General features: G+C 42.4%; 1 protein-coding gene across 1 annotated transcript; it reads right to left on the bottom strand.

Moving 5' to 3' along the window:
• Positions 1–18,121: 18,121 nt before the first annotated feature.
• LOC133759260 (flavin-containing monooxygenase 5-like) lies at positions 18,122–120,772 on the bottom strand. Its single transcript, XM_062190194.1, is given in 16 exon segments — positions 18,122–18,230; positions 18,527–18,662; positions 18,754–18,980; positions 29,589–29,674; positions 52,227–52,336; positions 54,976–55,039; positions 63,795–63,987; positions 63,989–64,039; positions 64,041–64,133; positions 106,731–106,803; positions 110,572–110,921; positions 113,538–113,737; positions 115,360–115,502; positions 117,938–118,100; positions 118,566–118,754; positions 120,638–120,772. Coding segments are annotated over 16 exon segments (2,322 nt in total).
• Positions 120,773–127,605: the final 6,833 nt, after the last annotated feature.

Raw genomic sequence — 127,605 nt, 5'->3', positions numbered from 1 at the left:
GCCACATGTTTTGGGTTTTAGCTAGCCTTAAAATTTTTGGCTGAAAGCTAGACATGATCTGTAAGGTAGACCTTCACCTTCAGTGTGAAGGTTTTTGTTTTTGTATATGTACTGAGAGTTAGGCTGTGTTTACTGTTTGCAGTAACTGTGGTATCAGAGGCTAGAATTTGCTCTAGTGTTTCTGTGTTTCACCTGCTGTCTTTGGATTTCCCTAGAGACTCTTTCTTAAATATGGTCTTGGATTTATTCTCTTTCCTCCCCTCCCTTCCTTCCTTTCTTCTTCCTTCCTTCCTAGAAGATTTATTTATTTATTTGAAAGGGAGAGAGAGAGAGAGAGAGAGAGAGAGAGGGAGAGAGGTCTTCCATCCACTGGTTCACTCCCCAATTGGCTGAAACAGTCCAGGCTGTCCAAATCTGGAGCCAGGAGCTTCTTCCAGGTCTCCCACATGGGTGCAGGGGCCAAGCACTTGGGCCATCTTCTACTGCATTGCCAGGCACATTAGCAGAGAGCTGGATCAGAAGTGGAGCAGCTGGGACTCGAACCGGTGTCCATATGGGATGCTGGCATTGCAGGTGGTAGCGTTGCTCTCTATGCCACAGTGCTAGCCTGTATAGTTCTTTCAACTATAAGCTGTTCTTACTAGACAGAGGGCTGATCAATGTGGTGTAAAGATTTGGAGGAAGACGCATTCTCTAACTCTATGATTAGTTCTCAGTCCTTCAGTGAGCCTGGGTCCCTGGGCTGTGACAGTCACAAGTGCTGCTCACTTTCCCATTCCTTCCCTCTTAGTGAGGCGTGAAGAGGGGCTGGAGTTGGGTGCCTCCCTTCTCCCAGGTTGGCTGGGTGCTGATAGACCTGAGTTGTTTTGACTGTGATAAAATCGTTTCCTTAGAGGGCAGGGTTTTGTTAAGAATAGGATTCTGTGGGTTTGCTTCAGAATGGTTCCTTGTCCCCTCCTGTCTGCAGAAGTGTAAGGAGAATTTCTTCTGAGAAACAGGTGGGTGCTCTCTGAGACTACCTCCTCCTTCAGGGTTTAACTCAAAGGCTGGTCCACACTGAGCCTCATGCAAGTGTTTCTGCCATGCTGGTGCCAGCCAGGGGCTCCGCCTGTCTGTATTCTAATCATCTCTGCAGGTTCAGAGGGCAGCTGCTTGCCCTATGACCTCAGTTTTCTTATGGATCTCAAAGGAGGTGTCAATATTCAGTTCCAATTCTAAGATTTTTTAAAAAGATTTATTTAATTTACATATTTATTTAAAGAGTTACACAGAGAGAGGAAGAGGTAGGTAGGTAGGTAGGTAGGTAGATAGATTGATAGATAGATGATAGATAGATCAATCTTCCATCTGCGTGTTCACTCCTCAAATGGTCGTAATGGGGGCTGGCACTGTGGTGTAGCAGGTAAAGCCACTGCCTGCAGTGCTGGCATCCCATATGGGCACCGGTTTGAGATCCAGCTGCTCCACTTCTGATCCAGCTCTTTGCTATGGCCTGGGAAAGCAGTGGAAGATGGCCCAAAGTCCTTGGGCCCTGCACCCATGTGGGAGACTTGGAAGAAGCTCCTGGCTCCTGGCTTCAGATCAGCCCAGCTCTAACTGTTGTGGATGGGAGACCTCTTTCTCTCTCTTCCTCTGCCTCTCTGTAACTCTGCCTTCCAAATAAAATAAATAGATATTTAAAAAAAATGGTTGTAATGGCCGGGGCTGGGTCAGGTCAAAGCCAGGAGTCAGGAGCTTTTTCTGGGTCTCCCAAATGAGTATAGGGGCCCAAAGACTTAGGCCATCTTCTGCTGCTTTCCCAGGCACATTAGGAAGGAACTGGATTAGAAATGGAGCAGCTGGGTCTTGAACCAGCACCCATATGGGATGCTGGCATCACAGGTGGTGGCTTTTCCCACTATGCCACGATGCTGGCCCCCCAATTTTAAGATTTTTACATATTAGACCAGAAACTGCTTTACTTGTTAGAAAAAAAATTATTCATAGAAAGAATGAAAGTTCTATCACACACATGTAACTGTTGAGTGCTTTTCCTGGAAATACATATTGTGAAAAAAATCTATGCATGGATTTCAACTTTTTGCAGAAAAATAAACTCATTCTAACTTGTTACACACTTCTAAGTGAGATCTATTTTGAGACATTGATAAGGGTGAGGCATTGGTTTGAAAAGTGCCCCTATCAGAACAACATGTGTTGTACTAAAATTGAAGCAAGAACAGGCATCAAACTTAAGGTGAAATAGTTGATGACAACTTATGGGGACAATGCCCCAAATAAACCATCAGTTTACAAACGGGTAACTCTTTTTCAGAAGGGATGTGATGATATTGAAGATGAAGGCCACAGAGGCAGATCATCTAAATCAGTTTCCAAGGAAAATTTAAACTTGTTCTTGCCCTAATTGAAGAGTCCCAATGACTAAGAGCAGAAACAATAGCCAATACCACAGACAACTCAGCTACTTCAGCCTACAAAATTCTGACTGAAAAATCAAAGTGCAACATCATTTCTGCTTGATGGGTGCCAAAACCCTTTTGCCGTGATCAGCTGCACAAGTCCAGAGCATTTGATGAAAAATTTAAATAAATGGGATCAAGATCCTAAAACATTTATTCAAATAATTGGAATAGGAGATGAAATATGGCTTTAGCAGTGCTATCCTGAAGACAAAGCACAATCAAAACCATGGCTACCAAGAGGTAGAAGTGATTCAATCAAGGCCAAAGCAGACTGGTCAAAAGCAAATGTCATAGATTTTTGGGGGTGCTCAAGGCATTTTTATTTTTAAACAATTTTTACTATTTTACTAATTTTATTTTTATTTGAAGTAGAAAGAGTAAGAGAGCTGGGCCAGGCTGAAGCAGGAGCTTGGAACTCTATTCAGGTCTTCCACACGGTAGCAGGGACCCAACCCCTTGAGCCATCGTCTGCTGCCTCCCGGGATGCACATTAGCAGGAAGCTGGATTGGAAGTGGAATAGCTGAGCCCTCACCTGAGTGCCTGCACTCCCCTATGGCATGTGGATGTCCAAGTGGCGACTAAAATTACAAGGGTAATTTTTGAGGGTTTTTATGGAAAATCAGTAGGCACTCAACTTACAGCCCTGATTTAGCTCCTTCAAGCTTAATTTATTTCCTAATCTTTAAAAATGTTCAAAGGGCACCCACATCAGTTAATAATGTAAAAACAGGACATAGGATATAGATAAATTCCCAGGATCCTCAGTTCTTTACGTATGAACTAAATGGCTGCCATCATCATTTCCAAGACTGTCTTGAATTTGACAATGCTTATGTTACAAAATCAAGCTTCTATTTTATGTTTTTATCTTTTAGCTCCATTTTTCCATGAACTTTTTGTTTCTTTGGAAACACTGAGGGATAATATAAAAATATAGCTCAATGAAGAAGTTTAAATAATGAATCAATGAAGCCTAGTATTTACTCCTTAGGTGTCCACAGCTTGATCCAAGAAGAGAATTTAGATTTCAGAGGAGTAGATGACAGCTTATTTGTTTATTTGCTCTCAGCCTAGCTTTTGCTGGGAACTAGAAGGGATGCAATTTTCTAGTGGGATTCTGAAATGCTAGTGTTTATATTGCCTACTGGACAATTTTAAGTGCTTTGGAATCCACGTTATCAGGGTGAGGAATTGATGTACAACTATATAATTACAAAAATTAAATGAGGGGTGGGTGTTGCAGTGCAGTGGTTAACTTGTCATTTGGGTTGCCTGCATCCCATATTGAAGTGCTGGTTCCAGTCTTGGCTCCTCCACTTCCAATCTAGTCTATCAGGCTAATGCTTCTGGGATGGCAGTGGATGATGGCCCAAGTACCTAAGTTCCTACCACCCACATGGGAGACCTGGATGAAGTTCTGGGCTCCTGGCTTCAGCCTAGTCCATCATTGGCTGTTGTGGGCTTTTTGGGAATGAATCACTGGACAGAAGAATTCTTTCTGCCTCTATCACTTTGCCTTTCAAATAAATAGACAAATATTTGAACATAAGGACAACTGTGGACAGAGTCAGATTTTTCTTTATTAAGTAATTTTAGATCAGTTTTAGCACATGCTTGGTGGAATCCTTAAACTTCCAAACTTCAAACATTGTAAGCTAATTTTGGCCTGGAAAGTTTTAAAGATGTTATCAGCATTGTCAAATTCAAGACAGTTTTAAAGATGTTATCAGCAGGCCGGCGCCACGCCTCAATAGGCTAATCCTCCGCCTAGCGGCGCCGGCACACCGGGTTCTAGTCCCGGTTGGGGCACCGGATTCTGTCCCGGTTGCCCCTCTTCCAGGCCAGCTCTCTGCTGTGGCCAGGGAGTGCAGTGGAGGATGGCCCAAGTGCTTGGGTCCTGCACCCCATGGGAGACCAGGAGAGGCACCTGGCTCCTGCCATCAGATCAGCGCGGTGCGCCAGCCGCAGCGCGCCAGCCTCGGCGGCCATTGGAGGAAGAACCAACGGCAAAAGGAAGACCTTTCTCTCTGTCTCTCTCTCTCACTGTCCACTCTGCCTGTCCAAAAAAAAAAAAAAAAAAAAAAGATGTTATCAGCGCTGTGGTGCAGTGGGCTAAGCTTCTGCCTGCGGCAACGGCATCCCATATGGGCATCGGTTCAAGTCCCGGCTACTCTGCTTCTGATCCAGCTCTCTGCTACGGCCTGGAAAAGCAGTAGAAGATGGCCCAACTGCTTGGGCTCCTGCACCCACATGGGAGATCCAGAAGAAGCTTCTGGCCCCTGGCTTCAGATCGGCTCAGTGCTAGCTGTTGCAGCCATTTGGGGAATGAACCAGTGGATTGAAGACCTCTCTCTCTGCCTTTGCCTCTCTGTAACTCTGCCTTTCAAATAAATAAATAATTTTTTTGGGCCCCTGAATGTGATTTCTCATCTACTGAATTACTCTGATCAGCATAGATTATGCTTGCTTTCCCCAATACTATTCTACAACAGAGCTTGTCAAGGTTGTCAGAGTCATATTGCCAAACTGAACCATCAGTTCTCAGTCTGTATCTTACTTAACCATGGTAGCCTGCACACTCGCGTTCCCCCAAGACTCATTCCCCTTAGAATCCATACCTGTATGGTAACCTCCTGCATCAGCTGAGGGCTTTGGCCATGGGACTTGCCTTTAACCAAGGGGACATTAACAAGTCTGGAGCAAGCAGAGGCTTCATCAGCATTGGTCCATTGACTCTTACTTTCTTGACCCCTAATTGCTAAGAAGTCTGAGCTCTCCTGCTGGAGAGGCCATGTGGAGAAGAAATACTGCACAGCACCCAGTGCTAACATCCTGTGAACAAGGCCGTCAGCAACCGCCGGCTCCCAGCCCAGGCTGCATATGTGCCTCCAAGCAAGACCAGCAGAGGTACCACCCGGCTGAATTATTCTAATTGTTGACGCACAGAATCATGCACAATGAAATGGATGCTGCAAGTACCTAGGTTTGGGTTGCTGCTTACTGCAGTCATAGACCAGTAATATACTTGATACAGCAGCAGCATTTCCCAAAGTTGGTCATGTCACATTGTGTGTGTGTAATTATGGTAAACTATATGCAACAAAAGAAACACTCAACAAAGTGAAGAGCCAACTGACAGAATGGAGAAATTATTTGCCAACTATGCAACTGATAAAGGATTAATAACCAGAATATATATAAAGAGGTCAATAAACTTAACAACAACAGAACAACCCAGTTAAGAAATGGGCATAAGACTGAAATAGGCATTTTTCAAAAGAGGAAATCCAAATGGCCAACAGACACATGAAAAAATGCTCAGGATCACTAGCTGTCAGGGAAATGTTGAATAAACCCCCATTAGAATGGCTTTCATACAGAAATCAACAAGCAACAAATGCTGGTGAGGATGTGAGGAAAAGGGCAGGTGCCTTAATATACTGTTGGTGGGACTGTAAACTGGTACAGCCACTGTGGAAGACAGTATGGAGATACCTCAGGAATCTGAATATAGACCTACCATATGCCCCAGCCATTCCACTCCTGGGCATTTACTCAAGGGGAATGATTCCCACATATGAAAGAGTTATCTGTATCCTCATGTTTATTGCAGCTCAATTCACAATAGCTAAGATATGGAATCAACCCAAAGGTCCATCAACAGAAGACTGGATAAAGAAATTATGGGATATGTACACCATGGATACTACAGAGAGGTTAAAAATGAAATTCTATCATTCGCAACAAAATGGATAAAACTGGAAAACATCATACTTAGTGAAATAAGGCAGTCCCAAAAAGACAAATACCGTATGTTCTCCTTGATGCATGATAACTAATAGAGTGCCTAAAAGGTGAAATTGACACTTTGAGATGCAATGACTTGGAACAGCCCTTATCTCTACTGTTGAGGAATTTTTTTTCATATTATTTGCTGAACTATACTTAGTATAGAGTTAAGTCTACATGTATAAATTTAATTGAAAATAGATCTTAGTAAAAAATAAGAATGGGAATAGGAGAGGGAGGAGGAAGAGGGGTGGGAATGTGGGTGGGAGGGTGGGTACAGTGGGAAGAATCACTATGTTCCTAAAATTGTATTTATGAAATGCATGAATTTTGTATTCCTTAAATAAAAAGCTTCTGGGGAAAATATGCATCATAAAATTTACCATTTTAACTACCTTAAGTGTACAATTCAATGGCATTAACATATTGTACAGACACCACCACTGTTCATTTCTACATTTTTTTCATTATCTCAAATCTAAACAAAACTCTGTTAAACAATAACTCCCATTCCAGCATCACTCTGCCCACAGCCATCATTCAACTCTCTGTCTCTATGAATTTGCCCATTTTCGGTATCTCATGTAAGTGCAGTCCCACAATATTTGTCTGTGTGTTTCTGGCTTATTTCACTGAGCGCAATGAGTTCGAATTTTATCCATGTTGAAGTGTGGGCCAGAACTGCCTTTTCAGGACTGAATACTATTGTGTGTATAACCTGCGTTTTGTTTTTCCATCATCAGTGGGTGGACGTCTGGGTTGTTTCTATGTTTCGGCTATTGTGAGTACCGCTGCTACGAAGATTGGAATACAAGGATCTGTTTGAGTATCTGTCATGGCTCTGTATTTGAAACTTTATTTGGCTTTCAGGATCTCATGTTCATTTTTTTTCTTTTATTGCATCTTGTCAGCTTTTTTCCTCTTCTCCTACGCCTCTGAGCATCTGAATGCCTCTGACTTCCCTTCTGAGAGTTCTCTCTGCACTCATTTCCTTATTTCACCTGTTCCTCTGGCTTAGCATACCCACATCTGAAATGAGTCCCACTACTGTGCTCCAGTGTGGGCTGCTCTGAACTTCCGACTCATACGTTCACCTGCTTGCCAGAAATTTCTACGTGGATATCTAAGAGGTATCACAAACTAAATCTATCCAAACGTGAAATCCTGCTACTACTCCCAAATTATCCTCCTATAATCTTCCCATGCCATGCATAGTTCCATCCTAATTGCTCTGACCAAGTTATTCTTGTCTTTCTCTTTTAATCCATTAGCGAACCCTGTAGCTTTGTCTTCACAATATCGAGGGTGTATTTGGCTTCCCATCACCATCTTGGAGTAAACCACCACTATCTCTGCCGTAGACCCCTGCCCATAACCTCATGGCTGGTTTCCTCCCTCATATCTTTCTTCCCTACAGCCTGTTCTCAACCCAATGCCAGAGTGTTGTAAAAAGGCAAGACTCCTCCTCTAGTGAAAATTCTCCAAGTGGTATAAAATCCACACCTATTACTGTGTCTGTTGTTTTTTTAAGATTTATTTATTTATTTGAAAGGCAGTGTTACACACACCCACCCACCCACACACACACACACACGGGGCGGGGGTAGGGAGGGAGGGAGGGAGAGAGAGAAAATCTTCCATCCACTGGTTCACTCCTCAGTCTGCAATGGCTGAGGCTGGACCAGGCCCAAGCCAGGAGCTTCTTCCAGGTCTCCCACGTGGGTGCAGAGGTCCAATCGCTTGGTCCATTCTCTGCTGCTTTCCCAGGCACCTTAGCAGGGAGCTGGATCAGAAGTAGAGCAGCTGAGACACGAACCAAACCGGCACACATATGGAATGGCGGCACCCTAGGCAGCAGCTTAATCTGCTACGTCACAATGCTGGCCCCATTACTGTGTGTTTTACGGTGTTAAAGACTCTCTTCCCCCAGGCCATCTACCCCTTTAGAGTCTTGGCACTGACTACTCCTTTACCTTGGAAAATTCTTGTCGTTATCTCACTAGGTCTCCATTTGAATGTCACCATCCAGAGCAGGCTGTGACCACTCATTGTAACACAGCAGCTCCCCCACACCCCAGATCCCCTACCTCCTGTATTCTGCTTGGGTGTCGTCTTCAGACTTCTCTCCATCTGACATCCTCTATTTTTTTTCTTGTTTGCTGTTGTCTGCCTCTCTACTGAACGCAGGCTCCATGGGTACAGGGACTTAGTCTGTCACGTTGATGGCTGTGACTGTGGTGGCCAGAGTGGACCCTGACAGGTAGGATGCCCTCAATACATCAGTGCTGATGGAGGGAGAAATCTTGAGTAGCTCTGCCTCCGGGTGTAGGCACGGGAAAGTAAATCGGCAAAGTGCACCTGCCAGGAACAGGACAGGCTGACCCACAGCAGTGGGTGTTTGATGCATACGTGTTAGGTGGTGGAGAATCATTGTCCTGAAGATAACTCCATTCACTTAAGGACATAATAATTAACTATTCTTTCTGGTAATCACAGCAAGATTGTTTATGGCAGCCACTTCCGGTCTGTGATATACAATCAGGAGTTTGATCTTCCCCATCACTGAGGCAGCGGTGGGGAATGAGCAGATGGATGCCCAAGAATGACTCTAAATTTTTTTAAAATACTGCTCTTCAAATACAGAATGGACACATAATAGATTTATTCAACTTGGTAACGAAGGAATCAGATGGTAAAGCTGGTCTCACGAATATTTCAAAAATGTTTAGACACTAGGACAGAATGTTGAGTGCCGGGTTAGATTATAAACCCTGTTAATATTTTACAGGGTAATAACACCATAACTTTGTGGTTATCTTTTCAATAGTATAAAATTTATTTGCATTCTTACCTGATGAAATACTGCAAGTTGTTATCTAACTTCATAGTGTCTAGGCACCAATCAATAATAAATAGTTGGGGCCATCGTATAACTAGTGAAGCTGCCACCTGCAGTGCAGGCATCCGATATGGGCGCCGATTCAAGTCCAGGATGCTCCACCTCTGATCCAGCTCTCTGCTATGGCCTGGGAAAGCAGTAGAAGATGGCCCAAGTCCTTGGGCCCCTGCACCTGCGTGGGAGACCTGGAAGAAGCTCCTGGCTTTGTATTGGCACAGCTCCAGCTGTTACAGCCATCTGGGGAGTGAACCAGGGGATGGGAGACTTTCTCCCTCTCCCTCTCTCTCTCTCTCTCTCTGCCTCTGCCCCTCTGTAACTTTGCCTTTCAAATAAATAAATAAAACTTTAAAAAAATAATTGTCAATCAAGCACGGATTTGTCTGCTAGAGAATTAAGTAATCCTTGGGATGGGCCTGTGACACAGAGCGCCAGTGTGATATTGAAAGGGCATGCAGTGCTCCTTTTGCCTGATTTCCAAGTTTTGTATAATTTTTTTTTAAGATTTATTTTATTTATTTGAAAGAGTTACAGAGAGAATTAGAGACACACACAGAGAGAAAGAGGTCTTCCATCCACTGGTACACTCCTTAAATGGCTGCAACGGCCGGAGCTGAGCTGATCTGAAGCCAGGAGTCAGGCTCTTCTTCCAGGTCTCCCACGTGGGTGCAGGGGCCCAAGGACTTGGGCCATCCTCTGCTGCTTTCCCAGGCACATTAGCAGGGAGTTGGATTGGAAGACGAGCAACTGTACTTGAACCGGTGCCCACATGGGATGTTGGCATTGCTGGCCAGGGCTTTAATCTTCTGTGCCACAGTGCCAGCCCCTGTATAATTTTTATAAAGGTTTGTTTATTTATTTTAAAAGTTAGAAAGAGAGAGAGAGGAGATCTTCCATGTGCTGGTTTACACCTGCTGGTTCACTCCCTGAGTCAGGCTCATCTCCCCTATGAGCGCAGGGGTCCAAGCACTTGGGCCATCCTCCACTGCTTTTCCCAGTCAGGACCTGAACTGGTGCCCATCTGGGATGCTGGTATTGGAGGCGGTGGGTTTTCCCACTACACCACAATGCCAACCCCTTGGATAATCTTTCTTACCAGCAATAAAAACCCAGCTGATCTTACAATGATTTCTACTTATCAACTTTGAATTTTTTAAAAAAGAAATTTCTAATTATAAAATACAGGTGGACCTTATTTTCAACCCGCAAATGTGAACACACTATTTGACAAGTGAGAGGGTGAGGGAGGATCAGCAGCTAGGAGGCTTATGTGAAAGCAAGACACCTGGGGCCGGTGCTGTAGCATAGCAGGTAAGGCTGCTGCCTGCAGTGCCGGCATCCCATATGGGTGCCGGTTTAAGTCCCAGCTGGTCCTCTTGCAATCCAGCTCTCTGCTATGGCCTGGGATAGCAGTAGAGGATGGCCCAACTCCTTGGGCCCCTGCATGCATGTGGGGGACCCGGAAGAAGCTCCTGGCTCCTGGCTTCGGATCGGTGCAGCTCCGGCCATTGCGGTCAGTTGGAGAGTGAACCACAAGATGGAGGACCTTTTTCTCTCTCCCTGACTCTGCCTCTCTGTAACTCCGAATTTCAAATAAAATAAATAAATAGGAGAAGGAGAAGCCTCCCAAGAAGCAGCTTGCTGGAATTTTTACTGCAAGGGTTAGGGGAGAGTCCAGGATGCAGGAAAGGGGGAGAGAGGGGGCCCCTCTTGCAGCTCTCCTGGTGTGTGGTTGCCTGGCCCCTCTGAGCACCATGTGGCCAGCTTTGCTTTCCTGGAGTATCTCCTGAAATACAAGCCTGAAGCTCGAGCCTGCAAAGTGGTGCAGGTTCTCTGCCCCTGTTCCCATAACTTTCTCTGGCCTAAAACCTACCCTCTTGGTGACAGCCCCACTGTGGGTTGTGGCTCTGTGGCTGCCCAGGGAACCCCACAGAGTGAGGGTGTAGGTGCCTGCGGCTCTAGCCAGGAAGATTTGGAGCTGTGTTCTGCACTCCGTGAGCAAGCGCAAAACCAGCAGAGGATGAGGGAGACGAGGAAGAACTCCATCGTCTCACAGAACTGATCTGCACATCAGAGAGCACTACTGTTCCTATTCTTCTCACAGGAAAGTGAGTCTTAGAAAATGAAGGGGGGCCGGTGCCGTGGCATAGTGGGTAAAGCTGCCGCCTGAATCGCTGGTGCTCCCTACGGGCACTGGTTCGAGTCCCAGCTGCTCCACTTCTGATCCAGGTCTCTGCTAAGGCCTGGGAAAACAGTAGAAGATGGCCCAAGTGCTTGGGCCCCTGCACCCATGTGGGAGACCCTGAGGAAGCTCCTAGCTCCTGGCTTTGGATCGGCCCAACTCTGGCTGTCCCGGCCATTTGGGGAGTGAACTAGCAGATGGAAGACCTCTCTCTCTGTCTCTCTTCTTTTCTCTCTGTAACTCTGCCTTTCAAATAAATAAATAAATCTTTAAAAAATGAAGAATGATCCATGCAAAACCAGGGCTGAGCCCATTCACTTCCAGAGACAGTTACGGATTTTTATTTTCTTTATTTTTGAAAACGGCACAGCCCTGGCTTGATCTGGGGTGACCCAGCAAACAGATGGCTCGTTAGCCACCTTGTCTCTGGGCTGTGTGTTACCATCTTTGATGCATTTGTACATCCGAGGCTCTGGAAGGGTTGCCTGGTGCAGGAACCTGGTGCACGTTAACTCCCTTATCACCCCTGCCTGCTGCCCCCTCCCCAAATGGTCATCAGTGGCCCGAGCATGCACTCGTAAGCATGGATTTCATTGTTTTTTGCACAAAAATAAGCTTACCTTTCAAGTCTGTTTTCCATGAACTTTTTGAAGGACTTTCATACAGGCTCCAATGTTTCAGAGGACTTTCTCTCCCATCATCTTAGTTCATCCTTGCAACAATCCTATGATATCAGGGGGGCAGTATTATTTTTGCTGTCTTACCGATGACAAAACCGAGGCTTAGGTCGATTAAGGACCCTTCCCATGATCTCATGGACTAGTAAGAGGCGGACGTGGAACCAGAGGCAGGCGCCCCGGCCGCCCATGCCTCCTCGGCCTGGCTGGCAGACACGGTGGCTTTTCCTCTGTGACCTCTCCTTGCTCCCCATGCCCAACCCGAGTGACTACGGCGTTTTTCTCTCTGGAGCGTCCTGTGTTTTTTCCACTTCCTCCCTTTTCCTCCCTCTCCTTAATTTTCAGGGTTTGAGAACCAGGCTTTGGATGAGAGAAAACAGGATAGCAGCTTCATCCAAAGCCCAAGCCCTACCTAGTGAGGGAGGGCTGACGGCTGAGCGCTCCCTCTGCTGTCCGATCTGAGTAGTGCAGGAGCTCTGTATAAAGGCTGGGTGTGGGAGGTGGGGCTGGGCCCCTAAATGACTCCCCAAAAATGGATATTGGAGTAAAATAATAAGCTAGGAAGCAAGCTCTTTTGGAATTCACTTGTTCTTATGTATAGCACCATTAGAAAAAATACTATGAGAATTTTTAAAATCTAGGTGAGATGATTAATAAGACTCTTATTTGTAAAATACATAGCGTTGATATTTCTTTTCTTTTCTTTTTTTTACTTTTTTTTTGACAGGCAGAGTGGACAGTGAGAGAGAGAGACAGAGAAAGGTCTTCCTTTTTGCCGTTGGTTCACCCTCCAATGGCCGCTGTGGCCGGCGCATCTCGCTGATCCGAAGCCAGGAGCCAGGTGCTTCTCCTGGTCTCCTATGGGGTGCAGGGCCCAAGCACTTGAGCCATCCTCCACTGCCTTCCCGGGCCATAGCAGAGAGCTGGTCTGGAAGAGGGGCAACCGGGACAGAATCCGGCGCCCCGACTGGGACTAGAACCCGGTGTGCCGGTGCCGCAAGGTGGAGGATTAGCCTATTGAGCCAAGGTGCCGGCCATATCGTTGATATTTCAAAAAAAGCCTGGGCTTTGGAATGAAACGCATCAAGTGAGCTTTTTAGGGGGCTGGCCTCACTTCTGCCTTCCAGATAAGTCAGGAGCCGGGACGCTGGGAAGCCCCACCACTCAGTGTAGTAATAAGCAGGGGAGATACAGAGGGGACCAGACACAGCCGGCACGCTGACCACAGATCATGTCTCTGCACTGTGAATTTCTCTACAGAATAAGCCAGGAGGTAGGATTTGGTATGTTTTCATGATAAAGAAATACTAAATGTTTGATGAAATAAATCTATCTTTGCTGAACACTACACAATGTATACATGTACCAAAACATCAAAATATCACATAGTACTCCATAAAATATGGACAAGTTTTATGTCTGTTAAAGTTTCCAAAAAAAGTTAACAAGTGCTTACTGAGGGAAATATTAATGGAAAATTATGTTCAATGCATAACATTTTTATTTTATTAACTATTTTATATACTTGTGAATTTTGCTACATTTATCTTTTTAGATCATATTGATTGTGGACATTAATGAACTTGTCCTTAAAAATAATTGCCTTGGGGTTGGTGTTGTGGTGTAGTAGGGTAAGCCTCTGCCTGTGGCACCAGTGTCCCATATGGGTGCCAGCTCATGTCCATGTCCGGGCTGCTCCTCTTCCAATCCAGCTCCCTGCTAATGGCCTGAGAACAACATGTAAGATGGCTCAAGTGCTTGGGCCCCTGAACCCATGAGGGAGACCCGGAAAAGGCTTCTGGCTCCTGGCTTCAGACTGGCCCAGTTCTGGCCATTGCAGCCATTTGGGAGTGAACCAGCAGAAGGAAGACCTTTCTCTCTGTCTCTTTCTCTCTCTCTCTCTCTGTGTAACTCTGCCTCTCAAATAAAGAAATAAATCTTAAAAAAAAATTTGCCTACTGAATTCCAAGACAGCCAAGAGGAAAGCTATTCCTCTCTCAGAAGAGGAAAATCTTCATGCCTGTGCAAGAACCCAAAACAAGCCAGAGGCAAAGCAGTCCCTTTAATCACTGCACACCTGCTTCCCACAGGTAGTTTGGGGCAGAGCTGCAGTGATTAGGGGAACTTCCTGGAGCAGGTGGCATTGACGCACACTTGGGAGCTGAGCTGAAACGAATAGAAAGAAGGGGAAGAGTTGGTTACCTTTCAAATGCATGTGATTTAGAGAAAAGATCAGAGATTAGACGATGCTAGGGGGAAAGTAATACAGGTGAGATCGAAAGGATGTTTCCAGAGAAGCCAGGAGAAAAAGGCCATTTGGTATACGGATTACTTTTATAATTTGTGAAAACTTCAGAACATTGACAATATAAAGAAAATCTAGAGACAATCAGTAACCAGCAAAACCAGCCCAGAATAATGTCACAAATCTGTGGTCCATTCAATAGCAGAGAGGAGCTCCACAGCACTCATCATAAAATAAAGACAAAGGGGAACTATTAATTACCCCGATTTGACGGGTACACATTGTTTCCATGTGTTGAAAGGCCACACTGTACCCCATAAATACATACAATTATCGTTAATAAAATTATGAAAATGCAAAAGGCATTATTGCGTTCATTAGTGTTGCAGGATTAATCAGAAACAGACGTGCAAGCTGGGGAGCTTCCCCCAGAGCCCAGTCTCTCTGAGCATGCAGCAGAAGACACAGGCTGGTGAGCAACGGCTGCCCCTGCAGGGTGAGGCCCATAGCTGCTCAGAGGCTTCGCCGCGGTCCTCTCGCTCTGGGAGGAGAAATAGCAGAGAAGGCCACACTGCTCAGCAGAAACTTGCTTTGTGGGAATGCTGAGCCTGCTGATGGGGCCATGATGTGCAAGATCTTTTGGGGTAAATTCTTAGAGGGGTGCTAACTGCTAGCCTCACACTCTGGGGCGCAAGCATCCCATACGGGCGACCTGGAGCTCCTAGATGCTGTCACAGCAGCCGGTCTCTCCCCGCTTCCCAGGTCTCTTTCAGTAGGACTGCCTTCTTCTCTCCAATAGACATAGATAACCTCAACAGACAGGCTTAAGATATAAGCTTACAAGCATAAACAATAGCAACACAATAAAATAACTAGGAAGGGATAAGGTTGTGGTATACCACTTTTGTATTCAGTATAATTTATTTAAAGTTTAGCTTAATTTAAAAAAATTGTTTTTATTTGACAGGTAGAGTTATAGACAGTGAGAGAGACAGAGAGAAAGGTCTTCCTTCCATTGGTTCACTCCCCAGGAGCCAGGTGCTTCTTCCTGGTCTCCAATGCGGGTGTAGGGGCTCAAGCACTTGGGCCATCCTCCACTGCCCTCCTGGGCCACAGCAGAGAGCTGGACTGGAAGAAGAGCAACCAGGACTAGAACCCGGTGCCCATATGGGGTGCTGGTGCCGCAGGCGGAGGATTAGCCAAGTGAGCCACAGCACCGGCCATAGTTTAGCTTAATTTTTTTTTTTAACTTTTATTTAATGAATATAAATTTCCAAAGTACAGCTTTTGGATTACAATGGCTTCCCCCCCATAACTTCCCTCCCACCCGCAACCCTCCCCTTTCCTGCTCCCTCTCCCCTTCCATTCACATCAAGATTCATTTTCAATTCTCTTTATATACAGAAGATCAGTTTAGTATATATTAAGTAAAGATTTCAACAGTTTGCCCCCACATAGCAACACAAAGTAAAAAAATACTGTTGGAATACTAGTTATAGCATTAAATAACAGTGTACAGCACATTAAAGACATAGATCCTACAAGATATTTTTAAAAAATTAATTAATTTTCTAGGCAATTTCCAATTTAACATCAGGGTTTTTTTTTTTTTTCATTTTCAATTATCTTTATATACAGAACATTGATTCTGTATATACTAAGTAAAGATTTCATCAGTTTGCACCCACACAGAAACACAAAGTGTAAAAATACTGTTTTAGTACTAGTTATAGCATCACTTCACATTAGACAACACATTAAGGACAGATCCCACATGAGATGTAAGTACACAGTGACTCCTGTTGCTGACTTAACAATTTGACACTCCTGTTCATGGCGTCAGTAATCTCCCTAGGCTCTAGTCATGAGTTGCCAAGGCTATGGAAGTCTTTAGGGTTCACCGACTTTGATCTTATTCCGACAGGGTCATAGTCAAAGTGGAAGTTCTCTCCTTCCTTCAGAAAAAGGTACCTCCTTCTTTGATGGCCCTGTTCTTTCCACTGGGATCTCACTCGCAGAGATCTTTCATTTAGGTCTTCTTTTCATTTAGGTCTTTTTTTTTTTTTTTTCAAGGGTGTCTTGGCTTTCCATGCCTACAATACTCTCATGGGCTCTTCAGCCAGATCCGAATGCCTTAAGGGCTGATTCTGAGGCCAGAGTAGTTTAGCTTAATTTTTAATAACAGCTGTGTTTAGCAATTGCTTACAACTTTTTAAAAAGAATTATTTTATTTATTTGAAAGAGTTACACACACACACACACAGAGTTAGAGAGAGAGAGAGAGAGAGAGATCTTCCATCTGCTGGTTCACTCCCCAAATGACCGCAATGGATAGAGCTGAGCCAATCTGAAGGCAGGAGCCAGGAGCTTCTTCTGGTCTCCCTTGTGGGTGCAGGGGTTCCAGCACTTGGGCCATCTTCTACTGCTTTCCCAGGTCATACCAGAGAGCTGGATTCATATGGGATACTGGCACTGCAGACTGGAACTTTAACCTGCTATGCCACAGCACTGTCCCCTGTGCCTAGATATTTAATAACTGGCTCTTCTGAGCTGGTCCACGACTGGGAGATGAGTCAGAGAACTGAGTGCTATGGAAGAGGGAGCTTCAAAAACATTCATGGAAAATAGAATTCAAAGATAAGTTTATCTTGGTGCAAGAAATGTTGAAGTCTCCATGCACAGTTGTTTCATTATGTGGCTTTTCCTTGAACTTTTGAAGACCTCCTGCATGAAAAAATAGCTGTGGAGCTATCCAGTTTGTCTAGATTTGCTACACAAGGAAATAATATGACTTTTACTTGGTAGTTCAGAATTGAAGAGAGAAGACTAAATTATACAGTGTAATTCCATTAAACCCAATAGGTTAGGGGCAATCTAGAGACAAATCTTAAGATCTGTCAGGGTCTTCAGAGATCCTTTGTTTTCTCACAGATTTCTTTTTTTTAAGATTTATATTTATTTGAAAGAGTTACAGAGAGAGAGAGAGAGGGAAAGAGAGAGAGAGAGAGAGAGATCGTCCATTCACTGGTTCACTCCCCAAATGGCCACAATGGCTGGAGCTGGGCTGGTCTAAAGCCAGAAGCCACTTCTGGGTCTCCCACGGGGGAGCAGGGGCCCAAGAATTTGGGTCATCTTCTGCTGCTTTCCCAAGTGCATTGACAGGGAGCTGGATCAGAAGTGGAGCAGCCGGGACACAAACAGGCATGCACATGGGATGCCAGCACTGCAGGTGATGGCTTTACCTGCTATGCCACCGTACTGGCTCTGAGGAGTTTTGAATGCGTTCTTTAAAAAACAACTTTATTGAAATACAATTTATATGCCATAAACTGCTCATTTTGAGAATACAACTAAATGGATTTTCATAGTTCTTTTCACTAATCTCCCTTGAAAACTTTGCTCATCTTCTTTTGGACTTCATGGAGAAACTGGCAGGGTACTGTGTTGACTTCCTATCTTAAGAGTTACACCTGGGGCCAGCATTGTGGCTCTGCAGATTAACCAGCATCTCATGTAAGCACTGGTTTGAGTCCCAGGCGCTCCACTTCCAAAACAGCTCCTTGCTAATGCACCTGGGAAAGCAGTGGAAGTGGCCCAAGTGATGGAGTTCTAGGTTCCTGGCTTTGGCCTGGCCCAGTCCTACCCATAGCAGCCCATTGGGGAGTGAATCAGTGAATGGAAGATTCTCTCTCTCTCTCCCTCTCTCTCTCTCTCTTTCTCTGTGACTATTTCAGACAAATAAATAAATCTTTAAAGAATTAAAGAACTATAACTAGTTGAGATATTCCATCATCTTACACACAAGAGTAACCTTTTCAGTGTAATAAAGCAGACATTTTCAGCAAAGTGGATTCCTCCCAGATTAGCCTTTAGGTGAAGGGAGAGGGCCACTGAGAGCGGAACTCCTGGGGATCAATGAGCAGATGACATTGTGTCTGTGTCAGTCTCCTTGTAACTTCAGAGTCCTGATACCGCTCCCTGATATGACAGCGAAGATTTATGGAGGACCCAGGCATTGTCCTCCATCACCCTCATCCCCCTAACTTGTAGTAGAAAGAGAAAATAAGCCATGGCTTTGGGACATGGCATTGAAATTCACTACAAGGAGTCTTCAAAAAAAGTTCCTGGAAAATGTGTGTTGAAAAAACTGCATGGATTTCAGTGAAATAAGCTTATCTTTTATTTCCAATGTTCCATGCCCTTTTCAGATTCCCCATATATATTCATCCCTTTATATGTATTATAGTAAGTACAATGACTATTAAGTTCCTCACTTTATGGATGAAGCAGAGTCAAGGCTGAGAGAGTGGGAAACTTGTCTGGAGTCACACTGCTGATTGTGTAGACTCTCTTGGTCCGCAGCGACGCTGTGCAGGATCCCACGCTGGTGGATCAGGTCATCTGTGTGCCCTTGGAGAGGCACAGCAAGCAAGCAAAGCAAGTCACATCCAGAATAGGATTCAGTTTAGGACAAGCTGCTGCCATCTCTAAGGTGCTATACCCGAGCTTGGTGTTGGTCTCTGCTGCTGGCACTCTGAACATCCGGCAGTGGCAGGAGCTAGATCAGCCTTAGTAACGAGGGAATCCATGCGCTTGGCCAGATGCATAGCAACCGTCTTTGATACCTTGGCCCCTGTGGACTCATTGCACGAGTCAAGCAGTGGCCCAGGAGCAGGTCTGGAGGGGGAGGGAAAAATCTCCGCGGGGTTCCTGATGGGCTCCTTTCTCCTGGGTGTAAACATGAGACACATAGATCTCAGACTTTGTGCTCCCTCCACGGGGTCCAATCAGGCCTCTTCCTTAAACTTTCTTGTCTCTCGTCTTCCAATCTTGCTTCTTCTGGGACTCAGATCAGTCAGTCCATTGTCCTTTGCCAAGGAGTCTAAATAGGTCCTATTCCTCTCTCCATACACGGTCAATAGCCAAGGGCATTGCTTTTCCGTCCTGCCCCCTGGGAGAACTTCATGCCTGGGCTCCCCTTCCAGGTCATTCAGTTTCAGTTTGCACCAGCATAGCAAGGATATCCACTTATGAACGAGGCTTGAGACTTGCTTCCTCCATCAGGTGACTGTAACCCCCCACCTCCAATGAGATAAGTTGAAGGAAAGATGTCTATGCATCAGACGTGGGTGATACTGGAGTTTGCACTACAAAACTTATTTGTGCTTTCTTGATCTGCTCAGACCAAATCCCAAAGGTTTTGTTTCCTTCATTCGATAGTTTGCTACTGTGCTGTGAACATCACAGCTCAGTGCATTTGAGGATTCTTAGCTCATGAAGGGCAGCAATACAGAACATCCTGTTCTCACAGCAGAAGGCAAGAGCCATGAATACAAGAGGCCAAAAGGACCAGTCATGTGCATTTAGAATTTCTGGCCAGTCATGGTATCTACACTCCATTCATATTCCATTATGCAGATCAAGTGAGCTAGCCAAGCCTGACCAGGAAGCATGGAAGTATGAGTGTACTTGAAAACATTCATAGAAAAATAGGATTCGAAAATAATTTTACTTGATGCAAGATAATTGAAATCTACGCATAGCTTTTTATAATACACATTTGCCATGACTTTCTGAAGACCCTTCAGAGCCTTGACTCATGAAGTGGCAGAACAAGAAAAGGGTTGTACACCGCTCTCACACAGGAGAGAACAGGAAACTGGGAAAAACAGCACCACATGCCACCTGCCACGTGCCTATAATTCTTGTTATCTAGGCCACTCCCAATTTTCTGCTTAGTTTCTCTTAGGGATATTTTCTCTTTCTGGTAAGCCTTCAGAATAGGACTCAGAAGTTATATTTGTCTTAAATCTTTTAGCACAGTAATAACAGTGCCTTAGTTCTTCAATATAATCAACTAAGGGATTGATAGTGTCTTATGACAAAATTATCCACCACACCAATTTACATACAGCAACTCTATGATCCCTGAAGATGCACTTAGGAGACATTTTCCTGTTATATTTATGCATATGAGAAGTTACCTCTTTTATTTTTAGAATTTTTATTTATTTATTTCTATCTTATTTGAAAGATGGCAAGACGCAGGGTGGGGAGGAGAGAGAGAGAGAGAGAGAGGGAGAGAGAGAGAGAGAAGCTACTACATTCTCCAAATGCCCACAATGGGCCAGGTTGAAGCTAGGAGCCTGGAATTCAATGCATCTCCCATGTGGGCAGCAGGAACCCAAGTACTCAGCCCATCATCTGCTGCCTTCCAAGGGTGCACATTAACAGAAAGCTGGATCTGAAGTGGAGGAGTCAGACTCGAACCAAGCATGTTGATAGTGGACACTGGTACCACCCTGCTATTTTTTGACAGGCAGAGTGGATAGTGAGAGAGAGAGAGACAGAGAGAAAGGTCTTCCTTTTTGTGGTTGGTTCACCCTCCAATGGCTGCTGCGGCACTGATCCGAAGCCAGGAGCCAGGTGCTTCTCCTGGTCTCACATGCAGGTGCAGGGCCCAAGGACTTGGGCCACCCGGGCCATAGCAGAGAGCTGGCCTGGAAGAGGAGCAACCGGGATAGAATCCGGTGCCCCAACCGGGACTAGAACCCGGTGTGCCGGCGCCGCAAGGCGGAGGATTAGCCTGTTAAACCACGGCGCCGGCCTCACCCTGCTAACTCTTAAAGCTGGTATAGAGAAGAGCAAGTTAGGTGAGAAAAAAAGAGAGGGTTCGTTTACTCGTTCAACAAATATTTGTTGTATGCCAATGGGTGCTCCTCCTTCCTGGAGCTTAAGGTTCAGCAGGTGCAACCCTAGGGGTACTTTCTTATCATCATGGAGAAAAGACTCTGATATGATCTCAGTTGAAAAAAAGTGGAACAAAACAAAAAATGATATAGTGGGAAGGACATCGGGGCATAGGATCGCATTCCTTCCTCACACTGGTATGGGAAGTTAGTTTATATTTAACCACTAGGTGGTAACATTATGGTGTTGTTAGACACAATGCACTCAGATTCTGCATTTGCCAAAAAATTCTCATCAATTATTACCAGCAGCTGTTAGGCAAAGGAGATAACAAGTCCATGAGGAGATTAAGCCGAATGTGTTCAGTCAGCAGATGCCATGGGCTGTTTTCCATCTGTAAGTGGAATAATGCAAGAATCAAGTTTGTTCATGTAGTTCTTAGAACTCAGCTATTAGATCATCATGTCAAGATTAGCAATTGCTCATCTCTGGCTGGCTTCAGTGTTAGCCAAGATACTCAGGGTCAGGAACACCCTCGGAACACAGCAAGTGCACCTGCTTCCACAGGACGTGAAGAGGCCTCTTGGGGCCTCAAAGAGGGGTCTGCAATTCTCAGTCCTCTTTGGCTTGCCACTGACCCAGATTTATGGAAGAGACAAAACAATAATTTTTAAGGCTCATTTTGATGCTGCCTCCTATAGCTGTGCAGATCTTATGTAACACAGGTAGTCAGATAGTTAGCAGGACTTCAGTTTAAATACTGGCTTCGCCACCACTTAGTAGCTGCCTGACTTCAATCAAGTTATAGTTTCCTAATGACGAAATGGGGAGCAAGACAATTTTACTGGAAAGAGCTATTCCATGTGGGAACCTATACCTCGTTTATTTCTGCACCAACACCCATATGTCTCATGATACTGCCTTGCTATCACAGGCACCCAACAATTATTACTGTAAATCCTGATCCCTGACTCCTCATGTCAATCACTATTCTAGACAGGGCAATCCCTTCACTCACCCCCAATACAGTTTTCTCTTTCCCACCTTCAGATGGGGATGAAATGGGAGCAACCAGAAAAATGCACACCATTTCCTGAGTCTTTGTGAATCGAACGTCTCTCTTTTTGAGATTCACGAAAACACAGCTCTCTCTTGATTGTCCTTGGTACATATCTGAATATTTTATGATTTTATTTTGTTCTCCATATCAGGTATGGGTATTTTGGTTTCTTAGAGGACAAATTCCTTAGGAGCAGAAACTCATGGACTCCAGCTGTAGCTCCTGGCGAAGGCAGTACAGTGTGGGAGAGATTAGCTCAGGGAATCCACACTTCGTGAACTGAAATAAGGGCTCCGCTACTGGCTCTTTAACAGTTAATGCATGGAAGGATCCTTTGCAGTGATTTGAGGTTTAGAAGATCACATCAAGAGGTCAATTTAGTTATTTTGATTCTGAATCAGTGTTTACCCCAGGTTTTGGTGAAGTCTTTCAAACCCTGGAAATGTATATTTATGGAAGCATACACTATTGATAAACATTCTGTAGAGAATAAAGTACATACAGAGAGTTTTCAAGATGGTGGAATCGGGAGAGATTTTACTGCTCTAGTCTAGGGGAAGATAGTTTAAAACAAAATGGAGAGAGTGCAGTCTCAGGGAGAGTTAGAGAGAACATGGCAGTTTAGAAGGGCACTGTAGAACTACATGGAGGGTGTGGTTGTGCACAACTCAGGACCCTTGCAGCTTCTCAGCACCAGCTTTGGAGTGAGGTGAGACTAGACTGTGGCAGCCCGAGCCACTGGTGATAAAGCTGCAGGAAGAGCCTGGTGTGAGTCTGGCTTGGAGTCCTGTGGGTGACAGTGTACCTGCCAATGTAGAGGAAAAGGGGGGGGCATGTTTCTCTCTCCTTGACCACCCAGCACTAATGTCCTATAACTAGCTGATAGAGGGTGGGCGCCATTTTGAAATACAGAACAGCTGTACCAGCTTTTGTCTGTATACCCAGCAACCAGCCAAGAGTCTGGCTGGGAGAATTGACAGGAGGCTGGGAGCTTGTGGCTGTGGGAGGCTTGTGTGCTGGGACTGTGCAAACACTGTGGCTGCATGGGAATGTGCAGTGTGGCTGGGACTTTGGGCAGTCACTGTGTGGGTGACTCCACATGCTTGGGCTTACTGATTCCCTGGTGAGGGTCATTGCTTCAGGATTGCATGGATCCTTTCTGTGGTTTTTGTGGCAATGTGAATGAAAATTGTACCCACTGGGACTAACAGCCAGGCATTGGTCTCCTTTGAGGAGACAAGGTTAGTGTGAGAATATGCCCACAGAGCAGAACAAACCTCCCCTCTGACCCCCTCCCCCAAAAGATTTACCACACCCAACTTGTATCACCTTGGACACTTCCCTCACCCTGGAGCACTGAACAGAGCTCCCTGACTACACCCAGCACATGTCTAAGGGTATTCACTGAAGAAGTGGACACTCCACTAAGCCAAAGAGGCATAATTCAAAGAGAAAAGCCATCATGGGGAGGGGGTCGACAACAAGTATCACCACAAATGCCTAATAATAAACATGGCAATTCAAGAAATAAGAATAAAGAGGACAACATGATGCCCCCAAAAGAACACAACACTTCAATACTAGAATATGAGATGAAGAGGTTGACAAAATGCCAGCAATGGAGTTAAAAAATTGATTATAGAATTACTTAGAAGTAATCAGAAGCAAATTCATGAACTGAAAAATCCATACATAACATGAATGAAAATGTTTTTCACAGAATTGAAATTTTAAAGAGAAATCAAAAAGAAATATTGGAAATGAAGAATTCAATAGAACAAATAAAAATATGGTGGAAAGCCTTAAGAACAGATTTGGTGAGGCAGAGGAAAGAATATCTGAGTTAGAAGAAAAATTTTTGGAAATTTTACAGTCAGATCAAAAAAAGAAGAAGAAATTAGAAAACTAAAAAACAGTGTCAGAGATTTATGAGCTACTATCAAATGACCCAACATATAGGTTTTAGGAGTTCCTGAAGGCGTAGAAAGAGATAATGGATTAGAAGGCCTTTTTAGTGAAATAATTACAGAAAATTTCCATGATTTGGAAAAGAGAGGAACGTCCAAGTAGAGGAGGCACACAGAACTCCTAACAGACAGGACCAGAAAAGATCTTCACCACGACACATTGTAGTCAAACTCACCACAGTAAAACATGAAGAAAAGATTCTAAAATGTGCATGAGTGAAATGCCAGATTACTTTCAGAGGATCTCCAATTAGACACACAGATGACTTCTTATCAGAAACTCTACAAGATTAGAGAGAATGGTGATATATAGTCCAAGTCTTAAGAGAAAAAAAACTGTCAACCCAGAATACTATACCCTGCAAAGCTCTCATTTGTGCATGAAGGTGAAGTAAATACTTTCCATAACAAGCAGAAGTTGAAAGAATTTGTCACCACTTGTCCAGCCTTACAAAAGCTGCTTAAGGGTATGTTACACACAGAAACATAGAAACATGGTCATCACTATGAAGGAAGGTGAAAGCAGAAAATCTCCCAGTAAAATCCAAGGTGAAAAATAGGGATATTTATGGAAAAATGGCAAGGCCAAGTCTTTACTTATCACTAGTCACCTTGAATATAAATGGCCTCAACTCTCCAATTAAAAGACACACATTAGGTGAATGGATTAAAAAACAAGATCCATCTATTTGCTGCCTAAAAGAAACACATCTCACCAACAAAGATACATGCAGACTGAAAGTGAAAGGATGTAAAAAGATATTCCATGCTAACAGAAACCAAAAAAGAGCTGGTATAGCCATCCTAATATCAGACAAAACAGACTTTAACACAAAAACTGTTAAAAGATACAAAGAAGGGCACTATGTAATGATAAAGGGATCAGTTCAACAGGAAGATATGACTATTATAAACATATATGAACCTAATTACAGGTCATCCAGCTATTTAAAAGGAATGTTAATGGATCTAAAGGGAGACATAGACTCCAATACAATAGTAATGAGGGACTTTAATATTCCACTTTCATCAATGGGTGGATCAACCAGACAGAAAATCAGCAATATAACAGCAGTGTTAACTGACACCATAGGCTAAATGGACCTAATGGATATCTACAGAACTTTTTATCCTACAGTTGCAGAATACACATTCTTCTTACCAGTGCATGGACCTTTCTCTAGGATAGACCACATGCTAGGCCATAAAGCAAATCTCAGCAAATTAAAAAAAAATCGAAATAATGCCATGCATCTTCTCTGATCACAATGGAATAAAGTTGGAAATCAACAACCCAGGAATTCTAGAACATATGTAAACACATGGAGACTGAATAATGTACTCCTCAATGAACAGTGGGTCATTAGGGAAATCAAAACAGAAATCAAAAAAATTTCTGAAATACCTTGAAATAAATTTAACCAAGGAAGTCACAGATCTCTTCTATGAGAATTACAAAATAAAGAAATAGAAAAAAGCACAAAAAAATGGAAAAATCTTCCATGTTCATGGATTGGAAGAATTAACATTATCAAAATGCCTATACTACCAGATTAAATGCAACACCAATCAAAATACCATGGACATTCAGACATTCTTCTTAGATATAGAAAAAATGATGCTGAAATTCATATGGAAACACAGGAGACCATGAATAGATAAAGCAATCTTGTACAACAGAATCCAAGCTGGGGGCATCACAATACCAGATGTCAAGACATACTACAGGGCAGTTAAAATCAAAACAGCCTAGTGCTGGTATAAAAACAGATGGATAGACCCATGAAACAGAACAGAAATGCCAGAAACCAACCCATGCATCTAAAATAATCCCTGGAGCAAGGATAATCTCTTCAACAAATGCTGCTGGGAAAAATGGATCTCCATATGCAGAAGTATGAAGCAAGACCCCTACCTTACATTTTACACAAAAATCCACTCAAAATGGTTAAAGACCTAAATCTAGGGCCCAGTACCATCAAATTATTAGAGAACATTGCAGAAACTCTACAAGACACTGGCATAGGCAAAGAGTTTTTGGAAAATACCCCAAAGGCAAAATAAATCAAAGCCAAAATTGACAAAAGTGATTACATCAAATTGAGAAGCTTCTGTACTGCAAAAGAAACACTCAGCAAAAAGAAGAGGCAAGCTACAGAATGGAAGAAATTATTTGCAAACTGTGCAACTGATAAAGGATTAACATCCAGAATATAAAAAGAGCTCAAGAAACTCCACAACAACTAAACAAACAACCCAATTAAGAAATGGGCAAAGAACTTAAACAGGCATTTTTCTTTTTTTTAAAGTTTTATTTTATTTATTTGAAAGACAGAGTTACAGAGAGATAGAGACAGAGAGGTCTTCCATCTGCCGGTTCACTCCCCAGATGGCCGCAATGGCCTGAGCTGCACCCTCCGAAGCCAGGAGCCAGGAGCTTCTTCTGGGTCTCCCATGTGGGTGCAGGGGCCCAAGGACTTGGGCCATCTTCCACTGCTATCCCAGACCATAGCAGAGGGCTGGATCGGAAGTGGAGCAGCCAGGACTAGAACCAGTGCCCATATGGGGTGCCGGCTCTTCAGGTCAGGGCTTTTACCCACTGCGCCACAGAGCTGGCCCAAACAGGCATTTTTTCAAAAGAGGAAATCCAAATGGCCAACAGACACATGAAAAACCTCAGGAACACTAGTCACCAGGGAAATGCAAATAAAACCACAATGAGGTTTCACCTCACCCCCATAAAAATGGCTTTCATACAGAAATCAACAAACAACAAATGCTGGCTAGGATGTGGGAAAAAGGTACCCTAATCCACTGTTGATGGGAATGTCAACTGGTTCAGCCACTGTGGAAGACAGTATGGAGATGCCTCAGAAATCTGAATATGGGCCTACCCTATGACCCAGCCATCCCATTGCTGGGAATTTACCCAAGGGAAATGACATCAGCATATGAAAGAGTTATCTGTACCCCTATATTTATTGCTCAATTCGTAATAGCTAAGATATGGAATTTACCCAAATGCTTATCATCTGTAGACTGGGTAAGCAATTATGGGATATGTAGAACATGTAATGCTACATGTGGTAATAAAAATGAAATCCTGCCATTTGCACGCAAATGGATGAAACTGGAAAACATCATACTTAGTGAAATACACCATTCTGAAGAGGACAAATACCATATGTTCTCCTTGATCTGTGGTAATTAATAGAGCACCTAAAAGTTAATCTGTAGAAGTGAAATTAACACTTTGAGATGCAATGACTTTGAACAGCCCTTGTCTCTACTGCAGAGGAACAGTTTTTTTTCCCAAACAATTTGTTGAAATCTTTACTTGGTATAGAGTTATTCGTTTGTGTATAAAGTTAATTGAAAACAGATCTTGTAAAAAATAGGAATGAGAATAGGCAAGAGGGAAGGATGAGGGGTGGGAGTGTGAATGGGAGGGCCGGTATGGTGGAAAGAATCATTATATTCATGAAATTGTAATTTTGAAATGCATGAAGTTTGTATACCATAAATAAAGTGTTTCCTGGAAATAAAAATAATAAAGAGCACTAAAAACATGAATGCAATAACCTACACCCGGGCAGAAATGCTTTCTTTTTCTATAAGATGTTTAAGTCATTTACTTTGATTGTATATTATTAGAAGACATTTAATCAGCTCTGTTTTCTGCCTTTCATCTTAACTAAATTTTAGTCGCAGGTTGCCTGTCCCTCTCAGCCAGGGTCACTGTCATGCCTACGGATCTAGATGATCAGAACCATTTCTCTTGTTTGCTAAAGCTAAACATTTTTTTTTTTTTTTTGGACAGGCAGAGTGGACAGTGAGTGAAAGAGAGAGAGACAGAGAGAAAGGTCTTCCTTTTTTCCCGTTGGTTCACCCCCAATGGCTGCTGCAGCCGGCGCACCATGCTGATGTGAAGCCAGGAGCCAGGTGCTTCTTCTGGTCTCCAATGTGGGTGCAGGGCCCAAGGACTTGGGCCATCCTCCACCGCACTCCCGGGCCACAGCAGAGAGCTGGCTTGGAAGAGGGGCAGCCGGGAGAGAATCCAGCGCCCCGACAGGGACTAGAACTCGGTGTGCCGGCACCGCAGGCGGAAGATTAGCCTATTGAGCCTTGGTGCCAGCCAAAGCTAAACATTTTTAACAACTGGGAGCTGTTAGAGAAAATTCTCAGATAAAGAAATATAAACAGCTTTGGATTATCTGTTGTTAGTATTTGCGCCATTGACTCCGATGTCTTTCCTTCGTCTTCTCATCAATTTCTGGTGAATGGACCTTTGTCTATGTTTTTCTCTTTAAACTATTTTTTAAATAAAAAGATTTCTTTATTTGAAAGGGTCACACATACACACACACACACGCACAGAGAGAGAGAGAGAGAGAGAGAGAGAGAGAGAGATGTCTTCCAACTACTGATTTACTCCCCAAATCCCAAATGGCTAAAACAACTGGTGCTAGGCCAGGCTGAAGCTAGGACCTAAGACCTCCATCTGGGCTTCTCAGATGAGTGACGGGGGCCCAAGTACTTGGCCATCTTTGGCTGCCTTCCCAGGTGCTTTAGCAGGAAGCTGGATGGAAAGCGGTGTAGCTGGGACTCCAGCCTGCATGCTGATAAGGGGATGCCAACGTAGCAAGCAGAGGCTCCACCTGCTGTGCTAGAATGCTGGCACCGCATTTGTTCTTAATGATGAAATATTTTGTTATATTCCTTAGGATCCCTGAATAAGGAATATTCGAACCACACTGGAATATGCCTGTATTCAGCTGAGTTTTAACCCTGAATTTTACACTCACTCACCATTGCAGGCATCTGTGTGTTCCACTGGTAACGATGTGTAAGTACAAGGCCTTGCTCTGCTTCAGCAAGGAGGCAAACCTTTGTATAAACTGTATTCTCTGTGCAACATCCAAATAAATTAAAAAGCAAATGTAATGCTAGATTAAGCGAGCCATAGTTTGTTATGTATTCTTAAACTTAACCAATAATAACATAGTAATAGTCATATGTATCCATTTTCTCCTTTTGTTTTCATATTTCCCACATTTCTTTCCAAAAAGTTTCTGAGCTTTTGGAGCTTTTCATGTTGATTTTAAACCAAATATTATAGATCTGAAATGAACACATACTGATTGATTTTAAATTGAACTCATTTTTATAGTTATTTGTCACTAGATTTCAAAGCCTCTTCTAATGCTAAAAATAAGGCATTAATATTCAAGTAAAAATAATAGTACTTATTTCTATGTAACAGTTTCAAAATAAAGGTCTTTTCAAATGTCCAGTCCATAGTGTAACAGATGGATAGAGACAGCTATGCATCTGTCTACATCCTTATATACACACATACACATATACAATATATAATAGCTTCATTATATTTATGTTTAGTTTATTATAGCTAGTGTGTATGTAGTGATATACATGTATTTACATATGTGCTGAACACATACATGTGCTATGGTTTCAATGTGTCCCCTCCAATGTGATGGTATGAAGACATAGGTCCTTTAAGATGGGATTGGACCATGGCAGCTCCTGCCTCATGAACAGGATTACGATCCTTACAAGGGAGGCTGCATACAGCCTTTGCTTAGCTTCCTCTCGCACCTTCTGTCCTCGTTCCTCGCCTCCGGGGGATTCACGCTGGGGATGAAGAGCAGCCACCACCACACAACTGAATCTGCTGGAATTTCCTGTCCCCAGAGCCATGAGAACTGAACTTCTGCTCTTTATGAAGTACCTCGTCTGTGGCACTCTGTTATAGCAGTGCAATGAACCAAGGCAACGTGTCTATAGCTGTCATTTGGTCTTTCATTATGTTCCACTAGCAGGAAGCTGGACATACGATTGACATTTTCCCAGGTAAGTTCAGATCAGTACAGCACTTTGTAGTTTTGGTTGTCCAAGGTCTTGGTTTTGCTTTATAGTCTGAAGAGAGCCCTAACAGAAGTTGGCTTTGTGATCAGGAAACTGATTCTAGTGCTGACCCTGATTCCGATTAAATACCTCTATTTTCTTATCAAGAAAAAGACATTAATACCTATCTTTTGGCTGCTGTGAGGCCTAAATGAACTGTTTATGTGAAATGTTCAACACAGGCCTCTCTCTCTCTCTTTTTAATGATTTATTTATTTTATTCGAAAGGCAGAGCAGGGTCGGTGCTGTGGATAGCACTGCTGGCATCCTATGTGGGCACCAGTTCGAGTCCCAGCTGCTCCACTTCCGATCCAGCTCTCTGCTGTGGCCTGGGAAAGCAGTGGAGGATGGCCCAAGTCCTTGGGCCCCGCACCCATGTGGGAGGAGCCAGAGGAGGCTCCTGGCTCCTGGCTTCAGATCAGCGCAGCTCCAGCTGTTGCAACGATCTGGGGAATGAACCAGTGGATGGAGGACCTCTCTCTCTCTGCCTTTCCTCTCTCTGTGTAACTCTGACTTTCAAATAAATCTTAAAAAAAAAAAACAAAAAAGAAAGGCAGAGCTACAGAGAGGCAGAGAGAGAAAGAGAGAGAGAGAGAGAGAGAGAGGTCTTCCATCTGCTGGTTCACTCCCCAATTGGCCAAAATGGCTGGAGATGCACCAACCCAAAGCCAGGAGCCAGGAGCTACTTCCAGGTCTCCCACGTGGGTGCAGGGGCCCAAGGACTTGGGCCATCTTCTACTGCTTTCCCAGGCAATAGAAGAGAGCTGATCAGAAGTGGAGCAGCTGGGATTAGAACCCATATGGGATGCCGGCACTGCAGGTGGCGGCTTTACCCACTACACCACAGCGCCAGCCCCGCCCTGCTTTGCTCAACAGCAAATCCTTGGGGAAGAACTTTTTATCTCCCCACCCCAGTCCATGGCTGTGACCCTTTTAAAAATAAACAGCTTCCTACTCAGAGAACAGTGCAGTCATTTTCAGCACCAGACTCTGAATTTCACCTGACACTGGAGTTCGTTTCATTGTCCCCCTTCATCTGCTTCCTGTCTTGATCTCCCCTAGGCCACAAGACTGAAGGTCAGTGTATTTAAAACTGAGCCTCAGAGCACTAAACTGAACAGTTATGTGGCGCAGCCATTCTCAGAGCCAGTCCGGAGGCTCCTGCAGCTAGAGACTCTGGGAGAGGAAACTATTTTCATAATAATGTCAACTCTATTTGCCCTCTTCACGGTGTTGACATTTGCGCTGATGGCACAAAATCAACAGTGGGGGAACACATGGCACCCCAGAAGGAATCAAAGCGGGGCACTGAACCACGCTCATGGCCATTGCACTCTGCGTCCATGCACTTGTGGTTTTAAAAAAGCCAGTTTCCTCTAGCTGTGTCCTTGATGAATTATTCATGTTATTAAATCTTGCCCTTTGAGTGTTTGAAATATTCTGTGTAACAGAAAAGGAAGATGTAGCTCTTCTGTTACATCCTGAAATGTGATGATTATTTCTGGGGAAAAAGCACTCGTGCAAATAGTGAAGTTAAGCTGCACTAGGGGCTCTTCTCATGGAACACCATTTTTTGCTTGAAAAAATGATTGATATACACACTCTGGTTATTCTGCAATGGATAACTGGTAGACCTTTTTTAAAAATAGGGCCATTGTAAGTTTATCACTTCCAGAAAAGCAGCTGACAGCATTGGTTGTCGATGATAACAATAGATCATTTAAGGCCGGCGGTGCTGGCACACCAGGTTCTAGTTCCGGTTGGGGCACCAGATTCTGTCCCGGTTGCCCCTCTTCCAGGCCAGCTCTCTGCTATGGCCCGGGAAGGCAGTGGAGGATGGCCCAGTGCTTGGGCCCTGCACCCGTATGGGAGACCAGGAGAAGTACCTGGCTCCTAGCTTCGGATCAGTGCGATGCACTGGCCGCAGCGGCCATTGGAGGGTAAACCAACGGCAAAAAGGAAGACCTTTCTCTCTCTCTCTCTCTCTCACTATCTACTCTGCCTGTCAAAACAAACAAACAAACAAAAAACAATAGATCATTTAAACAAAAAATAAAATATTGGAAAACCTGTACATATTATTATAAACTTGGGGGCTTCCCAATATTGAAAAACTTTTCTGATGAAGGATGTGATCTTCTGATACTGTGTAATGATACAATGCCAACATTTGGAAAACCTGCACAACTCAGGAAAACATTTTCTTTCTTTTTTCTTTCCAACTTTTTATTTTTTGATTTTCATTTTTATTTGAAAGGAAGAGACACAGACATAGACTGGTTCACTTCCAAAATACCTGCCCCCACTGGAGCACACTGAAGCCAGGAGCTAGGAACTCCATCCTGTCTTCCACATGGGGGACAGGGACCCAAGCACTTGAGCTATCATCTGCTGCCTCCCAGGGTGTGCACTGATGGGAAGCTGGAGTCAGAAGTGGAGCTGGAACTTGAACCCAAGCATTCTGATATCGAAGGTGGATGTCCCAAGCAGCATCTTATTTTTTTTTTTTTAGTTAATATAAATTTCCAAAGTACAACTTATGGATTACAATGGCTTCCCCCCCCCATAATTTCCCCCTACTCACACCCCTCCTGTCTTCCACTCCCTCTCCCCTTCCATTCACATCAAGATTCATTTTCAATTATCTTTATATACAGAACATCGATTCTGTATATATTAAGTAAAGATTGTATCAGTTTGCACCCACACAGAAACACAAAGTGTAAAATACTGTTTGAGTACTAGTTATAGCATTACTTCACATTGGACAACACATTAAGGACAGATCCCACATGAGACGTAAGTACACAGTGACTCCTGTTGTTGACTTAACAATTTGACACTCTTGTTTATGGTGTCAGTAATCTCCCTAGGCTCTAATCATGAATTGCCAAGGCTATGGAAGCCTTTTGAGTTCGCCGACTTTGATCTTATTTAGACAAGGTCATAGTCAAAGTGGAAGTTCTCTCCTCCCTTCAGAAAAAGGTACCTCCTTCTTTGATGGCCCGTTCTTTCTACTGGGATCTCACTCCCAGAGATCTTTCATTTAGGTGTTTTTCTTTTTTTTTTTTGCCAGAGTGTCTTGGCTTTCCATGCCTAAAATACTCCCATGGGCTCTTCAGCCAGATCCGAATGCCTTAAGGGCTGATTCTGAGGCCAGAGTGCTATTTAGGACATTTGCCATTCTATGAGTCTGCTGTGTATCCTGCTTCCCACGTTGGATCGTTCTCTCCCTTTTTGATTCTATCAGTTAGTATTCGCAGACACTAGTCTTGTTTGTGTGATCCCTTTGACTCTTAGACCTATCAGTGTGATCAATTGTGAGATGGCATTGGTACATGCCACCTTGATGGGATTGTATTGGAATCCCGTGGCACGTTTCTAACTCCACCATTTGGGGCAAGTTCGATTGAGCATGTCCCAAATTGTACATCTCCTCCTTCTCTTATTCCCACTCTTATATTTAAAAGGGATCACTTTTCAGTTAAAATTTTAACACCTAAGAATAATTGTGTGTTAATTACAGAGTTCAACCAATAGTATTAACTAGAACAAAAAAATACTAAAATGGATAAAGTATTAAATTGTACATCAACAGTCAGGACAAGAGCTGATCAAGTCATTGTTTTTCATAGTGTCCATTTCACTTCAACAGGTTTCTCCTTTGGTGCTAAGTTAGTTGTCGCCGATCAGGGAGAACATATGATATTTGTCCCTTTGGGACTGGCTTAATTCACTCAGCATAATGTTTTCCAGATTCCTCCATTTTGTTGCAAATGACCAGATTTCATTGTTTTTGACTGCTGTATAGTATTCTATAGAGTACATATCCCATAATTTCTTTATCCATGTTGATGGGCATTTGGGTTGATTCCAGGTCTTAGCTATTGTGAATTGAGCTGCAATAAACATTAATGTGCAGACAGCTTTTTTTGTTTGCCAATTTAATTTCCTTTGGGTAAATTCCAAGGAGTGGGATGGCTGGGTTGAATGGTAGGGTTATATTCAGGTTTCTGAGGAATCTCCAGACTGAATTCCATAGTGGCTTTACCAGTTTGCATTCCCACCAACAGTGAGTTAGTGTCCCTTTTTACCCACATCCTCACCAGCATCTGTTATTGGTAGATTTCTGAATGTGAGCCATTCTAACCAGGGTGAGGTGAACCTCACTGGTTTTGATTTGCATTTCCCTGATTGCTAGTGATCTTGAACATTTTTTCATGTGTCTGTTGGCCATTTGGATTTCCTCATTTGAAAAATGTCTGTTGAGATCCTTAGCCCATCTCTTAAGTGGGTTGTTTGTTTTGATGTTGTGGAGTTTCTTGATCTCTTTGTAGATTCTGGTTATTAACCCTTTATCTGTTGCATAGTTTGCAAATATTTTTCCCATCCTGTCGGTTGCCTCTTCACTTTCCTGACTGTTTCTTTTGAAGAACAGAAACTTCTCAATTTGATGCAATCCCAAATGTTAATTTTGGCTTTGACTGCCTGTGCAAAATCTTTAAGATTTTGTAATTCTCATCGTAGAGATCTTTAACGTCCTTGGTTAAGTTTATTCCAAGGTATTTGATTGTTTTTGTGGCCTTTTCTGACACCTTGTAGGATCAGATTGGGTGCCCTTCCTTGGTTGTCACCGTGTCCCTTGAGTGCTTTCACTCCATTTAGTGAGCTTTTAAGTGGGTTTTCAGGCAGTGCATTAGGTACTGGTCCCACAAAGAAGATGAAGATTCCTTCTCTCCTGCCTGTAATTATGTTGCTAATTGATTGTCTCACAGTTGTCATGGGGAGGAAGAGACAAATATGGCCAGGAACTAAGGAGTTGCCTATGGCAAAAGGGATTCAGAACCTGGTCTCTTCTTCCTCCACAAATTTTTTGAGGTTTGCTTTATTAAAAAATATATCTATTTTAAACTTATAATTTGATGAGTTATGACATATGCATCATGAGTCCATGATTTAAAATGTTCCCATTGACCCAAAAAGTCCCCTTCTGTCCCTCCCAGTGAATATGTCCATCTCCCTCCAGCGTCTTCTGAGACCTCAGCAATTGCTGCTTTCTTTATAACAGGAAATTAACCTTGTTTGAGACCATCATTTAGATGATTCACAGAGCTTAGTTTAAAATTCCTAAAGCACTAGAAAAGCCTGGGGATTTGGGGATCTGACCCAGTAAGGCCATAGTGCTACAATACTCTAGCATAGTCTTTTTTGGGTGAGAGAGAGCAAAAGAATGGTGGTTTTGAAAAAAATCCAACTGGATGGGGTGATAGACTGGGAAAGACTTAGTCTGTGAGGCATTGAGTCTTGTTGCAGAGCTGGAGAAGAAATAGTATAAAAGAGCTGAACTGTCAAATCAAGCGGGGCTTTGGGGCAGACTGAATTTCATTGAGATGAAAGCTCTTATTCTAGTTTTATATTTGTTTACATTTGTAGCAGCTTGAATGCAGGGACTTTGAAAAGTTCACAAAGAAATGGAATTAAAGGGTAAAAAGTAAAAACACCAGCTTTGTTTCTCAATATAAAGTCCATCAAGTTCAGGACACTTTCATAAGTGAAGATACCAGGCATTTATTTGGTCCATTGCTGAAGAGTGGAAGGTCTTGGGGAATTTAGCCATGTCACATCGTCTTTTTTGCATTATTAACTGAAGGAAAATAAGTCTCGTTTTAAAAGAGTTTTGGAGATTAGGAAACAAAAAACAAGTTAGAAGGAAAGAAGGAACCAAACCAGGATTTAAGGTGGATGTCTATTGATTTCCTGTAGAAACCCTCATAAAATCACCCTTGCATGGTGCAAGGACTCGACAGGAACATTGTCATGGTGGAGACGGACTCTCTGGTGAAGCTCTCTCAAAACATTCTCCTAGTTAGTGGATGTTATTTTTCTTTAGCTTTCCAGAAAAATCAGCAAGTAAAATGCATTCACCATCTCAAAAAACTGTTGCCATGAGTTTCGTTCTGTACTGTTCCACTTTTGCTTTGACACATCTGCCTCTTGGTAGCCATTGCTTTGATTGTGCTTTGTCTTCAGGGCCACACTGGTAAAGCCATGGTTCTTCCTCTGTTCCAATTCTTTCCCTGGAATTTGATGTAGACACTGCTGTTGCAGGCTCCATTTTCTTTCTTTTTTTTTTTAATTTTAGATTTTATGTGTAACTTTTATCTCCCAAATTTTGTCTATAACAATAAATAATCTCAACAATTCTGTTTGGGGAAGTAAAGAACAGAAGTGATTTATAGACAGTAGCTTTGTTGCTCTTCACTACCATGCTACCAACTAAGCTGTCATCAATATTCTCAGCTCTACTTTCTTTGGACCCTGAAATAAGTTGGAAAATTCATCATTGGTACTTAACGCTTGAAAAAAAAAAAGTGGTTTTGTGCAATCGAATCTGGAATTCCAGTTTACCATTAAAAACATGCAGAGTGAAGATTTTCTTCTTTTGATTCCTTAATGTAAGTGAGGAACTCTACATAAATTCTTTATATTTTGGCAGATCTGTGCTCATAAAACAGGCTATTTAGATTATAGATTTTCTCCAGGCTGGTACTGTGGCTCTGTAGCAGTGAAGTAGTCTTCCAGGAAAGACTGAATATACTCAAATGTTGGTCTTTCGTCAGGGTCCTTCTTCCAACACAGATTCATCAATTCCTGGAGGGATTCTGGGCAGCCTTGAGGGCAGGGCATCCTGTATCCTCGTTCTACCTGCTCCAGCACTTCCCGGTTCACCATACCTGGATATGGTACTCTGCAGGCTCCATTTTCAACATTGTCTCATACTTTTATAAAACCAGTTGCCCATCTGTAAGCTGCTGATTTATTTGGGGGCATTTTCCCCATTAATTTTTCATGAAGCATCAATGCTTTTAAATGAATATCATAAAGTACCTTTTTTAAAAAGTCATAAACCACCATTCTTCCATCGGTGCTAAACCATAGATTTGGTGCCTGTTACTGCTTTGATGTTAGCAGAATTCATGTCACTCAGATGAGGACTTTTTTTTCAAACTGATGTCCCATACTTATCACCTCAAACTAGATCCTGTTAGGTATGCCATAACAAGTTAGCATGAATTTATTTTGGTACAAAAAAATTGAAATTGTAACATATATTTTCATGAATGTTTTGAAGACCCCTCATAGTCTACAAAGATGGTTACAGTAATATCTTCCATTCTACATGATCTTTTAAACATTGCTACAAGCTCATCAAGAGGTACAGCCTAATTCCTATCCCTCTGAATGTGTGTGGGGTGTATATTTGTTTGTAATCATTAAAACATAGGAGAAGTGGGGACAGCGCTGTGGCATAGTGGGTAAAGCTGCTGCCTGCAGTGCCAGCATTCCATCTGGGCACCAGTTCGAGACCCAGCTGCTCCACTTCCAATCCAGCTCTTTGCTATGGCCTGGGAAAGCAGTGGAAGATGGCCCAAGTCCTTGGGCCCCTGCACCTGCATGGGAGACCAAGAAGCTCCTGGTTCCTGGCTTCAGATAGGTGCAGTCTGGCCATTGTGGCCAATTGGGGAGTGAACCAGCGGATGGAAGATCTCTCTCTGTCTCTGTCTCTCTCTCTCTCTTCTTCTCCTTCTCTCTGTATGTAACTCTGATTTTCAAATAAATAAATAAATCTTTAAAATAAAACATAGAGGAAGTGACACTGTATGACTTCTGAGACTAGGAGCAAAGCAATGCATCTTTCAGCTTGCTTTTTGGAAGTCCTGCAAGCCCTAAGCTACTACAGAGTAGTCTGACTCCTACAAGGCTGCCATGTTGCAAAGACACACCAGTTAGCTCACATGAAGAGGCCATCAGAAAGAGGCAAAGGATATGTGGGTGGGGGGAGAGAGAGCAAGGCGTATCAGCATATTGTAAGATTAAGATAGATAAAGCTGTAATGCTGTTCACAGCATAATTTTATGTATGGTGATGTTTAATATTCCCTTCATACTGACCAACAAACCAGACCTTATAGGTCATACTTCCTGCTAAAGAGTCATCACATCCATGTCCTGTCAACAGAACCAGGGCTTCTGGAAGCTGATAGAATTCCAGGCACTTGTAACAAAAGCCAAGGGATGGGAATGGACTACGTGGGTAGGGATCACATGGAGATGGGGGTGTGACTTGGGAGCAGCTGAAAACCCTACTTTGACAGCTGCTTTATGAAACACTGTGGGAGGGTTCAGCAAAGTGAGGAAACCCTGGCTGTTGGTTTGAGGGGCATAAGATATGGAGACTACGCATTACCACTGATGAGTTACGAGACAGAGAAGGAAGATAAGGGGGAACCTGGGCCTGGTGCCTTCTTACATAATTCCCCTGCTAGCACCCCAGCTGCTCCAGCTTCAGCCACCATCCAGTTCATGACAGACTTGAGCCAGACTTTCCTACTAAAATTATGAGAGCTAAGACAGGGGCAGCTAAGAGGGGCAGCCGGGACAGAATTCGGCACCCCAACTGGGACTAGAACCCGGTGTGCCAGTGCCACAAGGCGGAGGATTAGCCTGTTGAGCCACGGTGCCGGCCCATCCTTTTCAGTCTTGAAGTATTTGTTTTGTCTTCTTTATTGCATTAAAAAGATAATTGCTGGCTCCTGGATCTTCTCCTTTTCCTTTTTAAATTTTTTACAGTGTCTTAAGAAGCGAACATTGTAGGGGCTGGTGCTATCGTGTAGTAGGTTAATCTTCTCTCTGTGGTGCCAGCATCCCATATAGGTGCCAGTTCGAGTCCCGGCTGCTCCACTTCCTATCCAGCTCTCTGCTATGGCCTGGGAGAGCAGCTGAAGATGGCCCAAGTCCTTGGGCCTCTGCACGCACATGGGAGACCCAGAAGAAGCTCCTGGCTCCTGGCTTCAAATCGATGCAGCTCTGGCTGTTGTTGCCATTTGGGGAGTGAACCATTAGATCGAAGACCTCTCTCTCTCTCTGCCTCACCTTTTCTCTAACTCTGCCTTTCAAATAAATAAATAAATCTTAAAAAAAAGAGAGAATACTGTATATAAGGAAGACTCGTGGGCGCCCAGATATGAATTGTTCATTGATTTGCCGTTGACAAATGTTGACAGGACTGGCTTCCACTGCTGATTTATGTCTGACAGGTTATTCTCTGCTATTGTAAGAACATGACCTAAGATTGGCATCTTGGGATTAATTCCTACACACAATTATTAGTCAGCATGGTGCCTGAGGCCAGGCAAATAAACATACCTGTTTCATTGCTTTTGACATGACGAAGAAATATTAGCACTTGTCAACTTCATAGAGTTACTAATGGAACAATTCTTCAGCATTCATAATAGTTTTCCATACATACTGCTTGAATTTTGGAATAGACCCACTGACTGGCAAGACTGAAAAACCATAGGTTCAAATGAAATCCAACTAATGGTTTGATTCCTTTAGGAAGAATTAAGTTCAGGTAGGACATTTTCTGAGGTCTCAGTATTTGGAGCGAGGGAGGAAGTTGAGATATAAACAGTGAGTGTAAGTTCTGAGTGGTTGGCTCATAGAGCAATGGATAACAATAGTGACAGGGTCTTATTCTTCCACCTTCCCAGGGGAAACTGGTGACTCCCTCTCTCTTGGCCTTAACATTCCATTTTGAGGTGCTTTGCTGGGAGAGAGAGGTTTGCCCTGGATGTACAGTGTCCAAAGGTCCCCGAAAAGCTTGTGACTTTAAGAGATTCTGGATCGGCATCTTGTTGAAGTAAGATTGTAGTAATCATTATGCATTTGTTGTGCCCCTGAGCACCAAATGTATTAATAAATTTCCCAAAAAATAAAGATAAAAAGAGTCCACTCAATGTCTCTTTCATATTGATAAGTAACGAAAACAACATAAAACCCGAGCATATTAATTCTTGTTTGAGATTATTCTTAATAATCCTAAGATATTTTACCTGCCATTTTAAAAATTCAGTTTATTTCTTTCTTTCTAATATTCTGGACATGGCATCCAAAGAATTGTTTCTGTTGACACTATATGGGGCAGAAATATGTACATATTTATGAACAAAGATGATGGACCATAGTGCAGTGGGGAAGGAGCATATGAAGTTTCACTGCCTCAGGGAGCGTTCCTTTTTGGCTATACTCTACAGGCTGTAGAAAAATCTCAATGATTTTTTTTAATTTTCAAGAAGATTTTATTTATTTATTTGAGAGGTAAAGTTACAGACAGAGAAAGGGAGAGACAGAGAGAAAGGTCTTCCATCCACTGGTTCACTCCTCAAATGGCCACAATGGCTGGAGCTGGGCAGATCTGAAGCCAGGAGCCAGGAGCTTCTTCTGGGTCTCCCACACAGGTGCAGGGGCCCAAGGACTTGGGCCACATTCCACTGCTTTCCCAGGCCATAGCAGAGAGCTGGATCGGGAGAGGAGCAGCCAGGACACAAACTGGTGTCCACCTGGGATACCAGTGCCACAGGCAGAGGTTTAGCCTACTATGCCACAGTGCTGGCCCCTCTCAATGATTATTTGAGGTAGAAATTTGGCAGGGCAAAATTACATATACACACTGAGGGTGGGTACACAAGACAAGGGGGAGAAAAATCAGAAGTTTCAGATTTTTCTTTCTGCTTCTGGGAGCCAGAAAGCTGCAGGTAAGATTGTTGATGAAGATGCTAGGGCAGCAAACCAAGTGAAATAGTAAATACTTTTCTCCTTCCCTGTCCCCATCTGACCCATCTCTACATGTGATTGAAAACTGGAAGAAAAGGAGACGGTGATAATAAAGGACAATTCTCCTGTTCAAGGGTACCTCAGTTAGCTTTCGATAAGCATTAAGAACAGCTGAGGCAGCCTAGCTTTATAAAGAAAGAAGGTTTGGCCCGCGCTGCGGCTCAACAGGCTAATCCTCCGCCTTGCGGCGCCGGCACACCGGGTTCTAGTACTGGTCGGGGCGCCGGATTCTGTCCCAGTTGCCCCTCTTCCAGGCCAGCTCTCTGCTGTGGCCCGGGAGTGCAGTGGAGGATGGCCCAAGTGCTTGGGCCCTGCACCCCATGGGAGACCAGGAGAAGCACCTGGCTCCAGCCTTCAGATCAGCGCGGTGCGCCTGCCGCAGTGCGCTGGCCACGGCGGCCATTGGAGGGTGAACCAAAGGCAAAGGAAGACCTTTCTCTCTGTCTCTCTCTCTCTCACTGTCCACTCTGCCTGTCAAAAAAAAAAAAAAAAAAAAAAAGAAAAAAGAAAAAAAGAAAGGAGGTTTGGGGCAAGACTGTGGCATAGCAGATAAAGCCACCGCCTGCAGTGCTGGCATTCCAAATGGGCGCCGATTCAAGTCCTGGCTCTCCCACTCCGATCCAACTTTGCTATGGCCTGGGAAAGCAGTAGAAATGGCCCAAGTCCTTGGGCCCCTGCACCTGTGTGGGACACATGGAAGAAGCTCCTGGCTCCTGGCTTCGGATTGGTGCAGCTCCGGCCATTGTAGCCAATTGGGGAGTGAACCAGGGGATGGAAGACTTCTTTCTTTGTCTCTCCCTCTCTCTGTCTGTAACTCTTCCTCTCAAATAATCAAATCTTAAAAAAAAAAAAAAAAAAAAAAAAAAAAGAAAGGAAGCTTATATAGCTCAGTTTTAGAGGCTGAAAATCCCAATAGCATGGTGCAGGCTTTGGCAAACCCTTCTCCCCAGCCGCCCTATGCTGTTCCTCTCTCCAGCTGTATCACCTCATGGCAGGAGGAAAGGATCACACAGGAAGTCAGAGGCTGGGTGGGGTTAGGCTTGGGTCTCTGTAACAATGCAGAGGCTGGGTGGGGTTAGGCTTGGGTCTCTGTAACAATGCTGTCATAAGAACTAATCAAGTCCTTATCAGAAATATCTTTTTTTTTAATTTTTAAATTTTTATTTATTTATTTGACAGTCTGTTAGACAGTGAGAGAGAGAGAGAGAAAGGTCTTCCCTCCGCTGGTCCACTCCCCAAATAGCCACCACAGCTAGTGCTGCACTGATCTGAAGCCAGGAGCCAGGTGCTTCTCCTGGTCTCCCATGCGGGTGCAAGGCCCAAAGCACCTGGGCCATCTTCCATTGCCTTCCCGGGCCACAGCAGAGAGCTGAACTAGAAGAGGAGCAACCGGGACTAGAACCTGGTGCCCATATGGGATGCCAGCGCTGCAGGCTGAGGATCAACCAAGTAAGCCATGGCGCCGGCCCCAGAAATATCTTTTTAAAAAAGATTTATTCATTTATTTGAAAATCAGAGTTACACACAGAGAGAGAAGGAGAGGCAGAGAGAGAGGTCTTCCATCCACTGGTTCACTCCCCAAATGGCTACAACGGCCGCAGCTGCACTGGTTCGAAGCCAGGAGCCAGGAGCCAGGAGTTGTCTCTGGATCTCCCACATGGGTGCAGGAGCCCAAAGACCTGAGCCATCCTCCACTGCTTTCCCAGGCTATAGCAGAGAGCTAGATTAAAAGAGGAGTAGCCAGGACTAGAACCAGTGCCCATATGGGATGCTGGCACTGCAGGCGGCAACCTACCTGCAATGCCACAGCACCAGCCCCCAGAAATATATTAATCCACTCTGAGGATGTGCTCCCAAATGACTTAAACACCTCCCTAGATCCTACCTCGAAAGAGTCTCACTTTCCAACACTGTCTGGATACATAGGCCCTTGGAGGAAATACCACATCCAAGCCACACCTGGGGTGAGGGGCAGTAGAAACTTGTTTGAGATGGAATAATATCTTGTGCTGGCTTGATTTTGTTTAATAATATTAAATGTTATTCTATTAATAAACTATTGAAAATTGTAATAGATATAGAAATTAAAAGTTTAATCAATCTTAAAATCAATTCCTCCCCCTTGGAATTAAGAACTCTAGGTCAGTAAAGCATAAGGAATCTTGGCTGTAGGGCAAACAACACCATATACTGGGCGCTGGTTCACAGCAGCCTTGTGGAGAATCTGGCCTTGATCTTGCAAAGTGTTGCCATCTAGCTGGCTTTACAACTGAGTCTTCAAAAGGCCATCCTGCTATCCATCAAACCAGCTGCTTCATGATGGTGGGGGGCATAGTAAGACCAATGAATTCCATGAACATGAGCTCATTGCTGCACTTGGTTTGCTGTGAATTAGGTGCGTTACCTGATTAGAAGCAATGTTGTGTGAAATATCACGACTATGGATACAACATTCTGTTAAGTCCATGGATGGTTATTTGGTAGAATCGTTGTGTAGAGAAAGAAAACTGGTATCCAGAGTGTCTATTCCAATAACAAAAAAAATACTTCCTGTTCCATGAAGGAAGTGGATGATTGCCCTGGAGAATGTGTCATATTGGAGATTCAGTGTTGGTCTCTGCTGCTGACAGGCTGGGCGCTCAGTGGTGGTCCTAGCCAGGCAGATTAGGTATGTGGAAGCACATGTTGCTAAGCCTATGCACAATGTTCCTGACACTTTGGTTGTTTCGTTCTTGAGCTCATTGTGTGAAGACAAGGGAGGTTAGGAAAGAGGTTGACAGGTATCCAAAGAAAGAGTTATCCCATCTACTTGATTATCAAAATCCTTTCTATTGAGGTCACTTTTTGGTGAGCATGGGACACAAGTATCTTTACTGTTTTTTTTCCCCATTCGGACAAGTCTATCCACATACCTCTTTCCCATATTTCCTAGCCCCCAATGTTTCAAACATGTTCCATCCAAGTTTCTGATAATCAAGTTAACCAAAACCACTACCTGTGAATTGATGCATAATTTTACATTTTTTCAATTCTCCTTAGAATCAAAGTGTACAGCCGGATGCGCAGTTGGAAATTCTACCCACTGGCTGGGATGTCCCTTCGCCACTGCCCTTCAGAGAGGGACAATGGTGCTGCAGCTGTCACTCTTGAGTGGCTTCTACATATCGTGCGGAATCATTTGTGAATCAGCCTGAGTCTTCTCTTCCTCTGTTAACCGATCCTGGGGTACTCCTCAGGAAGCTGTAGGTTCAAGCTGGGAGAAGGAAGGCAGTGTAGGCAGCAGTGGGGACCATGGGCATTTGAGCCATTTCTTCACGTTACTTACTTGTGCTCTTAGGGTCTCCTTAGCCATAGTTATATAAATACCGCTTCCATTTGCTGCTGTGCACACCCAAATGGTGACCTGGCAGGTCAGATAATACCCAGTTCATGGGGGGTTGGTGTTGTAGTGTGGTAGGTTAAGCCATTGCCTGTGATGCCAGCATCCCATATGAGTGCAGGTTTGAGTCCTGGCTGCTCCACTTCTGATCCAACTCTCTGCTAATGTGCCTAGGACAGCAGTAGAAAAATGTCCCAGATAGAATTCCTGGTGCAGCCCCAGCCATTGCAGACATTGGAGGAGTGAATCTGGATGGCTGATCTCTCTCTGTCTCTATCTCTGTCTCACCCGCTCTCTTTCTATGACTCTGCCTTTCAAGTAAATAAATAAGTCTTAATGAAAAAACACCCAGTCCAGGCCACATGGTAGTCTCATGGCTCATGGTTAAGTATTCAGTGTCTGTTAAGGCCTGGTAAATCAGGAGCTGTTTCTCAAAAAGGGAGTATTTAAGTACAGATAGAGGAAGGACTTGGCTCCAAAATCCTAAAGGCTGGCAGCATTCACCTGTCAGGCCTGCCAAAGGCCCCCCAAAAGTATTCCTATCTGCCAGTGATACCTCAAGCAATGCTTAATTTGCTGTATCACATGGCTGGGATGGCAAGAGCAGCTTGTTTTGGGCTCCACTCAAAGCTAGTAGCATTTTAGGTAACTCAGTAAATGGAACAGAATAGCACATCCAAATGAGGAATCTCTTACCTCCAAAAGCCAAAGAGGCTCAGTAGGTACTGTGACTCTTTTGGGTTGTAAGATGGACCAGATGCGATGACTGTATCTTGACATGCCCCCTCACTACTGAACCCCCAGAGATTTCACTAAGGTAGAAGGCACCTGAGTTTTTGTCATGTTTATTCCCACCGGGTGCTATGTAAATGCATTATCACCAAGTCTAAAGTAGTAGGTCATCAACAAAATATCTTCAAGGGAATGAGCTAATGTGATATCTTATCCCAGGGAAAGGTGATCAAGGTCACTGAGAGGGACCAGTGCTGTGTCACAGAGAGTTAAAGCCCCAGCCTGCGCGCCAGCATCCCATATGGGCGCTGGTTTGAGACCCCGCTGCTCCACTTCCAATTTAGCTTTCTTCTATGGCCTGGGAAAGCAGTGGAAGATGGCCCAAGACTTAGGGCCCCTGCACTCATGTGGGAGACCCGGAAGAAGCTCCTGGTTCCTTGCTTTGGATTGGTGCAGCTCTTGCTGTTGCGGTCATCTGGGGAGTGAACCAGCGGCTGGAAGACTTCTCTCTCTGTCTCCACCCCTCTCTGTAACTCTGTCTTTCAAATAAATAAGCTAATTTAAAAGAGAAAAGATCCCCGAGAACTAAATTAAACACAATTTAGAGAACTAAACTATGACATAGGATTGAAGGGCTGATATACCCAAGTGAGGACTCGAGAGTGTAATGCTGGCCTTACCAGCTGAAAGCAAATGCTGATAGGTCTTAGGGACAAGGAGAGAGAAAAGAGCCCTTGCCAGATCAATAGCTACAAACCAGAAGCCAGTAAAGATGTTAATTTTCTCAAGCAATGATACCACACCTGGTATAGTAGCTACAATTGGAGTCAGCAGTTGGTTAAATATACTGTTACGTCTGGAATAGCTCGGGGTTCTGGTCTTTCGTACCCCCAGAAAGGAGAGACGGAAAAGGAGATGGAGACTGACCTCAACAGAGACAGGTTGCTTTATTGAAAGCAAAGAGGTTGGCAGCAATCTGTTCTTGCAGAGACTGCAAGTTGGATGCATTTGGGACTTGGGTTTTATCCAGTTAGGAGGGAATTTGGTGGGGGGAAGGCGTAGAAGGCAGCTGGCAGAAGAGTACAGGGCTTTTTGAAATTTCCAAGAATTTCCCCCTTATCTATTTTATGGCTCCCCTGTGCAGCTTGTCTGTTTTGCCATTTTCATTGCAAGGAGTTGAGAAGGGTCTGCTTAGGCACCAAGGATCTCCACAAGAGGGAGGAAGTGGGTGGGGGAGGAGGAAGGAGGAAGAACCAGAGGAGGGGAAAGGTGCCACAAGTCCTTTATTCCAGCCCCTAGAGGCAAAAAGGAAAAGGGGTGAGGATTTCATCTGGCTACTCCCTGCTGAGAAGGGGCGTTGCAAGTACTGGAGTTTGCCTCTAGAGTCTGGAATCCTCAGGTTGTGAGGGAAGGGGCTGGTCTCCTTGACTGAGGTGGTGGAGTAGCATCATAGTCTTAACCTGGTCTTGGGAGGCGGCTTTGATGCGGTGCTGTAAGAAATTTTGGAACAGATTAAATAGGCATGGTCTGAACAGCAGGGCCATACGGGTGACCATGACGGGCCGAGAAGAGGAGCTAACCATGCCGCTCTCCCAGTGTAGCAGTCCACCCCATGTTTTGTTTGCCCGCTCCAGTGGTCCATTTTGTCTAGGGAGTCAGTTACCACTCCAGACTGGTCAGTGTCATAATAGCACTCTTTTCCTGGGAAAAGACAGGTTCTGCCCTGTTGTTCTGTCAGATCTAGTGCTCTCGGGTTTTGCAGGACCATGGATGCCAGGGAATTTATCGCCTAGTGCAGGCTTTCCAAACCAGTGTCTATTGGTTGGACCAATCGGTTTAAGGAGTGCTGAGAAAAAAATTTAACACTGGTCCAATCAATAGGAGCGATTGCCACTCATCTTATAGCAAGAATTGGGGCTAGGATTGTGGCTGCAGACAGCAGCAGGGGGTGGCAATGCATTTAAACAGAGAGTAAAAGAGATATTTGCATAGGAGTGAAGTCACAGAGACCACCATGAAGGTTCCCTGGAGCCAGGGGTCTTGGACCAGGAGTTGTAGTTTGCTGATGATTGAAGAGATTTGAGGTGAAGTCATCCAGAGATCTTCCTGAGGGCTGTGAGGAAGGCGTAGAGTTGAGACCAGTAGGCTGCAAGGTGACTGTGGGGGATCCTGCTCAAAAACAGGAAGTAATTTGGTTATGAGTGATATAGGGTAGATGGAGGTTTGCCACGGGAGGGGGCATTGTGGGAGAGGCCTCTCATAGCCAGGGCTGGCAGGGGGGCTCAGGTGACAGGGCCAGTGGGGCCTGGTTATTATGTTGCCATAGAGATGATCTGAGAGCTGGAAGGCAAGTTAGAGGGAAGAGGGGGTGGGAAAGATCTGCAGCCCCAGAATGGCAATGGGTCTGCCGAACAGGACTCCAAAGGTGCTGAGCTGCAGGGGTGTCTGTGGCAGAGCTCTAAGCTTCAGGAGGGTTAGGAGTAGGAGTTTTCTCCAATATACAATAATTTTATATATATATATGTATATATATATATATAAATAACTCCAATATAGGAGTTCTATGGAGAGTTTGCTGAAGGTTTCTTTTAAGGATGATTGAGGCCTATAAAGAATATGAAATTTTTAAGGGATATGTAAAACCCCAAGTGATTTGTTGTGACACCTGGGAGGGGAATTCAAGCCCATTATCTAACTGGAAGGAGGAGGGGAAGTCAAAACATCAGTATAATTTATGTAAGGAGGAAGTGGGCAACCATAGGGGCTCTTTGATTTGTAGTGGGGAGTGCCTTGACCCACCAATACAGGAGATATTGAATTCTACGCACAGGTGGCATGTGAGTAAAGTCTATCTGCCAGTCTATGGTGGGGAGAAAGCCCCGTATCTGATGAGTGGGGGACTTTGGGGATGAAAGATGGGTGCCAGGATCTGTCTGCTGGCATTTGGGGCAGGTCTTAATGAGGCTTTCTAGAGATTATTGATCTAGAGGTTGTGAGGTCAGGTGTGGTAGCTTTGGGATCCGCATGGAAGGAAGGCCTATATTTCCGGGAATGGAGAGGCCTACTGCCAGGGAAGAAAGTCCTTGCTAAGGTCCCTGCGGGTGCCTAAAGGTCAACCAATGAGGATCAGACCCGCCTCAACCTTTAACCCCCATGCCCTCAATCTATAAAAGGAGCTCTCCCAATCTCTGACGTGCGACTTCCCCGGCCCCCGCTCTGTTGCTCTGTTGGGGCCGTGGAACCTCGCCCGGGAGTGGAACCCCAATAAAAGCCTGTGAATTAATTGATTCGTCTGCCTGGGAAGATCTGTTACACGTCGGACACCTTACAAGGTGAGTCTTTACAAATTGCTGTTAAACTTGAGTAGAGGGATGAAAAGGGGGTAGATATGAGAGGATTTGGGGGGTAGAAGGGTTAGATGGGTGTTGGGACTGTTTTGAGATTGTAGCCATCAGGCAAGTATAGAGTTTAGGGAGCTGAGCAAAGGGTGATGAGGGCACTCTGTTCTGCCACATGGTCTGTGATATTATTTAAGATGATCAGGGAGAGCTTATCTCTTTGGTGACAGTGGCATAAGGCAGCTTGTTTGGGAAGGAGGGCTGCGTAAAGAATAGCTTTAATGTGACTACAGGAGTGCCCTTCTGAGTGAGATGGCCACGTTCTCTCCAGATAAGAATATTAGAATGAAGAATATTATAGGCAGGTTTGGAGTCAGCGTGGATGTTTATCCTTTATAACTGTGAGAGCTCAGGAGAGTGCAATATGCCCTACCTGTTGGGAAGTAGCTTTGGATGGCAGGGGTTGTGCTTTGTTAGGTTGTGTTTGAGGGGATTAGAGCTGTTTCCTTGTATGATTGCATATCCTGCCACATAGTACAGTGTTTTTGGGAACTGCCATCAATGAACCAATGTGGGATGTGGGGGGGTCTATGGAGGTTCACCCGTGATATGGGCAAAGGGGTTGAGGGTGAGATCTAAGACCTCACCGCAATGGTGTGTTATCACTTGTGAATCTTGGCTACGGAGAGGGAGGAGTGATGCAGGGTTTAGAATGGAGCATGGGGGAAGGATAAGGTTGGGTAAGGCATGTAGGATCTGGACTCCACAGGGAGGAAGAGGAAGACTAGTCTAATGGCTCACTAGGTCTTGGAGGTTATGGGGTGAGTGAATATGTAGGGGTGAGGTAGGGATCCATGGTCAAGACATGGTTCAAACAGAAAGTAGCTTCTCAAGGGGGCTGCAGCACCAGCTCACAAAACTGTCTCCACTAGAGGTGTCATGTGCCTGGCCTAAGAAAAGTGCTGTCCAAACCAGGATGGAGTTTTTCATTGAAAGACATACCGAGAAATGGATTGAAAATGGATTAAAGAAATAGGTCAATAGCTCTGTATTTAAAATTTTATTTTATAATCTTCCATGACTTCTCACATCTTCTGCAACTTACTTAAACGTTCTTAGCTTTCATTCCAGTCTAGAATAAACTAGCCATTAGGATAAATTCCTTCAAGCCTTGTCCTTTCTTCATTCAGGATTCTCTTCTATCTTAACCTTTCTTACTAATTATAACCTTCCATGACTTCACACCTTCTGCAGCTTGCCTAAACTTTCTCAGCTTTTCATTCCAACCTAGAGTAAACTAGCCATTAGGATAAATTCCAACAAGCTTTGTCCTTTCTTCATTCAAAAGTCTCCTTCTATCTTAACCTTTGTTACAAATAGCACACTTTTATTCTTAAACCCAATGTCCAGTTACAGCTGAACCAAAATTTTATATATGAGGTTATTATTTACCATTATGTTAGGTTTAATCGGGGAGGGCATCTATCAGAGTAGATAGACACTTCTCTGGTTGGAGAGATTTTTAAGAAGAATCTGATAGGTGATGGAATAAGGACAATTATGGAAAAGGAGACATGCCTAAACATTGTAATTAATCTGGTGAGCCTGTTGGTTTGAGAGGCCGGTAGTCTGATCATTAGTCTACGTAGGTTAGAAGAGATATCTCTCAGCTAATGTTTGGCAGGGAACCTAATGTTAGGAGGGTGACCTGTGTGTGTGTGTGTGTGTGTAACATTGCTGGGTAGAGAGCTTCATGGATATGGAATTCCTGAAATTCCTCCCAAGACTTTCCGATGGACTTGATGGCCCTCTGGGAGGAGCTTCGAGGTAGAGAAGACTCTGGAGCTGAGCCGGCTCAGAGGGTGGCAGGGGTGGGCTTGGGGTTTTAAGTCCGGCTTGAAGAGCAGAGTGGTTTGTTGGGGGAGGTGCTGGATGCCTGATAAGGTGAGGAGGGGGGCAGTGAGAGACAGGCTTCCTGGCAAGTCCCTGGCAAAGCTCACAGAGCACGGTTTCAGCACTGTGGAATGGTTCAGGTGCAGGCTTTTGGAGCGATAATCATTTTGCTAGCCTTTACAGTAATTATTTTCCTGTGAAGGAGAAAGTAGCAGAGGGGAGGAGGGTTTGGGAAGAGAGTTTTGGCTGCCGCAGAGGGGAAGGAGCAGGGCATCGGGCAGAGGGGAGGGAGAGATGGGGACTTGGGGACAAACGAAGGGGTGGAGTTGTAGACAAAAGATCAGGATGGACTCTAGTGGTGGTGTGAAGACTGAGACTTTTAGTTTGGAGGAGGTATCTGCCCATGAGGGACATGGGCACAGTGGGATCACAAGAAAGGCATGGGCCAGAGTCAGGGAGCCGAAGGTGCAGGGAAGGAATGGGGTGACTCTTGTTTTGATGGGGATGCCCAAGACTCCTTTAACGGAGATGTCTGAGTCTAGAATGTGGCCTGAAAATGCTGTCAACAGAGGGAGAGAGGCTCCTGTATCCAGGACAGAAGAAACAATCTGTCCATCCACTGTCCCAATGACCGGGAGTTCTTTGGGTGAGTCAAAAATTCTGACTGTGGTTGAAGAACTCGGGGCCCCTCACTGGAACAGCTGGGCAGGCGGGGAGTCAGAGTGGGGGAAGTCACCAGGGGCACTAGGGTGTCCCTGGGGACAGTCCCATTTCCAATTTTTTCTATTTGCCACAGGTAGGGCACAATTTTGTCAGGGGCCTCAGATTGGGGCATGCTCTCACCCAGTGTCTTGTCTGGTTGCAGCGAAAGCAGGAACCAGGAGGGTCCTGCCTTTGGGTGTTGGGGTGTCAGGGCCAGACAGACTTTGGTTTCAGACGGCTGAGACCAGCATGTTGTATTTAGCTTTTCTGTCCCAGTCCTCTTCTCTTTTTTGCCTCATCCTCTTGGTGGTTATGTACCTTGAAGGCCACATCTAGGAGCTCCTTTTGGGGGGCTTCAGGCCCTTTTTCTAGTCGTCAGAGTTTACATTTGACATCGGATGCTGATTGGCTGATGAACTGGAGTGGAGATACAGAGTTCCGGCTGGAGTGGTTACATCTAGATTTGTATATTTTTGGACCGCTTCAGTGAGGCGAGATAAAAAGAGGGCTGGATTGTCATCAGGGCCTTGGGTGAGTTCCCTGATCTTGTCATAGTTGACACAGGCATGAGTATTTTTCTGCAGGCTTTCCAGGAGACAGGTGGCCCTATGGTTAAGTCTCCGAGTGCCTGCGTCTCCAGGCTGACGTGTCCAGCCTGGCTTAGTACCCGGGAGAGCAGTATCTGTCACTGGATATAGTGAGGGGTCTCGTTCATGCAGGTGGTCTGCAGGAGCCCTAGCTGAGTGCCAGATGTGCTCCTTTTCATCAGCAGGAAGTGTAGCGGTCAATACATAATAGACGTCTTCCCAGGTTAAAAGGTACGCTTGCGCGAGGCAGAGGAACTCTTATATTTAGCTCTTTTTTTTTTTTTTTTTTTTTGGACACGCAGAGTGGACAGTGAGAGAGTCAGAGAGAGACAGAGAGAAAGTCTTCCTTCCATTGGTTCACCCACCAAATGGCCACCAGGGCCAGTATGCTGCGCTGATCCGAAGCCAGGAGCCAGGTGCTTCCTCCTGGTCTCCCATGCGGGTGCAGGGCCCAAGCACTTGGGCCATCCTCCACTGCACTCCTGGGCCATAGCAGAGAGCTGGACTGGAAGAGGAGCGACCGGGACAGAATCCGGCGCCTTGACTGGGACTAGAACCCGGTGTGTCTGCGCCACAGGTGGAGGATTAGCCTAGTGAGCCGCGGCGCCAGCCTTAGCTGGGTTTTTGAAAAGGAGCCTAACTTTTCCTCAATCTTGCCCATGTTGGACAAGGAAAAGGGGACATGGACTCTAGTGGCCCTGCCACTTCCCTTAGGTGAACAATGTGTTTGCCTGTGGCTCTGAGATTGAGTGAGGGGAGGGGTCCAGTGAGGGGGAGGGTAATAGGGGAAGGCTTTGCTGGGGGTATAGGGAGGTAACAGGTGGCTGGGGGCGGCTGGAGGAAGCAGTGGGGAAACGGGGTTGGGGAAGGGAGAGAGGAGACAGAAGGGCCTGGGGGTGGGGTGGGGTGAGGGGTGTAGTTGGAGAATCCTGCATAATCCTAGAGGCTTTAATGGAGGAGGTGGAGGGGGTTTGAGAGAGAGACTCCAGGAGAGGCTGGGAGGTCCAGGGGGTTTTTACAGGGGAGTTGAGCAGTTTGGGCAGTGCAGTAGGTGGGGGTTGGTAGCCAGGGGGCTCATTAGCTGCACCAAACACATCTAGGTCACAGGGTGAGGAACTGGCGTTGGATTCTGAGGAGGAAAAGAGGGGGGACAGAGAAGGAGTTCATAGGAGGAACAGTCCTTACTAATGAGGGTCGGTTGCGATGGGTAAAGAAAGCCTGTAGGTATGGGGGAGGAGACTGGTCCCATGTGGTTGGAAATGGGAGGAGAGGGGGGTGGATGGGAGAAGAGAGGGAGGAGGGAACCTCAGACTACTTGCCATTCCGTTTGAGGATGTTACATAGGTCCGTGAATAAAGAACGTTTTGGTTAACTTTGCCAAATTCTGGCCAGCAGTTGTGGTTATGCAATTTGTATTGAGGCCAAATTTGTAGGAAAGAACACTCATTTTGCAAGCCTGAAGGTTCTTAAGTGCCTGAGGCTTAAGGTTCTTTAACATGAAGGCCTGGGAGGGTTCTTTTGGAATTGAAGGAGACCCCGTGGTCTCCTGCTTCAGGGTAAGTCCTCACTTGACTCAGAAGCCAGAGGAATGGAGAAGGAGACACAACAGTGAAGTCTGGAATCCCTTCGTTCACTGTGGGTCAGGCCAAAGCTGGAGGCAGTAGGCAGAGTGCACCCAGCAGTGAACTTAGGCGTCCCCTTGTTCACTGGTGGGTGCGACCGAAGCCGGAGCCTAAAGGCAGAGGATGCTGGTCCTGGACTGGGAAGGCAATATCCTAGGGTACCTCCAAAATATGTCTGGACTGAGGAGTCTTACCTTACCACACAGGGGCCGAGGCCGGTGTCTGGATGTAAATGGTCAAATGGCAGGAGACCCCTGCTCTGGAGGTCGGCTTAATAGGAAGGGAAGGGAGAGAAGGTGAAGATCCAAGGGGTAGCTTTACACCTGGCATCTAGCAGTGAGCTCGGCAGGTAGCAGTGTTCCCGAGTGTCTGAGCAGGAGGGTGTGGGCAGGCTAGAGGAGAGACAAAATCTTAGGGCAATGGTTGCTCTGGGCTTCCCAAGCCCAGATGTCCGTTTTTCACCTGGGAGAGTTCCAGCCTGCCAGAGAGTTGCCCTCCCCAGAGGCTGTCAGTCATCCACCAGGCTGTTCCCAGTCCCACGCATCCATGGTCTTTGTCTTAAAGGGAAATAGAGGTGATAGGAAAGAGCAAGTAAAGGCAGGCAGGAGTTCAGCGTTGCAGGAACAGATCAGCTGGGAGTTCCCCCTGGATGTGCCGGTCACCACGGAGAGCTGACGCTCAACGGTCACGTCGTGGTCCTCACCCCAGTTGCCACAGAAGAAAAGTACAGAGGGAGGGAGGGGGTTAAGACACAAAAAGACCCGTTCCCCGTACGGGCCACCAAATGATAGGTCTGGAATAGCTCAGGGTTCTGGTCTTTCGTACCCCCAGAAAGGAGAGACGGAAAAAGGAGACGGAGACCGACCTCAACAGAGACAGGTTGCTTTACTGGAAGCAAAGAGGTTGGCAACAGTCTGTTCTTGCAAACAGAATGCAAGCTGGGTGCAAATGGGACTTGGGTTTTATCCGGTTAGGAGGGAATTGGGGAGGGGTTGTAGAAGGCAGCTGGCAGAAGAGTAGGGGGCTTTTTGAAATTTCCAGGAATTTCCCCCTTGTCTGTTTCATAGCTGCCCCGTGCAGCTTGTCTGTTTTGCTATTTTTGTTGCAAGGAGTTGAGAAGGGTCTGGTTAGGCACCAAGGATCTCCACAGGGAGGAAGTGGGGCAGCGAGGGGGAAGGAGGGAGAACGGGAGGAGGGGAAAGGTGCAGCAAGTCCTTTACATACAACAATCTTCACTCATTCTCCCTTTGTCTTCACAGGCCAAATAGGTGAGTTGAGTAGGGATGTAGTGGGAATTCCCACTTCTGCGTCTTTCAAGTCCATTAATCTCTACAACCCCCCTCCCTCCCAGGAATATGACATTGCTTTTAACTTACTAGTTTTCTAGGTAGAGGGAGCTCTAATGTCTTCCAGTTGGCTTTTCTTCCAGGAACAGCCTGCATTTCACACATTACCGAACCATGGGGAGATACTGCCAGCAGCAAAGTATGTCTACTCCAATCAAGCAGTCTTTTACCGGGGGAATAACCACAGGATGGGGTTAAAAACCTCTAGATCCACTGTGAGTTAGACCTAAGCTAAAACTCCATTGATCACCTGATGCCCTAATTTGACCGGAGCTGTAGTGACATTTCAATGTCATTTCAGAGCTGGTATTCAGTAGTCCCCAGTGCATGGTTATCCTGGTAACTGATCTTTCCTTTCTTCAAAGGGGTTCTGGGTCTGTAACAGGCTCAAGTCTGGGAACTGATTGAGGGGCCATGATTGTTAGACTTTTGTTCACTTGATCTGCGTACACAAATCAAATAAAACTTTACTAGGCTTCTTATCTATTCCATTCTAGGAACAACTTGCTCCATTAGCTGACATCATAGGACTGACTACCTGAGGGCTGCTCTAACCCTGCTGTCTATTACAATAGCCACACTCATCTTGGCCTTTGGCAGTGGAATGCTGCCACCTGGCCCTGCCACACTGAGGTTGAATTATTCACACTGCATTTAGGTTTCCCAATTAAGTGACTCAGTTGCCACTGTAAGTTCTGGACTACAGAGAAGAGAAATCACAGAGCTCGTCAAGGATGCCAGGGATCCTCCCACAACTGCCACGAGCATGGTGAAAAGTACGTCTTTTGGACGTTACTCACCATCGCAGTGGTAGTTCTTGTACAGCAGTCCAGTCTCCACAAGCCCTTGGATCTCTTCCTCTGCCTTAAATAAGGCAAGCATGGCATTCTTATTCACTCACTATGGGCCACCTTTGGTCCTTACTTCGGCCAACCAATCAGCAGAACGATTTGTTAGAGTCCCTCAGCTGCAACACTGAATGCAGAATGTCTGCAGAGTGAGCCCATATTGGTAAATTCAGTATGCTCCAACTTTAGGCCCCCCCCCCCCCCCCCCCCCCCCGTTATCCCATGCCCTCAATATCCAATCCCACCTATGCTCCCTGGGTTTCTGCTTGTGTAAATTAGGAAGCTCAAGTAACGTTTTTTTCGGAGTTTGTGTGCCTCCTCGTGGGCCACGCTTTGTACCTCACCTTTGGGATCCCACTAGCACTTGAGTCTAGATACAGCTTTAAGAGCAAAGAGGGGTGGTCAGGGTGGGTTCTGAGTAGAATCAGCATCTGTTATGTTTCATCACAGCTCTTTCGGGGGGACCTTTGCAGCTGCTTCAGAAAATGCACAGTGAATATCCCTTCAGGTGGGTGGAGGGGTTGTGACAACAGCAGGTGGAGGAGGTCCCTTTGCCTGTCAAAGAAGACTCATGAGAATGTTGGGGCTCAATATCCCGGCTTAATCAGGGTCTTCCCTCATGTTCCTGGTCTGACTTATAAGCTCCTACTCTTCCCCAAACAATTTCTTTATTTTAGCAGCAGGTGTCTTGTGAGGCTGGGAGTTCACCTTGCATTGTGATTCAGGTGCAGAATGGGATTGTGGGTTTTATTTTTGGCAATCTCAGCCCTGCAACTTCAGGAAATAAAGATCTCCTTCAAGGGACTCATGGGAGCTTTTAGGTAATTTGTGAGGTGTTTGAGCTGGGACTTTGAATCTCCAAGCTTATCGTATTCTTTAAACACTTTGCCCGGTGACATAAGAGTAACCAGCCAACTGTCTGATAGTTGTTAGTCATTAAAAAACATTCAAAACTATCACATACTCACTCACTCAGCTTCTTGCTTCTAAAAAAGTGTTTACCCAATGCAGATTTGTAGCATTGTTGTGGGTTAGCTTTATTAATTATTTTAATACTAATATCTTGAAGATCCTTGCCTTCTCTTCAGATAAGAATTCTGAATATCGGCTGGAATAAAACCGGCAACACAGAAAGTTTCAGCATTTATTCAGTGAGAGAAACGCACAGGAAAGTGAGGGCTTTATTTAAGGGAGAAAGGAGTCTAGAAGTATAAGCTGGGTCCATGGCAAGCAGAGAGCAGGCTGGGAGCCACGTGGAGCAGCCACAGGGAGCAGAGCCGGCAGAAAGCAGAGAGAGCAGCAGCCAGAAAGCCGAGCCTGGAGGCACAGGACAGCAAGGGGGGGGCCCAGCATGCTTCACCACTTTTATGGGCTTCCAAAAGGGGAGTGGTTATGAACCAGTAAGATCACGTAGGGGCATGAGGTCACACAAAGGGGCATGGTCTTCCAGCTCATGGGCCTCATTGGTGTAATCCTGTCTGCCTGCCTAGATCAGCATCTCTCTATACACAGTTCACACCAGAGAATGTCAGTGCTCCCTTTATTAACGACAGTGGACTCAGCATAACCAAGGCTTCAGTTCCAGAATCTCAAGAACCGACTCAGCAAATTTATTCTTAGAATTCTGCACCTTTAGAATCACTTCTGATAACAAATTACGGGGGCGGAGAGAGAGAGAATTAACCCACATGTTTAGGAAGACAGAGAAGTCCCACAATCTGCAGTTGGCAAGCTAGGGGCCCAGGAGAACAGTTCCAGTTCCAGTACTAGTACGAAAGTCTGAGAAACAAGAGAGCCAGCAGTGTTCTGAAGTTTGGTGCAAGTCTGAATCCAAAGGCAGGAGAAGACAAATGTCCCAATTCAAAGACAGGCAGAGAGAATGAGTGGATTCTCCCTTTTTGTTCTAGTCAGGCTTCAGTGGATTGGCTGAGTCTTGCTAACACCAGGTAAAGTAATTGCTTTACTCAGACTACTGATTCAGCTGTTGCTGCCATCCGGACCCCTCCCTGGAGACAGACCCACAGTAATGTACAACCAAACAGCTGGGAACCCATGGCCCAATCAAGTTAACATAAAATTAATCCTCACACTGTACAATTGTGATTCCCAGTTCACTAAATAGAAAAGACCTACATGTTAATATGTGACAAGAGAATAAGTGAAAGAGGATAATTAAGAATAATTAAGAATCATTTTGATATTGTGAAACTTTTTATTTTCTTTTTTTTAAAGATTTATTTATTTGAAAGTCAGAGTTACACAAGAGAGGAGAGGCAGAGAGAAAGAGAGAGGTCTTCCATCCGCTGGTTCACTCCCCAATTGGCCACAACGGCCAGAGCTAAGCTGAGCTGAAGCCAGGAGCCAGGAGCTTCTTCTGGGTCTCTGCCTTGGGTGCAGGGGCCCAAGGACTTGGGCCATCTTCCACTGCTTTCCCAGGCCATAGCAGAGAGCTGGATCAGAAGTGGAACAGCTGGGTCTTGAACTGGCGCCCACATGGGATGCCAGCGCTTCAGGCCAGGGCGTTAACCTGCTGTGCCACAGTGCTAGTCCCAAGAAACTTTTTCTTACATTTATATTTTTTGCAAAATATCACTTACAAACAAATAACTGGTGAGCCTCAGTATTTTACAAAAAATAGAAGTTAGATGATAACCATTTTACTTGATCAAGTCATAAAGAATTGATATGTAAGTGGGAAATACATAATATTAAATACTGATTGTATTTACCAGTCTTGGACTTTTAGGGAAGTAACAATACCATTTTGTTTATAACTCAAAACATTAAACATTTTATGGCAATATTCATGACCACCTTACTTGTCTAACATTTTACTTTTTTAATGTTTTTTTTTTTTATTTTATTTTTTAAAGATGTGTTGAGGTGGATTCGTTCTAAGAGGAGGAGTGTGGTGGGGGCAAGAGGTGCGGAGTCACCACACAGACCCCGGGAGTGGGTGAAAGCAGGCCTGAGGCAAGCAGCCTGCAGACTCCTTTATTTCAGTTGCTACAGCAGCTTAAATGGCCAAGGCAGCCAATCCGGTCAAGGGGGTGGTTTATGCCCTAACCAATCACAGCCTGTTGCCAGGCAGTATCCGAAGCCATCCAGGCAGGCTCCGTTTATCATGTGGTTTCCAAAGCACAGCCTGTTGCCAGGCAGGCTCTGTTGCCAGGTGGTTTCCCAGGGGATTTCCTAGGGGGTTTCCAAAGCCACTCCTGAGTAACTGATACTCGCTTGCCAGTGGCCATCTTGGTAATATTCATGACCACTTTACTTGTCTAACATTTGATTTTTTTAATGTTTTTTTTTTTTAAAGATGTATTTATTTATTTGAAAGTCAGAGTTATACAGAGAGAGAAGGATAGGCAGAGAGAGAGAGAGAGAGGTCTTCTATCTGCTGGTTTACTCCCCAGATGGCTGCAGTGACTGGAGCCGATTCAAAGCCAGGAGCCAGTAGCTTCTTCCTGGTCTTCCACGCGGGTCCAGGGGCTTGGGCCATCTTCCACTGCTTTCCAAGGCCATAGCAGAGAGCTGGATAGGAAGTGGAGCAGCCGGGACTCGAACCAGCGGCCATATAGGATACCGGCACTGCAGGCAGCAGCTTCACCTGCTACACCACAGTGCATTTGATTTTGATTTTAGGATTTACTTTGTTTGCATTTGACATTGATGCTTTCAATCTAAAGAGAGATTAACAGCAAAGGAAAGACTTGACCAATATCCATGCAAGTGTGGCTGTGTTAAGTCATGTAGCAACATCTGCACTGTTTGCTGCCATATGCATTTCTCACCCTCTTCCTGCTCCGGGCTGCCTCACAGTGGCCATTCTCTGCAGCTTGCGTTCTACTGACTTCTTGCTGGGTTCAACCAATGGGAGGGGCTGGAGGGAGACATGGAGGTAGAAAAAAAGTAAAAATCCAGGATATTTCTCCCTCTTTCTCCCATTGAGGTTAGTGTTTCCAGTAGCAGCTATGACTCTTGGGGCTCCAGCTGCCCCTGGATGATATTCCATGGCCTCAGCTTTTACTTGGTGTCCCCTATCCCAGGGTCCCGGGGCAGTACCTCCTCTCTTTGCATTTCCAGTGTAGGGATTTAGGGATTTGCCAATCTTGCTAATCTCTGACTTGCCTCATTACATTATCACTTTTGTTACAAATTCTGTGGATTAAATGATCTCTGTTACAAACATTTCAAGTGGCTTCTGCTTTCCTGGTTAGGCTATGACTGATAGATTTATTGTCAGGAAATAATCTTCAAGATGTGGTTCATAAAGGAGAATAAATGCAATGATAGAGAGTGGACGTTTAGCTTAGTGGTTAAGACACCTGTGTCCCATATCAGAGTGCCTGGGTTTGAGTCCTGACTCCAGCTTCTGACTCAGGCTTCCTGCAAATGCAGACCCTGGGAGGGAGCAGTGATAGCCCAGGTGACTGGGTTCCTGCCACGCAGATGGGAAATCTGGATTGTATATCTGGCTATCAGCTTTAGTCCCAGCCCAGCCCTGCCTGTTGCAGGCATTTGGGAAAGTGAAGCAGCACCCCAGTCTCACTCTCTCTGCCTTTAAAATAATTTCTTTTACAATGCCATTATCACTCCTGTTACTGGGGATGGGATTTGATTCAAGTAATTTGTGGCTTCACTACTCAAACAGTGGTCTATTGTATCATCTGGAAGATTGTTAGGCAGAAATTACGCTCCCCCAGACATGCTGAACAACATTTTTATTATTGTAACAATATGCCTGAAGGATTTGTGTGCACACTAAAGTTTGGGGAGCATTGACCTATGTCATGCAGAAGCTCAGTGATTACTTAAATCATCACCTGTGGTTGTTTGGAATGAAGTGCCATTCAAAGGCAGTGCTTTGGGAAATCAAGCACTGGATGCTTTTGACTAGTGGGGTAATAATGATGACTTTGATGGCACTGGACAGCTACAGAAAGAAAAAAGTAAGCTCAGCGCTTTGAACTTGAAGCTCAAGAAATGGGCAGAGATTCAGATATCTTCTGAAGTAGCCTTGAAAGAATCTATATTTTTGTAACTGTAAGGAAGACATAGCTGAGGATCAAGCCCCCAAATCCAATTACTTGGATTGCAGAATCACAAGGCAGGTTGCACTTACAACTTTGCCGAGGTTGGGGAATTAATTAGGAAGAAGTGGGAAACTCAAAGTTAAAATAAAGACATTTCAGCGAAGCCAGATGAAGCTGAGAACATTGAACCTGAAATTCCCCAATCTTCCTTTGCAAGTAGCTATTTCTTACCACTCAAAAGAAACTTGTCTTTCCCTGCTCAAAGGCTCTGAAATAAGTTCATCGCAGGCAGGAAGTTTATAAGAGGATGTGAATCTTCTTTAGGACACGTGCTTCTTGAACTTTAGTATCCATCAGGATCACCTGGGTAACTGGGCCACCCTCCCAGAGATTCTGATTCAGTAAGTTAGATGGGGGCCCAAGAAATTGCATTTCTAATCATTTCTCCAATAATCCTGATACTTCTGGTCTGTGATCTTACCATAGAACCAAGTTCAAGAAATTACTATCCTTCAGTGCCTTCACGTGTATAGCAAAGTCACTTTTTAGCATACTCTGACTTCCTGTCTTTCACACACACACACACACACACACATGAGTTAATCTTGCTAAGCTGCACTAAAAGGAGAAATCTGGGAACATGTGAGAAAGTACTCCAGAAATGTTAGTGCAAGGAGAGCAGAGTGCTTTGTTGGATTCCATTGAATTTATCCATACGTATGCACTTATCTGAGACCCCAGACTTACTGAATCAGTTCTTGCACTTAGAAATGGCTATAACAGTTTGCTCGGTTGAGTCCTAATGCTTGCATTCAATGGTGACCTGCATTTTCTGACACAACATGTAAGAAAAGAGCTAAGGTGTAATCCAAGAGTTGGCTCCTGGGAGGCTAGGTCCCGATCTGGACAGGCGGAAGGACAATTTCAGAGCTTTGTGCAGTGAAAATAAACACAGGAACACATCCACTTGCTGGTGGTGGCAGTCAGGCCACAAGGAGGATCCACACCTAACCATGCCTCCCCCAGCTTATCTGAGTCTACAAACAGTAGTGGCCAGAAGCCAAGCAGTTGCATTACAGAGCTATGGCAGTTCTGGGTCTGCCAGTTGCCATGACACCAGTTGTCATAGAAGCATAGAGATTTGGGAAAGAGTGCGGGAAACTGATAAGACTAATTTTCCCAACATAGGTAATAAGGAGATGGAAATGCTGCAATGTATTATTATATGCATGCATGCTCACCTTGGCTATTTTCTGGGAGCATCCAGGGGATGTTCTCTTCATAAAGATGTTGATAAGTGTGTGAGTGAGGGGAACCTGAACATTCTTGAAAGAGCACCTCTTACTTGTCCTCTCTTGGGTGAAGATGCCAATTAAAGATGGTACCATTAAGTTAGGTTCTCTGAAGTGTCTGAGATGATGGCATCCCAGAAGAGTACAGGCCAGTTGTCAAGGACTAGTCATCAGAGACAGAAGGGATATGATCACAGTTTCTGGGCGCAAGGGAGGGGACAATCATAGTGTTTCAGGCAATAATGAACTTTGTTGGTAGTTGATTGATCATCATGGCTTTTTTAAATAATAAAATTAATAGGCAGCTTATGAAAGAATTACTGGTTGTAAACCAAAAAGCATAAATGTGACTTCAATTTCCACTTATGCTACTTTCTAAATAAAATCGAAGATTAGGGGGTGATTATTGAAATTTTTATTGCAAGAACATTTTGGTAATCTTTATTGAATTTGCATAAGAGAAGTGTTAAAGTGATCATGATTATTTCTAGAGCATTTGAGTAACTTTTCATAGAAATGTAGAAATACTAATTACAAATGACATACATTCAACACAATCAGGAAATATCCTTAGTCTCAGGGTAGCTAAGCTTCAGTTGTTCTGAAATAGAGACATAGGATGTCTTGTTAATATTGGACAACTATGTAAGAGCATGTGTTTCAGGATCAGACAGAATATAAACTACACTTTATGTTAGTAATAACTAACAAGTAGCAGAAATCAGTCATAAGGGAAGGCAAGGTGGGGGGTGATGTGGAACTGGCAAATTTGATAGGATTAGGAGAACAGAGGCAAAAAGTAGAAAGAGAAACAAATATTCTTTGGCAAATTTTTATGTACCCATTATTACTTTATTTGAAAGGGAGACAGAGAGACAGGGGGATGGGGGACTGGACCAGGCTGAAGTCAGGAACCTGGAACTCAGTCCAAGTGTGCCACGTACGTACAGGGACTCAAGTGCTTAAACTACCACCTGCTGCCTTCCAGGGTGAGCCTCAGCAGGAAGCTGGCTTGGTAGTCTAAGTGGGAGTCTGACCTAGGCAATCTGATATGGGATGCTGACATCCTACGTGCCCCTTCCTTCCTTCCTTCCTTCCTTCCTTCCTTCCTTCCTTCCTTCCTTCCTTCCTCCTTTCTCTCTCTCTCTTTCTTTCTTTCTTTCTTTCTTTCTTTCTTTCTTTCTTTCTTTCTTTCTTTCTTTCTTTCTTTCTTTCTTTCTTTCTTTCTTTCTTTCTTTCTTTCCTTCTCTACCTATTTATTTGAAAGGCAGAGTTACAGAGAGGCAGAGGCACAGAGAGGGAGAGAGAGGTTTTCCATTCGCTGGTTCACACCCCAGATGGCCGCAATGGTGGCGCTAGGTAGATCTGAAGCCAGGAGCCAGGAGCTTCCTCTGGGTCTCCCACGTGAGTCCAGGGGCCCAAACACTTGGACCATCTTCTACTGCTTTCCTAGGCCACAGCAGAGAGCTGGATTGGGAGTGGAGCAGCCGGGATTAGACCAGCACCCATATGGGATGCCGGCACTGCAGGCGGTGGCTTTACCTGTTACCTAAGTCCCCTAAGCGCTGTCTTAACCACTGCATCAAATGCCCATACCAAGAGTATTCTTTAAAAATGCATTGGTAGGCCGGCGCCACAGCTCACTAGGCTAATCCTCTGCCTTGCGGCGCTGGCACACTGAGTTCTAGTCCCAGTCGGGGTGCCGGATTCTGTCCCGGTTGCCCCTCTTCCAGGCCAGCTCTCTGTTGTGGCCAGGGAGTGCAGTGGAGGATGGCCCAAGTGCTTGGGCCCTGCACCCCATGGGAGACCAGGATAAGCACCTGGCTAAGCACCTGGCTCCTGCCATCGGATCAGCGCGGTGCGTCGGCCGCAGCGCACCAGCCACGGCGGCCATTGGAGGGTGAACCAACGGCAAAGGAAGACCTTTCTCTCTGTCTCTCTCTCTCTCACTGTCCACTCTGCCTGTAAAAAAAAATACATTGGTATACCTTGAGGTTTTATGTGAATTGTGTGCATGTTATTTTATTGCTGCGACCACAGTAGCTTAATCTAGTGAATATCACTGTCTTACTTTCATTCTTTTTTTTTTTTTTTTTTTTGACAGGCAGAGTGGATAGTGAGAGAGAGAGACAGAGAGAAAAATCTTCCTTTTTGCCATTGGTTCACCCTCCAATGGCCGCTGTGGCCGGCGCATCTCGCTGATCCGAAGCCAGGAGCCAGGCGCTTCTCCCGGTCTCCCATGCGGGTGCAGGGCCCAAGGACTTGGGCCATCCTCCACTGCCTTCCCGGGCCATAGCAGAGAGCTGGCCTGGAAGAGGGGCAACCGGGATAGAATCCGGTGCCCCAACCGGGACTAGAACCCAGTGTGCCGGCGCCACAAGGCGGAGGTTTAGCCTGTAAGGCCACGGCGCCAGCCACTTTCATTCTTTTAACCACTCTGACTTACTGTGGCCTTATCACGGATAATTATCCCATCAAAGTAACAAGAATAAGAGCAGCACCAACACTTTGTAAGTAACACAGAGGAAGGGGTTTGGTAGCAACAGAGTATTTCAATCTTTAAGGGTCTGGTGATCTGCTCTCTCTGGGTCAGGACAGCTTTCCTGGCTCCATTCCATTTCCCTGGTCCTTGCATATTATGGGATGCATGGACCAAAGGAAACCTCTTTCACCAGCTTGGAATCTGAGAGCGGCCAGATCGGTCTTCACTCCTATTTCAGAGGCAATTTCGTGCATTTATTGTGTGTAAGGCACTCTGTGAGCTACATGTGGACTTTCCTAGAGTCTGAAATCAGAAACTCCATGCCAGATTCTGGTTACCTTTCTCACCGTCAGGTACTCTTTCCCTTCCTTACACCACGTGGAACTTAGTACATGGAGAAGCCTGGCTGAGTGAAGTCTGTTCTTTATGTGTATGGATTTGATCCAATAAAACAACTTTGTGCTACTGCCATGGGTTGGCTTATAAACACGATTTCTAGCCTCTCGGACTTGAAGAAGTTATTAGGAAGTCCTAGGCATGTTTATGTGATTTTTTGATGTTGTAATGAATAGTCTCTTTTCCTAGCTTCTCTATTTTGTACTATTTGTGTTTTCCAAGCTGGTTGTCATTGTATGGTATTAAATCACTTTGGCCTTTAGGTGATTCATTGATATATAAAATATGAGAAATATAGCTTGGGTGACAAAAATAGTCTCTCATATTATACATAGCTCAAAATAGAGGTATAATGAGTTTTTAAAAATTTGTCTGTAAAATATTTTTCTTTCTGCCATCAGTTATAACATGTTACTAGAAATTAGATTTTTGAGGACAATTTCATATGAAGAATCTCAGCCATCTTCTGTTCTTAATTTTGACCTTTGAGAAAAATTTTCTACTGAAATTAACTACATAGGAATTTCTCAACTCATTCCAAAGATTTTCAGAGTAATTATATTTAATAATTACTCATATTATTTTTCCCAATTTTAGTCCTTCAAGTGGATAAATTGGCCCTTTGTTTTCTCATTGTTTTCTAATGAACCTCATTTACAAGATGAGAACTTGCTGGTAACTGGAGATGCACCTGGCATGAATTTTATCACCCCTTTTGCTCGGCTTCTCTACAGTCATTGCATACTAGAAACTTCTTTGAGATTATAGGCATCTTTCATTGCATGACTGTAAGTGGGCATGATATGAAGTGCAAAGGGCCACTCTCTTTGGAAATCTCAGGTAGGTTCTGATTTCTCAGTGACAAAAATATAAGGGGGCATGTAGCATTATTGCTTCCGGAAATTGACTTTATTGTTGCTAAATTCCTTACTGTTTTCCCAGAGTGATCCACTTCCTTTTGATGTCAGCTTGTGCGTCAGTTTCTGAGAGTAGTTTGCTCAGCGGTGGGAAAGAAAATACAAGCTCGGGAGAAGACTCAGGAAAAAGGACTATGCCAAGAGAAGTGGGCTCAGGGAGAAACTGACAGGCCCAGGGGCAGTGTGTGTGGGGACTTCCTCTGAGCGTGCATTCCTGGGCTGCTGCTCTCTGTCAGATTTGTGAAACAAAAACAACCTTCTTCTTGATGTAGAGCAAATTATTTGGATTAGTTCTCAAGTTCAAAAAAGGTCTTACAGCTTGGAATACTCGACCTCTTTTATGGATATTGATGTACGTTGTTCTAGAATCTTTTGGAACATCTCAAGAATGTGTTTGTCCTAGCACATGTTTCTACTGTTCTCCTACTGGCTTCAGAGGATTTCCACTTTCATAAGACCCTTCTGATGTCTAAGAACTCAATGTACAACCCTGGGGACTGGCGCTGTGGCGTAGTAGGCTCAGCCTATCTTCACCTGTGGTGCCAGCATCCCACATGGACTGCAGTTTGTGTCTCAGCTGCTCCTCTTCCTATCCAGCTCTCCGCTATGGCCTGGGAAAGCAGTAGAAGATAGACCAAGTCCTTGGGCCCCTGCAGCCATGTCGGAGATCTGGAAGGAGCTCCTGGCTCCTGGCTTCGGATTGGTGCAGCTCCGGCTATTGTGGCCATTTGGGGAGTGAACCAGTGGATGGAAGACCTCTCTCTCTGTCTCTTTTTGTAGCTCTACTTCTGTTTGTAGCTCTACCACTCAAATAAAGAAACAAATCTTAATAATAAATGTACAATCAGTAATGGGGTTTTAATTTTTTAAACAAGGCCTACAAAAATGGAAAAGGTTCTTTTCCAACAGTGCTTTTGATAAAAAGGAAGTGGCAAAAAATATGAAAGGACAAAAGAGACTCAGGAGAGGAATTATGGTGGACTGAAAAGCAGTGTTGCCAAGGGTGATATAAGAGACACCATGCAGCATCAATGGAGTTGGGTCTGTGTGTCCTCTGTCTCTCACTGGTTATGTGACCTTGGACAATTGACTTCTAACACTTTCTTTTTTTATCTATAAAATGAGGGCAATAATATCTAATTCACAGGCTGTGAGAATTTAGTTGGGTAACTTACATAAATTCATCACCCACCACATGTCAGTCTCCAGCCCTATCTTCTACTGCTCTCCTATTTGCATTTGTCCTTCAAGTGACCTTGTCTCTTGGGAAGACATTCTGTACTCCTCTCTCCTCCCAGGTGGAGAAATGTAGGATTTGCTTTTTGGTCATCCATAGTGACTGGATACATGCCTGTCTTCATCAAGTTACACTATAAATTGTTACTTGTCTTTTGTTCCCAATGAAATCTAAGGGCAAGAAAGGTCTTTTTGTACCAAGGTCTAAACAGTTCACAGCACATCCTGGGTACATAGTACTTGTTAATTCCTTTGCTTCCTGAGGTAGTACCCTGCCAACACATAGAATGCTGCTCTGTATACACAAAAAAAGGTCCTGTGGTTTGGAAATGGCTTGAGTGTGTACCCTCAAAGATTCATGTGTTGATGGCATGGTGTCCACTGAGGTGATATTGGCAGGTGGTGGGACCCAAAAGAGGTAGAGCCCAGTGGGAAGTCACTGGGGGCACTGACTTCAGAAGGGATTAAGGTAGTTCTCACAGGCCCACGACTTAGTTCTTGTGAGAGTGAGTTGCTATCAAAGAGCAAGATTGGCTCCTCCCCATTCTCTGGGCTCCTGTCTTCACATGCATACCAGCTATGATATGATGCAATGGGGAGAGGGCTCCTTACTAAGGCCTGTGCTACGCTGTTTGGAATTTCAGACTCCATAACTGTGAACTAAACAAACTTATTTTCTTTATAAATTACCTAGTCTGTGGTCTTTTGTTATAGTAACAGAAAATGGGCCAAGACATTGGTAAAGAGGATAGTAGAGAGCCCATTCTCACAAAATGTAATTTAAGAGGTAAATATGCATTTTAAGAGTAGATTCATACTTTTCAAAAGAATATGTACATTTTCCCTTTATAACAAGTTCTTAATTAAAATTTAATTCATTTTATAAATATTTAATTACAATATATGTATTATAGTATATTGTCATATGTAGTGCTATGTATTCAGTAGGCACATAATTCCTGGTAGTTTGAAAATTTTTCAAATGATTCTGTTATCTTATTTCCAGATACCATCTGTTATATGTGTCACCAAGCTAATTTTTTGTCAGTCATCCAATGAACCTTTCATTGTACAACTTTTTCATTTTCACTCCCAGTAAGAGATAAAAAGATAACAGTTTTAGAACTCTTGTGCTAAGAATACCTACATAATACCTATTTATGTGGTTTTATGCTTGACCAGCTAGTCAAGTATGTCTATAGCTATAACTTTTCATTCTATAGAATTGGAAGGATGATATGTGATTGTTTCAAAGAATTATTCAGGCTTAAGGAGCAATTATCAGCTCTGTACAACTTCATTTTGACCTCTCCATATAATCCGATTTTAATTGCAGTAGAGGTAGTATTTGAATGTAGCCTTGAAATTTTTCACTTTTGTCCCAGACTGGCCACTAGAAAATAAAATAACTTTATTTTTTTGTAGCTATTCCATTCTTCATTCATCAGCTTTCTTTGTAGTTCATGGGATCTACAGTACTTAGACACTGATCTTATATCCATCCTCATAGTGTTTAACCTTTCATCAGTTGGCATTTCTGGGCAGCATCTGATAATGTCCACTAATTTGAAAATGACTCAACGTATAAGCCTTTATAGAGAGACTGTATTTTAATTAAGGGATAGTGAAGACTGAGAAATCTTGAAGAACAAAGGAAACCAAACTTTTAGTTATTGAATATAGATAGATAGGAACATGTGTCATGTTGTGGTTCCCTTGGGTACCTCTCATACTATTCATGTGGTCAGAGTCTATTCTGCTATGATATTGGGAAGCCCAAGACATACCTTGAATAACGTGTACAGTCCATAGGCTTTTGAGTTTTGATGGGGAAATGGTAAATCCTATTGGCTACCAATAGGATATTGGTGTATTCATTGGAGGACACCAATGAAAGCTAGTGCTGGGGGGCCGGTGCTGTGGTGCAGAGGGTTAAAGCCCTGGTCTGAAGCGCCGGCATCCCATATGGACGCCAGTTTTAGTCCTGGCTGCTCCTCTTCTGATCCAGCTCTCTGTTATGGCCTGGGAGAGCAGTAGAAGATGGCCCAAGTCCTTGGGCCCGTGCATCCACATGGGAGACCTGGAGGAAGCTCCTGGTTCCTATCTTCAGATGGATGCAGCTCTGGCCGTTGCAGCCATCTGGGGAGTGAACCATCGGATGGAAGACCTCTCTCTCTGTCTCTACCTCTCTGTAACTCTTTCAAATAAAATAAATCTTTAAAAAAAAAGAAAGCTAGTCCTGCCTTCTTTAGCTGGTGAGGGAAAACAAATTTAAACACAGAGCACACACAGCACAGGTTACCTAGAACTGTTGAGGCATTTTTCCAGAAAGAAGAAAGAGACATCTTTGTGACAAAGATAATGACATCCGTGTCCTCTCCCGTGCTATCTTCAGTGATGCCTGGTGACTCAGGGAGCTCCTTCAGATTGAGTTTCACCAGCACTCTCCCAGCAATGATGTGGTTGGGTAGATCATTGCTGACAGAACCTGATGGCTGGAGTGTCTTTAAGACAGACTGAGACTCAAGGCTGTGAAAGTAAATTTTATTTGGAAAGAAGATCTAAATAAAAGTCTCTAGGAAGAATAACAATACTTTTTATGTGCCTACATGGAATATTTGGTTAAAATATTTCAGTTCTGTAGAACATACAGATTTTCATTACTCCTTTCTTCCCAATGTTTATGACAATCTGATGTGGCTAATTGGATGGGATAGGTTAAAAGATTAACTTGCATTGGATGGATTTGTGTTCTGAGAAACATTGACATCTATCAATGAAAAGTGAATCTGTAGAAAAGTAACTGTCACTTAAGTAGAGTCAGGTAGAAAGACCTACCACAATTATCAAAATGAGAGTAATAATGAGAAATAATTGTTATTTGGGGCTATTTGTACTCTTATGGTTGCAATAGTATCTGTGGGAGTATATGGTTATCTTCCCTGGTGTTTAATGGAGATAAAAAATTTACACTAAGTTATATGATTTTTTTCTTAATGAGTAAGTTAAGTGAAAGTTTGTTGTGTGTCAAATGCATGCTACTTGTTGGTGTTACACGTGAATAAGATATTGCCCCTCTTGAATGCAACATACATATCATCTATTGGAGTTCATAAATAGTTATAATGATATGATGAGACTATGCTTATGATCTGTGATTGTGCAGATGAGTAAACAGTTACAATATAGTGATAGATATCGTGATAGGAGAAGAACATACATATGACATGGGGGCATGCAGGTAAATTGACAGCTGCAATATAATGGTAAGTATCATGATAGGAGAGTTAAAGTTGTTGTATTTGCCTCCATCTCTTACCCAAACAACTAAGAAAAAAGTAGCAAAAGTCAAGGAGATGAACATAGTGAATGTACCTGGAGTTGGAGAAATTGGAGATGCTAAGACACTTCCCCCTCCGCACGTAACGAAGTACCACGTCTTAGAAGCACATTGATGAAGAGGTGGTACAGTTCTCATCCACACAGTAAAGTTTCCACCAACGCGCTTATAATGCCCTTCTACCTGGAACTCCTGAAGGCACCCATTGGAATTAAAATTCACATTCTAGGACTCTGGTTGCCCCAACCACTCCAATTGTGAATTAAAAAATAAATCCTAAAAGTAGCTGTGTGTGATTGCAGGCCATAAACAGCATGGCATTTAATTTATTTTCTGAACAGCGGTTGATTAAGGAGGTGGGGGGAGTGTCAATTTTCTTCTTAAAGCAAGTGCAGGCAGCAATGTCTATGTGTGCCCTGTCATCCCCAACAGCAGTCACAGTGGTCCTTTTAAATGATATCGTTTCCCTGCTCTCAACCTTCCCGTGGCTTCTTGGCTGGCCCTTTGCTCCTTCTCTGGTGTTCTCTGTTACATTCCCTAGAGCTCCCTCCTCTCCGGCCTCTTTGTTGTCCTTCAAACAAAGTCTGACCCCATCGCCAGGTGTCTTAGTGCAGGCATGGAAATTTTCTAAGGGATATTTGGTTTCATTAATTTCAGCTTTAGCTGTTGTAAGCTTTTCTCCCAATGTTATATCCTCAGTCAATGAGGACAGACTAAGACTGTTCAGATCTGTTATAGTCTTAGGAAGATGTTTAAACTCTACCAAAAGTAAAACTTTTATGGATTAAAACATTATATTTTTTTGGAAATGTGATCCTGATGTCCTGGCGTGCTATGTGAACTTCCTGTTTGCTTCCTGCAGGCAGCTGCATGGCCATTCCTCCCTTCCTATTGCTCTCCACTGAAAAATCACCCTCTCACTGAGGTTCTGCCGATTTGACTAATATTTCAGCCCCACATTGGACCACATTTTATATTGTCCTTTGGTGCCTTATATTTTCTTTATAACAGTTAAATCTGATCTAATATACATTTTATGTATTTATCTTGTTGCCTATATTCCTTGGGAGGAAAGATCCTTATTGTCCCTTTTGTCTGCTATTAAAAGACATAGACTACGTGTTACTGTATGTTTTGTTTACTGTAAACTGTGACATATATTTCAGTACACTATTGTTTACATACACCAATGCTGACTACGGGAGTAGAAGCTCAGTAGGTGTTTTTGAAAGAATGGTAGTGGCTTGCTTGAGAACCAGGGATGCTCAGTGGTGCTGGAGTTGAGTGGATGAGCCACAGGTGAGGTTCTCCCAGGAGGGAGATTTGGAAGCCATTCAAACTCACCTGTCTCATCAGAGTCTGCCAATGTTATCACTTTCTTCAAAGCACAAGGGCTCCATTCTTTCCTCCAGATAGCTGTTAATGGCGCCTAATCCACTGACTCCAACACCAATCATTGCAATTCTTTTCACTCCTTTGGACTCTTGTTTCAGAAGGTCAAAGGGTTCTATGACTTGCTCCTTTGGTGATAAAATCAGATTCCATTGCCAAGTAGCTTAGTGGGGGAGTCAGAATCTCCTAAATGATATTTAGTTTCATTAATTTAAGCTTCAGCTAGTGGAAGCTTTTCTCCCAAAATCATCTCCTCAGTCAACAAGGAAAAACATTTTGTTCAGATCTGTTACAAACAGAGGAAGACACATAAACTTTAACTTAGTAAAAGCAAAACTTGTAATAATTAAACCTTTATTTGTGCAAGTAATCCAGATTAAAAAATCTTTGTAGAAAGTTGATTGTAGAGTGGTCAAGAATGGACTGAATGTGGCTCACCTGCTGATGCTAGACTTGCTATTAGTGTCCGGGCCATCAAAGAAGGAGGTACCTTTCTCTGAAGGGAGGAGAGAACTTCCACTTTGATTATGACCTTGTCTAAATAAAGTAGGAGTTTGTGAACTCAAGAGGCTTCCATAGCCTTGCAGCTCATGACAAGAGCCTCAGGTGATTACTGACGTCATAAATAAGAGTGTCAGTTGTTAAGTCAACAACAGGAGTCACTGTGTACTTACTCCCATGTAGGTTCTCTGTCTTAAAAGTGTTGTACTATGAGAATTCACAGTAAAACTAGTCTTCAAACAGTACTTTATATTTTGTGTGTCTGTGTGGGTGAAAACTGTTGAAATCTTTACTTAGTATATACTAAGTTGATCTTCTGTATATAAAGATAATTAAAAATGAATCTTAATGAAGAATGGGATGGGAGAGGGAGTAGGAGATGGGATGGTTTGCAGGTGGAAGGGTGGTTATGGGGGGGGACTGCTATAATCCAAAAGTTGTATTTTTGAAACTTATATTTATTAAATAAAATTTTTCTTAAAAAAAAGAATTGCTGTTAGTGTTGTCAAAACTTACTTTGCTCACTCTGGGCTGTGGTGAACAAGCTGTTTTACTTTAACCTCTGATTAAAAGGCTCATGCTACTCTTTCCCTGACACCTTATGTTCCATTCCTTTTGGTACAATCTATTGTCATTATTTTTATTTATTTATTGGAGAGACAAAGAGATGGAGATGGAGAAAGGCAGAGAGAGAGAGAGAGAGAAAAGAGAGAGAGAGAGAGAGAGAAAAGAGAGAGAGCGAGCAAGAGAGAGCGAGCTGGCATCCACTGGTTTACTCCCCAGATGCTGGCAATGGCTGGGGCTGGGCATGACTGAAGCCAGGAGCTGGGAATGCTATCCAAGTCTCCCATGTGGGTGATAGGACCCTAATTACTTGAGCCGTCCCTGCTGTACCCACAACAATCTGTATTAGCAGGAAGCTGGAGTTAGGAGCCAGAGCTAGGTATCCAACTCACCCACCGTGTTGTGAGATGTTGGTGTCTTAACCACTAAACACACCCTCCTGTAAACCTGTTTGATTTGGTTCTTTTATTCTGACCTCAAGCTCCTTGGAACATGTTCTTGGTCTCACATTTGCAATATTGATGCAACACTTCTGCTCTTTCATCATTACCCCATGGAGGAGCTTAATCGAGTTTTAACATACAAGTCATCTCATAAAAATCTAAGCTGCTATTAGACAGTATTCTTAGGGAAAGCCAGTCACTACTCTCTCACTTTTTTTTTTTTTTTTTTTTTCTAAGAGCTAAAACTTTGCAGATGACAGTGTGGACCAAATGCCTTTGTTCCATGTTCCTACTGATCCTTTTCTTTCTTTCTTCCATTTTTTTTAAAGATTTTTATTTATTCATTTATTTGAAAGACACAGTTACAGAGAGGGGTAGAGACAGGGAGAGAGGTCCTCCAACCGCTGGTTCACTCCCAGATGGCCACAACAGCCGGAGCTGCGCTGATCCGAAGCTAGGAGCCAGCAGCCTCCTCTGGATCTCCCACGCGGGTGCAGGGGCCCAAGGACTTGGGCCATCTTCCGATGCCTTCCCAGACCATAGCAGAGAACTGGATCGGAAGAGGAGCAGCCGGGACTAGAACCTGCACCCATATGGGATGCCAGTGCTCCAGGCCAGGATGTTAACCTGCAGTGCCACAATGCCGGCCCTTCCTACTGATCCTTTTCAATGATGTTCTTCAGTATCATGCAGGATTATTTTATTTATTTAAAAAAATTGTTTGATTAACCTGGGAATAATAGTACAGCATTACGGCATGTAAAGCAGTGTTCCAACACATGCATACAGAGTGAACTGGTCAAATCAGGCTATCAACATCTCCACCTCTCCACCCTCCCTCCATGTTTGGAGGGATTCATGCAGCACATAACACATTGTTGTGAACTACAGTCACGCCCCGCCCCCCTCATTGTTGAGGAACATTAGAGCCTATAACCTATATCATACTGTATTTTGGTGCCCTTTATCCATGAACGTTTTTTGAGCTCTGTGCATAAGATGCTTTAACCTCTGTGTTTATCATGTGAGATATGTCCATTCACATCTGTTACAAGCAAGTGATAAGTTCACATCTAAGCTTTAGGACCTCTAGAGGATACCAGTCCCCTTCAGCGTATTCCAACATGACAAATTCCTTTCCAAATACAGATTTAGTACAAATTCACTTTGTAATCTCATATTATTTAGTTCTTCCCATATAATCTTTTCTTTTCTTTTTTTTTTTTTTTGGCAAGAACTTTCTAAAAGCTTCATATCTGGTTTTTTTTTTTTTTTTTTTTTTTTTCTTTTTGACAGGCAGAGTGGACAGTGAGAGAGAGAGACAGAGAGAAAGGTCTTCCTTTTGCCGTTGGTTCACCCTCCAATGGCCGCCACGGCAGGTGCGCTGCGGCCAGCACACCGCGCTGTTCCAAAGGCAGGAGCCAGGTGCTTCTCCTGGTCTCCCATGGGGTGCAGGGCCCAAGCACTTGGGCCATCCTCCATTGCACTCCCGGGCCACAGCAGAGAGCTGGCCTGGAAGAGGGGCAGCCGGGACAGAATCCGGTGCCCCAACCGGGACTAGAACCCGGTGTGCCGGCGCCGCAAGGCAGAGGATTAGCCTGTTGAGCCACGGCGCCGGCCTAAGAGCTTCATATCTTTTTTTTTTTTTAAACTTTTATTTAATGAATATAAATTTCCAAAGTATAGCTTATGGGTTACAATGGCTTCCTCCCTCCCATAACTTCCCTCCCGCCTGCAACCCTCCCCTTTCCCGCTCCCTTTCCCCTTCCATTCATGTAAAGATTCATTTTCAATTCTCTTTGTATACAGAAGATCAGTTTAGTATATATTAGGTAAAGATTTCAACATTTTGCCCATATAGCAACATAAAGTGAAAAAACTACCATTGGATTACTAATTATAGCATTAAATAGCAATGTACAGCACATTAAAGACAGAGATCCTACATAATTTTTTTTTCAAATTAATTAATTTTCTATGCCATTTCCATTTTAACACCAGGTTGTTTTTTTTTCATTTCCAATTCTCTTTATATACAGAAGATCAATTCAGTATATAATTAGTAAAGACCTCATCAGTTTGTGCCCACACAGAAACGCAAAGTATAAAAATACTGTTTCAGTACTAGTTATAGCATCACTTGGCTTTAGATGACACATTAGGGACAGATCCCACATGGGGTGTAAGTACACAGTGACTCCTGTTGCTGATTTAACAATTTGACACTCCTGTTCATGGCGTCAGTAATCTCCCTAGGCTCTAGTCATGAGTTGCCAGGGCTATGGAAGCCTTTAGAGTTCACTGACTTTGATCTTATTCCGATAGGGTCATAGTCAAAGTGGAAGTTCTCTCCTCCCTTCAGAGAAAGGTACCTCCTTCTTTGATGGCCCCATTCTTTCCACTGGGATCTCACTCACAGAGATCATTCATTTAGGTCTTTTTTTTTTTTTTTCCGTGATATCTTGGCTTTCCATGCCTGCTATACTCTCATGGGTTCTTCAGCCAGATCTGAATGCCTTGAGGGCTGATTCTGAGGCCAGAGTGTTGTTTAGGACATCTGCCATCCTATGAGTCTGCTGTGTATCCCACTTCCCATGTTGGATCTTTCTCTCCCTTTTTGATTCTATCAGTTAGTATTAGCAGATACTTGTCTTGTTTGTGTGATCTCTTTGACTCTTAGACCTATCAGAGCTATCAATTGTGAGCTGAAATTGATCACTTGGACTAGTGCGATGGCATTGGTACATGCCGATCCAGCTCAAGTAGTATAAAAAAAAGAAGGGTTTTTCTGCTAGAAATTTTATGTAAGATATTTATTTAGCATTCTAGTATGGTTTATAGAAATATTAATCTGGCATTTAGTTTTATATTCCTTGTATCATTACATAAATATGTAATCTATATTACATAAAGCATAAATTCCTTATATTATTAAATGAAAATTACATAAAGTTTTACATAAATTTTGTATTACCATTGTCTTCCCTAACAGTGTATAAACTCCTAAGAACTTTGTATTAGGCTTTTGTTGAATTCCTGAATGTCCAGGGTCTTATACATAGAGGAAAACGCAAATATTTACTAGATAGAGGGAAGTGTATATTTATTAAACATACTAAGCATTAAATAATAAATTTAAAAAAGCAGAATCTAATAACTATTGCATTCTATAAAAAATCAGGGCCAATAGGAGAGGGAAGAGGAAGAAGGGTGGGAGTACAGGGGGTAGGGGGGTAGGGTGGGAAGAATCACTATGTTCTTAAACTTGTATATATGAAATGCATGACATTTGTATACCTTAAATAAAAGATTTCTAGGTTAAAGAAAGGGAAAAAATCAGGTCCATACTTAATTTTGAGTTATGATAATAAATTATTGTATGCCATCCTCTATCAATTACAGAATCTGGGTTTAGAGTCTTGTCTTGACAACAGGTGGGAGACTGTGGCATGCCATCAAAGGGCAGGCTGCCCCTTCCCTCCACTCCCCACTCCCCACCCTAGAGAACCACTCATCGTCTAGAAAGACAGAGAGTCTTTCTAGTCACCTGCAAAATGGCTCACAAAACTACATAAGCGAAAGGCCTCCGAGGCTCCTGGAGAGCCCAGCCCTACAGCCGCCCTGCACGCGGTCTTCACAAGAACAGGCTGTCGCTGCCTCTTTGCTTCAATAAAGCAACCTGTCTCTGTTGAGGTCGGCTCCGTCTCCTTTTTCTGTTTCTCCTTTTAGGGGATATGGAAGGCCAGAATCCCGAGCTATTCCAAACCTGACAGCAGTAGCTCATAATATTTTAGAGTTGATAGATATTCCTTCTAAAAAGCAGTAGCTCTTGACTTCTGGCTCCCGGCTTTGGCCATCTGGGGAGTGAACCAATGGATGGAAGATTCTCTCTCTCTTTCTGTCTCTTCCTCTCTCTATGTAACTCTTTCTTTTTTTAAAATTTATTTATGTATTTGAAAGGTAGAGTTAGAGAGAGAGAGAAGGAGAGACAGAGAGATTTTCCATCCTCTTGTTCACTCCCCGAATGGCTGCAAGGGCTGGAGCTGGGCTAATCTGAAGCCAAGATCCAGTAGCTTTTTCCCAGTCTCCCATGTGGGTGCAGGGGCCTAAGGACTTAGATCATCGTCTGTTGTTTTCCCAGGTGCATCAGCAAGGAGCTGGATTGGAAGTGGAGTAGTTGGGAAATGAACTGGTGCCCATATGGGATGCCAGCACTGCAGCCGGAGGCTTTACCTGCTATGTCACAGAGCCGGCCCCAACTATTACTTTCAAAATAAATAAATTAATCTTTTAAAAAATTTAAAAAGCAATAGTTGTTGAATGTTTTTCTATTTGCTTCTTGTTGACTTTGAAATGCTCATAGAAGTTGTGGAAATTCTCATTGGAAACCTGGGTACACATTTACACACAATGTTCTATGTACAAACCGGTGACTTGTGAACCCCTTGAGGGCTGTTTGTAGGGCCATGGACTATCTCTAATGTTGTTCAGTCCCACTTTTCTTTTCTCTTTTCTTTTTTCATTTTATTTTTTCGACAGGCAGAGTTAGTGAGAGAGAGAGAGAGAGAGAGAGAGTTATAGACAGTGAGAGACAGAGAGAAAGGTTTTCCTTCTGTTGGTTCACTCCCCTAGTGGCCGCCACGGCCGGCGCTGCGCCAATCCGAAGCCAGGAGCCGATGCTTCCTCCCGGTCTCCCATGTGGGTGCAGGGACCCAAGCACTTGGGCCATCCTCTGCTGCCCTCCCGGGCTACAGCAAAGAGCTGGACTGGAAGAGGAGCAACCGGGACTAGTACTCGGTGCCCCAACTGGGACTAGAACCTGGGTTGCAGGCGCCACAGGTAGAGGATGAGCCAAGTGAGCCACAGCACCGGCCGCAGTCCCACTTTTCATACATACAAGATACAGCATTGCTTTACAACAAAGCAGCTTACAGTTTCATATTGGGATCATTTGATTCCTTAATGACTGATTTCCTTAGATGGAAATTCATCCTCCCTCAGTGAATAAGACCAAGCTTATGTTGCACTGTATGGGCTACAGAGACTTCTGATATATTAATAGATGAAAATCACTGCACAATAAATTCATTACCACTTTTCTTCTCTCTTGCTATCTCCAAATTTCTCTCCTGGCTCCTTATTTAACTATAGAAGAACATATATCCTCAGGGCTTTATCAACTCACTGATTCTTCTCTTTCCCCGCTCTGTAGTGGGAGAACAAAAGCCACTCTGTAATGTTGTTCAGTCCCACTTTTCTTCAGTCAGGTGGAAACGGGTAAGCAAAGAACTCATCGTGTGGTGGATGGAACATTGGCCAGGGAGCAAGGAAAGCTGATGTTGCCTCCTCTTGGCTGCACACTTAATACAAGCCACTTAGCCTCCGAGCCTATGTTCTGATCTGCAACGCAAAGGGTGAATTAAAGTACTGCTCGGGCCACATCCAGTTCTCAACTTCCACAAACTATAGACAAACAAGCAGATAAATATGCAAGGGTTGAAATATTGATGATAGAGAGTTCTCTCCTTGATTAGTCTGCTTGGAAATATTTAAAAAGCTAGAAAGCTTTCATTGTAACTCTTGAGAAGTACAAGTACCGGAATACCTCACTCTGGGCTCCCTCTAAGCTGCACTGGTTCTACAGCTAAAGCCGTTTGTAACAATGTCATGTATTAGAAAATTCTTTCTTTAGTGAAGCCTTATGCTACTAGCAGCAGAATGACACTATTTGAATGTGAAAGAACGGTAGCATGTAAAACCTAGATAAAGTTAGAAATGTAGAAATAAACAGGCAAAAATCCCAAAGCATAAAAGGTCTTTGACATGTCATTTTTCAGCTTTACAACGTAACGTAAAACCCAGCATCCCATTGTAACAGAGCTCTAATCTGATGATTTCTTTTAATGTATTTCTGTTCTGTGCTTGGAATCTGTAGGTTAGAAGGCATCACAGATTTATTCAGTAAATTCCGTTTTCTTGTTTTTCTGAGACTGATTTTATTTTCTTATTTTCTCAGCTATGTCATTGATATACCATGCCTCAGCCTATCTTCCAAGTTCACATAGGGGTACAGAACCCCTTTCACTAGATTTTTTTGCAAAGAAGGGTGCTACCTAAATCTTGAATCTTTTCTCACATTTGCCTTTTTCGTCCTGATGAGTACCATTTCTCTCTTGTAGGTGGGTATTGAATAAAAGGAGATTGTCTTGAAGTTGTAACTGATCATATTACTCCTAACACGTTCATAACAACCTTGGCTTTTATGGGCTGGCATTATGGAGCTGCAGGTAAAGCCGCCACTTGAAATACCAGCATCCCATATGTGTCTCAGCTGCTGCACTTCTGACTCTGCTAACGGCCCATAAAAAGCAGCAGAAGATCACCCAAGTGTTTGGGCCCCTGAACCCATGTAGGAGACCTAAATGAAGCTCCTGGCTTCAGTCTGGCCCACTCTTGGTTGTTGTGGCCATCTGGGGCGTGTACCTGCAGATGGAAGATCTCTGTCATTCCTTCTCTCTATGTAACTCTAACTTTCAAGTAAATAAATACAGCTTTTTTAAAAATCTTTGTTTTGAATATATAAAACACAACTAACCTTAATGAAGTAAGAGGGGAAGTAGTAGAATTTGACTCTGAAGTCCTCCGTGTCACAGAGAAAAGCACCATAGAAACTCTACCACCCAGAGAGAGGGCAAGTGACTGTGTGGTTACCTGGGCTGTCTCCTGCAAGAGATTGACCTTTGGGTGATGGTTCATGTATAAAGACTCCTTCTTGCCTTGCTTCCGTCCAGGGATAACTTTCTTAACTGGACTCTGGTATAGAATTAGCATCTTGTCAACATTTAATAAATGCACTCATCATTGCTTATTTCATGTACGAAGAAGGAGTACAAGGTGCACATTAAGGAAAATAATCTGCTGTAAATTCAGCATCCAATCTCACTGGGAATTTTCAAAGGAACATTGAATTTGACAGTGAAAATTTACTTGGCGATTGCTGCTGTCCCTGCTGTGCTGTCCTGATTTCATCTCTCTGGTCCCAGTTCACCACTGCCATGTCATTTAGGAAGAGTCTTTCTCAAGGTCACCTGCCTAGCACTCTTCTCTGTGCTGTCATTATTCCTGGAAGTTACTGGAGCCTTCTCTGAGAGCAGTAGCTCAGGGGCTCAGGGGCTGACTGCAGAATCATCTCTCACCCATCACTCCCCCTGGCCACCTGCCCCAGCCTCCAAGAATGGGGCTGGTCTGCACCCCTTGAGAAGCAAGGGCAGTTGGTTGACAGTTCTCAGTAAAGCTAAGAGCAGGGAGGATGAAGGCATCTTTACAGGATGGCAATGCCATCTGTTTCCTTAAGAGGAACCTCAGCCGGCGCCGCAGCTCAACAGGCTAATCCTCCACCTTGTGGCGCTGGCACACCAGGTTCTAGTCCCTGTTGGGGCACCGGATTCTGTCCTGGTTGCCCCTCTTCCAGTCCAGCTCTCTGCTGTGGCCTGGAAGTGCAGTGGAGGATGGCCCAAGTGCTTGGGCCCTGCACCCCATGGGAGACCAGGAGAAGCACCTGGCTCCTGGTTTTGGATCAGCGCGATGCGCCGGCCATGGCAGCCATTGGAGGGTGAACCACGGTAAAGGAAGACCTTTCTCTCTGTCTCTATCTCTCTCTCTCACTGTTCACACTGGCTGTAAAAAAAAAAAAAAAAAAAAAGAAAAAGAAAAAAAGAAAAAAAAAAAAAAAGGAACCTCAGCAGTATCGCCAAAGTGGAAAATAAATAAGCAGCTTTCACAGCTGTACCCTCTTCAGAAACCAAGGAGAGCAGATGACCCCAGTCCTCTGGTCATCCTATTGTGTAGTGTGTTTTGTGTGTGGTTTTTTGTTTTTTGTTTTTTTTTTTTTTGTGTGTGTGTGTGTGTGATTAAGGGGACTGACCTAAGGAATAAACCTCAGAGCCAAAGGAAAGTTTTCTTGGAGGACTCATGCCACAAATTCCTATAAAGAATTCGTAGGTTTTAAATGATCATTGGTATCTGGGGATGCAGAAACAATTATTAGTACTCAGCAGGCAACACCACTAACTGGAGAAAAAAATTTAATTGGTCTATGTAAGGGCACTTGAGTCTATGGAACTAAAGCTCTGTAGGCTTTTGTGTAAATGAGATGCTCAGTGCTATAGAGAGTTTGTGAGTTGGTTTCAGGGACCGATCTACTTTTATCAAGACTCTGAAGCTTTGCTGATGAGAGCATCAATTATGAAGATGCAAAAAGGTGAAGACAAACTGATTAGTAAACACATCAGTCTTGTAGTTCTTGGGTAGCTACATTATCCTAGTTTCATTCATTCATTCACTAAATATATGTTATATATATAAAATATATATACACATACAATATATACATGAGTATATATTGTATATTCAAATAACATATAATAAAGAATAATATATTCAATATATAGACTATTTAAAAAATACTTATTTATTTATCTGAAAGGCAGAGAGAGAGAGGGTTCCCATCCACTGACCTGTTTCCTAAATGCCTGCAATAGTCAGGGTTGGGCCAGGCTGAAGCCAGGGGCCCAGACCTCAAACCAGGTCTCACACATGGGTGGCAAGGACTCAAGTCCTGAGCCGTGACTGCTGCTTCCAAAGTATATATTAACAGGAAGCTGGCACTGTCTTAACTGCTGCACCAAACGCCTGCTCTGCAATAGACTACTTTAAGAGCAGTTGTAGAGTCACAACAAAACTGGGCAGAAGGTACAGAAATTTCCCATTTGCATTTTACCCTCACACATGAATACTCTCCCCCCTTTGTCAATATTCTCCACTGGGGTGGTACATTTCTTACAACTGATGAACCTCCACTGACACAACATTATCACTCCAAATCCATAGTTTACATTAGGGCCCACTTACGGTGTGGTACATTTCGTGGATTTAGACAACTTTATAACTACATGTATTTAGCATTAGAGTAGAAATACCCTAAAAATCATTTGTGCTGCACCTGTTCACTCCTCCATGTCCCCAGTAAAAACCATTGATTTTTTTTTTACTGCCTTCACAGTTCTGCCTTTTCTAGAAGGTCTTACAGTTGGAAACCTAACCATATATAACCTTTTAAGATTGTCCCCTTCAGTGGATCCCATCATCAGAGCACAGGTTGGAGTCCTGGCTGTTCTGCTTCACATCCAGCTCCCTGCTAATGCACCGGGGAAGGCAGCAGATAATGGCCCAAGTGCATGGGTCCCTGCCACCCATGTGGGAGACCTGGATGGAGTTCCTGGCTCCTGGCTTCAGCTTGGCCCAGCCCTGACTGTTGCAGTCATTTGGGGAGTAAACCAACAGGTGGAAGATCTCTTTCTGTCTCTCCCTCTCTGTCTGATTTTCAAATAAAAAAAAGAAAAAAGAAATTGTCTCCTTTTGTTGGATAATTTGCATTTAAGTTTCTTTTGTGTCTTTTTAATATTTTGATAGCTCATTTCTTTTTAGTGTTGGATAATATTCCATTGTTTGGTTGTATCACAGTCCATTTAATTGTTCACCTACTGAGAAACATCTTGGTTGCTTTCCAATTTTGGTGATTATGAATTAAGCTGCTTTAAGTACCCTGTGGCAGGCTTGTGTGTGGGCATGCTTTTAGCTCCTTGGGGAAATACCAAGGAGTACAAATGTTGGATTGTGTGGTTAAAAGTATGTTTAGTTTTGTAAGAAGCTGTCAAACTGTCTTTCAAAGTAGCATACCATTTTGCATACACACCAACAATGAATGAGTGAGTTCCTGTGTTGCTCCATTTGGTGCTATTAGTGTTCTAGATTTTTGCTTTTTTAATAGGTGTGCTATTGTAATAGGTGTCCTATTGTAGAATCTCATTGTTTTAATTTGCATTTCCCGAATGACATAGGATGTAGAATACCTTTTCGTATGCTTATTTGTCATCTCCTTTTTTTTTTTTTAAAAGATTTATTTATTTATTTGAAAATCAGAGTTACACAGAGAGAGAAGGAGAGGCAAAAAGAGAGAGGTCTTCCATCCGCTGGTTCACTCCCCAACCGGCTGCAACGGCTGGAGCTACACCTATCCGAAGCCAGGAACCAGGAGCTACTTCCGGGTCTCTCACGTGGGTGCAGAGGCCCAAAGACTTGGGCCATCTTCTACTGCTTTCCCAGGCCATAGCAGAGAGCTGGATCAGAAGTGGAACAGCTGGGACTCTAACTGGTGCCCATATGGGGGTGCCAGCACTGCAGGTGGTGGCTTTATCTGCTATGCCACAGTGTTGGCCCCCATTTTTTCTTTTGTGTGGTATCTGTTAAGGTCTTTGGCCCATTTAAAAATTGGGTTGCTTTCTTATTGTGGAGTTTTAGTTCCTTGTCAATTTTGGATAATAGTCTTTATCAGTTATGTCTTGCAAATATTTTTGCCATACTGTGATTTGCCTTCTCTTGACAGCATTTTTCTCAGAGCAAAAATTTTTAGTTTCAATGAAGTCCAGCTTATAAGTCTTTTCTTTCATGTATTGTGCTTTGGTGTCATAGCTATACAATCATTGTCAAATCCAAGGTCATCTAAATTTTCTCCTCTGTCTAGGGGTTTCATAGTTCTGAATCTTACATTTAGGTCTTTGTTCAATTTTGAGTTAAGTTTTGTGAAGGATGTAAGGTATGTGTCTACTTTTTTTTTTTTTTTTGCACACAGATGTTCAGTTTTTCCAACATCCTTTGTTGAAAGATTATCTTTGCTCCATTGTATTGCCTTATGTCCTTTGTCAAAGATCAATTGACTACATTCATGTGGATCTATTTCTGGACCCTCTGTTCTGCTACATTGACCTATTTGTCTGTTTTTCACCACTGTCGCTCTGTCTCGTTAACCACAGCTTGTAGTATTCTTAAAGTTAGGCGGGCTCAGTCCTGCAACTTTTTCTCTTTCAATATTCTGTTGGCTGTCCTGGGTCTTTGCTTCTTCATATAGACAGAATCAGCTTGCCCATATCTACAAACAACTTTCTGGGGTTTTCACTGGTATTACGTTGACTATATAAATCAAGTTAAAAGAACTTATGGGGACTGGTACTGTGGTGTAGTAGGTAAAGCTGCTGCCTGCAGTGCTGGCTTCCCATATGGGTGCTGACTTGAGTCCCAGCTGCTCCACTTCTGATCTAGCTCTCTGCTATGGCCTGGGAAAGCAGTAGAAGATGGTCCAAGTGCTCAGGCCCCTGCACCCACGTGGGAGACCTGGAAGAAGCTCCTGGCTTCAGATCAGCCCAGCTCCAGCCATTGGGAAGTGAACCAGTGGATTAAAGACCTCTGTCTCTGTCACTCCCTCTCTGTCTGTAACTGCCTTCAAGTAAATAAATAAATCTTTAAAAAATGAAGAAGAAATTATACCGTGGCAACATTGAGCCTTCCCACTTATAAAAATGGAATATAGTACTTCTTATTCAGTTCTTTAATTTTTTTTCAACAGAGTCTGTAGTTTCCCTCAGATAGATCTTATATTATATCTAAATATTTTATTTTGGAGATACTTATATAAATAGTACCCTATTTTTAATTTTAAATTCTACTTGTTCAGTGCTGGTATAGAGCAAATCCATTGATTGTTATAATTAACCTTAAATCCTGCTACCTTTCTATAATCAATTATCAGTTCTAAGAGTTTTTGTTCATTCTTTCAAGTTTTCTGCATTGACAATCATGTCATCTGTGAACAAAAGCAGTTTTATTTCTTCCTTCCCCATCAATATGGGTATTAATTCCTTTTATCATCTTACTGCATTAATTATTCCTTCTGTTACAAAGCTGAGAAGGAATGGTGAGAAGAGACGTCCTTGTCTTGTTCTTTATTTAGTGAGAAAGCTTCTCATTTTTATCATTTTTAAGTACGATGCTAGTTGAAGTTTCTTGATAGATATTCTTTACATTGAAGAAGTTCCTCTCTATTTTTAGCTCACTGAGAATTTTATTATGAATAGGTGTTAGGTTTTATTCAATTTTTTTGTATATACTGATATCATCATGTGATTTTTCTTTAGACTGTCAATATATTGATTACATTAATTGATATTCAAATGTTGAGTCAGCCTTATGTAACTAGGCAACAAATATTTTGGGGATGAACATTTTATTGTCAGCATTTTACCTGGCAATGAGGTAAGAATTAATGTTTTTATAATTTTTGTTAGCATCTCAGAGAGTTGGAATCACACATGAAATGAATGGACTACTGCTCAAAGTCGTAGGTGAAGATCCAAGTATTAGTTCATGGTGGTCTTTTACCATGCTGGTAGAGTCCTGTGCACATAGGTGCTCAACAACTACTGCCAATGAACTGCTTTCTAAGGAGCAATGTTTCTCAATATTGCACTTGTGGTGTGTAAGAGAAAAATAAAACTGACATGGCAACATCTCAGTACTCTGCTTACTACTAACATGCACACAACAAACAATAAATCAGCTCTCCATCTCCATATATGAAAACTAAATCTTGAGTTTGGAGCGTGCATTAAAATAGATTCTAGAAATATTCATGCTCTTATCTTTCTTAGGTTGCTTGAGAGGTCAGATTGTCTTGTTTATGCAGGGGCTGCCCATTTGTACATTCTAGATTCATTTAGCCATGGTGAGTGTTGGAATTAGCATCTACAAGGGTTAAGAGAACTTCAGAATTATATGACCACCTGCCCCCTGAGATTTTTCAGAGCAATTCTTGGATATATTTTCCAATTTGATTTTTTAGTCCCTGGTTTAGACACATTTTTTAGTTTATCTTGTGACAATTTTGACATTTATAGTTTGTCAGGAAAGTACCATATTTATTTACTGGAAAAGAAGAATGTGGGCACAGCAGTACATTCATTGCCTTTGCTCAGGTTTCACATACTCTAGGGATATCAGCTGATGGCAAAGATAATGTTGGAAATTTTAATAAATCAAGTTCCTGTCGTGACTAAGATCTCTCCTAGCAGTTCCTCAGAAAAAAAGAAAAAGATCTGTCCAGCATCTCCACCTAGCACTATTAGTATGGTGAATTCTCTTACCTAGAAGTACAGTGATCATTTTTAACTGAAAAGAATGTAAAACCCTGCACACTATTGAAGGTCAAAGCCTCATTCCCTAACGTCACACTGAGATTCTTCCAGGAACTCATCTTCCATTTCCATTCAAATTTCCATGCAAGGTCACACCACCAGTATTATAACCCTGGGATATGAATCTCAAGTATGATATTTTTGATGTGATCTTCTCTACATTAACCCACATGCTTAGGGCATAGCCTTCATCACAAGTTCTTATGGCAGAATTTCAAAGAAATACGTGAATTACTTGTTCTTGAGAAAACATAGAGAAAACAGAGGTCGTAATTGCCATGGAGAGCTGGGATGCAACGTCTTATTCTCTACTGCAGTGCCCTTTGAGGTCCAACATATAAGAAGCCTTTCAATTCTGGCTATTACAGTAGATGTGGGTCTTCATCCTCATCATTAACATTACTATTGTCTGTTTTATGCCATACCATCTAATCGTCATTAGATGTACTAGTAGGGTAAGGTTTTATAAGGCTCATGTCTCATGTATAAATTCTGACAGTGGGGTTTTTACTTATGAGACGTGAGGGTTAATAAAAAAAAATTATACCTGCTATGTGAATAAAGGAAACATTCAAGCTATTATGCAGACTTTCTTTTTAAATGGGAGTTTTAGGAAGAATAAGTAATTTTACCAAAGTCATTCTTGATACATATTGGAGCAGGTAAAAGACACCATGCCCAGAGCTCTTTCTAATGTATTGTTACTTATGCTTGTTTTCTAGATTCATATTAAATTCATATTTGGGGGATGGGCACAGGAGAAGTCCTTTCTTTCTTGGCATAAGAAGCAAAACTTTGGGGACAGTACTGTGGCATAGCAGGTAAAGCCACCACATGTAGTGCTGGCATCCCGTATGGATGCCAGTTCGAGTCCCAGCTGTTCACTTCTGATCCAGCTTTCTGCTATGGCCTGGGAAAGCAGTAGAAAATGGCCCAAGTCCTTGGGCCTTCTGCACTCACGTGGGAAACCTGGAAGAAGCTCCTGGCTCCTGGCTTCGGATCAGCGCAGCTCTAGCCATTGCAGCCATCTGGGGAGTGAACCAGTGGATGGAAGACCACTCTTTCTCCCTGCCTCTGCCTCTGCCACTCAAGAACTCTGCCTTTCAAATAAAATAGATAAATATTTTTAAAAAAAGAAATAAAACTTTATATTCTCACAGTTTTGGAAGCTAGAAGTCTGAAATCAAGTGTCATTAGGGCTTGTTGCTTCTGAGGGCCGTGAAGCAGAATCTGACACAAACCTCTCTCCTTGATTAGCAGGTCACCACCTTTCTCTTCCCATTGTCTGGGTCTGTGTTTAAAATGCCTTTTCTTATGAGTACACCAGTCATGTTGCATCGAGACCCAACCTAATCTTCCCATCTTTAATGAAAGATTTTAATACATTAATGCATAAGAGTAGTTGCATACCCGTTTGATCTTTTCTGCAGCTGTTCTTATGCTTTTTTGCTCTCAATTTTACTACAATTAATAGTAATAATATATTGATAACAAAAGTGATAAATAAAAAAAATTGTGTACTTGGTAGGCAACTGGCACAGCAGTTAAGACCTTGCCTGGGAGGCCCACGAGCCGTAGTGGAGTGTCTGAGTTTGAGTCTCAGCTCCGCTTGTGATTCCAGCTTGCTGCTCATATGCATCCTGGAAGGCAGTGGGTGATGGCTCGAGTGGTTACACCCCTCCCATCCACATGAGAGACCTGGATTGAGCTCCTGACTCCTGGCTCAGCCTGGCACAACCCCAGCTGCTGAGCGCATTTGGGGAGTGAACTAGCAGATTGATGATCTCTCTCTCTCTCTCTTTTAAATAAAGGGAAAAAAATAGGATATTAATCAAGAAAACGGTGACTTTGAAAATAGAAAAAAAACCTAGATTTATAATATGAATACATGTTTCTTTTTAAAAAAAGGTATTTATTTATTTGAATGGCAGAGCTACAGAGAGGCAGAGGCAGAGAGAGAGAAAGAGAGAGAGAGACAGGTTCTTCAATATACTGGTTCACTCCCCAAATGGCCATAACAACCGGAGCTGAGCTGATTCAAAACCAGGAGCCAGGAGCTTCTCCTGGGTCTCCCACCTGGGTGCAGGTGCCCAAGGACTTGGGTCATCTTCTACTGCTTTTCCAGGCCATAGCAGAGAGCTGGATCAGAAGTAGAGCAGCTGGGACTCAAACCGCAGCCATATGGGATGCTGGCACTGCAGGCAGTGGCTTTACCCACTACATTACAGCCCCAGCCCCATGAATACACGATTCTTAAAAATAACAGTGACAACAGAACTTTTAGAGAGTGCTGGGTGTAATGGTATCACTGACTAGTCTTTCCTGTGTTGTCTGTATACCCACAACTTGGAAACAGACAGGGGGGAACTGGAATTGGGGAAAAATTGTGCATGCCATGCTTTAAGAAGGGATTTATTATGGTTTTGTTAAGTGTAAGGACACAATCGACCTGGGCTTGAAACACAGCCTTGTCAAAGGATCTCATGGGGCTGCACAAGGACATTTTCTAAAGAACTAGAGGCCAGAGAAGACTTTTGCTTTTTAAAAATGCAAATGCAGGCTCTGAAGGCCATGACTCCTAAAAGGATCACTTTTATCTCACTTTCATCATGGCCATTCTATGCACAAATTGAGACCGTAACAAATGCACATTATATTAAAGTATAATAATAACAGGTATTCCTTACGACCAAGTCCTCTTGCTCATCCACTATCTGAATTCCTTTGGCTAAAACCTAAGATAGTCTACATTACACTACATTCTTTATTATTATTATTATTATTATTATTATTTTTTGACAGGCAGAATTAGACAGAGAGAGAGAGACAGAGAGAAAGGTCTTCCTTTGCCGTTGGTTCACCCTCCAATGGCCGCTGCGGCCAGTGCACCATGCTGATCCGAAGCCAGGAGCCAGGTGCTTCTCCTGGTCTCCCATGGGGTGCAGGGCCCAAGGCCTTGGGCCATCCTCCACTGCACTCCCTGGCCACAGCAGAGAGCTGGCCTGGAAGAGGGGCAACTGGGACAGAATCCAATGCCCCAACCGGGACTAGAACCTGGTATGCCGGCGCCGCAGGCGGAGGATTAACCTATTGAGCTATGGCGGCGCCGGCTTCTTTTTTTTTTTTCTTTTTTTTGACTGGCAGAGTCAGACAGTGTGAGAGAGAAAGAGAGAGAGAAAGGTCTTCCTTTGCTGTTGGTTCACCCCCCAAATGGCCGCTGCGGCCAGCGCGCTGTGCCAATCCAAAGCCAGGAGCCAGGTGCTTCTCCTGGTCTCCCATGTGGGTGCAGGGCCCAAGCACTTGAGCCATCCTCCACTGCCCTCCAGGGCCACATCAGAGAGCTGGACTAGAAGAGGAGCAACTGGGACAGAATATGGTGCCCCAACCAGGACTAGAACCTGGGGTGCCGGCGCCACAGGCAGAGGATTAGCCAAGTGAGCCGTGGCGCCGGCCTACACTACATTCTTTAACAAATAAACATTTTCAGCCACAGATATTTGCATTTTGTCTGATTTCTACTAAATGTGTGTCTCCTTGCTTTGCATTTTGATTAAAATTTTGAATGCGTCTAAATCAAAAGAAGTTCAATACTGTTATCCTAGATGTTACTTATTTTCTAATATCTTTACAGAGCTTTAGAGTAGAAAAGTCATCTATGGGCACAGAATTCATTCAATGAATCTAACATTACTGGTTGATTCTGAAATTAATATTTGATAGTGTCCTTTGACATGAGAAAAAAATACTCCTTGTGGATCTTTTAAGCAATTTCTTTATCTGTGCTATAGAAATAATTGGAAGCCTGTTGAAAGTGAACAGGCTACATCTTAGCTTCAGTGAAATAGAGATGTTTTTAGACAATCCAGAGTGGCTATGTTTGTTTTTAAATGTCAATATCTTCATTTTATTGGTTTTTGAATGAGAAATGCAGCTACACAATTTTAAATTTAAAAATTTTAGAATCATAGAGAACAGTTAAGATTCCCCTTCTACCTCCATCACAAAGATATTTAGTATTCCTTTTTGAATACTTCAAACAATTCCATTTCCTTGGTATCCTTTTAGAGATATTTTCTTAATATGCAAGTATACTTTCATATCCTTTTAATATATAATCTTATTATTGTTTTCTGTTTTTGGCAACTTTTTAAAAAAATTTATTTGAAAGTAAGAGTTACACAGAGAGAGAAGAGAAGGCAGAGAGAGAGAGAGAGAGAGAGAGAGAGAGAGAAAGTCTTCTATCCACTGGTTCACTCCCCAAAATGCCAAAACAGCTAGAGCTGGGCCAATCTGAAGCCAGGAGCCAGGAGCTTCTTCTGGGTCTCCCATGTGGATGCAGGGGCCTAAGGATTTAGGCCCTCTTTCTACTATTTTCCCAGGCCATAGTAGAGAGCTGGAGCGGAAGTGGAGCAGCCGGGACTAGAACCGGCGCCTATATGGGATGCTGGCACTGCAGGCGGCGGCTTTACCCCCTATGCCACAGCACCGGCCTCTGGCCACATTTTTAAGCTTTCATTTTAATTTCCCCATGCTTGGTATCATGTTAAGTCCTATTGAGTAACTGAGAAACCCAGGAAAATGGCCTTCTAAACCTTTGATAACGCATATTCCTGAAACCGAAATGTATCCTCTTAAAAATTTTGGGACTGCTATAAATCATCATTGGTGAAAGCAGTGTGACACATTGATATGCTAATCAGATAAATAAAGCTGTATGATATTTGCATGATAACTTAGCCATTATTTAGTTGTGGCTGACCTTGTTTTTATATTATCTATGTTGTTAATCAAAATTCACACTCCGCAGCAGAAAACCAATGTGTAAGTTTCACTCAAGGTCAAAGATGAATCAGGAACCTATGTTCTTTCCATTGATCAGCCCTTGTCCTGACTGTTGATGCACAATTTAATATTTTATCTCTTTTAGTATTTTTTTTTGTTCTAGTTAATACTATTGATTGAACTCTGTAATTAACACACAATTATTCTTAGGTGTTTAATTTAACTGAAAAGTTATCCCTGTTAAATATAAGAGTGGGAATAAGAGAGGGAGGAGATATACAATTTGGGACATGCTCAATGAGACTTGCCCCAAATGATGGAGTTAGAAATGTGCCAGGGGATTCCAATACAATCCCATCAAGGTGGCATGTACCAATGCCATCTCACTAGTCCAAGTGATCATCTTCAGTTCACAGTTGATCACACTGATAGGTCTAAGAGTCAAAGGGATCACACAAACAAGACTAGTGTCTGCTAATACTAACTGATAGAATCAAAAAGGGAGAGAATGATCCAACATGGGAAGTGGGAGACACAGCAGACTCATAGAATGGCAGATTCCTAAACAGCACTCTGGCCTCAGAATCAGCCCTTAAGGCATTCGGATCTGGCTAAAGAGCCCATGAGAGTATTGTGGGCATGGAAAGCCAAGGCACTCTGGAAAAAAAAAAAGGACCTAAATGAAAGATCTCTGTGAGTGAGATCCCAGTGGAAAGAATGGGGCCATCAAAGAAGGAGGTACCTTTCTCTGAAGGGAGGAGAGAACTTCCACTTTGACTATGACCCTGTTGGAATAAGATCAAAGTCGGCAAACTCAAAAGGTTTCCATAGCCTTGACAGCTCATGAAAAGAGCCCTAGGGAGATTACTGATGCCATAAACAAGAGTGTCAAATTGTTAAGTCAACAACAGGAGTCACTGTGCACTTACTCCTCATGTAGGATCTCTGTCCTTAATGTGTTGTCCACTGTGAAGTAATGCTATAACTAGTACTGAAACAGTATTTTATACTTTATGTTCTGTGTGGGTGCAAACTGATGAAATCTTTACTTAATATATACTAAATCGATCTTCTGTATATAAAGATAATTGAAAATGAATCATGAGGTGAATGGAATGGGAGAGGGAGCGGGATATGGGAGGGGTGTGGGTGGCAGGGAAGTTATGGGGGGTAAAAGCCATTGTAATCCATAAGCTATACTTTGGAAATTTATATTTACTAAATAAAAGTTTAAAAAAATTAACTTATTCATGTATTTCACACATGAAAGTAAATTTTCAATCTGTAAACCTTAAACTCATTAAAAGTTATAATGGAAATTTCCAAAATACAAAACTGAATTCAAATTTATAGTTATAATCACCTTGCAATGGTTTATAAAATTGGAGTTATCATTTTATGCTCTTTCCATTTCTTTTGTATAAATGCAGGTATCAAAACAATCCTGTGTACTTTATTCTGAAGGGAGGAGAGAGCTTCCACTTTGCCTATGGCCTTGTCAAAATACTGAAAGAGTTTGTGAATCCAAAAGGCTTCCATAGCCTAGGCAGCTCATGTCAAAAGCCTCAGTGATCATTTATGTCATACATAAGAGTGTTAATTGTTAAATAAACAACAAGAGTCGCTGTACACTAACTTCCCATGTAGGACTTCAGTCCTCGAAGAGTTGTATTATGAGACTTAACAGTAAATCTTGTTCTCAAATAATTACTTTGTTATAGTATATTAAGTGGGGGATACTCTTATGTCTCATAAATTATAGTTATGTCTAAGTGCTCGCAAAAGATGTATCATTCTTGGATTCCTCTTTAAAGATAACTAAGTTTCTTAGAAAAAAAGAAAAGTTACCTTCAAGATGCAATGGCTTTGAACAGCCCTTGTCTGGACTGTTGAGGAACAGTTTTTGTTCTTGTTTTTTGTTTTTAGTTTTTTCTTTGCTTTTTTTCCTTCTTTTCTTTTCTTTTTCGTTTTCTTCCTCATATAAAGTATTGAACTCTTTACCTAGAACAGAGTTAACCTTCTAAATATAAAGTTAAATGAAAATAGATCTTAGTAAAAAACAAGACTGGGAACAGGATAGGAAAGAGGATGAGGGGTAGGAGTGTGTGTGGGAGGGTGGTTACGGTGGGAAGAATTACTATGTGCCTAAAGTATTTATGAAATGCTTGCAAATAAATTCAAAAAGGAAAAAAAAAAACAAAAGAAAAGAAAAAAAGAGCAATCCTGAACATATTTTTATTCTGTAGTCAATAACCACACCACTTCAAATTTAACACAATTGGTGATAACATTCATTGTACCTGCTATTTTAAACAATTTCAACTGAACCTCTCTCCTGAAGCAAGATGGGTAAAGCATACCATTCTGTTTGTCCTTCCTGGGATTTTTACTTTTTCAGAAACACACGTTTCCACTGCCATGGAACACGTCTCATTATGCTTGCGTCTTGTAAACCCAAATCCTATTTGGAGCATTCCAGGTTTATGTTTAGATTACAGTGCCTCAACAAGAGAGAGAAAGGTTGTGCTGCATTTTTCCTCCTGGTATCTGAAAACATAATGAGTGCACATACATTAAATATATTCTTACAGTTGTTCAGGTCATGTATCCAGTAGGAATTCTTTACTGAATTGTGCTATTTAATGAAGACATTAATATGAGTTGAAGGTTGTTGATTTAAGGAAAGTTTGAGATCCATTAAAAGTAATTGCTATATGTTTGTCCTTTTGGTGGCTGCGGGAGCTTCGTATTTTCTTTGGATATCATTGGACATCTTAGCTCCTGAAATAAAACTTTAAATGCTACATGAACTTTGCCATTTTGCTAATACTGGCACACTCTGGGTATCCACCATTCCACTGGAACTATTTAGCCCATACATATAATTTTTCTAACTGATGGAGGAGCTGCTGGGTATTTAGGTCCACATTCTACTTTCAGGCTGTATAGTCTGTTCTCATAATTTGTTCTTGGTGGCTCGATAATCATGCCTGTGAATCTTGTAAGTGTCATATCCTCACCATCTGGGAGACCCCAGCTAATGGTACCATTGCCGACTCCTTTTTGTCCTTCAAGTTCTTCCAACAAGTGAAAATTAAAAGGCAATTTTAACTCCTGTGGAGAACACTATTTTCTCCTGCAGGCAGACCTAGCCTAAGCTCCTGTTCTAATGGAACCTAATGGAGGCCATCTTGTCTCCCTCCCCTCCCCCTACCAAAGTGCCAGACTCAGTTTGCTATGGTGGAGTTGCTAATGAACTCTGTTCGGAATCAAGGGAGAGTGACAGTCCCGCTGTTGCCAGAGGCCACTGGAGCCAGGGACAGGGCAATGTGCTGGGAGGATAGCAGACACTCTGCACCCTGTGACTTTGGGAGTTTTAGATATAAGCCACAGAGTGAAGAAGGTCACAGTGTGCAGCAGGGTTCCCTTGTACTCACCCATTCTGACTCAGAAGACTTGGGGCTCCCTACACATTGGAAAATGATCTCACAGTGGGGTCAGGCAACAGCCAATAGGGTGAGCTGGTGTTCTGTACAGTGCTTATGCCAGGGTGGTTGAAGTGCACTGGTACTTTGAGCTCACTTTAAGTTGTGAATCAACTAGCTCATGCTGGCATAGAGAAAAGTTGGGGATACAAACACACTAGCTGGCTCTAACATCCCTTCACCTGCACTGACTATAGCCAGAGGCATCCACCACCTGCATTTTGAGTGTAACACATAAAATCAGTAGCCAGTACTCCTTGTCTCCATCGAGAACACACACCCTGTGATGCACAGTATCATGTGGGCTTTATCTGTCCCCAGCCTGACAGTGTCTACCTTAAACTCACCCACCAAGTCTTTCAGTTCATGTCAGGGACACCACTGTAGAGGATTCAGCCCAAACATGTGCACATGGAAGTACTTGACAGTTAACACCTCCATGGACAACTCTCAGCTAATAACACATGAGAGCTAGTGGATGAATTGTCTTGTCTTCTGTCTGTTGTGCAGACAGCCACGCAAAGTGGGGAAATCAAACCCCTGACACCCTGGCAGCAATAATACACAGGTGCCTTGCCTTCCTTCTCCTTCCTTGTCTATCATGCCTGTCCGCCTGGATGCATCTCTCAGATGAGTCACCTGCACATGAACCCTTGTCCAGGCTCTACCTTCAGTTAACTCATCAGAAGACATCTTCCCTAACCACCTCACCTGAAATTGCCTCTCATTTTGTTCGGTTTATTTCTTTCTTAAGCACGTATTATTACTTGACATCATACGTATTTTCATTTCGATTTATTTATAGACTCCCTCAAATGAGCTTTTTCATTATATATCCTTAGTGCCTAGGAAATGCCTTGAACACTGGGGACACTCACCATCTACTAACTGAATATAGAAGGATAGGCAGTTATCCTGCAACTTGTCTTGTTTCCTGATGCTTCCTCCTGATGGACTGCTTCAACTTGTGCTTTGTAAATTTCGATTGTCAGATTGTCTTATGTGAAGCTTATTTTATGACTTCTTTCCTTGAAAGTCCTATATATCGTGGATTGGTGATGTTTTCTTCCAGATTTGTTTTGTATTTTATTTTTTTAGACCCTTCAGGGGCATTATCAATTATAGACCATGACTAGAGAAAGGTAACCACTAGTAGTGAGTTTTAGTGAAATTTTCCTTCATTTTTAACTTAGTTTATTTAATATGCTAAAATAAAATTTTCTGAGTGTGAGGTTTCACAGCTATTCTTAATCTACGTGGATTATACTGCTTAATCAATAGAAACAAATTTTCCCCTTAAAAATTCTTCTTTATATTATTTTAATATAGTAAACTGATTTTTCAGATTTGTTTGATATATCATGGTCAATAATTTTAATCTTAATCTTTCATGTCACTTTGCTTTAGGTATGTTTCTTCAAATAACCTGAAATTGAATTTTGCATTTTTAACTCAATATGAGACTTTTTAAATGTAGAAGTTTCATTCATTTATCTAATTATGTAATTAGTGCTTCTAGTGGTTTCTTCCCTTGGGCTCCTGTAATTCTTTTCCTTTTGCTTTATACGATACATATTTGGGGGAGAAGTCATACATTTTTACTGTTAGCTGCATTGACATGTTTCCAAAGTTTTCTTTATATTTTTTCTCAAGTTTTTTTAGAGGAAATGAAGCTACAAGTTTAAGGTCTTCTCTCATTTTGTAAGCTTTATGCTGTTGCACTATCAGTTCTCTCTCTTAGGGAAAGACAGGGTTTGGGAAGAAGGATGACCCAGAAGCAAGAGTGGAGTAGAAATTCTGTTTGGACAGCACCATTTTGCTTTGTCTGGCATCATCAAAGCAGCAGAATGCCTGGTCTCCTGCTATATGGACAGCAACAGTTGAACCATAACTTTCAACTTCATGTTAGAATGCGACATTAGCGTGACCAGATTTATACCAATAAGAGAGGCTCTCTTTTTATATTGTCTATTTTCAGGAAGAGTATTTTTGCTTTGAGAATAAGGACAAAGCAGTAATGTACTAAAAGTCAATGATAACCTATTGAAATTTTCATTAGGAGTGGGACCTCAGGATTTGCAAAGAAAAGAGACATTTTATGTGGTCCTGGGCATCTATGTGGCTACAGACATGAAAAATCCTGCCTAAGAACATGAATTGTGGGTCCAGTGCTGTGATGCAGTAGGTTAATCCTCTGCCTGTGGCGCCAGCATCCCTTATAGGCACTGGTTCAAGTCCCGGCTGCTCCACTTCTGATCCAGCTCTCTGATATGGCATGGGGAAGCAGTAGAAGATGGCCCAGACACTTGGGCCCTTGCACCCTTGTGGGAGACCTAAAAGAAGCTCCCGGCTCTTGGTTTTGGATTGGTGCAACTCCAGCTATTTGGCTATTTGGGGAGTGAACCAGCAGATGGAAGACCTTTCTCTCTGTTTCTCCCTCTTACTGTCTGTAACTTTCTCTCAAATAAATAAATAAAAATCCTTATAATAAAAAAAAACATGAATTGTATTTCAATTCATCCCCCTCCATGATGACATGTGCTAGGTTCCACATATTTTGTGAACTTTATGAGAAAATTTTAGAGGAAATTTAGAATTTGGTTACTTTGATCATTTGATGCCAGACTAATAAAGATTTTGACCATGTTTACACTGGCCATCTATTAGATGTTACTTTGCTTTGGATGGTTTTTATTGAATTTTATAGTGAGGAAATAAAGTTTGACTATGTTTTTTAAAGTTCTTGCAAGGAGAAATGAACGTGTATAGATACCTGGAATGGTTTAGATAGGACCTGGTAAGGGGCTGGGGGTAAACTTCCAGGAGTCCATGACAATCCAGGGTTCCTTCATTTTGAACAATTATTTAAAAAAGAAACCAAAATCTCATTTCCCCTAGACCACAAACTTCTTGAGAGCAGAGGTTGTGTCAATCCTCATTGTAACCCCAGGGTCAAGGACAGAGTCTGAACTGTTGTAGACTCACAATCACATACATTAAAAGAATTCAATGCTTTAAAGCTAAACATGCTTTGGCATTTTCTGGTCACCTTTTAATACCAACTTTTTTAGAATTACAAAATCTAGAAAGAAGGCCACTGAGATTTAATTGGCATTTATTACTTCTAGTGGATTTAAGCTCATTTTAAAGCTTATTTTTGGAAGGGCCTATAAGAAAATTATTCCTGATATTTATTTCCAGATTTAAGTCCCTGCCTTTGTAGTTAGCAAACTATGCTTTGGGAAGAATTTCTATTTGCTTATGAAATCTGTTTTTTCTTAATTACTTCTTTGTCAGCTTCCCTTTGAGCTATTAAATGGGTTGTTACACAGTCAAAACTGTCAAGCTGTCTTTGCCCAGCACGTGGGATTATAGCTGTATACATTTATAGACAGAGGATTACTTCTGCAGGTGAGAGAAAAATGACAGGGTACAAGATTAGGTGAACCTCACAGTGGAAAAATGTAAACAGTTGTCAGTAATGAAAAAAATCCTTCCTGTCACATCATAAACACATCTGGGTCACTCCATTGTTTTGAAGCAATTGCATAGCCCTCCTTATCTGTCAGGGCACACTCAATATTCACAAATCATACACGGCTGTGACAACATTTCAAAAAACATGTTCCCTATGTGACTTTACTCACTAGAATTCACCCTACTTGCATCTTCTTCAACATTGTAATCCTGCTTCTTATAAAAGCCATTTGTGGTTGGAATTCTTATTGCTACTTTTTTCACTCATTGAATAAATGTTTATAGAGCTCCTACTCTGTGATGCTTACTTTGCAGGTGGTATGGATGCCAACAGGGAAGACATTGTCCATGGATGGCAGAAAACAGACGAGAAGACACTGAGATGCTGTACTGAGGTTCTAAAGATGGTATGCGCAGTAGTGCAAAGATGACCGGCACCTGTTCTGCGTGGAGAGAGGGATTGTTCACCCAGCTGCCATTGAAACAATCACTGCTACTTGGGCGGAACCACTCACTCACAGTAATTCAAACTGGAAAATTTAGTAAGATATTGTGAAACCACTATCTGTATAAAACATTGCACCGTCCCTCTCTTCACTTTTTAAGCTTCTTTAGTTTGTGGTGTAGAAATTGCTAAGCTCAAAAAGTCACAAACTGGGTAGGAGTTTAGCTAGTGTATGCCCATACATATGTGTTCTATTCTTGGATCTGGTTCCAGATTCCAGCTTCCTGCCAATGCAGATCTCAGTGAACAATGGTGATGGCTCAAGAAATCAGGTTCCTACCATCCACATGGGAGATCTGGATTGTGTTCCCAGCTCCTGGCTCCAGACCCAGTCCAGTTATGGCTGTTGTGGGCATTTGGGGGGAGTTAACCAGTGCTTGGGAGCTTGCTCGCTCTGTTTGTCTGCCTCTCATATAAATGAATAAATAAATATTTAAAAAGTCAGAAGCTTAAAAAGAATATATTTTTGAGACCACAGACTCTGTCTTTGTGTTTTGTCTTTAGCTCTCAAACTGACATGAAGGTGGCTAAGATGAGTTCAAGGTGAGATTATTACTTCATAGATTTGAAGCATCTGTGGTATACATGGTTACAGAATGAGCGGTGGATTGACTGCACCATCTGTGGGTGTTACAGAGGGATTGTAAGGGCATTTCTTTCAGTCTGGGTCCAATCAAGAGGCTACTCTGGAAAGCAGAGGTGGCTGGGACAGGGCTCAGGGAAGAGGCAGCTTCAGAGCCATGTACACAGAGAGAGGACCCAGTCCAAGGAGATCCATGGAACAGGAGGAGCAGAGAACTTCAGAGGAACAGGGCTACTGACATACTTGAAGAAGACTCGGCACTTAGCCATTGGGCTATGTATGCAGTATGAGTATGTTTCTACATGATAAACCAGGTCAATGGGAGGCTTAGCAAAAACAAAACAAAACAAAACAGAAACAATTATTCTGGAAAGTAATTGTGAATCTTCATATACAATATGCATTTAGGTAACTATTTTGTTCTTCAAATAGCTGAAATCTTCAAAAATTGTTTGCATTTCTTTTAGTATATTTGGTCACTGACAATTTTCACTAACATTTTCCCCTTCTCTTTAATGCTTAACACCTCTTCTGGAAAAAAAACAAAAATCTTGGAAGCCTTTTCTTTTTACCTTATAAAATGGTACGTTATGTGCTCATATTCCATTTTTTATTTTTTTGACAGGCAGAGTGGACAGTGAGAGAGAGAGAGAGAGACAGGGAGAAAGGTCTTCCTTTACCATTGGTTCACCCTCCAATGGCTGCTGCGGCCGGTGCACTGCACTGATCTGAAGCCAGGAGCCAGGTGCTTCTGCTGGTCTCCCATGCAGGTGCAGGGCCCAAGGACATGGGCCATCCTCCACTGCACTCCCGGGCCACAGCAGAGAGCTGGACAGGAAGAGGGGCAACTGGGACAGAATCCTGCGCCCCGACCGGGACTAGAACCCGATGTGCCGGTGCCGCAGGTGGAGGGTTAGCCTATTGAGCCGTGGCGCCGGCTGCTCATATTCCTTTACAAATGCAATCTAAATGTTGTGAATAGATAAAAACAAATATTGTCATATTGTAAGTAATTATTGAAAAGGAACGTCTTGTTTAACTCCATATATATATATATATATATATATATATATATATATATATATATAAAAGATGAATATGAAGCTGTAATACTATTTAAGAAGCATTTTCTTCCAAACTAAAAATGTAGACTAGTGGGCAGGTACCCACGTACTTGAACTATCATCTGCTGTCTCACAGGTTAGCATTAACAGAAAACCATATCAGAAGTGGAGTAGCCAAGACATGAAGCAGGTACTCTGATACGGGATGTCCCATGTGGCAACTTCACCTCTGTGTCAAACACTTGCCCTCAGTATCATTTATATAAGATACTGTCCTTTCTCCTTTGTATGTTCTTGACACCTTCGTAAAAAGTCAGTTAACTGTAAGTCTGTAGGTTAATTTCTGAATTCTCTACTTGCCTCTACTGGTCTATGTGTTTGTTTTTATGCCAGTATGGTGATTTTTGATTACTATAGCTATGTGGTATTTGCTTTTAAAGAACCCTATCGTAAAGTTTTTGAAATGTTTATTTATTAATTTGAAAGACAGACAGACACACAGAGAGAAATATATTCATCTGTGGGTTCACTCTCCAAATGCCTGCATAGCCAGGATTGGACCAAGCTAAAGCCAGGAGACAGGAACTCCATCTGGAAATCCCATCTCAGTGGAGGGAACCCAAATACATGGCCATCATCTTCTGAGTCCCAGGCACATTAGCAGGAAACTGGATCAGAAGCAGATGTGGGACTGGATACAGACACTCTTATATGGGGTGCAGGTGCGTCAAGCCGCAGCTTAACCCATCGTGCCTCTGTAGTAAGTTTTGAAGTCACATAATATAATGTCTCCAGAAATATTTTTTTCCTTTTGCTTAGGATTTTATTTGACTAGTCTGGATTTTTTGTGGTTCTATGTGAATTGTAGGATTGCTTTTTTCTAGTTCTGTGAAGAAGGTCATTGGTATTCTGATGGAAATTGCACTGAATTTGCAGATCACTTTGAATAGTGTGCACATTTTAACAACACCAATTCTTATAATCCAGGAGTGTGGAATGTCTTCACTTTTGGTGTCCTCTGTAATATTTTATTTTACTTCATTCTATTTTCATTTTATTATTTTATTTTATTTTGAGGAATGAGGGTTCCCATCTACTGATTCGTTCCCCAAGTTAATACCTGGGAGCTCAATCCAGATCTCCTGACATGGGTGTCAGGAACCCAACTTCTTGACCTATCACATGCTGCCTTCCAGAGTGCACATTAGCAGGAAGCTGGAATTGGGAACAGAGCCAGGATTCGCACGCAGAAACTCCTATACAAGATGTAGGTCACCCAAGCAGCATCTTAACTGCTGTGCCAACTGCCCACCCCATCTCTATAATTTCTTTCACTAGTATTCGGCACTTTTCATTGTAGAGATCTTCTACGTCCTTCTACGTCCTTGGTTAAGTTTATTTCTAGCTACTTTATTTATTTATTTATTTTTGTGAATAAGATTTGAGTAGGTCCGCTTTTTCGATTTTTCAAGTCATTTTATTAGAGTATAAAACCGTTATTGCTTTTTGTATATTAATTTTGTAGCCCACAAATTTCAGTGAATTTATTTATTAGTTCCAATGGTTTTTTGGTGGATTCTTCAGGTTTCTCTATTTGTATTCTGACTTTCTCATAATTTGGGTTCCCTTTACTTCTCTCTTCTGCCTAATTGCATTGGCTAAGACTACCAGTGCTATGTCAAATACGAGTGGAGAAAGTGGGCATGTCAACACTTTCAGCTTTTCTCGAGTTAGCATGATGTTGCCTCTATTGTATTGAGTCTTATTCTTTCCATACCTAATTTTGATGAGTTTTTTAAAATCATGAAATGATGTTGAATTTCATCAAATGCTGTTTCTTCATCTTTTGAGATGATCATAACTATATTTTTGTCTTTCAATCTGTTGATGTGCTGTATTATGTTTATTGGTTTGCAAATGCTGTGTGATCTTTGCATCCATAGGATAAATCTATGGTGTGTAATATTTTGATGTCTATTGGAATCAGTTTGCTGGTATTTTGTTGAGTTTTTTTTCATCTATGTTCATCAGGAATATTGTTATGAAGTTTTATTTTTTTATTGTGTCTTTGTCTGGGTTTGGTATCAGGGAAATGCTGACTTCATAGAATGAGTTTGATAGTCTCCTTCTCTTTCATTTTTTTGGAATTTTTTGAGAATTGGTATGAGTTATTCTTTAATTGTTTTATAGAATTCAGCCACAAAGCTACCTGGTCCTGGGCTTTACTTTGTTGGGACTTTATATATTACTGATTCAATTCATAGCTCATGCATGGCCTGATCAGGTTTTTATGTTCTTCCATTTTTATTTTGGTAGTTTCTATGTGTTCAGGTATTAATCTGTTTCTTCTAGGTTTTTCAATTTGTTGGCATATAGTTATAATAGTCCCTAAGAATTCTGTGTATTTCTGTGATATCAGTTGTAATGTCTTCTTTTTCAACTCTGGATGAAATGTTATATGTGTTAGGTCCATTTTGTCAATAGTGTAGTTTAGTTCTGATGTTTCTTGTTGATTTTTAATCCAGATGATGTATCCATAGATATAAGTCAATATTGATGTCCCTGACATTAATGTACTGGAGTCTATCCCCCTCTTTAGATATAACAATGTTTGCTTTATGTAATTTTGTTCTCCAGCATTGAGTGCATATGTTTATGTTGTTATTTACCTTTGTTGAATTGATTTGTTTGAAATTATACAGTGTCTGCTTTTGCTCTTTTTGACTTAAAAATCTCTTATCTGGTCTATTCAATAAATGGTTCTGGGAAAATTAAAATTGGATTTCCACGTGTAGAACCATGAAGCTAGACCCCTACCTTTCACCTTACACAAAAATTCACTCAACATAGATTAAAGACTTAAATCTATGACCCGACACCATCAAATTATTAGAGAGCATTGGAGAAACCCTGTAAGATATAGGTACTGGCAAAGACTTCTTGGAAAAGACCCCAGAGGCACAGGCAGTCAAAGCCAAAATTAACATTTGGGATTGTATCAAATTGAGAAGTTTCTGTTCTTCAAAAGAAACAGTCAGGAAAATGAAGAGGCAATCGACAGAATGGGAAAAATATTTGCAAACTACGCAACAGATAAAGGATTAATAACCAGAATCTGCAAAGAAATCAAGAAACCCCACAACATCAAAATGAGCAGCCCACTTAAGAGATGGACTAAGGACCTCAATAGACATTTTTTAAATGAGGAAATCCAAATGGCCAACAGACACATGAAAAATGTTCAAGATCACTAGCAATCAGGGAAATGCAAATCAAAACCACAGAGGTTTCACCTCACCCCGGTTAGAATGGCTCACATTCAGAAATCTACCAACAATAGATGCTGGAGAGGATGTGGGGAAAAAGAAACACTAACCCACTGTTGGTAGGAATGCAAACTGGTAAAGCCACTATGGAAGTCAGTCTGGAGATTCCTTAGAAACCTGAATATAACCCTACCATACAACCCAGCCATATCACTTCTTGGAATTTACCCAAAGGAAATTAAATTGGCAAACAAAAAAACCTGTCTGCACATTAATGTTTATTGCAGCTCAATTCACAATAGCTAAGACCTGGAACCAACCCAAATACCCATCAATAGTAGACTGGATAAAGAAATTATGGGACATGTACTCTATAGAATACTATACAGTAGTCAAAAACAATGAAACCCGGTCATTTGCAACAAAATGGAGGAATCTGGAAACATTATGCTGAGTGAAATAAGCCAGTCCCAAAGGGACAAATATCATATGTTCTCCCTGATCGGCGACAACTAACTGAGCACCAAAGGGATGTTGAAGTGAGTTGGACACGATGAGAAACAGTGACTTGATCAGCTCTTGTCCTGACTGTTGATGTACAGTGCAATAGTTTATCCATTATAGTATTTTTTTTATTCTAGTACTATTGTTTTTACTCTGTAATTAACACACAATTATTCTTAGGTGTTGAAAATTTAACTGAAAAGTGATCCCTGTTAAATATAAGAGTGGGAAAAAGAGAGGGAGGAGATGTACAATTTGGAACATGCTCAATCGGATTTGACCAAATGGTGGAGTTAGAAATGTGTCAGGGGATTCCAATACAATCCCATCAAGGTGGCATGTACCAATGCCATCTCACTAGTCCAAGTGATCAACTTCAGTTCACAATTGATCATGCTGATAGGTCTAAGAGTCAAAGGGATCACACAAACAAGACTAGTGTCTGTGAATACTAACTGATAGAATAAAAAAGGGAGAGAATGATCCAACTCTGGGATACACAGCAGACTCACAGAATGGCAGATGTCCTAAATAGCACTCTGGCCTCAGAATCAGCCTTTAAGGCATTCGGATCTGGCTGAAGAGCCCATGAGAGTATTGTAGGCATGGAAAGCCAAGACACTCTGGCAAAAAACAAAACAAAACAAAAAACTAAATGAAAGATCTCTGTGTATGAGATCCCAGTGGAAAGAACGGAGCCATCAAAGAAGGATGTACCTTTCTCTGAAGGGAGGAGAGAACTTCAACTTTGACTATGACCCTGTCGGAATAAGATCAAAGTTGGCGAACTCTAAAGGCTTCCATAGCCTTGGCAACTCATGACTAGAGCCTAGGGAGATTACTGACGCCATAAACAAGAGTGTCAAATTGTTAAGTCAGCAACAGGAGTCACTGTGTACTTACATCCCATGTGGGATCTGTCCCTAATGTGTTGTCCAATGTGAAGTAATGCTATAACTAGTACTGAAACAGTATTTTTACACTTTGTGTTTCTGTGTGGGTGCAAACTGATGAAATCCTTACTTAGTATATACTGAATCGATCTTCTGTATATAAAGATAATTGAAAATGAAAAAAAGAACTTGGTTTTAAATTGGACATTGCATAGAAAATTAATCAATTTTTAAAAAATATCATGTAGGATCTCTGTCCTTACTGGCTGTACATTGTTATTTAATGCTATAACTAGTACTCCAACAGTATTTTTCACTTTGTGTTGCTATGTGGGTGCAAACTGTTGAAATCTTTACTCAATATATACTAAACTGATCTTCTGTATATAAAGAGAATTGAAAATGAATCTTGATGTGAATGGAAGGGGAGAGAGAGCGGGAAAGGGGAGGGTTGCGGGTGGGAGGGAAGTTATGGGGAGGGGGGGAAGCCGTTGTAATCCTTAAGCTATACTTTGGAAATTTATATTCATTAAGTAAAAGTAAAAAAAAAAGAATACAAAACATGATAAGGAAAGCCATAAAAAGGCATTCATTAAGGTTAGAGATGGAATCATGAATGTGAGAAAATGGGGAGTTGATAAATAAATCTTAAAGGAGGTTGCTTTAAAAATAGCAATAAACAATTGACAAAGACTTGAAGATTTAGCTAAGAAAAAAGAGAAAACTTTAAACACACACACACAAAGGAAAGGGATTTTATACAAAGGTATAGGAGAGCTTAAAATAATAGGAAAATTAGCATGTGCATAACTACATGCTAAAATATGCAAAATTCAATGATGATGATTTTCTAATCAAATATATTTTTACATTTGACGTAAGAACAATGGAAGTAGATCAACAGTGCTGTAAGTAATGGAAAATGTGATCTAAAAATAATTTCCAAAATACGTGCTAGATCCAATATGTATATTAACGATTTATTTCACATTTTTAAGTAACATGAAATATCCACCCTATTTGTTTCTGACTACACAGAAGCACTAAATCTGTCTCATTTATTTTGTAAGGTTGATATAAATTTAATAGCCCAATATAGCAAAGAGAGAAAACAGAAAAGGAAAATCACAAACGAATGTTATCTATGAATATAATTGCAAACATTATAAATGAATTTCTTTTTTTTTTTTTTGACAGGCAGAGTGGACAGTGAGAGAGAGAGAGACAGAGAGAAAGGTCTTCCTTTTGCCGTTGGTTCATCCTCCAATGGCCGCCATGGCCGGCACACTGAGCTGATCTGATGGCAGGAGCCAGGTGCTTCTCCTGGTCTCCCATGGGGTGCAGGGCCCAAGCACTTGGGCCATCCTCCACTGCCTTCCCGGGCCATAGCAGAGAGCTGGCCTGGAAGAGGGGCAGCCGTGACAGAATCCGGCGCCCCGACCGGGACTAGAACCCGGTGTGCTGGCGCCGCAAGGCGGATGATTAGCCTAGTGAGCCATGGTGCCGGCATAAAGAATTTCTATAAAATAGAATTTAAATACTTAATCATAATCAAGGGCAGGCAGTTAGCCAAGTGGTCAAGATGTTTGCATCCCATTCTGGATTGCCTGCGGTCAGTTCCCAGCTCCACATTCTTCCTCCATCTTCTCACCAATATACACCCTGGGAGGCAGCAATTGAGTTCCTGCCACCCATGTGGATTGCAAGCCTCGCTTCTGGCTTTGGCCCCAGCTCACCTCCAGCCAAGGTGGGCATTTGGTGAGAGAGCCAGTAGATGGAAGCTGTCTATTTGTCTCTCTGTCAAATTTTTAAAATTAAAAAATAATAAAACACAATAATCAAGCAATCTTTATTCCTGAAAACTAAGAAATGTTTAGGGTTAGGAATAAACTTAAGTAGAGACATAAAATTATGGAAAACATAAGTGATATTTACACATCCTACTTATTTTATCATCTATATTATCCATTTATCTATGAAATTGTGATAATGTTACTCTATCATTTCTTCCAAAGTTATCCTAAGGGTTTTCTTAGAATGTAAGTTTATTATAAAGTGCACAGAATAGGTGTTAAATAAGTTGAAATAAAAGTGCATCTTCTTAAGCTACTTGTTACTTGATTATACATTTGGAAAGTTACCTCCTTCTTTTGTTCAGATTTAGCTTTTGTGAGCTCAGTTCTTCCAATGGCTGAAAGGACTCTTGCCATGTTTCTTGTTGGTCCTCCCTTTTGGAGACTGCTTGTTGCATAAATTTAGCATTCTGTGGCTATTCAGCAAGTGATGAAATTATGTTCCACAGCCAGGCATTTTTTACATGTGTCTCATGTATATTTTTTCACTGTGCTACCATTAAGCTACAGCTATCTTGGGAGATTTATTTAGGTGAGTGTAAACTATGTAAGTAGAGAAACCAAATAGCTCTAAGTGGATTTTGTTCACTTTAATCAATAATTATGTTTCTTACTCTTTTTCCATTTTCTTTCTCTTCCTGGTGATGTCAGCTATCATGTCACTCACTGGGGGTAATGTTTGCAGTCCTGAGGAAAAGAGAGAAATTTGAGGGCTGTCAGGGATGCTGAGGGAGACAAGTAAATGAAAAGAATAATTTTGAAATAATTATAATAATCATGTTTTTATCAAATTCATAAACAAATCCCTTTATTAAAAATTCCCAAGGAAGATGTTTTCTTTTCTATCATTCTTGGGTTGCTAGGAACAGCCTTTTAGAGTAGGTGGCTAGTCTTCACTTAAGAGAAGTAGAAGGATTGGCGTGTGGTTTAGCGGGTAAAGCCGCTGCCTGCAGTGCCAGCATCCCATATGGACGCTGGTTCAAGTCCCGGCTGCTCCACTTCCAATCCTGCTCTTTGCTATGGCCTGGGAAAGCAGCAGAAGATGGCCCAAGTCCTTTGGTCCCTGTAACCATGAGGGAGACCCAGAAGAAGCTGCAGGCTCCTGGTTTCAGATCGGCACAGCTCTGGCCATTGTGGCTAATCGGTGTGTGTGTGTGTATGTGTGTGTGTGTGAACCATTGCATGAAAGACTTCTCTCTTTCTCTGCCTCTCCTTCTGTTTCTGTGTAACTCTGACTTTCAAGTAAATAAATAAATTAAAAAAAAATAGAGAAGTAGAGGAGCCGGTGCTGTGGTGTAGTGGGTAAAGCTGCTGCTTACAGCACTGGCATCCCATATGTATATTGGTTCCAGTCCCGGCTGCTCCACTGCCTATCCAGCTCCCTGCTAATTACTGTTTTCAGTAAAAGATGGCCCAACTGCTTGAGCCCCTGCAGCTATATGGGAGACCCAGGAGAAGCTCCACGGCTCCTATCTTTGGACTGGCCAGCTCCTGCCATTGTAACTATGTTAGAAGTGAAGCAGGGGATGGAGGATCTCTTGCTCTCTCCTTGTCTCTCCCTTTCTCTCTCTTTGTAACTCCTTCAAATAAATAAATAAATAAATAAATAAATATTTAAAAATAATAAAGAAGAGAAGTAGGTTTTGAGTTGTTTCTGCTTTTAAATCATCATTCAAAGCTCTTGAATATTAAGAATTCCCCTTGACATCTTTTTTGCTTTCCCAGAGGTCCTCAGGTGCCACAGCAACTGCCTCAGACATGTTTCATATTATCTGAACAGATCTTGGCACTCAGCTCATGTCTCAAAAATTAGTTTTTCAGGCCTCAGAGCAATGGCAAAATTCATTTGTCACTATGCATTCATGAACTATGCAGTGATGGAAAACATCCCAAGACTGAAGTAACTATATTTGGTAAGAAGAAAAGCAAGTGATAGAAAAAAAGAAGGTGTGTCTGTGTGTCTGTGTGTGTGTTGGCAGGACAGAGGACATGATAAAGGAATCTTAGGGTGGCAAAGACACAGTAAAGTCAAGGGAACATAAGCAGATTGATTTCTAAACTAGGCCCCTCCTGGTTTCATCAATGTAGAGGGAACAGCGCAACAAAGGTTGCTGCTTGGCTATTAGAAGTAGACATCATGTCCAGATGACTCCATCCAAGGGCCAGAGTGAGGACTTAGAAATATGTCTTCTGGCTTACAGACTGGGTTCTTGGTCATTCCCACTCCTTCCTTTAAATGGGTTATTCAGACCTTTACCTGTGAATTTAAAGAAATCCACATTCCTACATAGACTTACTCTATGTGTATCCCATATACACACCTCTGGTCGACATTCTCTCTCTGTGTGATTCTTCATTCCTGTCTTGTGTGACTTGGGGACAGAGAACTGCCCTCCCAACTCATGGCACCCTCCCTGCCCAGGATCTGTAATGGACTTTTGGACTGTTTATTTCCTGTCGTGAGGGTATGCCATCACAGGAACGGGAGTGAGGAGTCCCCGAGATTCCAGGAGAACGTAAGTTCAGGCTCCTGGCTCCAGAGCAAAGCTCAGGAGTGACACAAACTGGACACTGGTCTAACAAGAATCCCAGGGGCCTCTGCCTAAACAAGTTTCTCATGTGAGAGTCTCCCCGGTCATAGGTTGGGCTATTTGCCAGGTTAAAGAAGTGTCCCATGAAAAGGCACAGCAGTAAACACCTACATACATCTCCCCTTTATTTCCAAGTAAGGCAGAGTTGATAGCTGGAGCCTCAATTTAGCTGAAGATCTCCAAGCAATAGGGTGCTGCTCATGAATGCTATCAATGCCTTACAAAATCTGATCTGGAGGACGGGTATGCAAAATATGAAAGGAAGAGGCTGCAGAATAGAGGGGCCATTTGTACTTTAAATTGTTATTTTCCATCACCTGGGGAAGTATCAATTATTCTCCTAGGTATGTACCCAACAGAAATGTGTGTATATGTTCAACAGAAGACATGGGTTATCTTATTCATTACATTGTTGTTTTAATAGCTGTTAATGTCCATCAACACAGAATGGCTAAATTATGGCCATGCAAGGACTTATTCATATCCTTTGTCAAGTGGTAAGCATGTGGAATACCATATAGCAGTGAAAATTAATGACTGTAATGTATGGATGAATTTCACAGGTATGTTCAATGAAAGAAGCTGAACATAACCAAATACATATTCTATGATTCCATTTGTATGCAGATAAAGAAGTGAAACTATTTGCTGCTTTTATAAATTAGGATAGTAGTTAGGATGGTGCTACTGGGGACAGCAAGACAGGTAAAGAGTGTGAGGGGAGCTTCTGAGTTCTGGTCATGTCTTTTTAAAAGAATTCTGATTGATGGTTGAGTGAGAGAATGTGTGTTTGACTTGTGAAAATTCAACAAGTGATTATCTAACTACTCTCTGATCTGGTCACTGTTGTATCATCTATTTGTCATCTTTTCATGACCCACTGGTGCTATTTATTGGTGCCCATATATCTAAACTTGGATTCATGGTTGACTTCAGTAAAGAAAATATATACTTGTCAGGAGAAAAAGAGAAGCAGAGTATATACAAGGAAGTCAACATACCTAAACTAGAGCAGTGCTGCAGACTTTTGTGTGAGAGTAAGAGTTATTAGAAAAGACTTCATGGGGGGATTAGTGCCATGGCTTCAAACCATGTATGGTGTAAGATATAGATACAACACAAGCCACCTGGATAGATGGTCAGGTCACAGTGAACAGAAGTCTCCTCATAAATTCCTGACTTGCCTAATTTAGAATTCCATATCTCAGAACAGAGAGGAGATCAGCACTTTGTAGCCCATTCTGACCCATCGAGAAAGGACACTCTAGTAGTTTCCTAAGAAATAGAATTCTGATTCTTGGAAATCTAAGCAGAGAGAACTTGATTCAAACGATTTAGGATGGTGAGGGAAAGGGCTCCGTGCCATGTAGTCAATTTGCCCTGACACTCTGAACCCACATACAATTCTGCTTTCTTTCTGGTACCCATTTTGATTTGCTCAATACCATCAACTTGGGTAAAGACTTGGGGAATGAGTCAAGAATATGAGCCATATACTTGGAGTTGGCTGAAGAAGCAAAATAACTTCACTACCCTTCTGAAATATGCTTATAGGTATTTTCTCCCTTGTTTGTTTTCCTACCTTACAAGTTTTGTTTCCATAAAGCCTTACCATAAATTTGCTTTCTGCTGGAAGAAAGTACAGGGTACTGAATATTCAAATGTAACCTGATTGTAATTTTGCATGTCTTTCTTATTCTTTTTATGATTTTATTTAAATAGGATCCTCTCTGGTGGTGAAGTTTAAGACACGTTGATGGAATAAGGCGAGAAGATACAAAGAAGGGAAAAACCTCTGAGTGCACTTAAAATCTTCACTCAGAATCAAGAGCCCACTTTGTCCCTGTAGAAGACTGGTACTTACCCTTGAACACACGTACAACCCATAGACTCTGGAGTTCTGACGTGGGAATGGTAGCTCCTATGGGCTGGAGGATGCCAATGAAAGCTAGTGTTGGCTTCTCTAGCTGAGGAGGGAAGACAAATTTGAACCTAGAATTCTGGCTGTCCAGAATTTCTGGATCACTCTCCAAGAAAGGGAAAGAAAATGTGTAGCCTGTGGCAAAGATAACAGCATCGACTTTCTCTTCGGTACCATCCTCAAAGATGGCGGAGGTCTCAGTGAACTCTTTCACATTTGGTTTCACCAGCACTCTTCCAGCAATGATGTGATTGGGCAGATTGTCACTGAAGGTAGACTGATGGCTTAGAAATCTGCAGTACAAGGAGTGCAATACCAAGAGGTGAGTATCAATTTTTTTTTTGTAAAGCAGTTGTGGTAGGCAAGCTCTCAGGAAACCATCAGACTGTGGTTCAATAAGTTTATTTCCTTTTACTGGCTCAGAATTTGATTTTCAAGTTAAACAAGGCTTTAGTATTGGCCCTGCTAGGAGAACTCAGGCATGTCTTGTAATATTTCAGCCCCCTTTTCCTAAACCATGAAACTATAATAATGACATAACAACAGGATCAGATTGTGCTAACCACTCAATACATGTTTAGCTAGCTGTGTTTTTACCAGGAATAAAGTGTTTTGATTTTTAACATGTCTATTTATACTTGAAATCATGTAAATATTAACATTGTTCAGTCATTAGTATTTTTCAAGGGGATACCAGGTGCTACTGCATGATTTTTTAAAGATTTATTTATTTGAAAGGGATATATATCCTATATATATATATATATATATATATATATATATATGCATACACACACACACAAACTCACACACACACAGGGAGAGAGAGAGAGAGAGAGAGATAGGAGAGAGATCTTCCGTATGCTGGTTCACTCCCCAAATGGCCACAATAAATAACTAGGACCGGGTCTGGCTAAAGCCAGGAGGTAGGAACTCCATCCAGGTCTTTCATGTGAGCAACATGGACTCCAGTACTTCAGCCATAGTCCAATGCTTCCCTGGCACATTAGCAGGGAGCTGGATTGTAAGGAGAGTGGTTGAAACGCCAACTGACACTCTCATATGGGATGTGGGCATCCCAAGAGCCCCATGCAGCTGTATGACTTTTCTCTTTAACATTTTATTTGATAATAGTTTTAAATATACAAAACAAAAATTGTGAAACAGCAATACAAAGAGTGTGTGTGATTTTAAGAGAAATTTTTCATTAAAAAAATTTGTGCTCAGTGACATAGAGATCTTGGTAACTGTAATTTATGATTTGAAGTACCAAATAGCATCAGGAAACACTTGTCTCAGATCTACTTTACTGTTAATACTTATATCTTACATGTTTTTAGTAATTTGTCCCTAGGAAAGAATCTGGAGTCATAGACTCCATGTTAGTCATGAAACTACAGACTTTTCTTCCAGATACTTTTTAAAATGAACCCTTCCTTTGGTTCAAGCCTTTATTATCTTTTGCCTAGATTTCTTCATTAGTGTGGGAAGATGTGTAGAATGAGAGAAGGTGAGGACCAGGAATGGATTTATGGTGACATCAACTTTGAAGTGACAGGTGGGGGAATGGGATCAAGAAAGGGGGCAGAAGAACAAGCAAATGGAGAAGAGGGATGAACCGGACTGGGTATCGTCAGAGCGGAATGGCGTGAGAGGGTAAGGGGAAGGGTTTGCTATTTCAGAGTGGGTCCCGGAATGACATCCATGCACTGTGGTTCTGGGGTGGTGTGGATGGCTCAAGTGTGGTAGGGCAGGAGGCCAATGCACTTGGAAGGCAAAGCGCTACACTTTCTAAGTAGTGGGAAGCCGTGCCCACAGACAATGAAATTGTCCCATTGATGGAGGTTTGAAGGTGACAACAAAATCAATTTTGCACTTAGGATTGAACAGGATATAGTTGACAGATGACAATGAAAAAGGAAATGGAGACTGCACTGTTATGTGATGAGAATCACAAATAAAACAAGTATTTAAGTCTATAGTTCCCCACTCCCTGTCCATTGCATTTTTTTTTTTTTTTACAGGCAGAGTGGATAGTGAGAGAGAGAGAGAGACAGAGAGAAAGGTCTTCCTTTGCCGTTGGTTCACCCTCCAATGGCTGCTGCGGCCAGCCACACTACGCTGATCCGAAGCCAGGAGCCAGGTGCTTCTCCTGGTCTCCCATGGGGTGCAGGGCCCAAGCACTTGGGCCATCCTCCACTGCCTTCCCGGGCCACAGCAGAGAGCTGGCCTGGAAGAGGAGCAACTGGGACTAGAACCTGGCGCCCCGACCGGGACTAGAACCCGGTGTGCTGGCGCTGCTAGGTGGAGGATTAGCCTATTGAGCTGCAGTGCTGGCTTCCTGTCCATTGCATCTTAAAAATAGACTGACAAATAACTACTAGTAGGGAGGAGATAACTTGGATATTACCAATTAAATTAAACTGTATCAAGAATTAGAGTTACATAAAGATAATAGCTTCAGCCGACTAGGCTAGTAACTCTAAAATATTTGCTTTATTTCTATCACTCTGCCATTCAAATAAATAAATCTTTCAAAAGGAGAGGGAGGACAGAAGTTGTGGTGCAGTGGGGCTAAACTGCCAGCTACAACACCCATATCCCACACTGGAGGACTGAGTTAAGTCCCAGTAACTCTGCTCCCATCTGACTCTCTGCTAATGCATGTGTGATGCAGTAAATAATGATTCAAGTGCTTGGACCCCTGCCATTGACCTGGAGGCCAGGATGGAGTTCTTGGCTCCTACCCTTGGCCTTGCCCAGATTGGACTTTGCAGCCATTTGGGTAGTGAATCAGTGGATGGAGGATCTCTCTCTCTCTCTCTCTCTCTCTCTTCCTCATTCAAATAAATAGATAAATAATATTTAAAATACAATATTTGCTTTTTAAAAAAATTCCTAGGCCTTACCTGTGTTTAGGCTGGAGCCCATAATTGGCATGGCTAAACCTTGCATTTAATTTATCCTCTGACCATTTGTTGATCATGAATGTGGGCAAGAATTTTTCAATTAGCCTATTGTAACAGGTGAACAGTGTGATATCCATGGGATTTCCATTATCCCAAACCCGGTTCCATATCCATGCACCTCGCCTTGTGCTGAGGAAGATCTGTAAGACAGAAGTTGTTGTTGCCAAGTAACAACTTCGTTCCTTACCTCGCTGCGCTCAGAGCCTCAGGTGTGTCTATTTTAAGTCAAGGGGATGGGATGAACTTCTCTCATCATGGAGACGTGTTGCCTGACCTGCCTCCTCTCAAACCATGGACACATTTCTCAGGTCCAGTTATTTAAAGTTCTTTTAATTCAATTATTGTTCCTCCTGTACCTCTTTCGATTTGAATATTTACCATAGCAGGGTTAGATATCTGAAATCTCTTATATCTCAGAAAGTGAAAGAAAAAGGTGAAATGAAAAATTATTGTATTAGGAATTACCAGTTAATATCCATGCTTTCTCTAAACTTTACCATTCTGTAGTGCAGACTGACGGAGAACTATGTGGATACAAAGTCTGGGATAACAGCAAAAATACAATGTAAAGATTCACACTAGGACTTTTTTTCACATTTACAAATGAAAAATTCAACATAAGAAGTATGAAAAGTGGAGGCAATAGTCTGAAGAAGTTTTCTATTTTGAGTCCTTTAATGGAGACTACTTGAAATCACCAGGTTGTAAGGTCTCAAATCACAGAGCCCGACACATTCCTCACGGTATCTCGTATACAATGCCTGGCCTGGGCAGGACAGCGCTCAGAATGGCTGATTTATATCACCTAGCTGGGGCAGGGGGGGAGCTTTTGCCTTCCAAAGGCTATCTGGATATTTATAACATTACTCATGGACCATACAAAATCATTGACTTAAAAATTACCCCGCTGTAGATTAATTGAATTTTGAGTCTTGCCTAGGCCAGACCAAATGATTTTGACCTGTGGGCCATACGTTCCCTACCCCTGAGTCCTACAACAGAAGACTTTTAAGTATTGAGAATCTTGGATCTTCTTTTTGGAAATCTGCAATCAAAGCTGAAAACAAATTTTGAATTATGGAAGTGATCCCTCTTCGCTGCTTAGGGGTCAACAACTTTTCCTACAGGGAGAAACAACTCCTCTTTTCCTGTTCGTCATTTTCTCACTCAGTTGGAGCCCACATCATTTCTGCTCTATTTTTAGCAACATATCCATGTATCAGTAGTGTATTTTTTCTCTGTTTAAACTGTATTTTTGGATGAAAATTTTGGTGTTTCCTGTAAAATTAATTTGTTTGAAAACTCCCAACTCACTAGTGTAGCTGCTCTTTTTAATGTCCGACTCAAGTTTGACTCTCTTATTCCATGACTCCAATGCATGCAATGTGGAAGATTATTATTTTTCTGGTTTCCTGTACTCTTTTTTTTTATTAAACTTTTATTTAATGAATATAAATTTCCAAAGTACAGCTTATGGGTTACAATGGCTTCCCCCTCCCAAAACTTCCCTCCCAACCGCAACCCTCCCCTTTCCCACTCCCTCTCCCCTTCCAATGACATCATGATTCATTTTCAATTCTCTTTATATACAGAAGATCTTAAACTCATATATGATCCAATGAAAAAAATACCCATAACCACGCTGGAAAGCTAGCAGTCAAGGCTGAGATACCACTGCTAAAGCAGTGCAGTGCTGTACTTCTCCATACTCTGCAGCTGTAAAAGTCACACCAAAGAACAGAATCTGCTTACAATGTCATACCTGTTCAGCGACATCACTGATCTCACCAGCCACATCTGCTCCAGAATTCCCAATGCCAACCACAACAACTCTTTTCCCAGAAAAACTGTCTGGATTCCTGTATGCCCAAGTGTGGAGATAGTCACCTCTGAAATTCTTGATTCCTAGGAGAGAAGAGTACAACCCCTCAAATCGCAAATAGACATGAAGCAGGCTGTTTTGCAAGATTCATTTCTAAACTTGACGTGTGTGTTACTTAAGTCCCCTTTCTTTTTGGTTGGTCAGTTGCTGCCAGTAATGCAGAATGAGTTTATCCAAGGAACAAAATATTCAGTGGCAATGACAATATGGCTGAGGCCAAAGTAAGAACATACTGATGTTTCCTTTTTAAAAGCCAATTATAATTTTCTCAGTATGATGACTCTTGGAATTTTAGGAGGTTATTGTCCTTTTCTTATAATCTACTAATATATGAGGACCTGTTCTTTTATTTTTGTGATTCTGTACATGGAGATACTTAGAAAAAACAAAGCAATGCTGTCCAAAAGAAATATCATTCAAGGCACATATGTTCTTTTAAATTTTATAGTAGTCACATGAAAGAAAGTTTAAAAAGATATTGATTTTAATGACGTATTTTATTTAACCCAACATATTTTTTTATTAAACTTTTATTTAATGAATATAAATTTCCAAAGTACAGCTTATGGGTTACAATGGCTTCCCCCCCAAAAAAAACTTCCCTCCCACCCACAACCCTCCCCTTTCCTGTTCCCTCTCCCCTTCCAATCACATCATGATTCTTTTTCAATTCTCTTTATATACAGAAGATCAGTTTAGTATATATTAGGTAACGATTTCAACAGTTTGCCCCCATAGAGCAACACAAAGTGAAAAAAAATACTGTTGGAGTACTAGTTATAGCATTAAATAAGCGTGTACAGCACATTAAAGACAGAGATCCTACATAATATATTTTTTTAAAAATTAATTAATTTTCTATGCCATTTCCGATTTAACACCAGGTTTTTTTTTTCATTTCCAATTATCTTTATATACAGAAGATCGTTTCAGTATATAATTAGTAAAGATCTCATCAGTTTGTACCCACACAGAAACACAAAGTGTAAAAATACTGTTTCAGTACTAGTTATAGCATCACTGCACATTAGACAACACATTAAGGACAGATCCCACGTGGGATGTAAGTACACAGTGACTTCTGTTGCTGAGTTAACAATTTGACACTCCTGTTCATGGCGTCAGTAATCTCCCTAGGCTCTAATCATGAGTTGCCAAGGCTATGGAAGCCTTTAGAGTTCGCTGACTTTGGTCTTATTCCGATAGGGTCATAGTCAAAGTGGAAGTTCTCTCCTCCCTTCAGAGAAAGGTACCTCCTTCTTTGATGGCCCCATTCTTTCCACTGGGATCTCACTCACAGAGATCTTTCATTTAGGTCGTCTTCTTTTTTTTTTCTTTTCCATGTTACCCCAACATAATTTAAGATGTTAACATATATAACCAATACACCAAGTTATTAATTAAATATTTTATACATTTTTATCATGTCTTCAAAATTTGATTTGTATTTCATAATGAAAGTACGTGTCAACTCATGTTAGCCTCATTCCAAGGGTTAAATAGTAATATCAGGCTAGTGGCTACTTTATAGAACAGTGCTAAGTACAGAGTATTACAAGTTTCAAAGTATATTGAAGAGAAATTTAATTACATTCAAAAATATGGAATGTTGGCACACAGCCTAAAATTATTTTTGGCATGTTCTATCATTCATTAAGTCTTTCAATGGTCTCCAAAATATCTCCTGAATGTTTGTCCTCCATTGAGTCCTGCTACCTTTGCTTTATTAAAGCCTCCTCCTCATCTCTTTCATGGACTATTAATGCCCCCCTCTTATCAATCATATGACTTTGCTTTCTCTCCTTTAATCAATTAATCTTTCACACCACTGCATATATAGATTATACATAATCTATCATTCATTAAGTCTTTCAAAATATCTCCTGAATGTTTGTCCTCCATTGAGTCCTTCTACCTTTGCTTTATTAAAGCCTCCTCCTCATCTCTTTCATGGACTATTAATGCCCCCCTCTTATCAATCATATGACTTTGCTTTCTCTCCTTTAATCAATTAATCTTTCACACCACTGCATATATAGATTATACATAAAAAGATTAAATATAAAGTTTTATATTTATAAAATAAAAATAGGATCATGTGGCTGCCCTCCTTTCTCACTGCAAACACAATATGCACATATTATGTTCTTTAGAGTTTTGATTCTTATCTACCTCCCCTGAGCAGTCACCTGCTCCAGCCACTTCAAGTGTGTGCCATTCTCTGAGCTCTCCTGACTATTTCACACCCTACTGCTTTTCACATGTAAGTACTGCTTCCTCTCCCTCAGACCTTGGTTTGCTTAAGAAACTCTTAGTGTTCAGCTCAAGTGTTACTTCTATTGTCTATTTCTGTTCCAGAAAGTTACTACATCCTCTTTTGCACCTTCATGTGTGCAGTGCAGACTTACACGATGATAAGAATGCAAAGATTTTTCTTACCCACTAATCAGTTAAATGCCTGGAAAATCACTTAAGGGCAAATATTGTTCAGTGTAATGACCACTGCAAATCATGATCCCATCAAAGGCATAGGTTTTCTGCTCCCCATCGGTTTCTACCACAACATCCCACTTGCCAGAGGATGAAAAATCAGGGTGCCTCTTCACACTGCACACCTTTGACTGGGGAAAAAAAAACAAAGTTAGCCTTAGTTCTATAGCATTCTTCTCAGTCTCCATTAGAATTCTGTGTTTTGGCAAGTAAAACAGGTGATACCTTCTGTATTCATAACTCCTAGATTTCTAGGAGTTTTGTGAACATAAACTCCATAAAACTGTCCCTCCCCAGACATCAGGGTATTTGGGGGAAATAAAATACACCAATGTTTCCCCTACAATCTATATTCAAGTGTTAATAAAATTAATTGAAAGCTAAATTTCATGTTCCAACCATGAGATGATATTTTTCCTCTGGGGGAAAATAATAAACAATTCTTCATTGATCATGAGGATTATGGGAGACTTGCTATTTTGTTCAGGATTTTGATAAAAAAATCCAACTTGCAAATGTCCTGTAGCTTTGCTTTGGCTTGCACAGGCTGTATCTTGACTACCCTTCAGGTGAGAAGCAGGGTTTTAATTTCTTACTAGGAACTGGATGCGTTCCATAAGATGAAAGTGGCTTGCATACATTCTGAGATACTCCATCAGTTTGGAATTGTGCAGGTAATTGGGATAGTGGTCAGGGAAAGGGTAGTCACTGAAGGCTGTCATCTCTTTGGAAGTGTTGCAGGTCAAGGACTTGTATATCCCAGGGTTTCCGTTTTCTGTGCTGTGCTGTGCTGTAGGAACAAACAAACCAATGGCTTCCAGGATTCAAGAACACAGTGAAGAATGTATTGGGTATGATCAGACATGTGGTGCTGGATTTGTCCTTCTTTGAAAAAATATATTGATTACCAACTGTGTATGATATTGCCCAAGTGGTTGGAGGAATTGGACTCACTTCCTTTTTTAAAAAAAAAATATTTTTTCATTTGAGAGGGGGGGAGGGAGAGAAAGAGAGAGGGAGAGACTTACCTGAGAAAAGGCGGGGTGGGGGGAGATAGGGAGAGAGAGAGAGAGAGAGAGAGAGAGAGAGAGAGAGAGAGAGAGAGAGATTGATTGATTCCTATCTGTTAGTTCATCCCCTAAATGGCTACAACATTTCTTGAACCAGACTGAAGTCAGGAGTCAGGAACTGTATTCAGGTCTACCACATAGGCGGCAGGAACCTAATTCCTTGAGCCAATACTGATACTCCCGTGGTGCACATTAATAAGAATATTAATAAGAAACTACTCAGAAGCAGGGCTATGTATCCAACCCAGGCGTTCTGAAATGGGATGTGGACGTGTACAGGAAATCCAGGCACTCCAGTGTGGGTGCAGGCGTCTTAACTGCTAGCCCAAATGCCTTCCCACAGATTCACTTTATTTGGAAAGGACCTCTTAGTAGGTGGGAAGCAGACCTCAAATGATACAGTAACCTAGCGTATCATAAAAAAAGATTCTGGATTGTAAAAACACAACATAACCAACAAAGCCAGAAGAAACAAAAGTAAAACAAAAAAGAGATTGGGAAAAGAACTTTCCAAAGGATAAAATAGAGATCAAGCTGAAAGTAATTTGTATTAAGAGAAGGATCTGGAAGAGTAGATTACAGGATTTGGGAGAAAAAATCATGCAAATATGGTATATTTTAGTATATTGAGAGTTAAAAATCAATAAAGGTAGGTAAACGTGATGAATTTTAAGAGCAAAGTGGTTGCTTTTTAATACATAAAAATGATGCATCATATTTCATTAAGTCACATTTTTAAGGCTACAGCTATTTCCTTCTGTTTCTGGAAATGTTCATCTTTCTTTCTTTTTTTTTAAATTAAAAAAAAATTTTTTTTTGACAGGCAGAGTGGACAGTGAGAGAGAGAGAGAGAGAGAGAGAGAAAGGTCTTCCTTTGCCGTTGGTTCACCCTCCAATGGCCGCTGCAGCTGGCGCACCACGCTGATCCGAAGGTAGGAGCCAGGTGCTTCCCCTGGTCTCCCATGAGGGTGCAGGGCCCAAGCACTTGGGCCATCCTCCACTGCACTCCCTGGCCACAGCAGAGAGCTGGCCTGGAAGAGGGGCAACTGGGACAGAATCTGGCACCCTGACTGGGACTAGAACCCGGTGTGCTGGCGCCACTAGGTGGAGGACTAGCCTGTTGAGCCACGGCGCCAGCATGGAAATGTTCATCTTTCAATGATATAAGACATAAGCAATGACCATACACACCTTTCTTGTCAGGGATAGTTGTTTCAATATCTGATAAACACAAAGCAACACAAAGGGGCATCTTACACTGTAAAGGGGAATACAAGAATCAAGGTATAGGGGCTCCTAGGTCCTGTTGCCCAGTCTACTAGAGGCAGAAATAGCTGTACAAACGTTCTGAGTTTCAACCTTTTCATTTGTGCAATTTGCGTACTGATACCCAGGTATTCAAAGTGGGAGTGTCATGGGAATGCACAAGTACTTTGAAAAGTTTCAAGTTCACATGGATGTAAGATATTACTACTTTAGAAAGAACACTTCAAGCAGAAAGAACTTGCATGTCATCACAGTTTTATTGCTCAGTTAGAAAGAAAGCATGTCTACCACATTCAGATGTGTCAACTTTATGAGAACGCTTATAAAATTACCTTGTATCTCCATAGTCCTCCAATGTCATTGATTTTTTCAAAACACACAGGTTCCAGCCCTTCTTCCAGGCAGCTCTTAATGGCACCTAATCCACTGACCCCAGCACCAATCACTGTAATTTTTTTTACTTTCATGGTGTCTTGAAAAAAGAAGAGTTCTTGCTGTTTTTTTTTTTTTTTGACTAAATGAAAATTTATTGCTACGTCAGTGTTCCATCCCCCCATTTTAGCATTATTGTCACAATGCTAAAACTTTTGATAAAGTTGGCTTGTTTCTAGCACAGCTTATATTAGCTTAACTTGGGACATCAGCCCTCTGTATCTGCATGTTCTGCATCCATGGTTTCAGCCAAGCATAGATGGAATATATATGTAAATTCATCCACATCTGTACTGAACATAGACATTTCTTCTTATCACTGCTCCCTAACTGATACAATTTAACAGCATTTACATAGCACTTACATTGTGTTAGGCATTGTAAACAATCTAGCGGTGTTTTAAAGTATACAGGAAAATGTGCAAAAGTTATATGCAAATACTATTCCATGTTCTATAAGGGACTTGAGCGTCTATGGATCTCATATCTTCAGGGATCCTAGAATCAACCCCTCATGAATACCAAGGGACAATCATATTCACATGAACCAGATCTTTGGTCTCTTTATTAGAAACATAGAAGATTTGCTAAATTCAGTCAAAATAAAATTTGCATGAATTTTCAGCTGATTGAAAACTTTTAAAAATTATTATGGGCTTTTACTCTGTCAAGATAGGGCTTTCTTTTGCCATGAAAGGAAAAATAAATATGTCCCTTATGAAAAAAAAATTATTATGGGGCAGATTGATATAGAGAGACAGAGGGCCGGTGCCGCGGCTCAATAGGCTAATCCTCCGCCTTGCGGCGCCGGCACACCGGGTTCTAGTCCCAGTTGGGGTGCCAGATTCTGTCCCGGTTGCCCCTCTTCCAAGCCAGCTCTCTGCTGTGGCCTGGGAGTGCGGTGGAGGATGGCCCAAGTGCTTGGGCCCTGCACCCGCATGGGAGACCAGAAGCACCTGGCTCCTGGCTTTGGATCAGCGCGGTGCACCGGCCGCAGCGGCCATTGGAGGGTGAACCAACGGCGGGGGAAGACCTTTCTCTCTGTCTCTCTCTCTCTCATTGTCCACTCTGCCTGTCAAAAATAAATAAATTAATAAATAAATAGAAAGAAAGAGAGAGAGAGCAAGCTCTTGTGTTGATTCACTTCCTAGGTCTACAAAGGAACTCAACGTAGGTCTCCCACAGGGCTGACAGGAATCCAATTACTTCAGCCATTACCACTGCCTCCCAGAGTCTGTTAGCAGAAAGCTTGGCCCAGGCCGGCTGTGGCTCAATAGCTGGTGCCTGTGGCGCCGGCACACTGGGTTCTAGTCCTGGTCAGGGTGCTGGGTTCTGTCCTGGTTGCTCCTCTTCCAGTCCAGCTCTCTGCTGAGGCCCGGAAGTGCAGTGGAGGATGGCCCAAGTGCTTGGGCCCTGCACCCGCATGGGAGACCAGGAGAAGCACCTGGCTCCTGGCCTTGGATCAGCGTGGTGTGCCGCCTCTGCAGTGGCCATTTGGGCGATGAACCAACGGCAAAGGAAGACCTTTCTCTCTCTGTCTCTCTCTCTCTCACTGTCCACTCTGCCTGTAAAACAAAAGCAAAAACAAAAACCAAAACAAAAACAAAACTTGGCACTGGAGCTGGGCGCGAAACTCAGGGACTCTGGGGATGCAGGAAGCCTAGCTGTTAGGCTAAACACCTGGTCCTGATTAAAAACTTCCATTGCAGAAATATCCCAGATTTTTCACAAACTCTGCTAAATTTGATTTTAAAATAGTTATATAATAAAAGTAACTCTAGTATAATCTGCTTACTAATAACTAAAAAATGCTTAGAGTTGCCATAATGTGCCTAGGGATATTCTTAATAGGTTCTTAATCCAAAGTCAAAATAGAAGCTGGCATCTGGAAGTAAGTAAAAAAAAAGTTTATACAAAATTGAATCAGATGGACTTTGTCATTGCCATCTGCCAGTCCAAATGCATCCTTTTTGGTGAAGTTTCTGAAGAATTCATTCTCTCAGGCAACTTCAAACATCTAGGCTTGAGTGGGAAGACTATCCTAATTGTAGGGTTAACTCACATTCTCCAATCCAGTCAAAATGGGGAGACCTTGTATTTTGTCTAATAGCATCAATGCTATGTTTTAATGACCATTTTCTGCTATGTATCTTTAATCTTGGGATACAAACTCATGCTATCTTAAATTTCATATCCACTTAGTATCTAGAACATCATGTATTCAGTTATTTTAGTTTATGAATTGTTACAATGGGCCTAGGAGTCTTTTTCATTCTTATTTATTTCTAACCTACAATCAATACATGCTCACTATTTAAAAAATCATAAAATATGAAATTAAAAGAAAATATAAACATTTCTTATTCATTAACCCAGAAATTACACAGTATATGTAGTCAGAGTTTTGGACTACTCTCTCTCTTTATCTGTTTCTCCATATGTATTATTTATTTATTTATTTATTTTTTTTTACGTGAACCCAGGTTTGCTACTTTTATTTATTTATTTATTTATTTATTTATTTTTTTAACTTTTATTTAATGAATATAAATCTCCAGTGTACAGCTTATGGATTACAATGGCTCCCCCCCCCATAACTTCCCTCCCACCCGCAACCCTCCCCTCTCCCGCTCCCTCTCCCCTTCCATTTGCATCAAGATTCATTTTCAATTCTCTTTATATACAGAAGATCAATTTAGTATAAAGATTTCAACAGTTTGCACCCACATAGAAACACAAAGTGAAACATACTGTTTGAGTACTAGTTATAGCATTAAATCACAATGGACAGCACATTAAGGACAGAGATCCCACATGAGGAGCAAGTGCACAGTGGCTCCTGTTGTTGACCCAACAAATTGACACTCTAGTTTATGGCGCCAGTAACCACCCTAGGCTGTCGTCATGAGTTGCCAAGGCTATGGAAGCCTTCCAAGTTTGCCGACTCTGATCATATTTAGACAAGGTCATAAAAGACAGAGTGAGGCTAGTAACCAATGATCCTAAGAGTGACATTTACCAGGTTTGAACAATTATACAGCATTAAGTGGGGAAGAGGACCATCAGTACACACAGGTTGGGAGTAGAGCCATTGGTGGTAGAGTAGAGGTTATGATTACAAAGGAATGAGGCCCAAGTGCACTAGACAGGGCCTAGAACAAAGGACAGAGTCATTATTAGAGGAGCTAAGAAAGGTGCTGTCTAAGCTACAATTAAGTTTTCTGATTGAGAGGCAAATAGAACCTGATAGAAGGGGCTTGATAATAATCTGGTGGGCTTTAGGCCTTGTAAATTCAGAGGCCCAGACCTATCTATCTCTTCACATGGGGTATATCCTAAGGGAGGTGTGAACCTCCTAGGGGAAGGCACTCTGTTGACTTTCATTACTTGGCTGGCCTGGGAGGAGAGCTGGCCAGGAAAAGGCAGGTGGCATCTCTAACAAGAAATTTACAGTTCTGCCTGCAATGTTGCTGACCCTACTTGACCATCCCCTCAGCTGCAGTGGTCACTTTGGAAGTTGGGCTGAGTGAAGGGCTTTTCAGCTTAGAGCCAATAAGATCTGTGGCTCTGACCTGGGCATCCTTCGACTCCAGGGCAGGTCCATTTCCAGTGATCCAACTCTTGGCAGAGCTGCCAGGGCTCTTCACAAGCTGACTTCTGCTGAAGCCCAGGCTTACCACATTGAAAGCCACTGCAGTGGACTGGCCTGTTGGGTCTCCTTGAGGGCAGATCACTGTACAGATCAGCCATTAATAGGCCTGCCAGCCATTGCTTCTGATGCCTAGCTTTCTTTTCCTCCTGGTTTGTGTTAAAGCAGACCAGAGGATGCAAGTCTAGGGAGTGCCCGTTTCCCATCTCTAATCTTCGGTGGCCTGAACTACAAGTCTCTAGTCACAGCTATTATTCAAATTGCTATATTGGTCTATTATGCTATATTATATGTGTGTACATATTGTGTGTCCACATGGGGAAATTTTATTAAGAGTTTTATTTAAATGGCTTATAGATAAGATTGTCCATAAATTTAAGCTGCTAAAATCAATCAAAGATACATTTTAATTTGTGGGACCTGAATCTGTGTATCATATGTTTTAGACTTGTTGGTAGAAAGAAACTAAAAACATTTTAGATGGTTGTGCTTAAGTTTACTGGCTAAACAAACTACACCATGTTAGATATTTAAGAGGTGTTTTCAAATACATGATTCTTAAAATTTATAGAAGGCATTGGACCTTCTGGTAAATGTTTTCTAAGTTGTTATCTAATGGTTGAAACCGTTTGCTAAGTATTCATGTTTTATTGCTATTGTCAGCAAGCGATCTAGGACTTGCTCCCTCATTTCTCTATTCTAAGCCCAACTTGTTCTTTCATTTCTCTATTCTCTTCAAGGTAGGAAACTAATTCTATTATGAAGGAATCTGTAGGATGCACAATTTAATCTTTAGACCTTATAAAAGAGATGGCTAACATTTTTCTGCAATAGCATAGCCAAAATAAGAACTCAAATAATAATCTCATAGCTAGATTCACTTCGCCACCAGCGAAGTATACAGTAAGTGGAAAAAACCTCCCTTTCAGACCAAAGGGAAAGAAAGTTTTAAAGTGAGAATATAATTTTCCTCATGGGCATTGTCTACCTTAGAAAAACTACTACAGAACATGCCTGTGACATATGTATCATTTATTTATGATATATAACTTACTTTCTCATCTAATAATTTTGAAAACATATGTCCATATACATGTAAGTTCTCAAGAAATATTTGTGAACTGAATTAATAAATTTTAAAAACTGTAGAATTTTCCATTATATAGTTTACTCTTGAGCATTTTATATTTTCCACATATCCACCATTATGAAGACAGACATTTTATTATTCTTCAAAAGCTTCTTATGACTATAAGAGTTACCACTTCAATCCTCTTTTCAATCAATTTTTTTTTTGTTATTCTCATGTTATAAGAACACAAGCATCTCTCAATGCAATGCCTGGGACATGATGCCTGCTCAAAAAATGATAGCCAGAAGGTTTTTTTTTTTTGTTGTTTGTTTTTTTTGATAGGCAGAGTTAGACAGTGAGGGAGAGAGACAGAGAGAAAGGTCTTCCTTCCATTAGTTCACCCCCCAAATGGTCGCTATGGCTGGCGCGCTGCGCTGATCCAAAGCCAGGAGCCAGGTGCCTCCTCCTGGTCTCCCATGCGGGTGCAGGGCCCAAGCACTTGGGCCATCCTCCACTGCCTTCCCGGGTCACAGCAGAGAGCTGGACTGGAAGAGGAGCAGCCGGGACAGAATTTGGTGCCCCAACCGGGACTAGAGTTCGGTGTGCCAGCGCCTCAGGTGGAGGATTAGCCTATTGAGTTGTGGCGCCGCCAGCCAGAGTTTTAATAAATAGTTGAGAAATTCTACTATGCCCCCAAATCTGATGAAAATCTAACAATTGGGTGAAAGTGCAGTAGTGATAAAATTCCTATCTAATTTTTTAAAAAAATACTAATTACTTATTTGAAAGGCAGAGTTACAGAGCGAGAGACAGAGGAAGAGCTCTTCCATCTGCTGATTCACTCTCCAAATGGCCTCAATGCCCAGGGCTGGGACAGGCAAAGTCAGGAGCCAGGAGCTTCACCTGGGTCTCCCATGTGGGTGGCAGGAGCCCAGTCATGTGGGCCATCCTCCACTGCATTCCCGGGTGCATTAGCAGGGAGCTGGAATAGAAGCATAGCATGCAGGATTCCAACTGGCACTCCAATAAGAGATGCTGGTATAGCAGGTAGTGGCTTAACTTACTGCACTGTGTGAACCCCTGGCCTATTTTTCAGAGGGCTCCATACCTGATTTTCTATAGTTCTCCTATTTTATTTTACTGGTTCTTGTTTACCCTCAGTCCTTAATTTAATGGCCGTATGAAATTTAATTTCAACCGATCCATATATATCAAGCAATCACAAGGTAAAGTAGTTACAGGACACAGAGCAGTATATCATGAGGAATAAGATCTTGTTTTACCATGGAAGCTAAGACAAATACAGAAATAGCTATGACACATGACGATATTTACACTATGATTATAATTGCTATATTTCCTAAATACAAAATGACATTTATTGTAATCATGTCTCAATCTAAGAAAAACTATTTAAAATCAAGAGATGCTAGAAATTCTGCTGTATTTTTTGCTGTTGCAAAAAATGGTCAAAATCAATGCCATAGATGGAAGAAAACAGACAAAATCAATAGGCCCTGGTAGCTCATCTCAGTCTTCTGAAGTCACAGAGGAAGGCTTATCCAGCTCACTGTCTTAGAGGAAGGGATTGACCCCTTGCTGGATTTGAGCAGTAAGCATCTGTGCTATGGATTTTTTGCCCTTGATCCTCAGTCTGGGTTACTTATGTACCAAGTGACTGGGGTGAAGGAGATGCTGTCTTATCTCCTGGCTAGCCTCTCTCGGTGGGCTTCCCAAGGGATCGTCTCAACCTCGGCAGGAGCCTTGGTGTTGCCAACATCTTCCCACCTTCAACACTCTTTTATACTTCCTTAGTTCCCTGTTGTTGTTTTATTTTTTAATCAGAAGGTAAGACATTTGCATCCAGTCCCTGGGAGGACCCACCCATGTTTGTGATAACTGTAGATAGACTCTTTCCTCATAATTGCCATAAATAACTCCTGAAGGAAAACTGTCTCCAATTTCCCTGAGCGTTCTAAAGCACAGGAGAAATTCCCTTCACAAATCTTGGGACGAACCTGCAGCTGCAAAGCACTGCTCTTCAAGTGATGTGCGGACTAGGGCTCTGCAGAGAGACAGACCCAATGGGTGTAACTATTAGGGGATTTGGCTCTAATGGATACTGAGATTGAGAAGTTCCATGGGAG

The sequence above is a fragment of the Lepus europaeus genome, chromosome 5 (assembly GCF_033115175.1).
Source record: "Lepus europaeus isolate LE1 chromosome 5, mLepTim1.pri, whole genome shotgun sequence".
Lineage (NCBI taxonomy): Eukaryota > Metazoa > Chordata > Mammalia > Lagomorpha > Leporidae > Lepus > Lepus europaeus.
The sequence above is the reverse complement of the archived record's forward strand: the minus strand, read 5'-3'. Positions and strand labels throughout refer to the sequence as shown.